This window comes from Spea bombifrons, chromosome 3 (assembly GCF_027358695.1).
Source record: "Spea bombifrons isolate aSpeBom1 chromosome 3, aSpeBom1.2.pri, whole genome shotgun sequence".
Lineage (NCBI taxonomy): Eukaryota > Metazoa > Chordata > Amphibia > Anura > Pelobatidae > Spea > Spea bombifrons.
Window position 1 is genome coordinate 24325674 of NC_071089.1, and position 123206 is coordinate 24448879.

At 40.2% G+C, this 123206-nt stretch overlaps 6 protein-coding genes across 8 annotated transcripts; 1 reads left to right on the top strand and 5 right to left on the bottom strand.

Moving 5' to 3' along the window:
* Positions 1-2186: 2186 nt before the first annotated feature.
* LOC128483634 (glycogen phosphorylase, brain form-like) lies at positions 2187-10469 on the bottom strand. Its single transcript, XM_053459887.1, has 6 exons — positions 10394-10469; positions 10014-10155; positions 9254-9461; positions 9014-9148; positions 8437-8503; positions 2187-2615 (listed from the first exon to the last, which is right to left on the bottom strand). Exons 1-6 carry the CDS (start codon positions 10406-10408, stop codon positions 2463-2465), a joined length of 720 nt encoding a protein of 239 aa, XP_053315862.1. The 5' UTR covers positions 10409-10469; the 3' UTR covers positions 2187-2462.
* A 10783-nt stretch (positions 10470-21252) lies between these two features.
* LOC128483600 (glycogen phosphorylase, brain form-like) lies at positions 21253-24190 on the bottom strand. The gene is made up of 6 exons (XM_053459837.1): positions 23976-24190; positions 23596-23737; positions 22834-23041; positions 22597-22731; positions 22020-22086; positions 21253-21682 (listed from the first exon to the last, which is right to left on the bottom strand). The coding sequence occupies exons 1-6, from the start codon at positions 23988-23990 to the stop codon at positions 21530-21532; spliced, it is 720 nt and encodes a 239-aa protein (XP_053315812.1). The 5' UTR covers positions 23991-24190; the 3' UTR covers positions 21253-21529.
* Positions 24191-47406: 23216 nt separating this feature from the next.
* LOC128483931 (glycogen phosphorylase, brain form-like) lies at positions 47407-49181 on the bottom strand. The gene is made up of 5 exons (XM_053460252.1): positions 49128-49181; positions 48786-48844; positions 48406-48547; positions 47648-47855; positions 47407-47545 (listed from the first exon to the last, which is right to left on the bottom strand). The coding sequence occupies exons 2-5, from the start codon at positions 48798-48800 to the stop codon at positions 47407-47409; spliced, it is 504 nt and encodes a 167-aa protein (XP_053316227.1). The 5' UTR covers positions 48801-48844; positions 49128-49181.
* Positions 49182-59787: 10606 nt separating this feature from the next.
* LOC128483364 (glycogen phosphorylase, brain form) lies at positions 59788-82712 on the bottom strand. The gene is made up of 20 exons (XM_053459532.1): positions 82358-82712; positions 74453-74554; positions 71611-71689; positions 70791-70894; positions 69895-70026; positions 69433-69544; positions 67735-67817; positions 66986-67129; positions 65982-66074; positions 65208-65354; positions 64278-64441; positions 63662-63776; positions 63302-63403; positions 62797-62944; positions 62463-62521; positions 62083-62224; positions 61318-61525; positions 61078-61212; positions 60512-60578; positions 59788-60189 (listed from the first exon to the last, which is right to left on the bottom strand). The coding sequence occupies exons 1-20, from the start codon at positions 82598-82600 to the stop codon at positions 60037-60039; spliced, it is 2532 nt and encodes an 843-aa protein (XP_053315507.1). The 5' UTR covers positions 82601-82712; the 3' UTR covers positions 59788-60036.
* Positions 82713-86035: 3323 nt separating this feature from the next.
* LOC128483816 (barrier-to-autointegration factor-like protein) lies at positions 86036-87760 on the top strand. The gene is made up of 3 exons (XM_053460112.1): positions 86036-86101; positions 86901-87031; positions 87539-87760. The coding sequence occupies exons 2-3, from the start codon at positions 86906-86908 to the stop codon at positions 87686-87688; spliced, it is 276 nt and encodes a 91-aa protein (XP_053316087.1). The 5' UTR covers positions 86036-86101; positions 86901-86905; the 3' UTR covers positions 87689-87760.
* Positions 87761-91661: 3901 nt separating this feature from the next.
* Positions 91662-103049, bottom strand: ENTPD6 (ectonucleoside triphosphate diphosphohydrolase 6). Of its 3 annotated transcripts, none has more exons than XM_053459542.1 (14): positions 102955-103049; positions 100670-100917; positions 100286-100362; positions 98973-99116; positions 97731-97806; positions 97381-97416; positions 96456-96544; positions 96047-96126; positions 95126-95190; positions 94925-95026; positions 93518-93658; positions 92961-93017; positions 92516-92628; positions 91662-92189 (listed from the first exon to the last, which is right to left on the bottom strand). In XM_053459542.1, the coding sequence occupies exons 2-14, from the start codon at positions 100905-100907 to the stop codon at positions 92109-92111; spliced, it is 1299 nt and encodes a 432-aa protein (XP_053315517.1). In that variant the 5' UTR covers positions 100908-100917; positions 102955-103049; the 3' UTR covers positions 91662-92108. The 3 variants fall into 3 exon arrangements, with proteins under 3 accessions (XP_053315517.1, XP_053315515.1, XP_053315516.1); XM_053459540.1 differs by having other exon boundaries at positions 102942-103049; XM_053459541.1 differs by having other exon boundaries at positions 96456-96540; positions 97377-97416; positions 102942-103049.
* Positions 103050-123206: the final 20157 nt, after the last annotated feature.

Below are 123206 nucleotides of genomic sequence, written 5' to 3' on the forward strand. Positions count from 1 at the left end.
AGCCCCAGATGTGTCCTTTGGCCAGATCAGTGATATATGATTGCATATATCTAGGCAAAGTGAGTAAGAACAATATCTGGACTCACCTCACCCCTAGAGATTACTTTACAAGCAAATGTACATATAAATTGGCGGGACTGAATACAATTTAAGAACCAGCATATGACCCTCAAGAGTGCTCATCTTGGGCCAAAACTCTAATCCCAAAGCCGTAACCTTCACACGCACTCCTTTCAGATACAATTACCAGTACCCTGCTGCTATCCGAACACAAAGAACAAGGGACAGGGGCTTGGCTTGTTATATGTTTATTAAGTATTGGAAACTTAGGGGAATGAGTGGCACAAAGGGGGAGCACAATATGTGTATCTCTGGAGTCTCATTTACATTGGTATCTGTTGTTTTGATCTCAATCATTCCTTCAATTCACAGGTATTGCTATCAAATGACCATTCTTGGTAGTTCACACATTCCCTCACTATTTCATTCAATATTTGTATTTATATAAACATCTATGCAAATGTTTACAGGTGTCTGTATTCCCTTGTGCTATACCCTATAGAAAGTTGAGCAACCCCCCCCCCCCGGAAGTGAGGACATTTTGAATATCCACCCACAGACAATATTTCCTTCCTGATATATTGCATGTCATGACATATGTCGTAAACTAACCACAGAAACTACCAGTATGGGTATGGGTGAAAGAGTTTGACCACCTATACCTATAGGGTTCTATAGGCCACTTATAGAATATTTCTGTGTATCACTCCACATTTCCACCTTTTTTTCCAATGAAGTTCCAGAGCAGATATTATTAGAAATGTTATTATTTATGTGGTGTCTGTAGGACAGGGCTCTATAACCCTTTTCCTAGCGCACCATTTATATCAAAACACTAAATGGATCTTAATCATGTTTGATATTTTCTATAGCGACTGATGTATGTCCAAAAGACCTCTATGCTCCATCTCTTTACACAATCTGCTTGAATTGAAAATTCCTCAAAACTTTAAACAGAAATATTAATATTATGTATTAGTGTTAAGTTTGCTAAAATGTTTCCTGCGTCTGCTATTTAAAGGCAAAAAATAAAACAGACCAGATATCACACGCGTTAAACCCCTGCCATGTTTTCGAGACAATGCGACTAAACTGCGCTTTGATGTTTTGGCTGTCCTTGTATGTAAGGAACCATTGCGATGAACAGAGAAATGGCAAACATATCCCCTTGATGGCATTGAAGATGGTAAGTGTATGTAATTATAGATTTCCCAACTGTTGGACTTGAAGTATGTATTTGTTCCTTTAGTTGGTATCTGAGGGATATTTACTCTTTATTCCAGACAGCCTCAGGATGCCCATCTGATCTTCATGGGACAACTTTTAATATCATGTGTTTACTAACCATACAGATCCTTGGTGTTCTCAGGGATCTGGAACCATTTCCTATACTGATGTGCATACAGTAATTACACAGAAACATAGAATTATCCACTGAGAGAAAAAAAAGTTAAATGGATCAGGATCCAAAAGCACGGGGCTTGAGTTGACGTGCAAACCTTTAGTTACAAATACAGTACTTTTTAAATATAACACACAAACGCTAAAACAATTCTGATTTTACAAAGACAAAATAGAACACGAAACACAGAAATGTCTTTTCTTTCGCCCATCACACAGCTGTATGTTGAATTACAGACATTCTTCTTGACAGTTTTAGCACCTCACCTCTTTAGAACTAGCAAAACTGCTTCTAGTACAGTACTTCTGCTTACATTGTGTGTCTTCATCCAACATTCTGTCCCACAATGGCTTCTGTCGCAAAACCATTTAAGCACAGAGAACACTTATTGCAGGCTACACTTTTCCTTACATCTCTGGCTAATAGTTACATGACACCCTAACAGCGAGTGTCCTGTACAAACCTGCCATACTTCTGTGTTACCTGCACAATAGCTGTGACAGGGTATTCATATATTTCAGCTATACTGGTGAAAAGAAAAAAAAAATTTTGGGGTTATTTATTGTAGATGTGAAAAAAAAATATTTTTAAAAAATTTGGGTTAAAATGAATCGTTTTTTCGCACTGTAATATCACCTTTAAAATTGTGGGCAGTAAAAAACATGTTAACTGTATCTGCTCTCTGTCTGCCTCTTGGATTTTTTATTGGGATCAAGTGTTCCAGTTCACATGTGGCTTACCAGTATGTTTTCATTACTATTGGAACCTCTCGGGTCAATTAGGATATTTTAACTATTAAAGTGTTCTATTTCATTTGCGACTGCAGGCTTAGGGCAGCTGGCGTAGGACAACACAATGAAAGCATTTTTTTAACCAGAGACAAGAATACAACTTAAGTAAAGTGGAAAGTGGTTCTAAGTAACAACTCGTGAACAGAAACTAATTCTGAACCAATCAAACTAGTGGTGGAGAACGCAGAGCACATGCACTCATTTCAGCTTTATTCCCTGGGAATGTTGGGAGGGGGAATCTTCACCGCTGATGGCTCGACCCCCCAGATCTCAGTTGCATATTCGCTAATTGTCCTGTCGCTAGAGAACTTTCCAGAGCACGCAATGTTCTTGATCACTTTCTTTGTCCATTCCCTGGGGTTCTAGAACAAAAATAATTAAAATTTTAGGAAGTCTCACAATTAAAAAAAAAGAATAGCAATGATGGTTCCATCTCCAGTAGGGTGGTTTGTTGGAAGTCACCTGGCTGTTTGTAGCTGTCCCCAGTTTCCCTCTGAATATACGGTATACATTTGTCAGGACCCACGGCGGGGTCCTCGCCGGCGGCACTTACCCGCCCCGGGTAAACGGTCCCGCGCCGTGGCTGTCCCGTCTCCCTGTCAGGACCCACGGCGGGGTCCTCGCCGGCGGCACCTACCCGCTCCGGGTAAACGGTCCCGCGGCTCGGCGGTGCCGTCCTCGTCAGCCGGCCGCATGGTGGTTGCTAAGCGCGCGCGCGCGCCCCCACATAACTTTATGTGTTCCCTGCCGCTGCCGGCAGGGAACACGCGCGAGTGACGTCACGTCTATGGGCGTGGCGATCACTGGCGGGAAGTTTAAAAACTGAGCACTGAAACTCATTCAGTGCTCAGTTATTGTGCCTTATACCGTGTTTTCCTGTTATATCCTGAATTACCTACTCGTGTACCAGACCCCGGCTATTCCTGACGTGCCTTCTCGTGTACCAGACCCCGGCTATTCCTGACGTGCCTCCTCGTGTTCCAGACCCCGGCTATTCCTGACGTTCCTATTTATTTTTCGTGTGTGCTCCTGGTTGTCATCTGCATACTGGGTTCCTACCTCTATTACTTCGTTCCGGGCAGCTCACGCCTCACATAATAACTGAGCCTTCATTATGGAACCCGCAGGCTTATCTGAAGCCATCACGGCTCTGACTCAACAGCTGGCGGTGATGAACCAATCTATGCAAGAGATGCAGGTTAGCCAGAATCAACTAAGGCAACAAGTTCACCATCTTCAAATGCAACAGAACGCTCCTTCTGACCAAGCGGCTGCTGCCCCTGAACCTGCTATGGAAGGGGCCTCTGCTCTGGAACCTCAAGTTCCTCTCCCTGAAAGGTTCTCTGGAGAGCGTCAGAAGTACCGTACATTCATCACCGCTTGTCAGGTTCTGTTTTATCTTAAACCACGGACTTATTCCTCAGACTATGTCAAGGTCCATACTGTAATTTCGCTGCTATCTGACGAACCTCAGCTATGGGCACATCATTTGTTACATAGTCACAGCCCTCTCTTGGATTCCTGGTCCTCGTTTCGTCAGGCTCTCGACGCCCTCTATGAGGACCCATACCGTGTTTCTTCAGCTGCCTCTACCCTCCGCACCCTGAAACAAGGCCGTAGACCTGTAGAAGAATACATTACGGAGTTCCGTCGCGTTGCTCTAGAATCTACTTGGAATGACGCTGCACTTCATGACCAGTTTCGCTGGGGACTCTCTGACGCCATCAAGGATGAACTGGCTCGTACCAATATTCCCCCCGTCCTGGAAGATTTTTTCAGATTAGTCACTCAAATTGATCGTCGTCTGAGAGAGAGGAGGCAGGAACGTCTCGTTTCCCCTTCAGTCTGGCCTCGTACGCAAACCGCAGTTCCAGTGCAGCCAGTAGAGTCAACAGAAGAACCGATGCAAATAGGCATTGTTCGTGGACCCTTGTCACCTGCAGAAAAACAACGACGCAGAACACTGGGACTCTGCATGTACTGTGGCCGTGCAGGCCATCAATTTAAGGACTGTCGTACCCGTGCCCGGTATTCTAAGGGTAAGGAGACTGTTGGTCATTTATACACTCATATTGAGAAAGCACCTTGTTCTTCATCTCATCTCTCGCTTTCTGTATCATTACAGTGGAATAAGAACTCTATACCCTTACAAGCTATGGTGGACTCCGGAGCCAGCGGCAATTTTATGGATTCTGACCTCGTCAAATCACTATTCATCACTACCCGTCTCAAGGAACATCCGGTTGCTATTCAGCTGGTAGACGGCAGTCCCCTGAAATCTGGTCCTATCCGCACAGAGACTACTTCCCTCACAATCAAAATAGGAAACAGCCATGTTGAAAGCCTACGATTTGACATAGTCCCTTCTCCTATATCCCCTATCATTCTCGGACTCCCCTGGTTGAGGATCCACAATCCCGTTATCAACTGGGAGACCGGTGTTTTTAAATTTTCTTCCACGCATTGTACTCAGACCTGTCTAAAGACTGTTTTACTTGGTCTCGCTCAAGATGTTTCCATTTCTGAGAATATTCCGATACCTTACAGGAGGTTCAAAGACGTGTTTGAAAAAAAAAGCGCAGATAGACTTCCTCCTTCTCGACCATATGACTGCCCTATCGATTTACTTCCTGGTTCTGCTATTCCTTTCGGTAGGATATACCCCCTGGCTGAACCTGAACTTGTTACACTTAAAGAATACATTGATGAAAACCTCTCTAAAGGGTTTATCCGCCCTTCTACTTCTCCAGCGGGGGCCGGTATATTTTTTGTCAACAAGAAGGATGGGGGTCTTCGTCCTTGTATTGATTATCGTGAATTAAATAAAGTGACTATTAAGAACAGATACCCCCTACCACTCATATCGGAATTATTGGATCATGTACGTTCAGCCACCATATTCACAAAAATTGATTTACGTGGTGCTTATAACTTAGTAAGAATAAGAAAAGGGGATGAATGGAAGACAGCTTTTAGGTGCCGTTACGGTCACTTTGAGTATTTAGTAATGCCTTTCGGGTTATGTAATGCTCCCGCCACCTTTCAACATTTCATCAATGACATTTTTCGTGACTTCCTGGATCGTTTTGTAATTATCTACCTAGATGACATTTTAATTTTTTCTTCCTCTGTGGAGGCTCATCGAGACCATGTGTGCCAAGTTTTATCCAGACTACGTGCCAATGGATTATATGCTAAATTGGAAAAATGTGTCTTTGAAGTTCAAACTGTCGAGTTCCTGGGATACATACTTTCGCCCACCAGTATACAGATGGACCCCCGTAAGATCTCCACTATCCTCCTATGGCCTCCACCCACTGATAGAAAGGGGGTACAAAGATTCGTGGGATTCGCCAATTACTACAGAAAATTTATTCGTGATTTTTCTAGGCACATACGTCCTATCACTGCCCTTACTTCAACTAAAAATAAATTTTTTTGGTCCACAGCTGCACAGAAAGCATTTGAATTTTTAAAGAACAAATTTATTTCGGCACCCATTCTCAAATTACCTGTTCCCCACAAACCTTACATCCTCGAGGTCGATGCTTCTGACACAGCTGTGGGTGCTATTCTTTCCCAAAGGCAAGATTCTGATGGTCACCTACATCCAGTTGCTTATTTTTCACGGACTTTATCCTCCGCAGAAAGGAATTATTGTATCGGAGAACGCGAATTACTAGCGATAAAGTTGGCCTTGGAGGAGTGGCGGCATTTACTTGAGGGGGCCTTGTACCCCATTACAGTATATACTGATCACAAAAATTTAGAATATTTACGTACCGCCAAAAGACTTCAACCAAGATTAGCAAGATGGGCTCTATTTTTTACAAGATTTCAACTCCATATCACTTACCGTCCGGGATCGCGCAATACTAAAGCGGATACCTTGTCTCGGATTTACGAAAACTCCTCTACTCCTAGGGTGGATCACGACACTGTGTTATCATCCCAACACTTCATTGCAGGGACACAGACACTATGGGACTCTATCCGGAACACCACCGGTCGGATGAACCCTCCTAATGTTCCAGGATTACAAATTCGAGAAGGGTTTTATTATTACCAAGATCGTATATTTGTTCCTCCTGAGAATCGTATCCAGGTTATGCAAGCGTGTCATGACTCACCCCTTGCTGGACACGGCGGGGTTAAACAAACACTGGAATTGATCCAACGCTCTTTTTGGTGGCCTAATATGACAGAAGGGGTCAAAAACTTCATATCCTCCTGCTCTACATGTGCACGATCCAAGGAGTCGCATCATAAACCCGCAGGCCTGTTACAACCCTTACCGGTCCCAACTAGACCATGGTCCTGCATCTCTATGGACTTTATTACAGACCTCCCACCATCTAATCGCCTTACCACTCTATTAGTCATAATAGATCGATTTACTAAAATGGCTCATTTTCTTCCTTTTGATCATCTCCCCTCAGCTACTGAGACTGCACATTCCTTTGTTAAAGATATTTTTCGTCTCCATGGGTTACCAGAAGACATTGTTTCTGACCGTGGATCCCAGTTCACTTCACATTTCTGGAAAGCTTTCTGTAAGCAGTTACGCATCCAACGTTCTCTGTCAACAGCCTTCCATCCTCAAAGTAATGGTCAGACGGAACGAACTAATCAGACACTAGAACAATATCTTCGTTGTTATACCACATACCTACAAGACGACTGGAGTCATTACCTACCTTTGGCAGAGTTCGCCTATAATAATCATTTTCACCGTTCTATTAAGATGTCACCTTTCTATGCCACCTACGGATTTCACCCATCGATGTTGCCTGGATCTCCACTTCCGAGCTCTGTCCCGTCAGTCACCGACCATGTCAAGAATCTTACCAAAACCTACCTTCTCTTACGTAATACCTTACGTAGGGCCCAACTTCATTATAAATCATTTGCCGACCGTCATCGGCGTGTTGCCCCTTCCTATAGGCCTGGGGATAAAGTGTGGCTCTCTACTCGCCATCTCAAGCTCACGTGCCCTACGAAAAAATTAGGGCCTAAATTTGTCGGGCCTTTTTCTGTCGTCCGTGTCGTTTCCTCATCTGCTCTGGAATTGAGATTACCTGCTTCCATGACCATTCATCCAGTATTTCATGTCTCTTTGGTCAAACCGTGGACAGCTAACCCCTACCCTGGTCGTTGTTCTACTCCTCCTCCTCCTATCCTGGTCAACAATGACACAGAGTACGAGGTCCAGGACATTTTGGATTCCCGTCTTTTTCGGAGACGATTGCAATATCTCATCCGTTGGAAAGGTTATGGCCCTGAGGAGGACACTTGGGAGTTGGCCTGCGAGGTCCATGCTCCTCGTCTTGTGTCCTCTTTTCATCGTCACCATCCTAATCGGCCAGGTCCTCCGGGAGTCCAGAGGCCTCTCCTTGGGGGGGGGAACTGTCAGGACCCACGGCGGGGTCCTCGCCGGCGGCACTTACCCGCCCCGGGTAAACGGTCCCGCGCCGTGGCTGTCCCGTCTCCCTGTCAGGACCCACGGCGGGGTCCTCGCCGGCGGCACCTACCCGCTCCGGGTAAACGGTCCCGCGGCTCGGCGGTGCCGTCCTCGTCAGCCGGCCGCATGGTGGTTGCTAAGCGCGCGCGCGCGCGCCCCCACATAACTTTATGTGTTCCCTGCCGCTGCCGGCAGGGAACACGCGCGAGTGACGTCACGTCTATGGGCGTGGCGATCACTGGCGGGAAGTTTAAAAACTGAGCACTGAAACTCATTCAGTGCTCAGTTATTGTGCCTTATACCGTGTTTTCCTGTTATATCCTGAATTACCTACTCGTGTACCAGACCCCGGCTATTCCTGACGTGCCTTCTCGTGTACCAGACCCCGGCTATTCCTGACGTGCCTCCTCGTGTTCCAGACCCCGGCTATTCCTGACGTTCCTATTTATTTTTCGTGTGTGCTCCTGGTTGTCATCTGCATACTGGGTTCCTACCTCTATTACTTCGTTCCGGGCAGCTCATGCCTCACAACATTTGATCAAAAAGTGTAGCATGTTTGTCAAAAGGCCAAAGAGTGACCTAAACCGTGTGAGGTTATTAATGACGATCTAGAGTGTCACTGGACTCGAATTTTAATTACACTGATATTGTGCTTAACACGCACCACAAAAACTCATAGACACGACACACAAAAATAAAAATGTATTCGCTATTACACTTACCATGTACAACTGATCCACTTTCTCCTGACATTTTATATAAGCCTCAAAATCAGCAAATACTTTAAACCTGTTAAAAGGATAAGCAAAATGTTAGCAAATGGCACAAAGAAGTCAGGTGCAGTTACATTGTCTCCTGCACACCGCATTGTAGTTTGATGCATATGAATCCAATATACGATTCTAAATTAGAACAATGACACACCTTGTCGAATCGCTCATCACATGATGTAAAGCAGGTTAAGTGAGTTTTTGCAGCTGCTTTGGCAATACTACAGCCTGATCGTCTCACTGTATACACACCATGTAACACAGTACAACGTAAAGGAGAATGAACCGTATTTCTTTCATTCATCGTTTACAGTTCATTCTCCTTTACGTTGTATGAATGAATGAAATATAGTTAATTCTCCTTTACGTTGTATGAATGAATGAAATACAGTTAATTCTCCTTTACGTTGTACTGTGTATGCACACCATATAACACAGTACAACATAAAGGAGAATGAACTGTATTTCACTCCTGAATCAACCCTGCTCATCCTATATATATCCTAGCGGACAATTTCTCTGCTTTTACCTGTCATGGTTCATCAGCATATTGACAACATCTTTGAAAAGATCAGGTTCCCTTGGAGAGAATCGGCCATCCCTTATCTGATCCATCGCCTGCCGTAGCTCAGGGATTCGATCGTAGTACTCCTTCGCATTGTACCTTATGGTAGATTAGAAAAATAATAAGATTATTGCAATTAAATCGTACAGTTCTGAATTAAAAATATGTCTGGTTTAATGAATTGATGCCAAATCTAATACAAACCCTTTCTTGTCCAGTGCTTCGACGTCTTCAACTCTCATGCCAAATATGAACAGGTTTTCCTCTCCGGCTTCCTCAGCCATTTCCACATTAGCCCCATCCATGGTCCCTATGGTGAGTGCTCCATTCAGCATAAACTTCATGTTGCCAGTGCCAGAAGCCTCTGTGCCCGCGGTGGATATTTGCTGAGACAAATCAGCTGCTGGAATAACTAGGAACACAACAGAGGGATATCCATTAGACATGGAACAACTGAATCCACAGAAAAGCATGAGAGCAAAGTCAAGTAGGCCAGGAAATGCTGTCCAGATAAAATGTATTCAAAACAGACACACAGGAGAAGCAGAGTCCCTGAACAGGGATCCCCGTGTCACCCACTCAATACATATAGGCATAAACAAGAGTCTCTTTCACACGTGGGAGTACATTTCTAGATTGATAGATCTAACATTCAACGCATGTATATGTTAAAACAGTCATTTAATTATTCTGTGTATAATTATTTCAGAATTCAATGTTTAATAATATTCATAAATATTTCTGTATTTAAATATTTCTATTCTTTTCAGCTTGATAAAGCAAACTACAAGATCTTAAAGGCACATTTGAGCCCCTAGATTTTTTAAAAAAATATTTGAATGCCTATTGAGTCAATTTTGGGGGTGAGAGCTCTTTTAAGAAAGGCTCTTGGTTTCTTTGTTTTGGAGAAAACATATTTCCTATACAATAGATTCTCTCTTTTCCAAACTTTTCCATATAGTACCTTTTTCAGCTAGTGATACCCGGTAATTCTCCAAGTAGATGACTTTCAATCGGTCACCAACAACAGGATCATTATTTATGATGTTTCCAACAGAGGTGATCAGCTTGATTATCATTTTAGCCATGTGATAACCAGGGGCTGCCTGTAAGGGCAACAGAGATGAGATTAATTGAATACGGACACAACTTTTGGAAGACCAGGGGCAGCCTCTCTCCTTATAAATTCTCAATCACTGTAACATTTATATTGGAATTAGCCTTCCGTGGCAGTTCTGGAGATTATTATAAGCGTACAACTCTTTGTATGTGAGAAGCAATGGTAACCAAAATGTTTGGCACCAAGGCATGAAGGTTGGATGCCAGTTTAGTTTATCATTTTACCTTTCCTCCAATCATAACCGTTCTTGGCACAAAGAGTTTGGATGGGTCCTTCTTGATTCCTGCAAGGTGAATATGTAGTTAAGACACATACAAGATATTTTACAATTATTTTGCTTTATCTTTAAGATTTTGTGTCTTGGCGTTAACCAAGTACTTACTTCTAGTCCAAGTCTAGGTCTAAACTCCTTATTCTTTCCCATGAACCCTATTCTGAAATCAACTGTATTTTAATATGTACAATGTGGTTATTTTAACAAATCTCCATTAAAAGCATTTACAGTCCCAGTAGGATTTCTGTGTTATTCTGGATACTCATTATCTGTCCATTCTTGACAACACTTACGGTTGTAGAGAGTAAAGATATGTAAACAGTTTAGCAGCTGCCTTTTGAATTCGTGGATTCAGCTGCCAGAAGAACCAATTTAAGAACGGATTGTCCACCACTGCGAATACCTCGCTCTCTATTGTTGCAGAGTTGATTTTTTTTTTCCTTCTTCAAAAACAGACTAATTATAAGAGAAGAACATGAGGTTACAATTCAGAGACTGGAAGCTGGGAAGATGTCCCAGTAAGAGTTGATGCATGTAACTGGGATGTTAAGGCTCCCTAGGAATCCATTACTAGCAGCCAAATGATGGCTTTGCGACCAATATTATTGTCCCCTAAAACGCAGCTAACCTTTCATGCATGCGTGAAGTTCAAGTACACGGTAATTTATTATTATTGAACCGTTGCTTAAGTTTTAAGTATTCAAACAGCAGATCATACATAACCCTTTAAGACTAACATGCATCAGACTGTACAGGGGGAAAGAAAAGTGGTTCCTGGGTACTTCAACCCAACGCTTTATGGGTGTCCTCAATATTATATTATGTCTTTATTAAGCTCTTATTTGTAGGATTTGCACATTGTTAGAAAATCTGGAAACCGGGCAATGTCTTTCGGGGGAGGGGATCTGAGAATGTGTTGTTTTCTTGGTTACCATGTGATATAAGGTGTCTCAGTCATTTACTTTGTGCTGTTGGGTGAACGTGGTCATATTTTTGCTGAGGTTTGCTATATGATGGATCACTGCTTGTGATCAGATCATAACAACAGTGTCTTCTGGTAGATACCTGAAGTCATCACGAGCATACACACACGCACACACGCACACACGCACACACATACACACACGCACTCAGAACAGCATGTACGGCTCCATGCGTGCCTCACATCTTTTTCATTCTTAATAGAGACATTCTTCTTCTTTATTATATGAATGGTTCATTTTACAGTAAATTTAATTTTATTAATATTATGTTTGTGTGCCCGACGCCCCATTTGTTACTAGTATTATCTTCTAAATATGGACCTGCATGCCTACAGAGTGTATATTTCATGTGTTACACAGAATGAACTGTCTCAGGCTCAAAAATAATAATGAAAACCCTTATTAGAACATAAAACACCTCGTTCGAAGGCAAATATGAGAGTCACTCACATTATTTAAATGATGGTCTGCAGATTTAATAAGCAATAAGAATATGTGAGATCAGCAATCTTCACTTCCAGGATTATGCCACCTTATTGTTATCCCTTCTGTTCATTCTCTTAAGTTAAGAACAGACGTGGAAATAATGATAATGCAGGTTTTGACACCAACTTCACTGCGTTTTAGTGCCGTGGCGTGTATCTATATCCGATGCGGTCAAAACAGTTACATTTATTAGAAATCGAAAGGCACGAGCAGAAGGTAATTTTATAAATATATTATATTATATAATATATTATGTTTTACACCAGACACATTGGTGGCATCTAAGGTGAGCTGATATATTGCCAGTCTAAAAAGTTGCTGTCATTTTGTTCCTTTTGATTTTGAACCACAAAAGAATCAAAAATACTGTATGTATGTATGTTTGTACACATACATGAATATAATTTACATATGATGATCGCAAAGGCTTGTTAGTCACTTGAACATTAAATGTCCCTAAGTTAAAAGTTGTTTTGGAATAAAAACTTTCGGGACATGCTTAGGGAAATACCAAATAACAGACCCGGAACTCTTTCTCAAACAACCCATTATTGGAACGATTAAAACAGTCACATGGAAAATATCTTCTTTGAGAATCAAACACAGTGGCGGATGCAAAAAATCTAGTATAATTTCAACCTTTTTCTATAAATATCCTGTAGCTGGAGGCTGCAATTACCAGTTGTGACTTTTTATCTAATGAAGCCCTTTCATGTATTGACGTTTGAGGTAGATGGTCCCTCTGTGTGATTATGACTGAGCCATTCTGTTTAACACAAGAAAGTGTGTTTGTCTAGTTGATTGGGCCAGGGAAACCGGGCTAAAACACACGACAAGTGTGCAGCTACTAGTAATAGTCGGTCATTCTCCTTTGGCAATGTCTCGTTTTATATGAAATGTATTCTCCTAAATACTTGATATTTGTTTGGCTCTTGGCTCCACTCCTTTCAGGTTTACGGCATGGAACCAGTTCAGCCGGTTAGAGTGCCAGTGGCACAGGTGGGTGCTAGCAGGGCTCCATCCTGGATACCTGTGCATGCGCTGCAAGCACATTAGAACTGGCAGTGCTGCCAACAAGTAGACAAGAAGCAGCTTTTGAGAAGCAGCATTTCTGAGCCAAATTCCCTTTTTTTAATCTACTGTAGAAAACAAAGCTGCATGGCTGTTGGAGTAGTAGGGAAAGCCATGTGGTTCTAACCACCATTTAAAACACTCTTCATATTGTTGCTTTCTGCATTAAAGTAACTTTCCCATTTAATACACACCATTACACTCCTGGGAATGCTGCGGTTGGTCTTTTTGTGGCTTTTTCATTTACTCGTTCATTTGGTGATATAGTTTTCATGTTAGAGCATGTACAGCGAGATTTGGCAAATGCTTAAGATGGTTTCATGTGAGTGCAGGTAAGGACATACACATCAACGCTTTTCAGGTTCTAATTTATTCACATACTTTATGGATTTTAGTCAATGTCATCCAAGATCATTGTATTTCGGTCATTAATATCGCAGTAAACTGGTAAATGTGACATTTGACATATGGCTCAAGTTCACTATTTTGATGTCACCTTTTTGCATCCATTACTAACCCTTTATATCAGTTTGGCACCCTGTTAATAATGTATATTTACTAATGGTCTTAAGGTCACCATATTATTACTGATTATTAATTTATATCGCATCAGTACACCATGGATGATCCTGCTTAGACCATTCCTTTGTGTTAGTAGGGTGATCACTGTTTGCATGATTGTTGTGTGATATGCTACTTGTTTTTCCTGTTTGCCCGTTGTACAGTGCCGTGGAATATGATGGCGCTATATGAATCAAGAAGTGATAACCCCAAATTCATAAAAATGATGTAACTTCCAGTGTAGATGATATGTCCAAGGGAACGTCTATTCCAACAGAATTGGTCACATTCCAGGTTATTTTGATTATATCTATATAATATATATCAGAGAAATAGGTTTTTGTACAATTATCAATAAACATGCCGTCTTCCCTGAGGGATTAGGGCAAATAAAGGATTGCTGCCTGTCTGTGCCTTGGGTGTTTGGAGGTGTTACGCCATCTATAGTTTAAAATTATAAAAAATAACTTGAATATTTATCAAGTTTTGGATTCTGAAATGATTGTGGCTGGGATCACTCTGGCCCCAGGTAAACTTAGCTGGAAAACGGGTGCCATTTTTTATTTACCCGCTGAGATACAAAGTTATTGAAGGACGTCAAGGAGATATCCAAAGCAAAGCTATTCTCAGTTTATACGCTCCTAGTAACGTTTAATCACATCCACAACATCTAAAGTGTTCGTTCCAGGATTATCGCTTGGCCTTTTTCAGGCTTTTTTGGGTGTGGAGAGGTTAGGGTCGAGTATTAAAACCTTCCAGACATTAGGGTGTTGCAGCTTTTGTTTGACTACCCATTGAGTGACTGGTTCATGCTGAACTCCGGTTCCTTTGTAGAAAAAAACCCCTAATTCACACTTGAATTCGAGTAAACTAAATCTACAAAGAAGCTATTTCAGCATAGCCGGGAGATTTATTTTATCATTGTTTAATGTATATTGCACTAACTTACCAGATATTACATTAGATGAATGCTATTGAATCTATAGATTATGCTTCCATGTTAGACCGTGTTTTCTAATAAGCATGTCATGAGCTGTGGGCTTAAAAATGGCTGATTTTATGGGGGGGGGGGTGTTGTACAAATCTTAGGGTTGTAATTACATTCCAGGCCTTGCTGCTGAATCAATAGAAACTTTGCAAATGTAGTTTTGGAAAACCCATATTTTAGGTGTTTTATGATTATAAGGCTTATGGAACACTTCCTGTTAGATCGGTGGCATAGATGTGCGATTTAGAAATGTACAGCGCAAGATCAAATGTTCTTCTACCAATATGTAATTTAAATAAATACCATAACCCTGTGAAAGTATCTGTCGTCGTTGTTTGTGTTGTTCTTGCAAGTACTAGATTGGTAACAAAATGTAAACCTGTCTCCAGAATGTTCAGAAAGGTGGTCCTCAAAAACATGTATATTAAGGAATAACGGGTGCAAGGAGGTTGAATGGAGGCATGCAAGGCTGTGGGGAAACCTCATCGGAATTACACTAAATGTTACAGAAATGGCACAGGAGCTTGTAGAGGCATCGGCCACCAAGGGTCTAAGAGATGGAAACCACCAAAGCACTATGTTAGATGACTCTTATAGTGGACCTCCTCCCCCACTACAAGACCAAGAGCCAAGGGACTTGGCCATTTTGACTTGAAACTGATTTTGAACAACCACTTCCCCAGGACTTCAGGTCCACGTTTCTAGCAGTAGCAGCACAATAGAGAGGTAGCTGAGATTCTAGTACCTGGACACTGCTATGTGTAACACTGGAGCATATGGGAACAGGAACCGGAAAAGGACTGAAGCAATGAGCCTGAGAATGTTGGTGGCTTAAAAGGTACAGGTAGTAACTGGGTATACAGGTGTGCTCATGTTCTACCTTTTCAGCTTAGAAAATGGTAACTGCTTTAGTTGAAAGTGATTTTGAGCCATGATGCAGTATCTGATAAATTAATATATATATATATAAATATATATATATATATATATATATATATATATATATATACATGTTATGCATATTTTTAGTGAATCACCTTTATATGCTAGATCTGGTGATTTGAACAACCTCTCTATCACAAAATACTCTTGAAAACATTTTGATATAGTAACTAGTAACAATAATTCAAAAACAAACTGGCACAGGGAGATAAGCTCACCCAGAACATAAGCTTGCTGGGCGCATGGTGCAGACCCTTGGATTTGTGTCTTGTCATATAGTGTACACAAGGTGGCGCTCTATCACTCTTATGAATGGTAGTGGGACAGAGACGGTTTTATTGCTACAGAGAATGAAAGTGTAAAATAGATGTCCCAACAACAATAAAATTTAAGGGAAGGCTCCAGCGCTCCAACCATGCAGCTCCAGGTCTGCTTACCGATTCATTCATGAAGATTAAGTACAAGTTTTTTTAGGGGGTTTTTTTTTGGAAAAAATAGAAATCTGAAAAAAAAAACTATTCACTTATAAATAAATTACGTTTAAATAAATACCATTTACTGAACGGATATGGTGGTAATGCATAACCCCATTTATACAATTTATACAATTATACATTTAACTATTTATTAATGACTAATTCTAAGGAATCTAAATATCCAATACAATCCACAAGATTTCACTAGAATTGATGTTATTATTCCCTCTAACCAGGGGAGCCAAGCTTTGGTTGCCGCAGTCCAAAGAAGAGAAGCCTCTCAGATTCTTCAGGTCTAGTAGTGGCCCTGGTTGTTGTTGGTGGGGTAACGGTCTTACGCAAGATGTCATCAGCGAGGCAGAGGATGGATCTCTGAAGTCCAGGTGGTGCGAGGTTATTATACAAAAGGCAATTTATGGCCCCTTCTGATGGTGGTTGGGAGATGAATGGTTCCTGCAACGGCTCTGCTTCCTTTCCTACGCTCACAATAACTTCCTCTGCATTTTTTACATCATTCCTGTTGACAGCCAGCTCTTTTTGGATAGTAATAAGAGTATTCCAGGTGGTATTCTGCTCTTCTCGTAACTTTTCATACTCGATTACAACGCTCTGAGCCCTTTCATTAGAGATGTTTAATTCTGATTTTAGATGTTCAATCATCTCCTCAGAGGCCTTGTGTTCCTCCTTCAATTCGTTGTAATCTTTGGTTATAGCTAGGCTGTACGAAGCTAGGTCTAAAAATGCTTCCGGTCCTGTCCCCATTTGCGTCACCACCATCTGTACCTCCACTGTCTGCGATTCCAGCAGCGTCTCTATGTTCTTTCCAGATTGAATCTCCCTTCTATATCTCTCAAGCTCCTCCATGTTTGCTTTCAATTCCATCTGCTGTTCTTCAATGCGCTGCTGTTGTTCCTGCAGTTGGGAAGTCAGTTGGTCGACTTCCCTCTTTAAAGATTCTGGGTCAAGAGCAGGACCATCCTGCTCTCCCACATCAAAATACAACTTTTCGAGAAAACATTTGCTGCTTTTCAGCTCCTTTCTGCACCGTGGGCACGATACTTTGGGGCTAGTGCAAAACCACTGCATGATGCACTTCTGATGGAAAGTGTGCCCGCAACAAATCGCTGCCACGTCACAACTGTTATCTAAAAAGTCCATGCAAATACTGCATGTTGCCCAAAGGGGCATGGCTGCAGCTTTTTGTAATCTCTCTCTAGTCACGTTATTCGCCTCTATTCACCTCTACACTGCAAAGAAAAATGTGCACACGGAACTCTTGGATCCCTGCTATGACTCTCCTCATGTTTCTGATGTCATAGAGCAGCCATGACTGAGAAAGTTTAACCTCTAAACTGCTAATCAGTGAGTGTTTATGTGATTGAGATGGCATTTAAGGATTCTGTTTAAAAACATGATGGATATTATATTGCTTTAAAGTGTGTCTGTTGTTGCAAAAATGACAAAGTTACATTGTTTTGTAGAGCAAGTCATTAACCCCTTAATGACTTGGAAATTTTTACAATTTTGCTGTGTCTTTTGACCATTTTCCTCCTTTTTATTTAGTGTACACACAGTATATATATCTATCAAATGTTCATGGAAAACAAGTACATTTCTAGTTGTGTTAAGGAACACGTTCACCAGGTTTGGGCCCTGATACAACCTCGAATGCACAACACATGACATATTACACTGTGTCATGATTTAGCATAAATTGTTGCTTGATGTCTTTAGATGCCCCTGGTGGCTGGATCTGGAATTGCAAGTAATGAAGCTTCAGGCAATGACCCCAGAAAGAAGGAAATTGTAGTCACAGGAGCTGTTGGCTTGATAAATGAGTCTCGCATGCAATGTTACTAAATGATGGAACATCCACATTGTGTATTTGTTTAGTAAATATATGTTGCTAGCTTTCAGTTTATGCAATAATGTTGTATATTAATGGTTCTGGTAGATCTAAACATAGTACTGTAAATATGTACATTATTGGTGATATATAACTAAAAGATTATAATAATAGTTACACCACTCATTGCATGCTGCACATGTACATTGGAATATATAACATCCAGCTTCCAATATCGTTTAAAAGTGTATAAACCTCAGTTTTGGTAATATTTTCTGGAAATCAATAAACTTGTGTGCATTTACTTTTGGTGATTGCAATTGCCTCCATTAACGGGTACATTCATGGAATAAAGAGGTAAGTTACTTCTTTATGTGTATGATTTCCAGGAGGAGACGGGGTTCGTTGGGGTTGTGATGCATGACACCGCGGCTGTAGTGTGGGACAGGTTGAGATTTGAATGGGGGGGGGACTTGTGCACTCATAAAAGGCATTGGGAAATAGAGATGGTAGGTTTCTCAAATATGTGCCCATGAGTTTAACATCTGATTCAATATTCGCTGCAGTTCTTTATGAATACAAGCGTAGGGTCTTTTTGAAGTATTATGTATTTTGGCCACAATTTCATACTGAGCACGGTCCATTCTTGTCATTTTCTCCCCTTTAGGTGAAGGTTTTAGGATTATATATTATTGTCACTCAGCAACTCCAAATAATAATAATGTGTGTTGGAATAAAAGATAATTATTTTTCAAGGACTGTATTTGAGTCAACATTATTATGAAATATTTATTATAGTTGTAGATTTTGGCTGCATCCAACATAAATATTTCATCTTCCTCCAGAGACCCCATTATTGTTTCTTAATTGTCTCCATTAGAAGGAATCGTTACCATTCTAGGATGCCAGTTGACGTCTCTAAGGTATCTTTTTTGAAATATTATTGGTATAAGTTTATTGTTTTTGAGGAATCATTGTTACCTCTACAGCACATAGTCCTCTCTGACCAGCGCTTGTAGAATGGTATGGAAGGATACTCCAAAGTATACGTTTTGCAGATTTCCAGCCTGACGCAGGCAGAAGCTTCTGTTGTGAGATAACCAGCATTGAGGCATGGGGAACACGAGAACCTGACAGGTATTTGCAAATTGCTTTATCAAAGCGAGGTAACAGAACATAACCTATGGTGTAAAGGTAAGTTTTATCCAAGATATAACATTAATAAACTGCTTATTTAAAAAAATCTCCACATGGCTGTCTAAAAAGGTACCAGCTGCCCCAGATGTGTCCTTTGGCCAGATCAGTGATATATGATTGCATATATCTAGGCAAAGTGAGTAAGAACAATATCTGGACTCACCTCACCCCTAGATATTACTTTACAAGCAAATGTAATCTTATAAATTGGTGGGACTGAATACAATTTAAGAACCAGCATATGACCCTCAAGAGTGCTCATCTTGGGCCAAAACTCTAATCCCAAAGCCGTAACCTTCACACGCACTCCTTTCAGATACAATTACCAGTACCCTGCTGCTATCCGAACACAAAGAACAAGGGACAGGGGCTTGGCTTGTTATATGTTTATTAAGTATTGGAAACTTAGGGGAATGAGTGGCACAAAGGGGGAGCACAATATGTGTATCTCTGGAGTCTCATTTACATTGGTATCTGTTGTTTTGATCTCAATCATTCCTTCAATTCACAGGTATTTCTATCACATGACCATTCTTGGTAGTTCACACATTCCCTCACTATTTCATTCAATATTTGTATTTATATAAACATCTATGCAAATGTTTACAGGTGTCTACCAACATGCCCTTGTGCTATACCCTATAGAAAGTTGAGCAAACCCCCCCCCGGGAAGTGAGGACATTTTGAATATCCACCCACAGACAATATTTCCTTCCTGATATATTGCATGTCATGACATATGCCGTAACTAACCACGGAAACTACCAGTATGGGTATGGGTGAAAGGGTTTGACCGCCTATACCTATAGGGTTCTATAGGCCACTTATAGAATATTTCTGTGTATCGCTCCACATTTCCACCTTATTTTCCAATGAAGTTCCAGAGCAGATATTATTAGAAATGTTATTATTGATGTGGTGTCAGTAGGACAGGGCTCTATAACCCTTTTCCTAGAGCACCATTTATATCAAAACACTAAATGGATCTTAATCATGTTTGATACTTTCTATAGCGACTGATGTATGTCCAAAAGACCTCTATGCTCCATCTCTTTACACAATCTGCTTGAATTGAAAATTCCTCAAAACTTTAAACAGAAATATTAATATTATGTATTAGTGTTAAGTTTGCTAAAATGTTTCCTGCGTCTGATATTTAAAGGCAAAAAATAAAACAGACCAGATATCACACGTGTTAAACCCCTGCCATGTTTTCGAGACAATGCGACTAAACTGCGCTTTGATGTTTTGGCTGTCCTTGTATGTAAGGAACCATTGCGATGAGCAGAGAAATGGCAAACATATCCCCTTGATGGCATTGAAGATGGTAAGTGTATGTAAATATAGATTTCCCAACTGTTGGACTTGAAGTATGTATTTGTTCCTTTAGTTGGTATCTGAGGGATATTTACTCTTTATTCCATAAAGCCTCAAGATGCCCATCTGATCTTCATGGGACAACTTTTAATATCATGTGTTTACTAACCATACAGATCCTTGGTGTTCTCAGGGATCTGGAACCATTTCCTATACTGATGTGCATACAGTAATTACACAGAAACATAGAATTATCCACTGAGAGAAAAAAAAGTTAAATGGATCAGGATCCAAAAGCACGGGGCTTGAGTTGACGTGCAAACCTTTAGTTACAAATACAGTACTTTTTAAATATAACACACAAACGCTAAAACAATTCTGATTTTACAAAGACAAAATAGAACACGAAACACAGAAATGTCTTTTCTTTCGCCCATCACACAGCTGTATGTTGAATTACAGACATTCTTCTTGACAGTTTTAGCACCTCACCTCTTTAGAACTAGCAAAACTGCTTCTAGTACAGTACTTCTGCTTACATTGTGTGTCTTCATCCAACATTCTGTCCCACAATGGCTTCTGTCGCAAAACCATTTAAGCACAGAGAACACTTATTGCAGGCTACACTTTTCCTTACATCTCTGGCTAATAGTTACATGACAGCGAGTGTCCTGTACAATCTCGCCATACTTCTGTGTTACCTGCACAATAGCTGTGACAGGGTATTCATATATTTCAGCTATACTGGTGAAAAGAAAAAAATCTTTTTGGGGTTATTTATTGTAGATGTGAAAAAAAATTATTTTAAAAAATTTTGGGTTAAAATGAATCAGTTTTTCGCACTGTAATATTACCTTTAAAATTGTAGGCAGGGAAAAACATGTTAACTGTATCTGCTCTCCGTCTGCCTCTTGGATTTTTTATTGGGATTAAGTGTTCCAGTTCACATGTGGCTTACCAGTATGTTTTCATTACTATTGGAACCTCTCGGGTCAATTAGGATATTTTAACTATTAAAGTGTTCTATTTCATTTGCGACTGCAGGCTTAGGGCAGCTGGCGTAGGACAACACAATGAAAGCATTTTTTTTAACCAGAGACAAGAATACAACTTAAGTAAAGTGGAAAGTGGTTCTAAGTAACAACTCGTGAACAGAAACTAATTCTGAACCAATCAAACTAGTGGTGGAGAACGCAGAGCACATGCACTCATTTCAGCTTTATTCCCTGGGAATGTTGGGAGGGGGAATGTTCACCGCTGATGGCTCGACCCCCCAGATCTCAGTTGCATATTCGCTAATTGTCCTGTCGCTAGAGAACTTTCCCGAGCACGCAATGTTCTTGATGACTTTCTTTGTCCATTCCCTGGGGTTCTAGAACAAAAATAATTAAAATTTTAGGAAGTCTCACAATTAAAAAAAAAGAAATTGCAATGATGGTTCCATCTCCAGTAGGGGGGTTTGTTGGAAGTCACCTGAATGTATGTAGCTGTCCCCAATTTCCCTCTGAATATACGGTATACATTTGATCAAAAAGTGTAGCATGTTTGTCAAAAGGCCAAAGAGTGACCTAAACCGTGTGAGGTTATTAATGACGATCTGAGTGTCACTGGACTAGAATTTTAATTACACTGATATTGTGCTTAACACGCACCACAATAACTCATAGACATGACTATAAAAATAAAAATGTATTCGCTATTACACTTACCATGTACAACTGATCCACTTTCTCCTGACATTTTATATAAGCCTCAAAATCAGCAAATACTTTAAACCTGTTAAAAGGATAAGCAAAATGTTAGCAAATGGCACAAAGAAGTCAGGTGCAGTTACATTGTCTCCTGCCAACCGCATTGTAGTTTGATGCATATGAATCCAATATACGATTCTAAATTAGAACAATAACAGACCTTGTCGAATCGCTCATCACATGATGTAAAGCAGGTTAAGTGAGTTTTTGCAGCTGCTTTGGCAATACTACAGCCTGATCGTCTCACTGTATACACACCATGTAACACAGTACAACGAAAAGGAGAATGAACCGTATTTCTTTCATTCATCGTTTACAGTTCATTCTCCTTTACGTTGTATGAATGAATGAAATATAGTTAATTCTCCTTTACGTTGTATGAATGAATGAAATACAGTTAATTCTCCTTTACGTTGTACTGTGTATGCACACCATATAACACAGTACAACATAAAAGAGAATGAACTGTATTTCACTCCTGAATCAACCCTGCTCATCCTATATATATCCCAGCGGACAATTTCTCTGCTTTTACCTGTCATGGTTCATCAGCATATTGACAACATCTTTGAAAAGATCAGGTTCCCTTGGAGAGAATCGGCCATCCCTTATCTGATCCATCGCCTGCCGTAGCTCAGGGATTCGATCGTAGTACTCCTTCGCATTGTACCTTATGGTAGATTAGAAAAATAGGATTATTGCAATTAAATCGTACAGTTCTGAATTAAAAATATGTCTGGTTTAATGAATTGATGCCAAATCTAATACAAACCCTTTCTTGTCCAGTGCTTCGACGTCTTCAACTCTCATGCCAAATATGAACAGGTTTTCCTCTCCGGCTTCCTCAGCCATTTCCACATTAGCCCCATCCATGGTCCCTATGGTGAGTGCTCCATTCAGCATAAACTTCATGTTGCCAGTGCCAGAAGCCTCTGTGCCCGCGGTGGATATTTGCTGAGACAAATCAGCTGCTGGAATAACTAGGAACACAACAGAGGGATATCCATTAGACATGGAACAACTGAATCCACAGAAAAGCATGAGAGCAAAGTCAAGTAGGCCAGGAAATGCTGTCCAGATAAAATGTATTCAAAACAGACACACAGGAGAAGCAGAGTCCCTGAACAGGGATTCCCGTGTCACCCACTCAATACATATAGGCATAAACAGTCTCTTTCACACGTGGGAGTACATTTCTAGATTGATATATCTAACATTCAACGCATGTATATGTTAAAACAGTCATTTAATTATTCTTTGTATAATTATATCAGAATTCAATGTTTAATAATATTCATAAATATGTCTGTATTTAAATATTTCTATTCTTTTCAGCTTGATAAAGCAAACTACAAGATCTTAAAGGCACATTTGAGCCCCTAGATTTTTAAAAAAAATATTTGAATGCCTATTGAGTCAATTTTGGGGGTGAGAGGTCTTTTTAGAAAGGCTCTTGGTTTCTTTGTTTTGATGTGGAGAAAACATATTTCCTATACAATAGATTCTCTCTTTTCCAAGCTTTTCCATATAGTACCTTTTTCAGCTAGTGATACCCGGTAATTCTCCAAGTAGATGACTTTCAATCGGTCACCAACAACAGGATCATTGTTTATGATGTTTCCAACAGAGGTGATCAGCTTGATTATCATTTTAGCCATGTGGTAACCAGGGGCTGCCTGTAAGGGCAACAGAGATGAGGTTAATTGAATACGGACACAACTTTTGGAAGACCAGGGGCAGTCTCTCTCCTTATAAATTCTCAATCACTGTAACATTTATATTGGAATTAGCCTTCCGTGGCAGTTCTGGAGATTATTATAAGCGTACAACTCTTTGTATGTGAGAAGCAATGGTAACCAAAATGTTTGGCACCAAGGCATGAAGGTTGGATGCCAGTTTAGTTGATCATTTTACCTTTCCTCCAATCATAACCGTTCTTGGCACAAAGAGTTTGGATGGGTCCTTCTTGATTCCTGCAAGGTGAATATGTAGTTAAGACACATACAAGATATTTTACAATTATTTTGCTTTATCTTTAAGATTTTGTGTCTTGGTGTTAACCAAGTACTTACTTCTAGTCCAAGTCTAGGTCTAAACTCCTTATTCTTTCCCATGAACCCTATTCTGAAATCAACTGTATTTTAATATGTACAATGTGGTTATTTTAACAAATCTCCATTAAAAGCATTTACAGTCCCAGCAGGATTTCTGTGTTATTCTGGATACTCATTATCTGTCCATTCTTGACAACACTTACCGTTGTAGAGAGTAATGATATGTAAACAGTTTAGCAGCTGCCTTTTGTATTCCTGGATTCAGCTGCCAGAAGAACCAACTTAAGAACGGATTGTCCACCACTGCGAATACCTCGCTCTCTATTGTTGCAGAGTTGATTTTTTTTTCCTTCTTCAAAAACAGACTAATTATAAGAGAAGAACATGAGGTTACAATTCAGAGACTGGAAGCTGGGAAGATGTCCCAGTAAGAGTTGATGCATGTAACTGGGATGTTAAGGCTCCCTCGGAATCCATTACTAGCAGCCAAATGATGGCTTTGCGACCAATATTATTGTCCCCTAAAACGCAGCTAACCTTTCATGCATGCGTGAAGTTCAAGTACACGGTAATTTATTATTATTGAACCGTTGCTTAAGTTTTAAGTATTCAAACAGCAGATCATACATAACCCTTTAAGACTAACATGCATCAGACTGTACAGGGGGAAAGAAAAGTGGTTTGTGGGTACTTCAACCCAACGCTTTATGGGTGTCCTCAATATTATATTATGTCTTTATTAAGCTCTTATTTGTAGGATTTGCACATTGTTAGAAAATCTGGAAACTGGGCAATGTCTTTCGGGGGAGGGGATCTGAGAATGTGTTGTTTTCTTGGTTACCATGTGATATAAGGTGTCTCAGTCATTTACTTTGTGCTGTTGGGTGAACGTGGTAATATTTTTGCTGAGGTTTGCTATATGATGGATCACTGCTTGTCATCAGATCATAACAACAGTGTCTTCTGGTATATACCTGAAGTCATCACGAGCATGCACACACGCACACACGCACACACATACACACACGCACTCAGAACAGCATGTACGGCTCCATGCGTGCCTCACATCTTTTTCATTCTTAATAGAGACATTCTTCTTCTTTATTATATGAATGGTTCATTTTACAGTAAATTTAATTTTATTAATATTATGTTTGTGTGCCTGACCCCATTTGTTACTACATAAAAAAGTGAGTATTATCTTCTAAATATGGACCTGCATGCCTACAGAGTGTATATTTCATGTGTTACACAGAATGAACTGTCTCAGGCTCAAAAATAATAATGAAAACCCTTATTAGAACATAAAACACCTCGTTCGAAAGCAAATATGAGGGTCACTCACATTATTTAAATGATGGTCTGCAGATTTAATAAGCAATAAGAATATGTGGGATCAGCAATCTTCACTTCCAGGATTATGCCACCTTATTGTTATCCCTTCTGTTCATTCTCTTAAATTAAGAACAGACGTGGAAATAATGATAATGCAGGTTTTGACACCAACTTCACTCCGTTTTAGTGCCGTGGCGTGTATCTATATCCGATGCGGTCAAAACAGTTACATTTGTTAGAAATCGAAATGCACGAGCAGAAGGTAATTTTATAAATATATTATATTATATAATATATTATGTTTTACACCAGACACATTGGTGGAATCTAAGATGAGCTGATATATTTTCAGCCTACAAAGTTGCTGTCATTTTGTTCCTTTTGATTTTGAACCACAAAAGAATCAAAAAATACTGTATGTATGTATGAATGTATGTATGTATGTATGCACACATACATGAATATAATTTACATATGATGATCGCAAAGGCTTGTTAGTCACTTGAACATTAAATGTCCCTAAGTTAAAAGTTGTTTTGGAATAAAAACTTTCGGGACATGCTTAGGGAAATACCAAATAACAGACCCTGAACTCTTTCTCAAACAACCCATTATTGGAACGATTAAAACAGTCACATGGAAAATATCTTCTTTGAGAATCAAACACAGTGGCGGATGCAAAAAATCTAGTATAATTTCAACCTTTTTCTATAAATATCCTGTAGCTGGAGGCTGCAATTACCAGTTGTGATACTGATTCTCTATGACTTTTTATCTAATGAAGCCCTTTCATGTATTGATGTCTGAGGTAGATGGTCCCTCTGTGTGATTATGACTGAGCCATTCTGTTTAACACAAGAAAGTGTGTTTGTCTAGTTGATTGGGCCAGGGAAACCGGGCTAAAACACACGACAAGTATGCAGCTACTAGTTATAGTCGGTCATTCTCCTTTGGCGATGTCTCGTTTTATATGAAATGTATTCTCCTAAATACTTGATATTTGTTTGGCTCTTGGCTCCACTCCTTTCAGGTTTACGGCATGGAACCAGTTCAGCCGGTTAGAGTGCCAGTGGCACAGGTGGGTGCTAGCAGGGCTCCATCCTGGATACCTGTGCATGCGCTGCAAGCACATTAGAACTGGCAGTGCTGCCAACGCATTTCTGAGCCAAATTCCCTTTTTTAATCTACTGTAGAAAACAAAGTTGCATGGCTGTTGGAGTAGTAGGGAAAGCCATGTGGTTCTAACCACCATTTAAAACACTCTGCATATTGTTGCTTTCTGCATTAATGTAACTTTCCCATTTAATACACACCATTACACTCCTGGGAATGCTGCGGTTGGTCTTTTTGTGGCTTTTTCATTTACTCGTTCATTTGGTGGTATAGTTTTCATGTTAGAGCATGTACAGCGAGATTTGGCAGATGCTTAAGATGGTTTCATGTGAGTGCAGGTAAGGACATACACATGAATGCTTTTCAGGTTCTAATTTATTCACATACTTTATGGATTTAGTCGATGTCATCCAAGATCATGATCATTGTATTTCGGTCATTAATATCGCAGTAAACTGGTAAATGTGACATTTGACATATGGCTCAAGTTCACTTTTTTGGATCCATTACTAACCCTTTATATCAGTTTGGCACCCTGTTAATAATGTATATTTACTTCTGGTCTTAAGATCACAATATTATTACTGATTATTAATTTATATCGCATCAGTACACCATGGATGATCCTGCTTAGACCATTCCTTTGTGTTAGTAGGGTGATCACTTTTTGCATGATTGTTGTGTGATATGCTACTTGTTTTTCCTGTTTGCCCGTTGTACAGTGCCGTGGAATATGATGGCGCTATATGAATCAAGAAATGATAACCCCAAATTCATAAAAATGATGTAACTTCCAGTATAGATGATATGTCCAAGGGAACGTCTATTCCAACAGAATTGGTCACATTCCAGGTTATTTTGATTATATCTATATAATATATATCGGAGAAATAGGTTTTTGTACTTGATTATCAATAAACATGCCGTCTTCCCTGAGGGATTAGGGCAAATAAAGGATTGCTGCCTGTCTGTGCCTTGGGTGTTTGGAGGTGTTACGCCATCTACAGTTTAAAATTATAAAAAATAACTTGAATATTTATCAAGTTTTGGATTCTGAAATGATTGTGGCTGGGATCACTCTGGCCCTAGGTACACTTAGCTGGAAAACGGGTGCCATTTTTTATTTACCCGCTGAGATACAAGGTTATTGAAGGACGTCCAGGAGATATCCAAAGCAAAGCTATTCTCAGTTTATACGCTCCTAGTAACGTTTAATCACATCCACAACATCTAAAGTGTTCGTTCCAGGATTATCGCTTGGCTTTTTTGGGTGTGGAGAGGTTAGGGTCGAGTATTAAAACCTTCCAGACATTAGGGTGTTGCAGCTTTTATTGTTTGACTACCCATTGAGTGACTGGTTCATGCTGAACTCCGGTTCCTTTGTAGAAAAAAACCCCTAATTCACACTTGAATTCGAGTAAACTAAATCTACAAAGAAGCTATTTCAGCATAGCCGGGAGATTTATTTTATCATTGTTTAATGTATATTGCACTAACTTACCAGATATTACATTAGATGAATGCTGTTGAATCTATAGATTATGCTTCCATGTTAGACCGTGTTTTCTAATAAGCATGTCATGAGCTGTGGGCTTAAAAATGGCTGATTTTATGGGGGGGTGTTGTACAAATCTTAGGGTTGTAATTACATTCCAGGCCTTGCTGCTGAATCAATAGAAACTTTGCAAATGTAGTTTTGGAAAACCCATATTTTAGGTGTTTTATGATTATAAGGCTTATGGAACACTTCCTGTTAGATCGGTGGCATAGATGTGCGATTTAGAAATGTACAGCGCAAGATCAAATGTTCTTCTACCAATATGTAATTTAAATAAATAACATAACCCTGTGAAAGTATCTGTCGCCGTTGTTTGTGTTGTTCTTGCAAGTACTAGATTGGTAACAAAATGTAAACCTGTCTCCAGAATGTTCAGAAAGGTGGTCCTCAAAAACATGTATATTAAGGAATAACGGGTGCAAGGAGGTTGAATGGAGGCATGCAAGGCTTTGGGGAAACCTCATCGGAATTACACTAAATGTTACAGAAATGGCACAGGAGCTGTGTAGAGGCATCGGCCACCAAGGGTCTAAGAGATGGAAACCACCAAAGCACTATGTTAGATGACTCTTATAGTGGACCTCCTCCCCCACTACAAGAGCCAAGGGACTTGGCCATTTTGACTTGAAACTGATTTTGAACAACCACTTCCCCAGGACTTCAGGTCCACGTTTCTAGCAGTAGCAGCACAATAGAGAGGGAGCTGAGATTCTAGTACCTGGACACTGCTATGTGTAACACTGGAGCATATGGGAACAGGAACCGGAACAGGACTGAAGCAATGAGCCTGAGAATGTTGGTGGCTTAAAAGGTACAGGTAGTAACTGGGTATACAGGTGTGCTCATGTTCTACCTTTTCAGCTTAGAAAATGGTAACTGCTTTAGTTGAAAGTGATTTTGAGCCATGATGCAGTATCTGATAAATTAATATATATATATAAATATATATATATATAAATATATATATATACATGTTATGCATATTTTTAGTGAATCACCTTTATATGCTAGATCTGGTGATTTGAACAACCTCTCTATCACAAAATACTCTTGAAAACATTTTGATATAGTAACTAGTAACAATAATTCAAAAACAAACTGGCACAGGGAGATAAGCTCACCCAGAACATAAGCTTGCTGGGCGCATGGTGCAGACCCTTGGATTTGTGTCATGTCATATAGTGTACACAAGGTGGCGCTCTATCACTCTTATGAATGGTAGTGGGACAGAGACGGTTTTATTGCTACAGAGAATGAAAGCGTAAAATAGATGTCCCAACAACAATAAAATTTAAGGGAAGGCTCCAGCGCTCCAACCATGCAGCTCCAGGTCTGCTTACCGATTCATTCATGAAGATTAAGTACAAGTTTTTTTGGGGGTTTTTTTTTGGAAAAAATAGAAATCTGAAAAAATAAACTATTCACTTATTCACTTTACTGAACGGATATGGTGGTAATGCATAACCCCATCACTATATACTAAAGCAACTCACACAGAAGACAATTATACATTTAACTATTTATTAATGACTAATTCTAAGGCATCTAAATATCCAATACAATCCACAAGATTTCACTAGAATTGATGTTATTATTCCCTCTAACCAGGGGAGCCAAGCTTTGGTTGCCGCAGTCCAAAGAAGAGAAGCCTCTCAGATTCTTCAGGTCTAGTAGCGGCCTTGGTTGTTGTTGGTGGGGTAACGGTCTTACGCAAGATGTCATCAGCGAGGCAGAGGATGGATCTCTGAAGTCCAGGTGGTGCGAGGTTATTATACAAAAGGCAATTTATGGCTCCTTCTGATGGTGGTGGGGAGATAAATGGTTCCTGCAACGGCTCTGCTTCCTTTCCTACGCTCACAATAACTTCCTCTGCATTTTTCACATCATTCCTGTTGACAGCCAGCTCTTTTTGGATAGTAATGAGAGTATTCCAGGTGGTATTCTGCTCTTCTCGTAACTTTTCATACTCGATTACAACGCTCTGAGCCCTTTCATTAGAGATGTTTAATTCTGATTTTAGATGTTCAATCATCTCCTCAGAGGCCTTGTGTTCCTCCTTCAAATCGTTGTAATCTTTGGTTATAGCTAGGCTGTATGAAGCTAGATCTAAAAATGCTTCCGGTCCTGTCCCCATTTGCGTCACCACCATCTGTACCTCCACTGTCTGCGATTCCAGCAGCGTCTCTATGTTCTTTCCAGATTGAATCTCCTTTCTATATCTCTCAAGCTCCTCCATGTTTGCTTCCAATTCTCTCTGTTGTTCTTCAATGCGCTGCTGTTGTTCCTGCAGTTGGGAAGTCAGTTGGTCGACTTCCCTCTTTAAAGATTCTGGGTCAAGAGCAGGACCATCCTGCTCTCCCACATCAAAATACAACTTTTCCAGAAAACATTTGCTGCTTTTCAGCTCCTTTCTGCACCGTGGGCACGATACTTTGGGGCTAGTGCAAAACCATTGCATGATGCACTTCTGATGGAAAGTGTGCCCGCAACAAATCGCTGCCACGTCACAACTATTATCCAAATAGTCCATGCAAATACTGCATGTTGCCCAAAGGGGCATGGCTGCAGCTTTCTGTAATCTCTCTCTAGTCACGTTATTCACCTCTATTCACCTCTACACTGCGAAGAAAAATGTGCACACGGAACTCTTGGATCCCTGCTATGACTCTTCTCATGTTTCTGATGTCATAGAGCAGCCATGACTGAGAAAGTTTAACCTCTAAACTGCTAATCAGTGAGTGTTTATGTGATTGAGATGGCATTTAAGGATTCTGTTTAAAAACATGATGGATATTATATTGCTTTAAAGTGTGTCTGTTGTTGCAAAAATGACAAAGTGACATTGTTTTGTAGAGCAAGTCGTTAACCCCTTAATGACTTGGAAATTTTTACAATTTTGCTGTGTCTTTTGACCATTTTCCTCCTTTTTATTTAGTGCACACACAGTATATATATCTATCAAATGTTCATGGAAAACAAGTACATTTCTAGTTGTGTTAAGGAACACGTTCACCAGGTTTGGGCCCTGATACAACCTCGAATGCACAACACATGACATATTACACTGTGTCATGATTTAACATAAATTGTTGCTTGATGTCTTTAGATGCCCCTGGTGGCTGGATCTGGAATTGCAAGTAATGAAGCTTCAGGCAATGACCCCAGAAAGAAGGAAATTGTAGTCACAGGAGCTGTTGGCTTGATAAATGAGTCTCGCATGCAATGTTACTAAATGATGGAACATCCACATTGTGTATTTGTTTAGTAAATATATGTTGCTAGCTTTCAGTTTATGCAATAATGTTGTATATTAATGGTTCTGGTAGATCTAAACATAGTACTGTAAATATGTACATTATTGGTGATATATAACTAAAAGATTATAATAATAATTACACCACTCATTGCATGCTGCACATGTACATTGGAATATATAACATCCAGCTTCCAATATCGTTTAAAAGTGTATAAACCTCAGTTTTGGTAATATTTTCTGGAAATCAATAAACTTGTGTGCATTTACTTTTGGTGATTGCAATTGCCTCCATTAACGGGTACATTCATGGAATAAAGAGGTAAGTTACTTCTTTATGTCTATGATTTCCAGGAGGAGACGGGGTTCGTTGGGGTTGTGATGCATGACACCGCGGCTGTAGTGTGGGACAGGTTGAGATTTCAATGGGGGGGGGGACTTGTGCACTCATAAAAGGCATTGGGAAATAGAGATGGTAGGTTTCTCAAATATGTGCCCATGAGTTTAACATCTGATTCAATATTCGCTGCAGTTCTTTATGAATACAAGCGTAGGGTCTTTTTGAAGTATTATGTATTTTGGCCACAATTTCATACTGAGCATGGTCCATTCTTGTCATTTTCTCCCCTTTAGGTGAAGGTTTTAGGATTATATATTATTGTCACTCAGCAACTCCAAATAATAATAATGTGTGTTGGAATAAAAGATAATTATTTTTCAAGGACTGTATTTGAGTCAACATTATTATGAAATATTTATTATAGTTGTAGATTTTGGCTGCATCCAGCAGAAATATTTCATCTTCCTCCAGAGACCCCATTATTGTTTCTTAATTGTCTCCATTAGAAGGAATCGTTACCATTCTAGGATGCCAGTTGATGTCTCTAAGGTATCTTTTTTGAAATATGAATATAGACTCTACAGCACATAGTCCTCTCTGACCAGCGCTTGTAGAAGGATACTCCAAAGTACGAGGATGATTCTACTCTGTACGTTTTGCAGATTTACAGCCTGGCGCAGGCAGAAGCTTCTGTTGTGAGATAACCAGCATTGAGATATGGGGAACACAAGAACCTGACAGTTATTTGCAAGTTGCTTTATCAAGGTGAGTTAACAGAACGTAACCTATGGTGTCAGGGCCGGTCGAAGACTTAACGCCGCCTGGGGCGAAGTTTAAAACGCCGCCCCCCCCCGCCGACGCCGACCCCCCCCGGTACTTACCTTTAAACAGTCCTGCGGCGAGTCTCCCTGCTCTGCCACGGTGCCGGCTTGTAATGCTGAGCGCCGGAAATTGACGTCACTTCCGGCGCTCTGCATTACAAGCCGGCACCGGGACCGAACAGGGAGACTCGCCGCAGAGGAGAGAGAGAGAGGGGCGCCGAGCGGGTAAGCGAAAACCACTCGGTGCCCCCCTCTCTCTCTCACCTCCGCTTCAAAAAAAAAAAAAAAAAAAAAAGCGCTTGGGGCGGCAAAGTGCCGCCCCTTCTAAAGTGCCGCCTGGGGCAATTGCCCCAGTCTGCCCCATTATAGGGCCGGCCCTGTATGGTGTAAAGGTGTGTCCTTTGGCCAGATCACTTTGGCAAAGTGAGTAAGAACATTATCTGGACTCACCTCACCCCTAGAGATTTCTTTACAAGCAAATGTACATATAAATTGGCGGGACTGAATACAATTTAAGAACCAGCATATGACCCTCAAAAGTGTTCAGCTTGGGCCAAAACTCTAATCCCAAAGCCGTAACCTTCACACGCACTCCTTTCAGATACAATTACCAGTACCCTGCTGCCATCCGAACACAAAGAACAAGGGACAGGGGCTTGGCTTGTTATATGTTTATTAAGTATTGGAAACTTAGGGGAATGAGTGGCACAAAGGGGGAACACAATATGTGTATCTCTGGAGTCTCATTTACATTGGTATCTGTTGTTTTGATCTCAATCATTCCTTCAATTCACAGGTATTGCTATCACATGACCATTCTTGGTAGTTCACACATTCCCTCACTATTTCATTCAATATTTGTATTTATATAAACATCTACGCAAATGTTTACAGGTGTCTACCAACATGCCCTTGTGCTATACCCTATAAAAGGTTGAGCAAACCCCCCCCCCGGGAAGTGAGGACATTTTGAATATCCACCCACAGACAATATTTCCTTCCTGATATATTGCATGTCATGACATATGTCGTAAACTAACCACGGAAACTACCAGTATGGGTATGGGTGAAAGAGTTTGACCGCCTATACCTACAGGGTTCTATAGGCCACTTATAGAATATTTCTGTGTATCACTCCACATTTCCACCTTATTTTCCAATGAAGTTCCAGAGCAGATATTATTAGAAATGTTATTATTTATGTGGTGTCTGTAGGACAGGGCTCTATAACCCTTTTCCTAGCGCACCATTTATATCAAAACACTAAATGGATCTTAATCATGTTTGATATTTTCTATAGCGACTGATGTATGTCCAAAAGACCTCTATGCTCCATCTGTTTACACAATCTGCTTGAATTGAAAATTCCTCAAAACTTTAAACAGAAATATTAATATTATGTATTAGTGTTAAGTTTGCTAAAATGTTTCCTGCGTCTGATATTTAAAGGCAAAATAAAACAGACCAGATATCACACGCGTTAAACTCCTGCCATGTTTTCGAGACAATGCGACTAAACTGCGCTTTGATGTTTTGGCTGTCCTTGTATGTAAGGAACCATTGCGATGAACAGAGAAATGGCAAACATATCCCCTTGATGGCATTGAAGATGGTAAGTGTATGTAATTTTAAGGCAAGACAGGAGGCTTCCTATTTTGCATATCTTCCTTTACTTCTCACCAATAGCAGCAAAGAAAGAAACATTGACAAAGAAAAAACAACCAATAGGCATACACCACAAGGTATATACACCCTAGCCAGTCCTTCCACTTCCTCTTTCTTTGCTGCTCACCGATAGTGACAGGTCAGATTCGTTTTTTACAGATTTCTGTTTTAATAATATTTGATATATTATCCATTACATTATCTTCTGTATGTTTCTTGCCTTTTATGGAATGATTCCCTAGGCTTTATTCCTTGTCTTTTTAGTCCTCTCCTGAGGGCTTTTTGGTTTGTCCACTAGCACCCCCCCCCCCCCCCGATCAGTACCACACTTTCTTGTTTTTCTCTCTGCTGTCGGCGTTTCTGTCTGCCGCCGTTTCGCTGTGCTGGTGGAGCCGCTACCGGCGGTTTTCGCCGTTTTCGCGGGCTTTTCTTGTGCTCTTTTCCCTCACACCATGTTGCTTTGACGGGGAGATCTCGTCTCGCGAGATTTCGCCGCCATTTTTGTTATTTCGCGGTTTTTCTGTGGCGGCGGCCATCTTGGTTTCCTTTTCTGTCTCCTTGATGCCGTTTTCGGCGGCCATGTTTTTGGTGGCGGCCGGATCTCGGGTATTTTAATGATTTGGTCGCCATTCATGATTTATTTTCAGTCTGTTTATATTTTCTACTCGTTTGTCATTTCTATTCATCTGTTTTTTATTGCAGGTTTCTCTATTTCAGAGCCCCTGAATTTTATTCTCTGTGTGCCTCAGAGTTTATTGTTGGAGCCTCTATTGCTTCTGGCTTCAGACAGGCTGAGCCCCTGTCACACTATACAGGCTGAGCCCCTGTTGTGCGCATATATATTGAGGGCCATTATCACATTGGCTTTCGGCAGGCTGAGTCCCTGTCTCATATCCTTATATACATCAGGCTGAGCCCCTGTGATCCTATCATGTCCCAGGATAATGCCCCGAGCCAAGACGCCTTCATGGCATGGCTAGATTCCAAATTCTCCTCCTCTGTGGAGTCATTCATTTCTAAAATGTCGGCATCTATACCCCAGTCAGCCCCTCCTCCACCTCCAGCCCCGGTGGCTCCTTCTAATGTCATCTCAGACTCTGGGTCTGACAAGTCCGAGGAGGAGACTAGATCTTCTAAACGCCCCTGGAAGGGCAACAGTGCCTCAGCGGGCAAGGGCAAGGCTCCTGCCAAACGCCCGAAAATTCCTGCCCCTTCCCTGCTCTCCGTGCACCATGCTGCTGGGGATGAGGATTCCCTCCAACTACCCCTCTCCATTTTAGACGAATGGCAGGCAGAGGGTTCTGATAATTCTGAGGCGTCACTTAACCTGGCCTCGTCCAGGACTCTAGACTCACGATACGTACGTGAGTGTTTGGTGGAGGAACCCCTTCTTAATGAACCCCATCATTCCGGAGGCCCCTCGGTTACCCCCCACTCTGCCTCTACATCTACGGACCTACCGGTCGTAGACCCCTCCGGTTCTGCCCTATTCGACCCCACCACAATGCGCCATCCCAGAGCCACGGAATGGGCTCCTCCTGAGCACATTGCGCTATATATTCACAAATGGCTGCGCAAACCGTTATCTAAGGAGGTGCGCAATAAGCTACGGGCTGAATGTCCCCGTCCCTGCATTCCCGACAAGGTGGCGCTCACTCCTGAGCTTGACCCTAATGTGGTCGCCCTTTTGTCCGCCTCGCGATACCCTAGAAAGGGCTTGGAACAGGGTCTTAAATCCGCCCAGGATAAGATCCTGGATCTTGTTGGCCCCATTACCCAAATTTTGTCTTTAGCAGACAAGGCTTATCTCCAGGCCTCTCCCCTTGATCCCAAGCTTGTCCGGGAATGGGCTCTCCGGACTGTCTGCCTTCTGGGAAACGCCAACGTCGCCGTTGCCACAGAACGGCGTAAGGCGGTCCTGCTCCGTATGGATCCTCGGCTGGCAGAACTGGGCTCCAAAGATTTGGGGGCAGCCGCCAACGGAATGCTCTTTGGCGACGCCTTTGTCAAAGAGCTCAATCGTCATGTTTCCCTCCTGTCTTCGTGGAATAAAGCGAAGCTCTCCATGAGGAAGGTTTTCCAGCCAGCCCCTCGTTTTTCCTCCAGGGCTGGACGACTGCGGGGCCGGGTCGCCAGCCGTTACTCTTTCCAAGGCTCCAGATACCCCCAGCAGCCTCAACCGTCCTACCGTGGGGCTTTCCAGCAGCGACCCTTTCCACAACGTGGAGGCAGCAGAGGCAGAGCTTCTACCGGCTTCCCCAGAGGACGCTCAGGGTTCGGTGAGTACAGATGTTTCCTGTCTCTCTTCCCATCCACAGGTCGCTGGCAGGATCTCCCGTTTTTTCCGCAACTGGGTGCGGATTACGTCAGACCCTTGGATCCTCCAAACGGTTCGCGGGTATCTGATAGACTTCGTGTCTCCCCCGTTCCAGGTAAGCAAACCTCCTCCGGCGGTCAGATCCACGTCAGACCAATATCTCTTAGAGTCAGAGCTCCGGTCTCTCCAGGCCAAGGGAGCTATCGAACGGTCCAGGGGTCCCGTCTCGTTCCTCAGCTCTGTGTTCTTAGTCCGGAAACGCTCCGGAGAATTTCGCCCCGTAATAAATCTCCGGTCCCTCAACGCATTCGTGGCTTACCGTCACTTCAAAATGGAGGGTATTCATCTCTTACGGGACCTTATGTCCGAAGGGGATTGGTTCACGAGGTTGGACCTCAAGGACGCCTATCTCTCGGTCCCTATCCACCCGGATCACAGGCAGTTCCTTCAGTTTCTCTGGGGCGATCAACTTTGGCAATTCCGCTCTCTTCCGTTCGGCCTCAGTTCGGCCCCCTGGTGCTTCACGAAGCTCCTCAAGCCGGTGATGGCTTTCTTCCGCTCTCGGGGGATTACGTGTATTGTTTACCTCGACGACATTCTTCTTTTCTCCAGGTGTCGGACTCTCCTCCAGGGACAGACGGATTTTGTGGTCCGGTCGCTACATCAGTTGGGCTTCATCGTCAACACGCTCAAGTCCGAGTTGGTTCCTCGTCAGCGGATTCAGTTCCTGGGGTTCATCATAGATTCCAAGGCGGCTATGCTGCGTCTCCCGAGGTCAAAGATGGTGACTATTCGGAAGGAGATCCGCGTCCTTTTGCGGAAGGAGGTTTGCTCCCTTCGCATGCTAGCTCGAGTAGTGGGTCTGCTTTCAGCGTCCATCCAGGCCATTTTTCCAGCCCCTTTGCACTACCGGGCTCTCCAGCGCTTGAAGGCGCGACACCTCCGCTCTCTTCCTTCCTACGATCAGCCGATCCGGCTCGATCAAGAAGCTCGTCAAGAGTTGAATTGGTGGCTTCGTCATATGGAGGCCTGGAACGGCCGGGCCATATTCGGGTCCCAACCCGATTTCATCCTGGAGTCCGACGCCAGTTCCCTAGGCTGGGGTGCAGCATCCCTCACCGAGGCAACGGGAGGCTCCTGGTCGCTGGAGGAGCGATCCCTCCATATCAATTGTCTGGAGCTGATTGCGGGGTCGTTCGCTATCCGCAGCTTGGCAAGGGACCGTTCCGATTGCTGTCTCCTTCTCCGTATGGACAACATCTCGGCGGTGCGGTACATCAACCGCCTAGGAGGTACGCGCTCCAAGCTTCTCGCCGATCTGACGAAAGGCATCTTCGATTTTTGTCTCCCTCGCAACATCACCTTGCAGGCGGAATACCTTCCGGGTCCGGAGAACCTGTTAGCAGACTGGTTCTCGAGACATTGGAGAGATGCAAGCGACTGGAGGCTTCACCCGGGGGTCTTCCAGGACATCCTGCGTCTCCGAGGGCCTCTACACCTAGACCTCTTCGCGTCGAGGACGAACCGCCAGCTCCGGGAGTTCTTCAGCTGGCTTCCAGATCCGGAGGCCCTGGCGACGGACGCCTTCACTCAGGTTTGGCCGGTGTCCGGCGCTTATGCCTTTCCCCCCTTCGCCCTGATTCCTCGGGTCGTCCACTTTCTTCGGCGTGCAGGGGGCTCCTTGGTTCTGGTGACTCCGCTTTGGCATGCGCAGCCCTGGTTCCCGGCTCTGCTGGAACTGTCGGTTCAGGATCCGTTGGCCATTCCGGTGTTTCCGTCTCTTCTGACGGACCCGGAGGGGCGGTTTCACCCCCTCCTCCTAGAGGGACGCCTATCTCTGGTCCTGTGGACAATCTCGGGGGACCCCAGCTTGTCCAGGGCCTATCGGAGGTCACTCAGTCCCTGCTCCGAGAGTCTTGGGCTCCGGGCACCCGGAAGTCTTACCGGGCGGCTTGGGGACGATGGGCTTCTTGGTGTTTGGGACAACACATGGATCCCTATTCGGCCCCTTTAGAGGGTGTTCTTAATTTCCTGGCCGGCTTGTTTCAGGAAGGTAAGTCTTATAGGACTGTTAACCTTTTTCGGTCAGCCGTTTCTGTTGGCCATGTAGGTTTTTCGGGTGAGCCTGTGGGTAAGGCTCCTTTGGTGTGCCGTTTGCTACGGGGCATTCGATTGTCCAGGCCTCCGGCCCCTCGGTATGACTCCCTGTGGGATGTGGCCCTGGTCCTGGATTTCCTTCGGGCCTGGCCCGATAACGATTCCCTGTCTTTACGTCAGTTGTCAGCTAAACTTACCTTGCTCTTATGTCTTTTGTCTTTTCGCAGGGTCTCTGACGTTCGGGCTTTCGATGCCTCGGCTATCTCTTTCTCGCCTGACGGTATTCGCTTCTCCATTCACAGGAGGACTAAATCTCTGTCCTCTTCCGTAGCCTACCCTTACCTGTCCGACGATCCTAAACTTTGCGTTGCCAGATGCGTTCAGGCTTACCTGGCACGTACGTCGGCCCTTCGGTCTCCCTCTTCTTCTCAGTTGCTCATCTCGTATGTTCGGCCTTTTCAGCCGGTCTCGAGCCCTACCTTAGCCAGGTGGGTTCGTTGGTTGCTCTCCCTGGCGGGTGTAGCGACCTCTTTTGGCGCCCACTCGGTCAGGGGTGCGGCGGCCTCGGGCGCTCTTCGGGCTGGGGGGGCCTTGAGCGATATTTTGTCGGCGGCGGACTGGTCTCGTGCAGCTACCTTTCGCACCTTTTACTTTCGTCCGCTATCCTCTGCAGTTCCCGCGTTGGTGTCGGGCGTTAAAACTGCAAAATAGGAAGCCTCCTGTCTTGCCTTAAAATTGGAAATTATTCTAGCCTGGGTGCCCGAATAATTATAATTTTAATAAAGACAGGAGGCGAGTATTTTCCCTCCCTTCCCTCCCGTTTAGCTTCGGGATCCATGGTGAGGTAATTTTCGTTTGTGGTGTCTTTTCCTCCTGTTATTGTCATTAGTGCATTTCGGCGCTTTTGTGGTGATTACTGCCTCTGATATTACAGCTTCTGTGTACCTGTGCTCTCCCTTACCGTATCATTGGTATCTGGTACTGTTACGTGTTCTCTTTGCTTTTCAGCTTGATGCCCTGTCCGGGTGGTACCCCTCCGGGTTGAGATCCTTCGTTACCTGCTGTTGAGGTTCTTTCCCATGCGGACTCCCCTGTTCCTGTTTGGAGCCTGCCATGGATCCGGTCTTCTTGTTGTCGGAGGTCGTCGGCTGTTCTTCGCCTTCTTCTGACTTCTGGTTGGAGTTCCAGTTTGTGTCCGGTGTTCGTCGCCGGTGTTTGGATGTTCTTCGTAGGTTCCGGTTCGCAGCGGTCGCAAGAGGAAGTGGAAGGACTGGCTAGGGTGTATATACCTTGTGGTGTATGCCTATTGGTTGTTTTTTCTTTGTCAATGTTTCTTTCTTTGCTGCTATTGGTGAGAAGTAAAGGAAGATATGCAAAATACTCGCCTCCTGTCTTTATTAAAATTATAATTATTCGGGCACCCAGGCTAGAATAATTTCCAATTATAGATTTCCCAACTGTTGGACTTGAAGTATGTATTTGTTCCTTTAGTTGGTATCTGAGGGATATTTACTCTTTATTCCAGACAGCCTCAAGATGCCCATCTGATCTTCATGGGACAACTTTTAATATCATGTGTTTACTAACCATACAGATCCTTGGTGTTCTCAGGGATCTGGAACCATTTCCTATACTGATATGCATACAGTAATTACACAGAAACATAGAATTATCAACTGAGAAAGTTAAATGGATCAGGATCCAAAAGCACGGGGCTTGAGTTGACGTGCAAACCTTTAGTTACAAATACAGTACTTTTTAAATATAACACACAAACGCTAGAACAATTCTGATTTTACAAAGACAAAATAGAACACGAAACACAGAAATGTCTTTTCTTTCGCCCCTCACACAGCTGTATGTTGAATTACAGACATTCTTCTTGACAGTTTTAGCACCTCACCTCTTTAGAACTAGCAAAACTGCTTCTAGTACAGTACTTCTGCTTACATTGTGTGTCTTCATCCAACATTCTGTCCCACAATGGCTTCTGTCGCAAAACCATTTAAGCACAGAGAACACTTATTGCAGGCTACACTTTTCCTTACATCTCTGGCTAATAGTTACATGACACCCTAACAGCGAGTGTCCTGTACAAACCTGCCATACTTCTGTGTTACCTGCACAATAGCTGTGACAGGGTATTCGTATATTTCAGCTATACTGGTGAAAAGAAAAAAATCTTTTTGGGGTTATTTATTGTAGATGTGAAATTTTTTTTTTTTTTTTAAAATTTGGGTTAAAATGAATCGTTTTTTCGCACTGTAATATTACCTTTAAAATTGTGGGCAGGGAAAAACATGTTAACTGTATCTGCTCTCCGTCTGCCTCTTGGATTTTTTATTGGGATCAAGTGTTCCAGTTCACATGTGGCTTACCAGTATGTTTTCATTACTATTGGAACCTCTCGGGTCAATTAGGATATTTTAACTATTAAAGTGTTCTATTTCATTTGCGACTGCAGGCTTAGGGCAGCTGGCGTAGGACAACACAATGAAAGCATTTTTTTTAACCAGAGACAAGAATACAACTTAAGTAAAGTGGAAAGTGGTTCTAAGTAACAACTCGTGAACAGAAACTAATTCTGAACCAATCAAACTAGTGGTGGAGAACGCAGAGCACATGCACTCATTTCAGCTTTATTCCCTGGGAATGTTGGGAGGGGGAATCTTCACCGCTGATGGCTCGACCCCCCAGATCTCAGTTGCATATTCGCTAATTGTCCTGTCGCTAGAGAACTTTCCAGAGCACGCAATGTTCTTGATGACTTTCTTTGTCCATTCCCTGGGGTTCTAGAACAAAAATAATTAAAATTTTAGGAAGAAGTCTCACAATTAAAAAAAGAATAGCAATGATGGTTCCATCTCCAGTAGGGTGGTTTGTTGGAAGTCACCTGGCTGTATGTAGCTGTCCCCAATTTCCCTCTGAATATACGGTATACATTTGATCAAAAAGTGTAGCATGTTTGTCAAAAGGCCAAAGAGTGACCTAAACCGTGGGAGGTTATTAATGTCCCCAAGTAACTGATTACAATGTTAACATGAAATAAACTGGCTTATGGACAATTTTAATGGTGATCAAAATATAGTGCTGCTCAGGCCCGGACTGGTCATCAGACAACCTTTGAAGTGCCAGAGATGATTTGAATCCCCATTCCTTCACAGGACCCAATGAATCTAAATTCCAGCTTGGGTACAAAACCCATTCCCTAAAGGTGAAGATGTATTAAAACTCTCTTAAACGTAATCCACAGCATAAGGGGTTGGCAACAGACACACATAGCCCTAATTGCTAGCTGTGGCACAGCATTGCCATACACTGCCGACGGTCCACGGCAGTAGCATAACAAAAACAGAGGCTTTACTGTGCGAACAGAGATCAAATGGGCGGCTCAGCTGGTGCTTTAGCAAGCGTGGTAGCAGTTGGGCCAAATAGGGTCTTTCTTCCTATTGCACATGCAATAGGCTTAGGCAGGCTACATCGGGGGACAGGAGGCTTCATGGCACGTAAACCCCAAAGCACAAAAGATTAAAATTGAATTTTGCTATTTTTTTTTTCCTTTTGTGCTTGGAGGTTCATGTGTGCATGTGCTCCTATGGAGGAGTCTCCACTGTTCTGAGTGGTCCTTTAAGTACATATTATTCTTGAGCTGGGCTAGTTTAGCTATTGTTAAGGAACACGCTCACCAGGTTTGGGCCCTGATACAACCTCGAATGCACAACAACATATGACATATTACACTGTGTCATGATTTAACATAAATTGTTGCTTGATATCTTTAGATTCCCCTGGTGGCTGGATCTGGAATTGCAAGTAATGAAGCTTCAGGCAATGACCCCAAATTATTTAATCAGAGCAGAAAGAAGGAAATTGTGGTCACAGGAGCTGTTGGCTAGATAAATTTAAAGGAAGGCTCCAGCGCTCCAACCATGCAGCTGGTTACCGATTAATTCATGAAGATTAAGTACAAGGTTTTTTTTTTGTGGAAAAAAATAGAAATCTGAAAAAATAAACTATTCACTTATAAATAAATTACGTTTAAATAAATACCATTTACTGAACAGATATGGTGGTAATGCATAACCCCATCACTATATACTAAAGCAACTCACACAGAAGACGATTATACATTTAACTATTTATTAATTACTAATTCTAAGGCATCTAAATATCCAATACAATCCACAAGAGATTGTTATTTCACTAGAACTGATGTTATTATTCCCTCTAGCCAGGGGAGCCAAGCTTTGGTTGCCGCAGTCCAAAGAAGAGAAGCCTCTCAGATTCTTCAGGTCTAGTAGCGGCCTTGGTTGTTGTTGGTGGGGTAACTGTTTTACGCAAGATGTTATCAGGGAGGCAGAGGTTGGATCTCTGAAGTCCAGGTGGTGCGAGGTTATTATACAAAAGGCAATTTATGGCTCCTTCTGATGGTGGTTGGGAGATGAATGGTTCCTGCAATGGCTCTGCTTCCTTTACTATGCTCACAATATCTTCCTCTGCATGTTTTACATCATTCCTGTTGACAGCCAGCTCTTTTTGGATAATAATAAGACTATTCCAGGTGGTATTCTGCTCTTCTCGTAACTTTTCAAATTCAATTACCGCGCTTTGAGCCCTTTCATTAGAGATGTTTAATTCTGATTTTAGATGTTCAATCATCTCCTCAGAGGCCTTGTGTTCCTCCTTCAAATCGTTGTAATCTTTGGTTATAGCTAGGCTGTATGAAGCTAGATCTAAAAATGCTTCTGGTCCTGTCCCTATTTGTGTCACCACCATCTGTACCTCCACTGTCTGCGATTCCAGCAGCGTCTCCATGTTCTTTCCAGATTGAATCTCCCTTCTATATCTCTCAAGCTCCTCCATGTTTGCTTCCAATTCTCTCTGTTGTTCTTCAATACGCTGCTGTTGTTCCTGCAGTTGGGAAGTCAGTTGGTCGACTTCCCTCTTTAAAGATTCTGGATCAAGAGCAGGACCATCCTGCTCTCCCACATCAAAAAATAACTTTTCCAGAAAACATTTGCTGCTTTTCAGCTCCTTTCTGCACCGTGGGCACCATACTTTGGGGCTAGTGCAAAACCACTGCATGATGCACTTCTGATGGAAAGTGTGCCCGCAACAAATCGCTGCCACGTCACAACTATTATCTAAATAGTCCATGCAAATACTGCATGTTGCCCAAAGGGGCATGGCTGCAGCTTTCTGTAATCTCTCTCTAGTCACGTTATTCGCCTCTATTCACCTCTACACTGCGAAGAAAAATGTGCACACGGAACTCTTGGATCCCTGCTATGACTGTTTCATGTTTCTGATGTCATAGAGCAGCCATGACATCCATGAGAAAGTTTAACCTCTAAACTGCTAATCAGTGAGTGTTCATGTGATTGAGATGGCATTTAAGGATTCTGTTTAAAAACATAGTGCAATGATGGATATTATTTTGCTTTAAAGTGTGTCTGTTGTTGCAAAAATGACAAAGTGACATTGTTTTGTAGAGCAAGTCGTTAACCCCTTAATGACTTGGAAATTTTTACAATTTTGCTGTGTCTTTTGACCATTTTCCTCCTTTCTATTTAGTGTACACACAGTATATATATCTATCAAATGTTCATGGAAAACAAGTACATTTCTAGTTGTGTTAAGGAACACGTTCACCAGGTTTGGGCCCTGATACAACCTCGAATGCACAACACATGACATATTACACTGTGTCATGATTTAGCATAAATTGTTACTTGATGTCTTTAGATGCCCCTGGTGGCTGGATCTGGAATTGCAAGTAATGAAGCTTCAGGCAATGACCCCAGAAAGAAGGAAATTGTAGTCACAGGAGCTGTTGGCTTGATAAATGAGTCTCGCATGCAATGTTACTAAATGATGGAACATCCACATTGTGTATTTGTTTAGTAAATATATGTTGCTAGCTTTCAGTTTATGCAATAATGTTGTATATTAATGGTTCTGGTAGATCTAAACATAGTACTGTAAATATGTACATTATTGGTGATATATAACTAAAAGATTATAATAATAGTTACACCACTCATTGCATGCTGCACATGTACATTGGAATATATATAACATCCGGCACCAATATCGTTTAAAAGTGTATAAACCTCAGTTTTGGTAATATTTTCTGGAAATCAATAAACTTGTGTGCATTTACTTTTGGTGATTGCAATTGCCTCCATTAACGGGTACATTCATGGAATAAAGAGGTAAGTTACTTCTTTATGTCTATGATTTCCAGGAGGAGACGGGGTTCGTTGGGGTTGTGATGCATGACACCGCGGCTGTAGTGTGGGACAGGTTGAGATTTCAATGGGGGGGGGACTTGTGCACTCATAAAAGGCATTGGGAAATAGAGATGGTAGGTTTCTCAAAGATGTGCCCATGAGTTTAACATCTGATTCATTATTCGCTGCAGTTCTTTATGAATACAAGCGTAGGGTCTTTTTGAAGTATTATGTATTTTGGCCACAATTTCATACTGAGCACGGTCCATTCTTGTCATTTTCTCCCCTTTAGGTGAAGGTTTTAGGATTATATATTATTGTCACTCAGCAACTCCAAATAATAATAATGTGTGTTGGAATAAAAGATAATTATTTTTCAAGGACTGTATTTGAGTCAACATTATTATGAAATATTTATTATAGTTGTAGATTTTGGCTGCATCCAACATAAATATTTCATCTTCCTCCAGAGACCCCATTATTGTTTCTTAATTGTCTCCATTAGAAGGGATCGTTACCATTCTAGGATGCCAGTTGACGTCTCTAAGGTATCTTTTTTGAAATATTATTGGTATAAGTTTATTGTTTTTGAGGAATCATTGTTACCTCTACAGCACATAGTCCTCTCTGACCAGCGCTTGTAGAATGCTACGTATGGAAGGATACTCCAAAGTATACGTTTTGCAGATTTACAGCCTGGCGCAGGCAGAAGCTTCTGTTGTGAGATAACCAGCATTGAGGCATGGGGAACACGAGAACCTGACAGGTATTTGCAAGTTGCGTTATCAAAGTGAGGTAACAGAACGTAACCTATGGTGTAAAGGTAAGTTTTATCCAAGATATAACATTAATAAACTGCTTATTTAAAAAAATCTCCATTGGTATAATATACTAATTATCCCCACATGGCTGTCTAGAAAGGTACCAGCAGCCCCAGATGTGTCCTTTGGCCAGATCAGTGATATATGATTGCATATATCTAGGCAAAGTGAGTAAGAACAATATCTGGACTCACCTCACCCCTAGAGATTACTTTACAAGCAAATGTAATCTTATAAATTGGTGGGACTGAATACAATTTAAGAACCAGCATATGACCCTCAAGAGTGCTCATCTTGGGCCAAAACTCTAATCCCAAAGCCGTAACCTTCACACGCACTCCTTTCAGATACAATTACCAGTACCCTGCATTGTACCGTATTTGCTCGATTATAAGACGACCCTGATTATAAGACGACCCCCCAAAATCTAAATATTAATTTAAGAAAAAAACAAAAAGCCTGAATATAAGACTACCCTATAGGAAAAAAAGTTTTACTAGTAAATATTAATTCATGTAAACAATATTTTCATATTTAATACAAGCTATGATTGAGAAAAATATATATTTTTTTATTTCCTTTTATTTGCCAACCTGCCCCCCCAGTTATGCACATCTGCCTCCAGGGTTGCCACTCTGCCCCAGAAATGCCTTATACCCCCTATTTGCCACTCTGCCCCATGATGTGCCTTTTAACCCTCTATATGCCACTCTGCCTCCAGAAATGTCTTATACCCTCCTATATGCCACTCTGCCCCATGATATGCCTTTTAATCCCCTATATGCCAGAGTGGCAAATAGGGGGTATAAGGCATTTCTGGGGGTGTATATATATATAAACTGCTAACAGCAATCACACTCCTATCAAGCCAAGGCAGCCAGTACATGCTGGAACCTGAGGATGATAGGAGTGTGAGTACAGCCTCCCTATGCCATGCTACCACCACCCTTACACATCCATACTAACACACACTCATTCACAAACCTTTAAATACTCATTCATTCCATTAATCTCACACACACACACACACACACACACGCACTCACACTCAAACCCCCCACCCCCTTACCTGAACTGCAGATCTCTCACTCGAAGACTTCTGCAGGGTCCCGGCTGTGAGTGCAACTTCTCTGGCCCCGCCCCCCCAGAGGAAGGAGGGGGGGAGGCAGAGTTATGTGACACTCCTCTAGCTTCCTTTTCTCCTGCTGCTCGCGACCAAAGCCCGGTAAGTAGCACGGCCCCAGCGGACATTTTGAGGTCTTATTAGAAGACCACCTCGATTATAAGACGAGGGGTATTTTTCAGAGCATTTGCTCTGAAAAAAACCTTGTCTTATAATCGAGCAAATACGGTAATTTGATGCATATGAATCCAATATATGATTCTAAATTAGAACAATGACAGACCTTGTCGAATCACTCATCACATGATGTAAAGCAGGTTAAGTGTGTTTTTGCAGCTGCTTTGGCAATAATACAGCCTGATCGTCTCAGTGTATACACACCATGTAACGCAGTACAACGAAAAGGAGAATGAACCGTATTTCTTTCATTCATCGTTTACAGTTCATTCTCCTTTACGTTGTATGAATGAATGAAATATAGTTCATTCTCCTTTACGTTGTACTGTGTATGCACACCATATAACACAGTACAACATAAAGGAGAATGAACTGTATTTCACTCCTGAATCAACCCTGCTCATCCTATATATATCCTAGCGGACAATTTCTCTGCTTTTACCTGTCATGGTTCATCAGCATATTGACAACATCTTTGAAAAGATCAGGTTCCCTTGGAGAGAATCGGCCATCCCTTATCTGATCCATCGCCTGCCGTAGCTCAGGGATTCGATCGTAGTACTCCTTTGCATTGTACCTTATGGTAGATTAGAAAAATAGGATTATTGCAATTAAATCGTACAGTTCTGAATTAAAAATATGTCTGGTTTAATGAATTGATGCCAAATCTAATACAAACCCTTTCTTGTCCAGTGCTTCGACGTCTTCAACTCTCATGCCAAATATGAACAGGTTTTCCTCTCCGGGTTCCTCAGCCATTTCCACATTAGCCCCATCCATGGTCCCTATGGTGAGTGCTCCATTCAGCATAAACTTCATGTTGCCAGTGCCAGAAGCCTCTGTGCCCGCGGTGGATATTTGCTGAGACAAATCAGCTGCTGGAATAACTAGGAACACAACAGAGGGATATCCATTAGACATGGAACAACTGAATCCACAGAAAAGCATGAGAGCAAAGTCAAGTAGGCCAGGAAATGCTGTCCAGATAAAATGTATTCAAAACAGACACAGGAGAAGCAGAGTCCCTGAACAGGGATTCCCGTGTCACCCACTCAATACATATAGACATAAACAAGAGTCTCTTTCACACATGGGAGTACATTTCTAGATTGATATATCTAACATTCAACGCATGTATATGTTAAAACAGTCATTTAATTATTCTTTGTATAATTATATCAGAATTCAATGTTTAATAATATTCATAAATATGTCTGTATTTAAATATTTCTATTCTTTTCAGCTTGATAAAGCAAACTACAAGACCCTAAAGGCACATTTGAGCCCCTAGATTTTTAAAAAAAATATTTGAATGCCTATTGAGTCAATTTTGGGGGTGAGAGCTCTTTTTAGAAAGGCTCTTGGTTTCTTTGTTTTGGAGAAAACATATTTCCTATACAATAGATTCTCTCTTTTCCAAACTTTTCCTTTTAGTACCTTTTTCAGCTAGTGATACCCGGTAATTCTCCAAGTAGATGACTTTCAATCGGTCACCAACAACAGGATCATTATTTATGATGTTTCCAACAGAGGTGATCAGCTTGATTATCATTTTAGCCATGTGGTAACCAGGGGCTGCCTGTAAGGGCAACAGAGATGAGGTTAATTGAATACGGACACAACTTTTGGAAGACCAGGGGCAGTCTCTCTCCTTATAAATTCTCAATCACTGTAACATTTATATTGGAATTACCCTTCCGTGGCAGTTCTGGAGATTATTATAAGCGTACAACTCTTTGTATGTGAGAAGCAATGGTAACCAAAATGTTTGGCACCAAGGCATGAAGGTTGGATGCCAGTTTAGTTGATCATTTTACCTTTCCTCCAATCATAACCGTTCTTGGCACAAAGAGTTTGGATGGGTCCTTCTTGATTCCTGCAAGGTGAATATGTAGTTAAGACACATACAAGATATTTTACAATTATTTTGCTTTATCTTTAAGATTTTGTGTCTTGTGTTAACCAAGTACTTACTTCTAGTCCAAGTCTAGGTCTAAACTCCTTATTCTTTCCCATGAACCCTATTCTGAAATCAACTGTATTTTAATATGTACAATGTGGTTATTTTAACAAATCTCCATTAAAAGCATATACAGTCCCAGCAGGATTTCTGTGTTATTCTGGATACTCATTATCTGTCCATTCTTGACAACACTTACGGTTGTAGAGAGTAATGATATGTAAACAGTTTAGCAGCTGCCTTTTGTATTCGTGGATTCAGCTGCCAGAAGAACCAACTTAAGAACGGATTGTCCACCACTGCGAATACCTCGCTCTCTATTGTTGCAGAGTTGATTTTTTTTTTCCTTCTTCAAAAACAGACTAATTATAAGAGAAGAACATGAGGTTACAATTCAGAGACTGGAAGCTGGGAAGATGTCCCAGTAAGAGTTGATGCATGTAACTGGGATGTTAAGGCTCCCTAGGAATCCATTACTAGCAGCCAAATGATGGTCTTGCGACCAATATTATTGTCCCTTAAAACACAGCTAACCTTTCATGCATGCGTGAAGTTCAAGTACACGGTAATTTATTATTATTGAACCGTTGCTTAAGTTTTAAGTATTCAAACAGCAGATCATACATTTTTGTTCTTGCGTTCTAACCCTTTAAGACTAACATGCATCAGACTGTACAGGGTGAAAGAAAAGTGGTTCCTGGGTACTTCAACCCAACGCTTTATGGGTGTCCTCAATATTATATTATGTCTTTATTAAGCTCTTATTTGTAGGATTTGCACATTGTTAGAAAATCTGGAAACCGGGCAATGTCTTTCGGGGGAGGGGATCTGAGAATGTGTTGTTTTCTTGGTTACCATGTGATATAAGGTGTCTCAGTCATTTACTTTGTGCTGTTGGGTGAACGTGGTAATATTTTTGCTGAGGTTTGCTATATGATGGATCACTGCTTGTCATCAGATCATAACAACAGTCTCTTCTGGTAGATACCTGAAGTCATCACGAGCATACGCGCACGCATACACACGCACACACACGCACACACACGCACACACACATACACACGATAGCATGTTCAGCACGGCATGTACGGCTCCATACGTGCCTCACATCTTTTTCATTCTTAATAGAGGCATTCTTCTTCTTTATTATATGAATGGTTCATTTTACAGTAAATTTAATTTTATTAATATTATGTTTGTGTGCCCGACGCCCCATTTGTTACTACATAAAAAGTGAGTATTATCTTCTAAATATGGACCTGCATGCCTACAGAGTGTATATTTCATGTGTTACACAGAATGAACTGTCTCAGGCTCAAAAATAATAATGAAAACCCTTATTAGAACATAAAACACCTCGTTCGAAAGCAAATATGAGGGTCACTCACATTATTTAAATGATGGTCTGCAGATTTAATAAGCAATAAGAATATGTGGGATCAGCAATCTTCACTTCCAGGATTATGCCACCTTATTGTTATCCCTTCTGTTCATTCTCTTGTGGAAATAACAATAATGCAGGTTTTGACACCAACTTCACTGCGTTTTAGTGCCGTGGCGTGTATCTATATCCGATGCGGTCAAAACAGTTACATTTATTAGAAATCGAAATGCACGGGCAGAAGGTAATTTTATAAATATATTATATTATATAATATATTATGTTTTACACCAGACACATTGGTGGCATCTAAGGTGAGCTGATATATTTTCAGTCTACAAAGTTGCTTTCATTTTGTTCCTTTTGATTTTGAACCACAAAAGAATCAAAAATACTGTATGTATGTATGAATGTATGGATGTATGTATGTACACATACATGAATATAATTTACATATGATGATCGCAAAGGCTTGTTAGTCACTTGAACATTAAATGTCCCTAATTTAAAAGTTGTTTTGGAATAAAAACTTTCGGGACATGCTTAGGGAAATACCAAATAACAGACCCTGAACTCTTTCTCAAACAACCCATTATTGGAACGATTAAAACAGTCACATGGAAAATATCTTCTTTGAGAATCAAACACAGTGGTGGATGCAAAAAATCTAGTATAATTTCAACCTTTTTCTATAAATATCCTGTAGCTGGAGGCTACAATTACCAGTTGTGATACTGATTCTCTATGACTTTTTATCTAATGAAGCCCTTTCATGTATTGACGTTTGAGGTAGATGGTCCCTCTGTGTGATTATGACTGAGCCATTCTGTTTAACACAAGAAAGTGTGTTTGTCTAGTTGATTGGGCCAGGGAAACCGGGCTAAAACACACGACAAGTGTGCAGCTACTAGTAATAGTCGCTCATTCTCCTTTGGCGATATCTCGTTTTATATGAAATGTATTCTCCTAAATACTTGATATTTGTTTGGCTCTTGGCTCCACTCCTTTCAGGTTTACGGCATGGAACCAGTTCAGCCGGTTAGAGTGCCAGTGGCACAGGTGGGTGCTAGCAGGGCTCCATCCTGGATACCTGTGCATGCGCTGCAAGCACATTAGAACTGGCAGTGCTGCCAACAAGTAGACAAGAAGCAGCATTTCTGAGCCAAATTCCCTTTTTTTAATCTACTGTAAAAAAACAAAGTTGCATGGCTGTTGGAGTAGTAGGGAAAGCCATGTGGTTCTAACCACCATTTAAAACACTCTGCATATTGTTGCTTTCTGCATTAAAGTAGCGTTCCCATTTAATACACACCATTACACTCCTGGGAATGCTGCGGTTGGTCTTTTGTGGCTTTTTCATTTACTCGTTCATTTGGTGGTATAGTTTTCATGTTAGAGCATGTACAGCGAGATTTGGCAGATGCTTAAGATGGTTTCATGTGAGTGCAGGTAAGGACATACACATGAATGCTTTTCAGGTTCTAATTTATTCACATACTTTATGGATTTAGTCAATGTCATCCAAGATCATTTTATTTCGATCATTAATATCGCAGTAAACTGGTAAATGTGACATTTGACATATGATTCAAGTTCACTATTTTGATGTCACTTTTTTGGATCCATTACTAACCCTTTATATCAGTTTGGCACCCTGTTAATAATGTATATTTACTTCTGGTCTTAAGGTCACCATATTATTACTGATTATTAATTTATATCGCATCAGTACACCATGGATGATCCTGCTTAGACCATTCCTTTGTGTTAGTAGGGTGATCACTTTTTGCATGATTGTTGTGTGATATGCTACTTGTTTTTCCTGTTTGCCCGTTGTACAGTGCCGTGGAATATGATGGCGCTATATGAATCAAGAAGTGATAACCCCAAATTCATAAGAATGATGTGACTTCCAATGTAGATGGTATGACTAAGTCCAAGGGAACGTCTGTTCCAACAGAATTGGTCACATTCCAGATTATTTTGATTATATCTATATAATATATATCGGAGAAATAGGTTTTTGTACTTGATTATCAATAACCATGCCGTCTTCCCTGAGCGATTAGGGCAAATAAAGGATTGCTGCCTGTCTGTGCCTTGGGTGTTTGGAGGTGTTACGCCATCTATAGTTTAAAATTATAAAAATAACTTGAATATTTATCAAGTTTTGGATTCTGAAATGATTGTGGCTGGGATCACTCTGGCCCTAGGTAAATTTAGCTGGAAAACGGGTGCCATTTTTTATTTACCCGCTGAGATACAAGGTTATTGAAGGACGTCCAGGAGATATCCAAAGCAAAGCTATTCTCAGTTTATACGCTCCTAGTAACGTTTAATCACATCCACAACATCTAAAGTGTTCGTTCCAGGATTATCGCTTGGCCTTTTTCAGGCTTTTTTGGGTGTGGAGAGGTTAGGGTCGAGTATTAAAACCTTCCAGACATTAGGGTGTTGCAGCTTTTGTTTGACTACCCATTGAGTGACTGGTTCATGCTGAACTCCGGTTCCTTTGTAGAAAAAAAAACCCCTAATTCACACTTGAATTCGAGTAAACTAAATCTACAAAGAAGCTATTTCAGCATAGCCGGGAGATTTATTTTATCATTGTTTAATGTATATTGCACTAACTTACCAGATATTACATTAGATGAATGCTGTTGAATCTATAGCTTCCATGTTAGACCGTGTTTTCTAATAAGCATGTCATGAGCTGTGGGCTTAAAAGTGGCTGATTTTATGGGGGGGGGGTGTTGTACAAATCTTAGGGTTGTAATTACATTCCAGGCCTTGCTGCTGAATCAATAGAAACTTTGCAAATGTAGTTTTGGAATACCCATATTTTAGGTGTTTTATGATTATAAGGCTTATGGAACACTTCCTGTTAGATCGGTGGCATAGATGTGCGATTTAGAAATGTACAGCGCAAGATCAAATGTTCTTCTACCAATATGTAATTTAAATAAATAACATAACCCTGTGAAAGTATCTGTCGCCGTTGTTTGTGTTGTTCTTGCAAGTACTAGATTGGTAACAAAATGTAAACCTGTCTCCAGAATGTTCAGAAAGGTGGTCCTCAAAAACATGTATATTAACGAATAACGGGTGCAAGGAGGTTGAATGGAGGCATGCAAGGCTTTGGGGAAACCTCATCGGAATTACACTAAATGTTACAGAAATGGCACAGGAGCTTGTAGAGGCATCGGCCACCAAGGGTCTAAGAGATGGAAACCACCAAAGCACTATGTTAGATGACTCTTATAGTGGACCTCCTCCCCCACTACAAGAGCCAAGGGACTTGGCCATTTTGACTTGAAACTGATTTTGAACAACCACTTCCCCAGGACTTCAGGTCCACGATTCTAGCAGTAGCAGCACAATAGAGAGGGAGCTGAGATTCTAGTACCTGGACACTGCTATGTGTAACACTGGAGCATATAGGAACAGGAACCGGAACAGGACTGAAGCAATGAGCCTGAGAATGTTGGTGGCTTAAAAGGTACAGGTAGTAACTGGGTATACAGGTGTGCTCATGTTCTACCTTTTCAGCTTAGAATATGGTAACTGCTTTAGTTGAAAGTGATTTTGAGTCATGATGCAGTATCTGATAAATTAATATATATATATAAAAATATATATATATATATATATATATATATAAATATATATATATATATATATATATATATACATGTTATGCATATTTTTAGTGAATCACCTTTATATGCTAGATCTGGTGATTTGAACAACCTCTCTATCACAAAATACTCTTGAAAACATTTTGATATAGTAACTAGTAACAATAATTCAAAAACAAACTGGCACAGGGAGATAAGCTCACCCAGAACATAAGCTTGCTGGGCGCATGGAGCAGACCCTGGGATTTATGTGTCATGTCATATAGTGTACACAAGGTGGCGCTCTATCACTCTTATGAATGGTAGTGGGACAGAGACGGTTTTATTGCTACAGAGAATGAAAGCGTAAAATAGATGTCCCGACAACAATAAAATTTAAAGGAAGGCTCCAATGCTCCAACCATGCAGCTCCAGGTCTGCTTACCGATTCATTCATGAAGATTAAGTACAAGTTTTTTTGGGTTTTTTTTTTTTGGAAAAAATAGAAATCTGAAAAAATAAACTATTCACTTATAAATAAATTACGTTTAAATAAATACCATTTACTGAACGGATATGGTGATAATGCATAACCCCATCACTATATACTAAAGCAACTCACACAGAAGACAATTATACATTTAACTATTTATTAATGACTAATTCTAAGGAATCTAAATATCTAATACAATCCACAAGAGATTGTTATTTCACTAGAACTGATGTTATTATTCCCTCTAACCAGGGGAGCCAAGCTTTGGTTGCCGCAGTCCAAAGAAGAGAAGCCTCTCAGATTCTTCAGGTCTAGTAGCGGCCTTGGTTGTTGTTGGTGGAGTAACGGTCTTACGCAAGATGTCATCAGCGAGGCAGAGGTTGGATCTCTGAAGTCCAGGTGGTGCGAGGTTATTATACAAAAGGCAATTTATGGCCCCTTCTGATGGTGGTTGGGAGATGAATGGTTCCTGCAACGGCTCTGCTTCCTTTCCTACGCTCACAATATCTTCCTCTGCATTATTTACATCATTCCTGTTGACAGCCAGCTCTTTTTGGATGGTAATGAGAGTATTCCAGGTGGTATTCTGCTCTTCTCGTAACTTTTCATACTCGATTACAACGCTCTGAGCCCTTTCATTAGAGATGTTTAATTCTGATTTTAGATGTTCAATCATCTCCTCAGAGGCCTTGTGTTCCTCCTTCAATTCGTTGTAATCTTTGGTTATAGCTAGGCTGTATGAAGCTAGGTCTAAAAATGCTTCTGGTCCTGTCCCCATTTGCGTCACCACCATCTGTACCTCCACTGTCTGCGATTCCAGCAGCGTCTCTATGTTCTTTCCAGATTGAATCTCCTTTCTATATCTCTCAAGCTCCTCCATGTTTGCTTCCAATTCTCTCTGTTGTTCTTCAATGCGCTGCTGTTGTTCCTGCAGTTGGGAAGTCAGTTGGTCGACTTCCCTCTTTAAAGATTCTGGGTCAAGAGCAGGACCATCCTGCTCTCCCACATCAAAATACAACTTTTCCAGAAAACATTTGCTGCTTTTCAGCTCCTTTCTGCATCGTGGGCACGATACTTTGGGGCTAGTGCAGAACCACTGCATGATGCACTTTTGATGGAAAGTGTGCCCGCAACAAATCGCTGCCACGTCACAACTATTATCTAAGTAGTCCATGCAAATACTGCATGTTGCCCAAAGGGGCATGGCTGCAGCTTTTTGTAATCTCTCTCTAGTCACGTTATTCACCTCTATTCACCTCTACACTGCGAAGAAAAATGTGCACACGGAACTCTTGGATCCCTGCTATGACTGTTTCATGTTTCTGATGTCATAGAGCAGCCATGACTGAGAAAGTTTAACCTCTAAACTGCTAATCAGTGAGTGTTTATGTGATTGAGATGGCATTTAAGGATTCTGTTTAAAAACATGATGGATATTATATTGCTTTAAAGTGTGTCTGTTGTTGCAAAAATGACAAAGTTACATTGTTTTGTAGAGCAAGTCATTAACCCCTTAATGACTTGGAAATTTTTACAATTTTGCTGTGTCTTTTGACCATTTTCCTCCTTTTTATTTAGTGTACACACAGTATATATATCTATCAAATGTTCATGGAAAACAAGTACATTTCTAGTTGTGTTAAGGAACACGCTCACCAGGTTTGGGCCCTGATACAACCTCGAATGCACAACACATGACATATTACACTGTGTCATGATTTAGCATAAATTGTTGCTTGATGTCTTTAGATGCCCCTGGTGGCTGGATCTGGAATTGCAAGTAATGAAGCTTCAGGCAATGACCCCAGAAAGAAGGAAATTGTAGTCACAGGAGCTGTTGGCTTGATAAATGAGTCTCGCATGCAATGTTACTAAATGATGGAACATCCACATTGTGTATTTGTTTAGTAAATATATGTTGCTAGCTTTCAGTTTATGCAATAATGTTGTATATTAATGGTTCTGGTAGATCTAAACATAGTACTGTAAATATGTACATTATTGGTGATATATAACTAAAAGATTATAATAATAGTTACACCACTCATTGCATGCTGCACATGTACATTGGAATATATAACATCCAGCTTCCAATATCGTTTAAAAGTGTATAAACCTCAGTTTTGGTAATATTTTCTGGAAATCAATAAACTTGTGTGCATTTACTTTTGGTGATTGCAATTGCCTCCATTAACGGGTACATTCATGGAATAAAGAGGTAAGTTACTTCTTTATGTGTATGATTTCCAGGAGGAGACGGGGTTCGTTGGGGTTGTGATGCATGACACCGCGGCTGTAGTGTGGGACAGGTTGAGATTTGAATGGGGGGGGACTTGTGCACTCATAAAAGGCATTGGGAAATAGAGATGGTAGGTTTCTCAAATATGTGCCCATGAGTTTAACATCTGATTCAATATTCGCTGCAGTTCTTTATGAATACAAGCGTAGGGTCTTTTTGAAGTATTATGTATTTTGGCCACAATTTCATACTGAGCACGGTCCATTCTTGTCATTTTCTCCCCTTTAGGTGAAGGTTTTAGGATTATATATTATTGTCACTCAGCAACTCCAAATAATAATAATGTGTGTTGGAATAAAAGATAATTATTTTTCAAGGACTGTATTTGAGTCAACATTATTATAAAATATTTATTATAGTTGTAGATTTTGGCTGCATCCAACATAAATATTTCATCTTCCTCCAGAGACCCCATTATTGTTTCTTAATTGTCTCCATTAGAAGGAATCGTTACCATTCTAGGATGCCAGTTGACGTCTCTAAGGTATCTTTTTTGAAATATTATTGGTATAAGTTTATTGTTTTTGAGGAATCATTGTTACCTCTACAGCACATAGTCCTCTCTGACCAGCGCTTGTAGAATGCTACGTGTGGAAGGATACTCCAAAGTATACGTTTTGCAGATTTACAGCCTGGCGCAGGCAGAAGCTTCTGTTGTGAGATAACCAGCATTGAGGCATGGGGAACACGAGAACCTGACAGGTATTTGCAAGTTGCGTTATCAAAGTGAGGTAACAGAACGTGACCTATGGTGTAAAGGTAAGTTTTATCCAAGATATAACATTAATAAACTGCTTATTTAAAAAAATCTCCATTGGTATAATATTCTAATTATCCCCACATGGCTGTCTAGAAAGGTACCAGCAGCCCCAGATGTGTCCTTTGGCCAGATCAGTGATATATGATTGCATATATCTAGGCAAAGTGAGTAAGAACAATATCTGGACTCACCTCACCCCTAGAGATTACTTTACAAGCAAATGTAATCTTATAAATTGGTGGGACTGAATACAATTTAAGAACCAGCATATGACCCTCAAGAGTGCTCAGTTTGGGCCAAAACTCTAATCCCAATGCCGTAACCTTCACACACACTTCTTTCAGATACAATTACCAGTACCCTGCTGCTATCCGAACACAAAGAACAAGGGACAGGGGCTTGGCTTGTTATATGTTTATTAAGTATTGGAAACTTAGGGGAATGAGTGGCACAAAGGGGGAACACAATATGTGTATCTCTGGAGTCTCATTTACATTGGTATCTGTTGTTTTGATCTCAATCAATTCTTCAATTCACAGGTATTGCTATCAAATGACCATTCTTGGTAGTTCACACATTCCCTCACTATTTCATTCAATATTTGTATTTATATAAACATCTATGCAAATGTTTACAGGTGTCTACCAACATTCCCTTGTGCTATACCTTATAGAAAGTTTAGCAACCCCCCCCCCGGGAAGTGAGGACATTTTGAATATCCACCCACAGACAATATTTCCTTCCTGATATATTGCATGTCATGACATATGTCGTAAACTAACCACGGAAACTACCAGTATGGGTATGGGTGAAAGGGTTTGACCACCTATACCTATAGGGCTCTATAGGCCACTTATAGAATATTAATGTGTATCACTCCACCTTTTTTTCCAATGAAGTTCCAGAGCAGATATTATTAGAAATGTTATTATTTATGTGGTGTCTGTAGGACAGGGCTCTAGAACCCTTTTCCTAGCGCACCATTTATATCAAAACACTAAATGGATCTTAATCATGTTTGATATTTTCTATAGCGACTGATGTATGTCCAAAAGACCTCTATGCTCCATCTCTTTACACAATCTGCTTGAATTGAAAATTCCTCAAAACTTTAAACAGAAATATTAATATTATGTATTAGTGTTAAGTTTGCTAAAATGTTTCCTGCGTCTGATATTTAAAGGAAAAAAATAAAACAGACCAGATATCACACGCGTTAAACCCCTGCCATGTTTTCGAGACAATGCGACTAAACTGCGCTTTGATGTTTTGGCCTTGTATGTAAGGAACCATTGCGATGAGCAGAGAAATGGCAAACATATCCCCTTGATGGCATTGAAGATGGTAAGTGTATGTAAATATAGATTTCCCAACTGTTGGACTTGAAGTATGTATTTGTTCCTTTAGTTGGTATCTGAGGGATATTTACTCTTTATTCCAGACAGCCTCAAGATGCCCATCTGATCTTCATGGGACAACTTTTAATATCATGTGTTTACTAACCATACAGATCCTTGGTGTTCTCAGGGATCTGGAACCATTTCCTATACTGATGTGCATACAGTAATTACACAGAAACATAGAATTATCCACTGAGAGAAAAAAAAGTTAAATGGATCAGGATCCAAAAGCACGGGGCTTGAGTTGACGTGCAAACCTTTAGTTACAAATACAGTACTTTTTAAATATAACACACAAACGCTAAAACAATTCTGATTTTACAAAGACAAAATAGAACACGAAACACAGAAATGTCTTTTCTTTCGCCCCTCACACAGCTGTATGTTGAATTACAGACATTCTTCTTGACAGTTTTAGCACCTCACCTCTTTAGAAATAGCAAAACTGCTTCTAGTACAGTACTTCTGCTTACATTGTGTGTCTTCATCCAACATTCTGTCCCACAATGGCTTCTGTCGCAAAACCATTTAAGCACAGAGAACACTTATTGCAGGCTACACTTTTCCTTATATCTCTGGCTAATAGTTACATGACACCCTAACCGCGAGTGTCCTGTACAAACCTGCCATACTTCTGTGTTACCTGCACAATAGCTGTGACAGGGTATTCATATATTTCAGCTATACTGGTGAAAAGAAAAAAAATCTTTTTGGGGTTATTTATTGTAGATGTGAAAAAAAAATATTTTTTAAATATTTGGGTTAAAATGAATCGTTTTTTCGCACTGTAATATCACCTTTAAAATTGTTGGCAGTAAAAAAACATGTTAACTGTATCTGCTCTCTGTCTGCCTCTTGGATTTTTCATTGGGATCAAGTGTTCCAGTTCACATGTGGCTTACCAGTATGTTTTCATTACTATTGGAACCTCTCGGGTCAATTAGGATATTTTAACTATTAAAGTGTTCTATTTCATTTGCGACTGCAGGCTTAGGGCAGCGTAGGACAACACAATGAAAGCATTTTTTTAACCAGAGACAAGAATACAACTTAAGTAAAGTGGAAAGTGGTTCTAAGTAACAACTCGTGAACAGAAACTAATTCTGAACCAATCAAACTAGTGGTGGAGAACGCAGAGCACATGCACTCATTTCAGCTTTATTCCCTGGGAATGTTGGGAGGTGGAATCTTCACCGCTGATGGCTCGACCCCCCAGATCTCAGTTGCATATTCGCTAATTGTCCTGTCGCTAGAGAACTTTCCAGAGCACGCAATGTTCTTGATGACTTTCTTTGTCCATTCCCTGGGGTTCTAGAACAAAAATAATTAAAATTTTAGGAAGTCTCACAATTAAAAAAAAAAGAAATTGCAATGATGGTTCCATCTCCAGTAGGGTGGTTTGTTGGAAGTCACCTGGCTGTATGTAGCTGTCCCCAATTTCCCTCTTTGATCAAAAAGTGTAGCATGTTTGTCAAAAGGCCAAAGAGTGACCTAAACCGTGTGAGGTTATTCATGATGATCTAGAGTGTCATTGGACTAGAATTTTAATTACACTGATATTGTGCTTAACACGCACCACAATAACTCACAGACATGACTATAAAAATAAAAATGTATTCGCTATTACACTTACCATGTACAACTGATCCACTTTCTCCTGACATTTTATATAAGCCTCAAAATCAGCAAATACTTTAAACCTGTTAAAAGGATATGCAAAATGTTAGCAAATGGCACAAAGAAGTCAGGTGCAGTTACATTGTCTCCTGCCAACCGCATTGTAGTTTGATGCATATGAATCCAATATACGATTCTAAATTAGAACAATGACAGACCTTGTCAAATCGCTGTAAAGCAGGTTAAGTGAGTTTTTGCAGCTGCTTTGGCAATACTACAGCCTGATCGTCTCAGTATATACACACCATGTAACGCAGTACAACGTAAAGGAAAATGAACCGTATTTCTTTCATTCATCGTTTACAGTTCATTCTCCTTTACGTTGTATGAATGAATGAAATATAGTTAATTCTCCTTTACGTTGTATGAATGAATGAAATACAGTTAATTCTCCTTTACGTTGTACTGTGTATGCACACCATATAACACAGTACAACATAAAAGAGAATGAACTGTATTTCACTCCTGAATCAACCCTGCTCATCCTATATATATCCCAGCGGACAATTTCTCTGCTTTTACCTGTCATGGTTCATCAGCATATTGACAACATCTTTGAAAAGATCAGGTTCCCTTGGAGAGAATCGGCCATCCCTTATCTGATCCATCGCCTGCCGTAGCTCAGGGATTCGATCGTAGTACTCCTTCGCATTGTACCTTATGGTTGATTAGAAAAATAATAGGATTATTGCAATTAAATCGTACAGTTCTAAATTACAAATATGTCTGGTTTAATGAATTGATGCCAAATCAAATACAAACCCTTTCTTGTCCAGTGCTTCGACGTCTTCAACTCTCATGCCAAATATGAACAGGTTTTCCTCTCCGGCTTCCTCAGCCATTTCCACATTAGCCCCATCCATGGTCCCTATGGTGAGTGCTCCATTCAACATAAACTTCATGTTGCCAGTGCCAGAAGCCTCTGTGCCCGCGGTGGATATTTGCTGAGACAAATCAGCTGCTGGAATAACTAGGAACACAACAGGGGGATATCCATTAGACATGGAACAACTGAATCCACAGAAAAGCACGAGGGCAAAGTCAAGTAGGCCAGGAAATGCTGTCCAGATAAAATGTATTCAAAACAGACACACAGGAGAAGCAGAGTCCCTGAACAGGGATCCCCGTGTCACCCACTCAATACATATAGACATAAACAAGAGTCTCTTTCACACGTGGGAGTACATTTCTAGATTGATAGATCTAACATTCAACGCATGTATATGTTAAAACAGTCATTTAATTATTCTGTGTATAATTATTTCAGAATTCAATGTTTAATAATATTCATAAATATTTCTGTATTTAAATATTTCTATTCTTTTCAGCTTGATAAAGCAAACTACAAGATCTTAAAGGCACATTTGAGCCCCTAGATTTTAAAAAAAAATATTTGAATGCCTATTGAGTCAATTTTGGGGGTGAGAGCTCTTTTAAGAAAGGCTCTTGTTTTTTTTGTTTTGATGTGGAGAAAACATATTTCCTATACAATAGATTCTCTCTTTTCCAAACTTTTCCATATAGTACCTTTTTCAGCTAGTGATACCCGGTAATTCTCCAAGTAGATGACTTTCAATCGGTCACCAACAACAGGATCATTATTTATGATGTTTCCAACAGAGGTGATCAGCTTGATTATCATTTTAGCCATGTGATAACCAGGGGCTGCCTGTAAGGGCAACAGAGATGAGGTTAATTGAATACGGACACAACTTTTGGAAGACCAGGGGCAGCCTCTCTCCTTATAAATTCTCAATCACTGTAACATTTATATTGGAATTACCCTTCCGTGGCAGTTCTGGAGATTATTATAAGCGTACAACTCTTTGTATGTGAGAAGCAATGGTAACCAAAATGTTTGGCACCAAGGCATGAAGGTTGGATGCCAGTTTAGTTGATCATTTTACCTTTCCTCCAATCATAACCGTTCTTGGCACAAAGAGTTTGGATGGGTCCTTCTTGATTCCTGCAAGGTGAATATGTAGTTAAGACACATACAAGATATTTTACAATTATTTTGCTTTATCTTTAAGATTTTGTGTCTTGGCGTTAACCAAGTACTTACTTCTAGTCCTTATTCTTTCCCATGAACCCTATTCTGAAATCAACTGTATTTTAATATGTACAATGTGGTTATTTTAACTACATTATACAAATCTCCATTAAAAGCATATACAGTCCCAGCAGGATTTCTGTGTTATTCTGGATACTCATTATCTGTCCATTCTTGACAACACTTACGGTTGTAGAGAGTAATGATATGTAAACAGTTTAGCAGCTGCCTTTTGTATTCGTGGATTCTCTTGACTTGAACATCAAACATGGAAGAAGGGTTGATCTTTACTTTGTATTCATTCTCCAGATAAACAGAAAACTTCAGCTTATTCTCCTGTAATAAAGGCCGTACATTATCAACTGACAATTTGGATTGAACTCCTCCGGTGGCGTAACAGAAAATGCTACACGCTTTTTATTTTTGTAATGTTCAAAAATGTCAAGTAGCAAAAGGAGTTTCCCAAATTCTGCATTTTATAATGATACATTAATATACATATTACATAAACATATGCAATAGTGTTTGCAGATTAAAATCGATTCATATGAATTAAAAAGGCACTTTATATGTACACTAAGGGAGCAGCCATTTTGAATTGTTGATCTCAGGTTCTGCATGGCTATTCATCTTTAAGTTATACATTCTCTAACGTAAAGTTACTGATTACTGTACGATGAAAGTGTCCATTACCTGCTTGACTTTGGACACATCATGCACAAAGCTCTCATCGTCCACAAAATCCAACAATTTCTTTAGTTGGCTCAAATCTGTCACAAAATCCTCTCCGATTTTCTGCGAATTATTAATACATAGTACATTATTATTATTAATGAACAGATATTGACGGTAAGTTTTCCTATATTATTATCGCTGTCAGGTGTATGTAAGGCAGAAAGGAAGTGTCAGAATACAAAGAAACTTCTAATTACAACTAATAGTCGTATTAATATCACAATGATGCAAAGCCCAGACTAGTTTGTGCTTTTCATATCAACACGGCTTGCAAAGGGCTTTCATTTTTAGGGTCTGCCTTTTGGGATGGGATCTTACCTCTGCGATGATATCAGCCAGACCTGGGTTACACAACATTAGCCAGCGCCTTGGAGTAATACCATTTGTCTTGTTCTGAAATTTTGTTGGTTCCTGGTCATAGAAGTCTTTAAATCTTCAGAATAAAATACATAAATAAGATAATTTTGACCAATGAAGAGACCCACTGGATTTAGAATACTTAAGATACCACTTAAGAACTTAGGAAAGGTCCATCCACCTGTAGACTAAGTGTAGCTGACTAGAACATGAACATGTATTAGAATCCTGTCTACAGTTGCATGGCTGATTTATTTGGGCCATTTGTGTGTACATTCCATTAGGATGCTGCTCAGCATTGTCACAAGTTATTGTAGTTTGGAAAAATGTTCTTGCGTTGAAGCCAAAGCACAATGTAACACAACTAGTTTGCTTTTAATGGTAGGGGTGCCGCAGAGCTCTCAAAGACTATGCAGTTTTGTTTATGAGTGGGCTTTTTTAACTGGTGGACCATAAAAACTACCTCATGTACGACAGTAACAATATTAATGCAGTTATCCAGTTTCTGAACATCAATGTTGCCTGGTTATACATGGCCATAGAAGTAATGGCCGCCACAGAACAATGCCATACTCACACAGTGTTTTTCACAATCTCTGAGTGAATCCTGGCCACTCCATTCACAGCATGAGATCCAATAACACACAGATGCGCCATGTTAATTCTTTTACAATCTCCTTCTTCAATTACTGACATCCTTCTCAGACGATCCATATCTCCAGGATACAATGCAGCTACTTCCTGTTAATTGAAGGCAAATACACAAACAAAAGGGTTAAAAGTACATATGAAATTCCCTATGAATTTCCCACGCAAATAATAACAAATATTTAAAACAATGACATCATTAGGCATACCCCCAAGAGAGATCCCTCTGGTCTACAAAAACACCAAGTGGATATCTTGTAATGTTGCTCTATTCTAGGGTTCTTGAAGGTCACAAATGGTCAACTCTGCTCCAAACCGTATGGGTTAGTAAACACATCCTATATATTTATTACTTTTACGAATAAGACATTTTGCAGTATAATTTTTCAAGCTATGATTCATTTTCAAATTATTAGTATTGTTCTTGGTTTTAAAATTATATTTAGTTTGTTTTTAAATTATTTTGATTTAACTTTTTACAGCTCTGACATCATTTCAACCTCCCTCAAAGCCATGTCATACAAACTTTCCTCTAACTGTCCTACTGTCAGAATGAGCAAGAAGTTGCCATACTATTCATTGATCGTAAATGTAGTGTTTTACCACTAGAGATGGTTAACGACCATACCCTTTTCTCAAGTGACAAAATGCTGCATAGTTTATGTATAGGTGTAAGATTTTATGACTTGGGATAATTTGAATTTTCTTTATAAGAGAATGTAGCTGTCTGTTGTTGATTAGAACTCGAACAAATTTTATCAGATAATCATAGAAGTTGCAGTTCAACAACAGACAAGACATAAATCTTCCTATGGTCGTAAGTACTAGCTTGTGACAATCGCGTGATCCAAGTCCTTACATCCAGGTGTTTCTGGTTGATTGCATAGATAATCTCCAGGTGACGTGGCAGTAGTTTCTCAAACAGATGAACGGGCCAGCGCTCCAGGGCTTCAGGTAGCACCGTGTGATTGGTGTAAGCACAGGTCCGCTTAGTTACATCCCAAGCCTAAAGAAAAGAGCAAATCTGATTATTACAGTTACAGGTACAACCTGATCATCTCTCAAGTACACAGCACTATCTTAATGGAAGAGTATTGTTAAAGGAATTACTGGAATGCCAATGGTTCCATCAGAGATCTCTGAAGTCCTATGTAACTACATTTTTCCTTTCTGTGTTGGCCCATCTAAAAGTATCAACCCTGACTAAAGACCGTAATACTAACAATCCTTTCTGACTGAAAGAAATGGAGGAGATCCCAATGTGTTCCTGCTACAAGAACAGCCGGTATACGCTATTGGAACGTAATTAGTAGTTTGCCTAAACTTGGCCTTTAGTGAAGCTGATCCTTTCAGACAAATGTTGAGAACCCGAGACTCATCACAATAAATGCAATGTTGCCATTGTTTATTTCCTGAATAGAATTTCATGTGTTGTTCTAATCAATCAAACTTTATCAAAAGGACATTCTTCTACAATTTGTTGTAAGGTTTTCTGAATTTATTTTCACTAGTTTTACAGCTGATTTTTTGGTAACAAGAGAACTCTCCATTAAGAGCACAGATTCGCCAACATTGGCCTACACACGTGGAGGAAGGAGCATTATTATCCTATCGACATCTATGGTCCTCTTACCTTATCCCAGTCTAGCTGCTCAACATCAACAAGTATCCTCATGAGCTCAGGGATGGCAAGTGCAGGATGTGTGTCATTCAATTGGATAGCAACCTGTTTAAGAGACATGAGGTCAAAATCAAACTGTCAAAAAGTCCATGGAACACACAATTTTGTTTCAAACATTTGAATGGTCGAGTAATCCCAAAGGTATCTAAAAAAGGTTTGCTAAAATCAGTGCCACCTTAGGCCATTAACTCTAATCTAGCAAAGTAGATATTGGTAGTTACTATGGGTACACAGAATGTTTTAGAGTGATCAAGACATCAAATAATTAACCTGTGATGCGTGAAGCAATCCTAAGAACCCTGTTTAATGTTTGAGGGCTATGAATGAATGAGGGCTATGAATGAGCCCAGGCTGTAGGTCTGTCCTCTGGACTCACCAGGAACTGGTCTAATAATAACCATATATCATGTCAAAGACACTGATCTGTTGCTGAGTTGCTGTTACACTACGTGACTAGAAAATATCAGTACTCAGTTTCCCATTAGGGCTGTTTACTTAATGAGGTAAGATTAACCTGCTATAATGATGCCTACTCCATCTAAAATATATATTTACACTTACCCCAGAGGGCATCCACCACAAAGATGGAGACAAAATATGGTGAGTGGATTTCCCCAATCACTCTCACACCGTTATCAAACGGTGATATGTTAAATTATGCACCCATGACCCCAAATCACAGCAGGATTAATCTAGGACAGCTGTAAACTGATTCCCCCACTAGCTGGAAAAATGCACTACCCTTCTTCCAAATATTCATTTAGTTTTGAATATATCTTTTGGCAACTAGAAACTTGTGAAGTGGCAAAGCCAATGAGTCCATTAGTTACATGGACTCATCTGACTGCAATCCTTTAATCGATGGAAATAATTTGTAAATGTGCACCAAAGTGCTGAACATCCTTATTTCTAAGACTATATAGAATTAAATGTCACCAGTAAATGGAACACGTTACCTTGTCTGGGAAAGTATCAAAGCAGGTTCTAACTGGATCACGACATCCAAACTTGGAAGACTTGAAGCGTCTGATGATGTCCTGGAGGGTGGCAGCTACAACAAAGTACTCCTGCTTCAGCCGCAACTCCTTACCTTCAAAGAACTATTGGTGGAACAGTCATTAGTATTAGCAATATACACACACCACCGGCATCAGACCCCTCAAACTACACACTCGAATCCCAGCTCTTTGTATCTGTGTCTGCACAATTAAATGCATGCAATACAAGTATGATGATAAGCGTAAGCTCTATGTATTTCTTGGCAATATTAAAAAGCAGTGCAAGGTTGTGGATATCAGTGACTTCATATCTCAAGTTCCTAATACTAGATACATGGATCTTAGGGGAAAATGTAATATACTGTATACCAGATATCTCTTGGTGAACTTAATGAAACCATCTAATGTTAAAGTAACATTAATAAGCAAGTTAAGAGGAACATTATCTCATAATGCTAATCCCCCCAAGGGTCCTACAAAAAGCAATCATGCAGCATATGCTCTTATCTACCAGGAACAGCCAACAGGTACTTCTACTTTTATTGTTGAACCTCAGCTTCAACAATTCCTGCCCTTCAAATGCAATTAAGCAGCTAAATCCTCCCCCCCTCTAGCTTTCCATTGAACACTTTGTTTAAGCATCATTTGGTTTGAGATATATTTCATTTGGGTTTATTGGTTGCAAAATATTGCTTTGTGATACTCACGTTGTCATTGGGATACAGAACCCGGGAGATATTTTCAGCAAGATTTCTGTCCAATACGGCCTCAATATAATCACCAACATTAACTGGAAGACAGAACAGATTATATTGATTTATTATGGAATGATGGCCCCACCTATGTTCCTTCTCATCACTATGGAATTTCTGTTCGTTGACACAGTGACTTATACATGCAATCTCCCAACCTACAGTCATGATGAGAAAATAAATCCCCAAAGGCGTGACCTATGTTCCCCACTGCAGATGGCCATGGGTAGAGGCAGAGGTTTAACTAGAAACCCCAGGGTCCTGGTGCAAAGAATGCCCCAGGGCTCCCTCGACTTCACCAAGCAGCATGATCCACAGTGCCATCTTTGTCACCAAACAGCTTGTTGGTGCCATCTCAGCCCCCACTGTCTGTGCCACATCTGTCCTTCAGCTTACCTAAGCCATCTTTGGCTTAGTGTTAAAAGCTGTATACAGCATACAACATCCACTGTGCATTTATCACATACTCAAGCATAAACCAAGGATAAGCCAATGGATTTAAATAGTGTACAGTATACTTATTACATTAACATTTTAGTTCTAGTTTCCAGGCCCCATATTGGATTTTCATTCTCATAACCTTATTTTTGTATAAAGTAAAAAGTGTTTAACACTCTTGGACAAGAGGTAGGAGACTTTGGTTGTTAAGTATGGGCTAAAATTGCTAAGAAGGCAACAAGACGACCTTGGTAGAGTTCAGATTAAAATAGCAACCGTCTGGGGCAAATGCATTCCCCTTACATGGTTATCCCGAGAATGTCGCTGGTAGTTTGAAGATATTCACAAGTGAGATAATGTAACAATCCTTGTAATGTTACTGTACTTCTGTTATATCAAAAGCCGCTGAAAGAAGATCTTTCATTCCCATTCCATGCTAACAATAAGCAGTCAGCACCATACAGTAATAATGAGTAAGAACAAAAAGATAAAAATGGTGGTTGAAGAAGCCTGTGCTTTTACTGAAATAATCTCTCACAAACACAAATCACTCACAGCCGACTATCCTGAGGTCTTGTAATATTAGTGGCATCTAAAGAGTCTGTACAATTCTATCGGTACGGAAAATCTACAGTAGTTTAGAACACATATTTTATGACTGCCTCCAAAACCATCGACTCATTTTCTAGGATGATTTCCAATAAAGATCAGCTGACACAAATTAACGATTACAGTCTGCCATTAGGGATGCAATACACAGATGGCTGTGTTTAATTAAACTATTTTAGTTGACATCACTTCTTGTTCATTCCCTGTAACCTGTCAACAACTTCAATATATTTCCTGGAAACTCAGGGCTTGTGGGGCAGAATGATATGCTACACCAAAGTGTGAAGATCTCAAAGCTTCCTTCAGAACCAAAGAGTGGACCTGGAGTCTTGAGAACTTTGGCTCATGATCAGTATCAATAAAGCACGGTGATGGGCACATTTATTCCACACATGTTGTATCCTCATCTTTATGTTTGACATTATAAGAATATTTTTTAAACAGCATTTGATGTTTTGCCTTGCCACTGCCGCCTTAACTGAAGTACAAATGACTGCCTGTGTTTAACTGCATGTTTCTCCAACTGAACACAAAGGTGTTACTGACATAGCACTGGCCCACTGGCGACAGACAGACGGGGTACTTTATAATAAACAATGTACTTACATTCTTGCAGGTTAAACTCATTGGGTGCTTTAGCAGACCAAAGCCTCATGGTGTTAACAGTGTTGTTTTTGTATCCTGGGACTGGAGTGTCGTAGGGCATCGCAAGGACAATCTGAAGAGACAAAAGTACTTTTCACATTCCATACCTCACAATTAGAACCAATAATGTACTGATTTAGCCACCATGTTCTAAATCCAATGCCCCTAATGACAAGACAAATATTTTAATATTTAACAACTGACTACCAGCTGACAGGAACATAAAACTAAAGCCTTCAAGAGCCTAAAATGTAAGGTAAGCTCTATGTCCAACACTTAAAGGCCTTCCAAAAATACCAGTTTAACAAATGAGGTAGCCTTCACCACTGGAGTAGGAAACGTGAACACAGATAGAGCAGTGGGAGACGATAATGATTTTACTCAGAATTACATACGTTCCTGTTTTCCTTTTTTGGAACAAACCTGTGTGTCCACCCATTTTGCTCCTTCAGCTGTGTGCTCCACTCTGCCGTAGAAATGAACTGGAAGCATGTACTCCGGGCGAGCTTTCTCCCAGGGATTACCATAACGCAACCAGTCGTCTGCCTCTTCAACCTGAACAATGAGGGGCGGTATAGCTTAAAAACTGAAAAATACATTTCAGGTGAACACAAAAAGCGACATATTCAAAACTTGTCAAGTATGGAATCCCCAGAGCGTTTAGAAAACTAGTAATAAATAATAATAAAAAATAATAATAGTTTCTTATTACTCAATACTTTTATAGTCACAAGCTAAGGAATGAAATTATTTTCCCACAACTAGAACCACTCGCTGGAATACTAAAGTGTACAAGGAATTTGGGTATTATTATGACGATATATTCATTTATTTATAATGTAACACTTCACTTGGAAGATGTAGATTGAGTGTAACTGAAACTAAACTCCATGATCACTCCAAGTACGGGTACTGTCTGAGAGGGCATCTTTAATCTGCCAGAGACTAAAAAACAGCCTGTAACTTGAAAAGTGTGGGCTATTTCCTAAAAAAATGGAGAAAGGGATCGTTTGGGTTTATTAATCCTAGATGTATGGTATTGTTGCCATTCCAAATGAAAGTGATACCCATAGGTATAACTAACAGGCTGATAGATCAGCATAGACAAAGGTAGATAGGCTGACCTTCAATCAAGTTCGAACATGTCACATAATTCTAAAACGACAATTTAGTTTCAGGGAAAACTGTCAACAAGTTATGTGTTTAGAACTTCAAATGTGCACTCCAACCAAATCTGGCCAAGCATTACATAAACACATATGATCACCGTGAAAATCAGTAACCATGGGAAATAGAATTTAACTTAGTACTGGATTTACCTGCCAGCCATTCATAATTCTTTGGTTGAATATCCCAAATTCGTATCGGATTCCATACCCATAAGCAGCAAGGCCAAGTGTGGCCATGGAGTCAAGGAAGCAAGCTAAAACACAAGATCGTCACCGTCAAAGCCAATCTTTTTTCCAGACGGTAGCCATATTTATTCATACATAGTCATTTATCGGGTACTGCCTATTAAGTGCCTGGACCAATTTAAATCTCCAGGCTTATCCCTGGGCCATGGTTTTGTAGGGGTTAGTATGCTAAGAATGAGGAAACAAGTCAGAACCATACCTGGGAACTTCTGGGCTCCAGGAGCCTTCCCTTGCATTTCACGGCCAGGACTTCCCACTGACATCAGCAAGCGGTCCTGTTGATGTCAGTGGGCGGTCCAGCTGAAGCTGGGGGCGTTACCACCAATGTCAGCGGGAAACACCCCCATTTAAATGGAAAATGGGCGGGGCATGTCAAGACCCCGCTCCCGTGACCCGGAGGGTTCGGGTCTTGACCTGGAGAAGCGGTGCTTCACCCGGCAATCTCCGGGCAACCCCAGAGAGTTCCCAAGTATGGTCAGAACTTGTACTTTACACACAAAATGGTTTTCAACTCCACATGCAGACAATACGGATTAATGAAACACAACAAAGCATGAGTTTAATGAAACGTGGAACACAAAATCACGATAAATTGTAATGTTTGGTGTGTTTTGATTTATCTTGCTATGTTTTCAAAATGAGTGTTCACAAACAATATATTGCTTCAACTACAAATATGTCACTTAATGAAAATCAATTTTTTTTGTGTTTCAAGATTACCTACCTGCCAAACGGCCCAGTCCACCATTACCAAGACCAGCATCTTCTTCAATCTCCTCCAGTTCCTCCATGTCCAGTCCAAGCTAAACAGAAACAGAAGGTTAGTTCCCTTACGCTATATGTTGTCTTGCAGTAACATCTTGACAATGGAAAGAGAATCTATGTATGCTCAACAGTGATTATGTTTATATCTTGAGTTGTATCTGAAATATAAGAGCCTCTGTCCTTGATCTGTCCATGGACGTCACAAATTAGATCACAACCCTCCTGCATCCTCCCCCTTTACGCAATAAAAAGCTGAACAACCCAAAAAATCGTTCAGGTGCATAAACCATTATGTTCACAATAATTACGAATGTTTTGAAATCATTTTTCCATAATTATCATGATCTGCATCATACCAATATCTGAAGTACGATTCAGTATAGGCATTTCCAATATCGTTGTTCATAGAACATGAATGGGTCACAGTGCCAGGTCAATCTCCTGCAGGCCCAAACTTCACTTAACTCTACAATATAACACATAAGTGATCAAAACTGTTGCAGAGCACCTCATCTCTATTAACTACACAAATTCACTAGCAGTTTAGTGAATAGATGCCCATGATGTAATAAAAAAGCTTGTGATATGAGACATGACAGGGGTGGGTAGACACTTGAGATAAACAGGTTGACAGATCCCAGACGCTCACACAATCCTGCTAATAAACCATTATTAAAGCATGTTTTGTATTGAATGTGCACTCCTTTTAACCCTTTTGTCACACTATTTTCGCACATTCCTGCGCTAAAGAGCTTTTTTGTGGAACAAATACTAACTTCAAGGTTTTCTAATTATAAGCCTTTTCTTTCTGTCTCTGAGGACCTCCAACATCTAGATCGTGACCAAAACAAATTTATCCCAGTAAGATTTAATGGACATAAAACCTGCGACTTTCATCTTAAAACCCAACTTCCCATAAAAACCACCAAATGATCACAGCCTGAAACAATTATTTTTTGTGAATCCTGGCAAAGATATTAAACTACTACACAAGTCACTCATGTGCAGCTATCAGGCCTTATCTATGCCTTGTGGTGTGTCATAAAGACACATGTTTTTTTTATACCATGCAAAACTATAATGCCAAAAAACACACCACAAAAATCAAAATGCGATAACTAACTAAAATAACAAAGCAGCCGATCAGAAGTTCTCCTATACTGGATGAAATAAAGTTTATTTAAGGAGTGGGGAACCTATTCAGGATCTCTGTTCTTGTTAGCGAGGAGAATGTGGAACATAGTCTTCCGGTCGCTGCAATATGTGCAGATGCGATGGTGATACAGAGGTTTCCCTCCGTCCCACATGACTTCCCTCAATTCGCATAGATTTGGAACAAGTCCAACCACGGAAAGATATCACAAAAACAAACATCAAGTCTTAACAGTACAGTACTGTGCAAAAGTTTTAGGCAGGTGTGAAAAACAATGCTGTAAAGTAAGAATGTTTTCCAAAATAGACACGTTAAAAGCTTATTTTCATCATTTAACAAAAGTGAAGAACTGTGGTTAGTTCTCAAAGATGTTTGGAACAACCTACCAGCCAAGTTGCTTAAAATACTTTGTGTCCCTAGAAGAATTGATGCTGTTTTAAAGGAAAAGGGCGATCACACCAAATACTGGTTTGATTTAGAACTTTCATTCCGTTCACTCACTTGAAAAAAATTAATTTTGTTTAATAATGAAAATAAACTATTAACGTATCTATTTTTGAAAGTATTCTTACTTTACAGCATTTTTTTTCACACTTGCCTAAAACTTTTGCACAGTACTTTATATTTCCAGCTTTTATATCTTTTAGCCTTCTCTCTGTGTGATCATTTATATTAAATAAATATATAATTAAGATGTTATTGAACCATTAAAAATAAATAGTTTAACTGTGGTATAGACTTGTACCATGAAATAAAAAGAGCAAATTTGGTAAAGATGATATATTTGTTGGCTAAATGAATTACAATAGATTTTGAATTTTTCCTACTCGTTATGATACATAAATATATAACGGGAAGGACAATTTTGCCAACAAAGGATTTGAATGGCAGACTAATGTGCATTCCTTGGTGCGGGGAGAACGTTTTAATGAATTTTTTATAAAAGAAATTTGAGCAAGATGTAAAAAGCTAGAGGCTGTTTTGATAAACCTTGTTTAGCTTGATATATATATATATATATATATACATACATACAGTAAAACAATGACTAGTTTCTGGCAATTATGTCTGAAAAAATCTGGCCCTAGCTAAGTATACAGAAACTTGGCAGAAGGAAGCGACTTCCTTTTAGAAACAAAACATAAAAAAAAAACAAATTAGTCAAATAAAATACATTTGCCATGAACAGAAAGCATTCCGATCCAAGGAGTCAATCAGTGGCGTGAAACATGTCACCCCAGAGGTTGCATAGTGCCTCAGCTCTGGAGCTGCAGCTTCTCCCAAAGGCACATATCATACCTGCCTAAATGTATTGTTTTTTTACGCAAATTCATTGATAAAATAGCAAGAGTGGAGCAGCAATAGTAGTGCTGTTTAAAATAATATCACGTAGAAAATATAGTGCAGCCCATAATCAGAATTTTACCAAATTTACTGTAAATCAGATTTTTATTCTCAAATATATTAGTTTTTTAAATGTACAACATATAATGTGATTTGATCCTAATTTAAGCCAATAGCAAACTTTGTTTTTTTTAGACTACTTTTAAAATTTGCACCAGAATAATAAATAATCCTCCATACAACAGCAATAAAGTTGGACTGGATATTGAAATGGACATCGGTACCAGTCATGGCTGGGAGTTACCTGGTAAACAGCTTCGTCGCAGGCGTGCTGGAGACCTAAGTTCAGCATTGTGTTCTGAAGAGTTCGGCCCATGTAGAATTCCAGTGATAAGTAATAAATACGCTGTAAGAAGAAGAAAACAAAAAAAACATTATAAAATACCACCATAGCACCATATAAAGGGTCCTTTTTCCGACTCATTTCTTGTTGTTACTGTACGCTGGACAATGTAGCCAAAACACCATTGGGCTTAACATATAAATGAACTGCTGCAATGGAGAACAATAAAAGCATTCATAGAAATAGTCTGATCGAAAAAATTTCGTAACCACACTGTATAAGTTTCTTAGGCTGTACACGTCTCCCAAACACGTGACGTAAACATACATGAACAGAATAAACAAATATTGTAGTTAAGGTCACAGATGGAAATGAATCTTCCAGGGTCTACAAAATAAAAAGCTTTGGGGTTACGACAACTGGACCTCTTCTAGAATGAAAACGTCAATGGCACGTTGGAACATCCTATCTCCTGGGGCTGTTCAACACGTACCATACTCAAATGTGACTCTTAGGGCCCTGATTTTTAAGGGGCCACTTAAAAATCAGTATGGCCACCTGTATATCGTATGTAGTATAATTCCCCGTAAAGAATGAACGAACAAAAAACAAAATAAATAGTTTTTGTTTAACTTTTTGTTTCTGAAAGTCCAAAATGCTATACAATGAATATAGACATATCAATAAATAAGAATTATCAGGCTAGGTATTCACAAAAGACATCTTGCGACAAACCGGCTACAAATGACTGACCCAGTTCAGTGTTAAAAAGACCGGAGTAAGAATAATATTTACTTCTTCCAAATACGCAATAGTTATTTTTAACTGGTAATTGAAATTCTTAGAAAGCAGTTTGTACTTTTGAAGCCACAGTCTATTGGATCTCGTCTACCCTGTTTGCGTACAGTGAATACGGACATTGACACTGTGGGCAAAAACGAGGCATGCGTTTCAATAGAGGTCACATTAACTATAGTTTACACTCTCACAAAGCACCACCGACTCTATTTAACGTCAATGAATATTGTAAAGTTTATTTGCTATTAAACCTCTGGCGAGCTCCAAAGATAAGCTGTAAAAAAGAGTAAACAAAACTTTGGGACGACTCTGCCAACACAATCGGTTATCACTTTTTGATTCATCGTCTGGTGGACTCTCAAACAGCGTAATCTGTTAGATGATAGTTTCATCTATTTTATTTATGAAGCATCAACATTTTACATAAACACAACACATAGCTCAATAAACACTCAAACACAACAAGCAGCACCAGGAATGTCAGTACAGCGGGAGCAGAAGTGTATATAAGCATTGGTAGAGCACGTTCACATGCCTCCAGTGCATACATTAGCAGTTGGGTTGAGGGCTGAAACCAGCACTGCCCCATTCTCTTGACCCAAGGCTAGCCTACTAGATAAGCTAACATCCCAGAGAATGGAATGGATGGAACTTCACATCATTGCACAATGTTCCTGATAGAAATGCTCTGGCAAGGATATAACCAGGGGTGTCCCTACAGGTGGACTATGGGGGCTGAAGCCCTGGGTGTTTCATTCAGTGTACATCAGCCTTCTTCCAAGCCCCTGACTCCTACGTGTCCTGCTCCCAGCCACACTGGTTACCAAGGAACCCAGCCGGGTCATGTAACATACATTTTGTGATCCTGCAGTAAATTATGGCAGTTCACACAGAGGAGAGCCGTAAGGGAGAGAAAAAGAGAGATATGGATAGCTGTGAGAGAGGGAGTTGATGTGTATTTGTATCTGTACATGTATAGTGTGTGTGCTAGTATCTGGTGTTAGAGTGTGTATGTGTTAGTATAGAGTGTTAATTTTAGTGTTAAGTGCATGGTCTTTAACCGAGTGTGGGTTAGAGAATGGTGTTAGAGCCACTAAACTGAACCCATCCTGGGCTGACTCTATCATATTGGGGTAGCTGCTGCTGGCAGCTTTCTGTTGGATTCTGCTCGTTTCGACCCAGCTCGTCCTGACCTTGCTCTCGGCTCCCGCTTTGGCAGTTGTTTGTGATATTGGGGTTTATTCGCTAAAGTGAACATTATGTGTTATGAAGGACCAACACTGTAGCTCATCCAGAAGGGGTAAGTTGGCTCCACATACCACGTAGCTCAACCAAGCTCTTCTTGAAAGAGAAGCACGTTGGGGTTGCTCTTCATAACCCAAAAGTAAAGTTTTGACTTTCTCTGAAGTATCTTCTACCCAAAAAAGGCGATACCTTTTACTCAAGCAATCTATAAATCATCGAGAGTCAATTAACACGCAGGGGTGCAGTGGCTTGCACAGCACTGATATAGGGTTAACAAACAAATGGCCTCTGATCGATCACACCATACATTATGCAAAGTGCTGAAAGGTTAGAGAGCGTGAAGGTCACAACTAAGAAATGTACCCCAGAGGCCTGTAAAAACCCCTCTTCATATGTACACCAAAGCATGTTATTTATTTTCTGTGTTCTGCTAGCTGCCACTGATACCAGCTTCCATGAGACAGAGTTTTAACACATTTGCAACCAATGACATACGGAGTATGTCATATAAATATGTCCCTAGAGGACCAATCATGTCCCTCTTCTCCTACAGCCAATCACACGCATAGATATAGTTAAATGCTCGTACCTCTGCTTAACCTCTGTTCTATGCCTCTGTTCCCCGGGTCCTAAGACCAAGATTTTAAAAAAATGCATTATTTTATTTACTTTTTCTTTTATTTTGTGTAGTTACTGTGGTAGGGCCTAGTAAATGAGGAATTAGACAAAGTTACGGTTAGGGTTTGGTAGGGGTTAAAAAAAACTATTTAGAACACTTAAATAAATGGAAATCACATACCAGTATAGGGCGGTTTCCAAATTAACAAATATATGGTATTTGTATTTTTTTCACATTTATACTAACTGTAAATAAATGTGTAAAAATTCACTTAATTAATAAAATTCTAATAATAAAAAATAATGCCTTACATCAGGGCTCGACAAATCCCAGGCGCCAGGTTTTGTCAGCCTCTTACATCCAGAAAAGATTGTGGATGTAAGAGGCTAAGCTACCACATGGGGGCGCTGCTGCTGCTGTCTGCCCAGGAGTCTGGGCAGACAGCACAGCCACTCAGAGCCCGCCCCGAGCCTGAGATCACTCCCACGGAGTGATCCTGTAGGCTGAAAACGCGGTTGCTGCAAAACCAGCAATCGTGTTTTCAGCCGCCACAGGCAGCTTCAGGGAAGGGGGTTGTGTGTTGATTGAGTCCCCACACAAGTGTGGGGACCTGACCCAACACCCCCCAGCTGCCTGATCGCTCCATGAGAGCGACAGTGCAGCGTTAACCCCTTCAATGCCGGGATCGCGGCATTTAGGGGTTAATTCCCGTTTTGCAGGGGGCTCTGCTGCTGGTGGTGGTCTGCCTAGAAGCCCAGGCAGACCAGCAACAGCAAAAACGAGCCTCCATAAGCCCTTTGATGATTCTTGTAGGCATGGAAGCCTACAGCAGTCATCAAAGACTCCCCCTGCAGTGGCTGGTCTATAGACCAGCAATTGAGTCCCAGCTCAGGACAGGGGAGAGGGTTCTTTGGTCTCCCCATGAGTGTGGAGACCAGCCCCAACACCCTCCTGCTGCCTGATCGCTCCATGAGAGCGACAGTGCAGCGTTAACCCCTTCAATGCTACAATTGTGTATGACACATTCCTGGCATTGCAGTGGTTAACATTTGTCCCCACAAGCTTGTGGGGACTAAATATCAGTCAATGCTGTGCTCCAATGGAACATCAGCATCGAAAGAATTAATTTTTTTTTTTTAAAACAGTACTGACCTGAAAGTCCAGGGTGCTTCCAGGTCAAACGCTGTGAGTTTAGTAAGTGGGCTGATGATGATCGGATCACTCCTGACCAACTGTTAGTTTAAAAAAATCCTGGCTCCTAACTTTTTTACCTGGCGCCTAGATTCACAACAAATTTGTCAAGCCCTGCCATACATATATGAATCTGTTTTTTATTATTATTTTTTTTTTAAAAAAAAGCTCTACTTGTTCCCCAAAAATATGTATAATTTGTGTGGGTTGAAGAAAGATACAGCAAAAATATGAAAATTGATCTGGGCCTGCAGTGTAAAAGAGCCCTGGTCCTTAAGGGGTTAAATGTTATATTACCTTGCTATGAATGAATAAAATGACTACTAGTGAAACGGTAAAAAGGATTTTAAAAGGGAAGACGTCCATAAGCCTGATTTAATTTTTTAAAAGGGATCTGTGTAATGAAAGACAGATGAGTGATGCATAATGCCAGCAAATTACTGCAATAAGGTCACCCAGTCAAGGTCACTTTGTTCCTGTGTATTGTCTCACGCTGAGAAACACATAAGAAAAGGTAATCCAATTAGGAACTTAACACTAAAAGCCAAACGCGTTCTCCTCTAATAATTTGTCAAAAGGAAATTTGTAAGGAAATTGTAAAAAAATACACTTTCTTTTTAACTAAACAGAGAGTCTACATTAAATTAAACAAAATAAATCGGTTTTCTGTGTATTCTGTTACGCATTGAATTATTCAAATGTATTGAAGAAGCCAATTAACAGAAAGCACGCATTCTTTACACCAGGGGTAAAGCTAAACCCCGCACAGCTGAATCATTCTACCAAATATAGCCATTAGAGCAGAAGGTGCTACTGACAACGTCACCGGGGCACGTGATACAGAATACAGGCAGCCGTCACCATTCATTTACACGACAATTAGACAACCCATACCATAAGAACATAAGGGGAGAAAATAGATAAACTAAAGTACTCAAAATGGTAATGGGCATCCAGTGATGGATGCTGATCAGCAGTACATGGTAACTACTTGCAAGCTACCTATATGATAAGCGATGTGGGAGCATCTCATCTCCCGTTGAATATAGCATGACAGTACTAGAGGTCCGTCATCCATTTTAGTAGCCAAGTCTCCATACAGTAGGGCGCCTTCTCCGGTTGTAAAGATGGCTGGCTGTGGATGGGCACGATCCCTACCCCAGGGAATTTCAGATGAGTTAAGCATTTGAACTTCTAAACCTTGCTACGTAATGTCCTGGAGAGTTAATAAGAAGCTTCTACAATCTCACATTTTACTCCAACACCAGGGTACTTATTTAAGAACACTGTATCGTTTCCAAACATAAAAAACAAACAATTTTTAATGTTTACAAATTGTAAAGTTTTGTAAACAAGAACATAACGGTTTTCGAGGATCAGCATGTATATCTTTATAAATATACATGTTGCTAATATGGTATAAGATTAGGTTATATCAATGTTATAATTGTGCTTACATCATATATTCAGTAATATATTAATCATACTGGTGGCAAATTCACATATTTTTGTTAACCCATAAGTAACTAGTATACGCCCAGATATTATCTCAATATGGCCTCCAATTCTTGAGTTTTGTGTCTAAATAACTACCAGCCAAAAAAAAAATCCTTTAATGTGTTTGTATATTGGAACTATATCATCATAATGTAAATTCAGTTACAAAGGCTCCATCGCAAAAGAGAAGCAATTAAAAAAAATGATTAAAAAACGCCATTGTGAAATTTATTGGACGCATTTCACTGACATTTTTCTGCAAATGAGTCTGAAACGGGGTGGCATTTCCAGAAATTGTAATGTCGGGTGGTTAATAACCTTTAAAAGAGACATTCTAGCTCTTGTATGCACCTTAAGACATATGACATCAGAGTATTACCTTTACATTTGTTTAAGCAACTGCTTAAGCGGAATCATGATTCAGGGATAGCTCCAGTGCTGAGTCATGCGAGAGTTAACAGGGAGTCTGAAAACCCTGCATGCATGCGCAGAAGTAGTTCAAATTGCTCTTTTATGTTGTCAAATGGTTCTTAATGGCTCGTAAATATTAAGATAAATAATCGCAGATCTAAATAATATTATCACCTGTCTGACATCATCTTATCACAAAAGATGGACATCCGTTCCCTGAAGCCTAATCTAAGCTATTATAAAATGCATGCCCATAGATGAGACATAACGGTGGCAAATACACAATTTGTAAAGGTAACAGGACCACACGGGCAACTCGACAGCATTATTCCTATTTGTAGAGTTGATCGGATAGCACCCTTTCTCTTCGTATCAATATTTACGCTGGGAAGGTCCTATCGTATTTACAGGTCAATCTAATACAATATTGGCCATTAAAAAAAAGCCCAGCAAGAATGGTTTAGAATTCTGATTTTTTTTTTCTATTACACTTTTAAGCCAATTTCATTGTGTTTATATCTAAACTTACATCTATTAAATTTACAGCAGCCTGTTCAGTGTTTGATCCTCATTAAGCGGTGCCACTGAATAAAAGGAAAGATTCAATGAAAAGATTTTTTTTTTTAAACTGGCATAACACCCAAGGCTAGAAATACACAATATTAACCCTTTAATATGGGTGAGAGACATTTTTTTAACATTAGCTAAGCTTTGATCATGCTGCTAAATACTTAAATAATCCAAGTTAATTCATGTCGACGTGTAATGTTTTCTGTAGATTCTCATAGATGTATGACATCAAAATGAAAATGGCTACAACATATTGAAGAAGAGCATGTTTTATCAGTCGGTTGGCCTCATTTATGGAATAAGTGCGGAAATGTATAGGATTCACAAAATGAAAACGAGCATGATGATTAAAACATCATCACGGACAATAATGCAACTAAAATTTCAGTTCAGTAGCTAGTTACAGAAGGATCAAGTTGAATATAGGCACCAAATATGATGTGGCTGCCATATAATACTTCTTCTTTAGGCATTGCCTTATTACCTATTTTTTCCAGGTAAACAACAATTTGTATTGCGCTGATCTTAAGAAATATAATTATTATTTATGCAGAGGTTTTTAAAAATTCCCATCTGACTGCAGGGAAAATGGTTCAGGATACGAGGGCAGCCTGGTCAAGGGCATTGCGAAATGACGTAGGGATACGTCATCGCTGGTACTCCAGCCGCACGGGCCTTACCATTTCATTTGAAAATGAGTGCAATGTGTTATTTGCCATGTACTGCATGATTTTAACATATTATTATCGCTTATTTATACGGCATCAATTTACGCAGCGCGTCTTACAGACAAAAAAAGTGGAATCGCCAATGACAACCCAAGAGCTTACAATCTAGCTATACATGCGTGCCACCTACACCAGTGCCACCTACACCAGTGCCACTCTTCCATGTATGAATCCAATTAATGTGTTTATTTTATCTGCCATTATAACTGCCTAGTAGGGGTCACTCTGGGGTTTTATTGATCATCCATCAACACACAATGGACATCGTGCATACGTGTGATTTACATGGACACACATACTGCACGTACGCACGGTGTCTGCAGCGCTGGCACACATACAGTCCCCTATACAGTCCCATACACAGTGTGTGACCTCCCTTCTGCAGGAACAAATTGCTGCAGTAAATAATCAATAGTGAATAATCACACTTTTACCGGGATCGCGATCTAGTTATGGCTGCATAGCATCCCCGTGCATGTCACTAAAGAGGTGTGACGCACTTTTACGGTTTACGAATCATTGGCAACGAATGATTTCCAACCGGGAGTAAACATCGCAAATGTATGCGACCTCCAGGTAGGTTAATAACATTACATGATTATAGCATTAAACAGAATATTACTCTGAAAGGCCGTGATCTTCTGATTAGGGGTTAGAACAGGTTCTTTAATGAAATGCTCGTGCATCCTTTAAATGAGATGCAGAACTGATCCTGCAAAACAAGTCAAGATGGATGATGTTTATGGCTGAGCAGCGCACTCTGCCCACTTGGTCATCGTCTATACAGATCAGCAGATCGGGGGTTACCTTGGGGTCCTTCTCGTAGTAATATTGCTGGGTTCTGATCCATCGTCCCACCAGATGGTCCCTGACAGTATGTGCCAGGGCGAAGTAATAGTCTCTCGGGGTGGACACGTTCCTATCCTTCACTAAGGTGAAGTGGAGATGCCTATTGAAGCTCTTCCTGACTTCAGACACATCCCCGAGCCCTGCGATGCCCCTCACACTAATCTGCTTCCTCTTGTCGCTGTCTGTCAGAGGAGCAGCCATTTCTTGACAATGGGGATGAGCAAGACAAGCTGGGAAGGAGTCTCAGGTCTCTGCTCGAAGCTGATGATTTGGGTGATCAGCCTATGCCCCCAGTCCTTCCACTAGTAACTGCAGAGGGAGGGATTGGGGTTGCGCATGCGCACTGTACACTGCAGCCCAGTACATGTACCAGGAGATGTGCTTTGAGCATTAACCTCTGCTTTACTTATTAATGCAGGGTGACTCCTCCTCCTGCTCTGCTCAGCAATGTTTTGCAAGCAGGCTGTACAGTAGGAACACACAACCTTTGTCTCTTCAACTCATTAGTATTGAAAGCAGCCCAAGGGCTGGCAGGGAACCTGGAATATGTTGTTTTTTCCTGTTAGCTCAGACGCCATCCAACATTAAGAAAACATGTTGGGAATCACCATGCAGAGCATTGAAAACATCTCAGCTGCTGCAGGATCTCCTGCATGTTGGCTGACGTAGATGCACGTTTAGGGAATTCTCCATTAGCGCTGATACTTGTACTAGAATAGTGTTGTTCTGCTGCAACAGAAAACTATTTTCTCCGAAGGCTTAATACCATCATTGCCAACCTGGCATAGGAGTTTCAGATCATGGGGAGAAATAATAGAGTTTTTGATAACATGCTAAAAAGTGAAATAACATTTATTTCCAGTAAATGTACGCACCCTTGACTTAGTTATATATTTTTTATAGTGTCCTAGAAGATTCCATAGCACTGACCCCAATGAAACAAAGTCTTTGCAGAGGATTTGGTCAGAGGCATTGACGATGGTTTTCGCTGGAAGGCCAACTATGCTTATCTAGATAGCATCATTTAAGAGTAATTGTTGGGCAAAGTACTAACCGTTTAGCAGTCCTCATGCCAACCAGTGGAATAAGTCAGCTGATTGTCCCACATTTTGCATCCAGTACTAAAACACATTTCAATCTGGAAACATATTGCCCGTAGCAGTACATTACTACATGCTCTACGCATTGATCGTAGGCACATATTTAATTTTACATTTCTTAATGCAATCTAGCACTTAAGAGTACTGGTTTTCTGTTCACACTCCTGTAATTTTATTTGCAAATCTGGACGTTGTAGGCGGTCATATAATATTTTTATCACATTCCAAACACAACACCGAACTGATTCTTTATGGCACAGCTAATGAAGCACATTTCCCACACAGACCTTACTCAGAGGGTTCGAATAAATAAAACTCTTCGTGTTAAAGAATAAATCCTGCATATGGGCAGCTGCTGCACATGTTGAGAATGATCCACAGATACTGATCCATTGGGCTAGCGTGGCAGGCAACCTACATAGAGTGTACTTTACCCAGACTGACGGTGGTTTGGACTTTGACAATCAACCTGCGGAAAATGTCAAGTGAATGGAAACCAAAATGCTCTATACTGCTTACTTTAATAATTAGCCTGTGGCACTTTAGCAGTTGGAGTAGATAGCAGGGACAATTAAGTTATTATACCAGAAGAATTGAAGGAAGCATATGTGAGACTGTTCGATTAAGAAGCTTAAATTAGGTGGGCAATGGTTGGGGCCGGTAATAAGTCCAATATAAGTAAATTCATTTGCAAACTTCGCAAGTTTACGCAAGCAATGGTACCTTTTTACATTTCATTTTCGACAGTTGCTAAGTAATTAAGCAGGAAACAGGACTTTTACATTGTGAAAACCCACTTGTTATCTTGGTGACCATACTCACCACATCATGTCCGCACACTGGTGGTTTTAAAACACTCCGCAGGCAAACAGTTCTGGGAATGTGTTACCTTTATGGATAAGGAAGTGGCGTTACATGTAAAAGGTGCGCTTTTATTTGATGGCTATCGTCACATTAGTAAACCCAAAGGAATAATTGAATACAGCTGTTATTTAGTAGTGGGTTGGCATCTTTTGGGCCAAGAGAGCGAGCCTCATCAGATGCCCCAGTAATATGCAGGCTGGTGTACATTTTGCAAACAACACATTCAATAATTACCATCAAATACACTTTCACCACAAGAGACTGGGTAGAAAGTGTGTATACATAAAGGATCCAGTAAATAATTTAAATGTCCCCTCAAAGATGCCACTTGGCACCCCCTCTCTCTTCCGCTTTAAAAAAAAAAAAAGAGTTTATATATCCTACAACCGCAGGGCATGATTTTCCAGATGCGCAACAGCCAACATATAAAATGTGTATGGGTTCTGGGAAAATGGCTGGTGTGATCACCCTATTATGAGATAAATGCGAGGAGGCTGGATGGGACTGTCTCCATTGAGGTATGTCTTTGAAGTTGTAGCGGTCTTTAAGCCAAGAGCAGCACCATACATAAAATACATCAATATATCCAGAGTCAAATGATACAGAGTAGGAGAGTAGGACATTCCACTTGTCACCCCAGAGACACAGAACTGAGAAGACTTGATTAAGGGGGTGGATTCATAGACAACTTAAATGGTGCCACACTTTGGGAGTGTGATCTGGGATGTCACAGGGGTGGCTAACGGTGGGATGTGACTGGTAATGCGCCCATCTCTATTTTGCCCGTTCTTCATGATGTAAAGACTTTGGTCACTTGCTAGATTCAGGATACTTCTCTGGGTCCAAGTGAGGGGCACTGAAAGAACTATTGGGGATGTAGCATAAGTTGTATATCAGGTCTATTATTATTTATTGTTTTATAAAGCAACATCAAATTCCGTAGCGCCGTACAATGGGTGCACAGGACACAAGTAGTATGTAACATAACAATTTGACTTAGAGAGACAACAGGTGAGGAGGGCCCTGCTCAACGAGCTTACAATCTAGAGGGTCAGGTCTATGTCACTGGAGCTGGGAAAGCTGTCAGGTATACATCACCTTCAGGAAGGGTTACCTTACACATGGACTATTGTATAGACGTCATTGCGGTAATGTAATCATGGTAAAGCAAATGAGTAATTGTTTTATGGCGAATACTGTTATCAGCCAAAAATGTCCCTGACATTGGTGACAACAGGTGAGGCTTGGGTGACAGCAGGTGAGGCTTGGGTGACAGCAAGTGAGGTATTGTGGGAGCCATATTGGCTTTAAAATGCAGAGGTATTAGAAATAATCACTGAGGGTGATAAATACACTCATATAAACCCCACAATACAACTGCTGCATTATGTGCAACACAATGCCGACAAGAGATAGCCGAACGCGGGTCTCTGTGCCATAAATACACCTCAGGCCGCGTCCGCAACCCTGCTAACCCGCTTCTAAACGCTTCTACGGGACGAAATGTAATGTTACCCTAATGACAATTACTCGACGTTGCTAGGTAGACTTACAGCTAAGGAACGTTTCATTGGTGCCTCGGGAGCGGCATCTTTATTTTGGTTGGGTTCCAGGTTGTTGACGTCAGCGAGCTTGTCTTTAAAGAGGAGATGTAGGGGGCGTGGCGTTATGGTAGTTTGGCGCGGCTTTTGTGTTTGTGAGGAGAGGGTGGTGCAGAGTGAAAGGCATTCACATCCTGGTAATGTCTGCTGGCGGTGCCATGAGAGGGCTATCCCGATAGATCTGTCCTGATATGCGTCTATTTCCTGAGCTAACGAAACAAGGGCCGCCATTGTTGCATTAGAATGGGTTTCTGGGGGAAATAATTGTCCCTTAAGTGCTAAGCTGTACGCATAACACTGTGTATATAATAGATTTCTCTATAGATATGTATAAAGCAACTGCACTGTTAGGGTGTCAGTGTCCCAATAGATAAAATAATATATCTAAAAAAGCAGCTTGGACTCCCATCTGTTTGTGTCTGGTGCAATGGGCTTTTTCACCGTTACATTTTATGGGGGCGCTATTGTTTCAGAGAAGAGATTTATTTTCTCCTATGGCCTCATTTCCCATTGTATTAACCAGAAAAGCTCTTCAAATGTGTTTTTGTGATTCTCCCCTTTTCACTCTGTGGCTTATTCACTAAAGGGAGAGTTTCGGGAAAGCTGTGGGTCAATCTCCCTCACTTCACTATTCATTATAAACTGCCAACGCTCCAGCCGGTCCTGTGTAATTCAGTGGATGAGGTCCTGTGTAAATAAATCTCGTTGACTTAACTATATGTTAACCAAGCTTCCTGTAACACAAGATCACTGAGGTGGGACCTTCATGATGTATAACAAGGTCAAGGAGTTAAAACATGAACTCTCGCTTTAGTGACTACAACCCTTTAAGTGACGGAGAATGACCGCTCCGGTAAAACCCTTTGTCTTAGCCATAGCCTGTCTACGTGTATTATTATACCTGTGATAATGTACCTGCTGCCATTCTGTTTGTAGCAAACATGTCGCACACGTCTCAGAAGCACAGGGACTTCGTGTCCGAGCCTATGGGCGACAAACCAATAATGGCATTAGCTGGTATCGGTGAAGTTCTTGGAGGCAAATTAGAAGAACTTGGCTTTGATAAGGTAAGCTGTGCTACAAGTCTTGTGATCAAGGGAAACTAACTAGTGCTGCGATGTGCTATGTATTATAATCAGAATAAGATGAATGTTGGTAATTATAATACACACTCTAGCGCAAGAGTGTGTATTATATATTTTTCCCTACCAATGCGCCACAATTTTCAACTCTCAATTTTCTCGGATAAAAATACGATGGTTCATGTGCCGCAGGTTGAGAAACACTCACAAGATTACCTTAATGCAAAAACTCACTGAAAATCATTGGGATTGTAATTCAGCAACATAGGGATAGTTGCCTGTTGGCTACCCTTAGTCTAATCTGTAATAGTGTTCATCTGCAATGTTTTTATATGCAAAATTACTCCTTTATTACTCGCCTTCCTAGGCAGCTATTAAACTGAAATCAATCCAGATTATGTAAAGTATTGCAGATTTAGATACCTCCTGTAGAACCTGGAATACTTGTATTTGCTGTGCTTTCAAGTATCTACAAACCCTTATTTTTTTTAGGCATATGTACTTCTGGGACAGTTTTTGATACTGAGGAAGGATGCAGATGATCTCTTCAAAGACTGGCTGAAAGATGCCTGCGGGGCAAATTCTCGTCAAGCAGAGTTGTGCTCGTCCTGTCTGAAGGAGTGGTGTTCATCCTTTCTATGATGGGCACTTTTTGCAGATTTGTTTAACATCTCTGCAAGTGGAGTTAAAACTTTTACATGCAGTCAAAATGCATTGCACAGAAATTGCCTTTTTTATACCAATGTACTAATTTACTTAGATTTTCTATTGAAATAAAGTGATATGTATACTAGGTGGTATTCTTTCTAACAAACCTTTCCTGGAAACATGCAAGCAGTAAACTGCGATTTAACAGAACAGTGGGAGACCAACCAACATTTTTACAATTATGTGATAATTGTAAAGTACAGTATATTTGAAAACATGCCTATTTTCGAGGATGAGAATTTAAATGCAATACATAGAATAGAATTTACTTATGTACCATCAAATTTGTCTCTGGCCCCATCTTATGTGTTGGGCTACAATATTCAAAGTGCTTGGTGTAAATATTCAGAAACATGGTGGCATATCAGTGGGACAGTGCTCAGACCATACACAGCACACTGCATCAAATTGGTCTGCATTACTGTTGTCCCAGAAAGAAGCCTCTTCTAAAGATGATGTACAAGAAAGCTCGGAAACAGATTGCTGAAGAAAAGCAGACTAAGGACATGGATTACTGGAACTATGTCCATGAGACCAAGATAAATTTATTTGGTTCAGACGCTGTCAAGCGTGTGTGGCGGCAACCAGGTGAGGAGTACAAAGACAAGCGTGTCTTGCCTACAGTCAAGCATGGTGGTGGGAGTGTCATGGTCTGGGCCTGCATGAGTGCTGCCAGCACTGGGGAGCTACAGTTCATTAAGGGAACCATGAATGCCAACATGTACTGTGAGATTGTTGTCACATGTAGCACACAGCCAGTACTTGCCAGAAATTCCTGCAGTTCCTGCAAAAAGAAAAAGCCTTAATATAAGACGACCCTATAGGAAAAAAGTTTTACCAGTAAATGTTAATTCATTTAAACTATTTTTTTTTATAAAAGCTATGATTGAGAAAAATATTTTGGTTTTATTTCCTTCTATTTTCGAACCTGCCCCCCAGTTATGCACATCTGCCCCAGAAATGCCTTATACCCCCTATATGCCACTGTGCCCCATGATATGCCTTTTAACCCTCTAAATGCCACTGTGCCCCATGATATGCCTTTTAACCCTATATGCCACTCTGGCACTTAGAGGGTTAAAAGGCATATTATGGGGAAGAGTGGCATATAGGGAGGTTTAAGGCATTTCAGGAGGCAGAGTGGCGTATAGAGGGTTAAAAAGGCATTTCTGGAAGCAGAGTGGCATTAAGGGGGTTAAAAGGCATTTCACAGAGCACCCTGCCTCCAGAAATGCCTTATGCCCCCCATTTGACACTCACCCCCCCGCCCCACTTACCGGTACTTCTGAGTCTCCTGTCATGTAGCTGGGGCGGAGTCTAGGAGGCGTGGCTAGCAGCGGGGGTTGTCTGCGTGCATTGCGCAGACATTCCCCGGCTGTCAGAGATCAGAGTTCGCCGGCACGGGGAACTCTGATCTTTGACAGCCGGGGAAGGTCTGCGCGATGCACGCAGACAACCCCCGCTGCTAGCCACACCTCCTTCCGGCTGCAGCGGAAGTTGTCTACGCGGATCGCGTAGACATCTACACGCTGCCCCAGCTGCACACCGGGGACTCTGAATCTTAGTCGTCTCATAGTCATATTTTGAGGTCTGATTATAAGATGACCCCGATTATAAGACGAGGGGTATTTTTCAGAGCATTTGCTCTGAAAAAAACATCATCTTATAATCGAGCAAATACAGGTATTTTTTTTTGTAATAGAGGCGTTTAGTTAGATAAATAGAAACAACTGTGATATATAAAATAAATAAGCCTTTATATGCAAATCCAAGGTGTTGTACTTAATAGGGAGGTGACCAAAAAAGAGTAACATTTTAACATCTTATAACTTAACACGCAAATAAATTACTCAGAATCATTTGTTACAATAATTGTCTTTATTGTAGTGCCATCTTTGTGATCAGCCCTTAGTTGACAGGGCAATTTACCACTTATTTTAAAAAAAATAAAAAGTTTAGTTACAAACAGCGTGTGATTAGAACATACATTTTATAAAACAAATCCAAAAAGGACACACGCTATCAGTCATATTAGAATATTTTTGACACAAAATATTCTATTCCATTAAATTACAGTAACAGAATGTCACAATTTGGTGGCTGCATCACAGAAAATGAGTCAATATATGCACTCTTATGATGATAAAAAAATCAATTCAGTGCTATTTATAAGGCGTTCAACATCCCAATGACCTTTGTTTCAGCATGAAAGCAAATTGAATAACATCTCCAAGCACTGCGGCGGATCTCGAAAAACAACTCTTAAGAACAGTATCAGAAGTAAGCATTCCTCCCGTGACCATAAGTCTATACAGGGACTGGCAGACTATTATTCTCAGTATGGGGTGGGGGCATCTCATCTACTTCTCTTTAAATGTTTATGTTGTATAAGATATCTACAATCTATTCCTACTCTGCCCCGACTCCGGTAAATAATACAAGGCTCATCTATGCATATGTATATATTAATACACCCTCAAGCCAACCACTGCAGAGTAGTTGATACGGCTACCTATGTAGAACAACCTGGGCAACCATGAGGATGCCAGTAAATTAACTTGTACTGCACAGCTTTGAAACTACTCGTATGGCTTACAATGGGGAAACATGCTACAGATTATAATCTTATATATAAAACCGATTATTATAATCAATTTTTTTATCAAGTAACAGAGTGCTGGAAATGTGTATGAAATTTTAACAAATGTATGCTAAAATTGCAGATCTTGCAAATCTGTCACAACTGCTTATACTTGGAATGTCTTCATTTAAAAAAGCAAAATGGGTTTAATTGGTCGCTTGAGTGATCCTGCCATAACCACGCATACATACGTATAGTAAAAAGGGAACGCGTGTGCGAGGTTAGGCCAGTATCATGCTGATGCTATACATAGGCTATTTTTTCTCCAATAAATGTGTTGAGAGCAAGTTTGTTTTTTTTCTCCTCGTGCTCTACAAGAACGGCTACAGATACGATTTGAAACAAACCCTGTTAAACAGAGGTTGTATTTTGTGGCTTTTTTTAATATCTCCAAACGAGCAGAAGTCATCTTTGTTCTAAGCTGAAGTTTCTTGTCACATGAAAACCGCTACCCCGAACGAGTACCTGGAGGCATGGTTTTAATAAGCTGAAGGGAGCAGTTCCAGGAGGTCTCTGTGCACCTCAGAGATACTACTAGCTTTCAGACAGATGAAAGCTTACATGCTCACGTTACACATATTCACAAGCGATGCATGGCACTCTATGATGAACCCACACACTTAACTATGCAACTTTCCTCATATTGTTAAAAGGCACTTATGTGTCTCTTCTCCCAGCAGAATTACTCAATTGATTGACCTTCGTTGGCACTTGTCTTTGTGTCCTAATCGATCTGGTGTTGGCTGTAGTAAAACTACAATACACCGAACGTCAAATTTTTCTTTATGTGCCTACATTCATCAGAAAAAAATAAAGCCATATTATTCCTAGAGAAAACTGAGTATTTAGTTGAGGTCTGTGCCTTTTATTGGGCCAACATAGAAAAGTTGCAGAGTTAGAAGTTTGAGACCTATTTCTGTGATGGCCCCATAAAAAACACCAACTTCAAATAAAGACTTTGTCAGTCGAGTAACAGAACCTAAAAAATAAAAAGTGACCAGATTCCATTTGACCCATAGTCTAAAACCTTATACACATCGTATGGCAGATAAGGTATTTGCAATAAGACATTTACACTTCTTATCCGTCTCCTGGCATTCTATGCCCCCTCCTTCCAGTTAGGCTGGTCATTTATTAGCCATTTAAAATATATAGTTTTTATAATTATGATTTAGTGCACAGGAGGTCTCAATTTAAAAAAAAATGCCCACGATACAGTCAAACTATCTTAAATAGTTTCACTAGACGCTATCAGCGCCACAAACATAAATGCAATGTTTTATTACCAAAATCTAATTAAATGTCAATAATATGCAAGGAAGGAACATAGAGGAAATCAGTTAAAATAAATGAGTGAGAGCAGACAGTAAGGAACAAAGAATTAAGACACATTTAGGACACAAAAAATAAATATAATCTATGAAAAACGTGGCCATATTGTCGTATAAAACAAGACACTGAAGTTCCGAAGAGGTAATAAAAAATATTAAATAATCACAGTACTTTGTTACTAGAAAAAAAATAAACATTCAATTAAAAACGAAAGAATCATCCCAAATCCTCCGCCTCGCAAATTGTGCCCGATCACTGTGTAAACACAAGTTTACCGCGCACCTGTATACCAGGATAGCAGGTTTCAACAGAATGGAATGGATTCAATTTAGCAAACTTTGATTCACATTTTTACCGCTCGCAGTTCTGTTTAAGTTGGATTCAGTTTTTTAGTATGTTCATATAGTAAAATGTTGCTCCCAAAGCCCAGCTGGTCTCAACGTGGTTTATTTTATTGGCAAGCTGCGAAGGGAAAAATAAAGGTTAGAAAAAGTAAATAAAAAAATGTAATGGCAATGGACAGCCCGCTGCACAAAGATTAAACTTTCAAAGATGAAAGTTTAGCCTCTATCTCCTTTAATGCTGAATGTTACAGAGCAATCCAAAAGATTGTTTCCCACCAAGCCACAAAGATACTTAATTCAAGTAAAAGGGAAACTAAAGGTCCGTTGCCACTTCTCCTCCCCCATTGTACTGTTACTGTACATATTCACGATAAAAGCTCATCTTAGTGTCAGCCCTAAATAACATCTCCAGGCCTTCCTAGTCTGCTACATGTATACAATTACCTTCAGTTCCTTCTCCTTTGGGAAACCCAGTTCTTGCAGAAGGGAGGTTATATACGTCAGATCCATACAAAGAAATGGATTTTCACCTGCTGTCTTTTCCATATTTTTGCACTCTAGGGAAAAATGCACAAATGGCTGGTCATGCACGGGTACTGCCACAGCAAGATGGAAACATTTATATGTTCTTCATCTGAGGTTGTATTTACCCAATATATACGTAGTAGAAGAATTATTAAACACTCATCTACAGACACCAGACGGCTTGTTTTTTCCCTCAGAAATCTCATGGTGCTGCCACAACCACAAGTGTGTGTGTGTAATTATATATATATATATATATATATATATATATATATATATATATATATATATATATATATATATATATATATATATATATATATATATATACACACACATATTCCTTATTTTAATGGTTTCTTACCTCTCCTGGCTGTAACTTCAAAATCCTTCACCTTCAGAGAACCTCCAAGCTCTGGATCTAGGAAAACAATTAGGTGTTGGTATTTATTGACTGACCTGCTTTAATTTATATGTAAACAAGTACATAGGGCAAGCAGGGCACTCCTTGTCTGTATATCCAATGCCAAATTGGGGAAGATGGCAGGAGCTTTGGATTTATGGATCGGACATCTGCAACCGGATTTACACTCCAAGGTGAATAGAATATGCATAGAACCACAGTGAATGCTCTCTTACACATCACCGCACAATGGCAGCTCCCATGTTATATTCATGCTTTCTATTCATTTTCCATTTTAAATACGAATTTGTGACTGCAAGAGTTACTTTTGTAAACGATAAACTCGGCAGCAGCTACACAGAATGCAGAGGTTTCAGAGACCCGTTTCATTCACTGAACCTATCCTGTCATTAGGGTTGTGGGAGAACTTAGGTAAAGTGAATCCAAAACAAGGTTTGCTTTACTTATTCACGGTACAAAAACAAAAAAGTTAGCTTTATCACTTTAAATCAGCTTACCTATTAGGAGAGTGTCCACAGCCCGATCGTAATAATATGAAAACGCATAAAAGAAAAGGTCTGAAACTTCTGCGGCTGCGTGAACTTTTCCTTTGAGTATTTTTGATACGCTTACAGAACATGCTTCATACATAGAGGATTCTAGCAGGGAAAAAAAATTCAATTGGAGCCAAACATCTGATACATTTGTTATTTGCAGACGCAGGCATTAACTTGGCATTTGAATGATAAATAAAAAAATATTTCTGAGAAATGAAAAAGCTCACAGCGCAGATTATATTATAGCCGTGGGAACTCTCAGTGTTTGACACGGAGTCGGAGGGTTGTTTCCCCAATCTTAGGGTGAATGGGCAAAATCTCACACAGTTTTCAATGGACTCCTTCCTATTCTGCGATACTGTGCTCATAAATAAGCCTACGATTTTGCTTCTAGTATGTTATGGTTGAGATCCCTCCTTGAATGCAGGTGGCGTAATTAAGTATCTAAGTAATGACAAGTCAAAGCTTTCCATGAGCACCGCTTTTAGAGCCATATGGGCAACACATTTGGAAAGTCACTATACAGAATCTTCAAAACCTTTGACACCCTAGCAGTCTCAACACCCGTAATGCTAAAAGGAGTATGGTTCGGCTTAAATGGCCTCTGAACCCATAGCGGCTTTAACAGAACTTTAATGATTACCATACATACACATCATCACCCCTCTTCTATAACTCACTCAGTCACATGTAATGCATCGAAAGAGGGATAGGTATCGCTTTCAACCTCCGCGAGAACTGTCACTTCTCATTACGCTCATCATAATCCTGCTTTACATATTATGTGATCTAAATCAGCGGTTCTCAACTCATGGGTCGCCACCCTGTCTTCAGTGGGTCGCGGAGGGTCAGGGCCGGTCTGGAGGCATACCGGGAAGATTTCACTTTCCTGGGGCTGCCTTACACATTCTAGCAGCAATGCGCGAGCAGCAGGCTGTCAGGACCGCGGCCGCAACAATCAGGGCCATCAGGCAGCCTCTGGTCCTTCATGTACTTTAGCATTACTCCCCGACCGCAAAGCAAGTTGCTTGATTGATTTGCGGTCGCTGTCTGCTCCTAGTGGGAGCTGAATAAAGTTTTTCTCTGATTGCTCCTCCCCTCTTCCTGTTGCAGCCCGCGGACAGCCTTTCCACTCCCTCATCTTTTCTGAGGTTATTTTTCGGTCGCGACTTAATGACCAAAGACAAATGTGGTTCCTGAGGATACACGGGTTGAGAACCGCTGATCTAAATAACTGGTGATAAGCAATGTAAAATCAAACTATATTTTACAATAAATAACCAGCATCTCCAAAGGGATCATATTCCATCTGTTCTAATATTAATCTAGAAACATTCTATTTTTTCATAGCAGAAAAAAAACGTTTACCGGTGTCTTGTCCTCGTATGTGGTAAGTAATTCCTGCTTGATTAAACTCTGTGACAAATCTAGGTGTTAAGCAGGGAGTGACCAAGCCTTCTCCTTGTTTCACTGCAAGAATAATTACAAAAACACACATTTATATATATATATATATATAGTTTTAACTATTACACAAAAGAATGGAAAAAACAAAAAACCAAAACTTACAAGCCTTCCCTTCTTCACCGCCCATGATTGCCAGCCTTGCTGACATTAATCCAAGACCTAGATAACTGTTGGGAGATATTCGAACAATATAAAACCCTTACGTTAATTGTAATGAAGACATCTACAACAACAACAAGGTTGGGCTATTCCCAACATCTGCTTTAATATTGTCAACGGGGTTAAATACGGTTATCAAGACTTACTATATCTTATAGGACACACACACATCCCCACATGTCTCCGCGCTCGGTCTTAATTCAAGACCAAAAGTTCTCAACACTCTAAATAATCATCCATAATAAATCGTAGAAAATCAGGTAATTCATTAAGTTCAACAAAACATCATCATCATATCGTACTCTATTATAAAGATGTTGCAATTCAAATATATGTTAGGTTAACCCATGTTATATTTGTGGCGCTATCTCTGCGTGGAGCAAGGTCATCTCAGCACAGAAAAAGGACTTCAGTACCCATGGTGAAATCAAAGATTTGTTGAAGATCAATCTTGTTTTCATGATATTTCTGCCATTTTCATTATGATGTTTCATTTAGTACATGCATGCATGTTAACAGGCAAAATATTCTATGGTTATTATCCGACACTTGCACCCGCAACACAAATAATGTTGATTCCGGTTACTTGGATGAGAGTATTTTGCATGTACAGTTTGCACTTGTGTATTATCTTAAAAAATATAATTTTGTGGATCTGGTTGACACCATCTTTAACATGCAAAATATGGTTCTTAAGGATCTATGTGAAGAGGCTTGTATCATCTAATTTTTATATTCAATTATTTTACCAGTATGTTTTTGTTAATATACAGAATTAGCAGGGAAGAGTTCCTTGTAAAGGAAGGTTGTTATAAATATATTTTACCAGAAAGCTGAGAGGTTTAACAGAAAACAAATACTCACCTATGTGAATACAGGGTGTAGGTGGTGTTGAACAGCTGGAAGGTGGTGATGTATCCAGCAGGTGAATTAGGGAATGTTTCCTAAAATTACAAAATTTGCAAACAGGTCACAATATCCAATAATGAAAAGGGATTTAATCATGTCATCAAGCATCAATCAAGCATGCGTAATTAAAATCCTGGTCTGTAGCTCTCTGGCAGAAGGCCACAGTACAGCACAATGTGTCACCGGCAAGCTTTGCCAAGATAAAATTCTTGCTCTGTTCAGCCAAACCTGCACTCATATTATGGGTTAAAGCAAATAAAATTCCTTTCATATACACACCATTGGAAATTAAAAAAATAAATAAATAAATATATATATATAACAATTTAAAGGCTCATTCCTTTAATTGGGTGCAACTAAATACCTTAATGTAAGGATAAAAGGTAATTTGAGTTGATCCACCTCCGAGATCCAGCATTCCAGCGAGTTTTCGGTTAGGATTTGTTAAACTGCCTGAAAAAGCAATAACATTTCCGGTGAACAAGAATCCTTCATGAGAACATGACTGGCATCAAGTATTTTCTTATTTAAATGCAGAGCATGTTTTTAATTGTACGTACACGCACCTGTACAAATACACACCAGATAAAACAAAACCTTACTAGCAGCTTTTGAGCAATGCGTAAGCTTAATGGCTCTATTTACTCATGTCTTTAATCACCGAGGATTGTAATGTAAGACATTCTGTTTGAGACTTGCATAGGTCACTCAGGTCTATCCCATGATGAGACATTACAGGTCAATGGGAGCCCTAAGTGGCTGCATGACCTGGTAGTTGACAAGAGGTATGCTAGTTTGATTATTATTATTATTTATTGAACTTGTCCCTTCCTAATGTCTAGTTAAATCTGTAAGATTTCTAAATCATCTAATTTATTTAACTTTACATTACACAGGGCCAGCTCAGCAAAAACTCATCAGGGGTGGCCTTTTACAATGCATAGTGAAGTTGCAACTTCTATCACGCCATTTTGTATTCAAACAATAATTTTTAGCATTTTAACCACATGCTTGCGGTTCCTGTACATGGAAGCGGAAAGGCTGCAGGTCCAGACTGTTGATCAGGCTGTCCAACTTACCTCTATAGGCACTCTTACAGCTTTTACAAAACACGGCCATGTGTAAGAAAGTATTATGTAACAGTTGGTAACATTTACCACCTGCCAGACCAGAATTTCATCCCCAGTCCACCTTGGAGGTTTAATCAATAGCGATCCCAAAAGGAGATGATCGCAAGGTCAAATATGTATACAGGGACATTATGTTATTGAAAAACTCAAAACACTTACCCGTTAAGAAGTTTACTGTGATCCATGCAAATATTCCTATCGAAAATAAAAGAATTAAGTTGCAAAAAAGTTACTAACCAGCAACCACAGAAGATCAATCAGTAAATGCATGGGGTTCTCTGAAACTAGGAATGATTACAATCATTTTGAACACTTCAAACATTCTATAGAATAAATGCCCTCAAAAAATATAGTCAACACAATTACTAAATGGCTGGAAATCATGAAAACATGGGCACCAGAATAACAGTTTTGTATTAATTTGCAATTTTTCTATCAAGTAAAACATAGCAGATACTGCCATTACAAGGCTGACTATTGATTTGTTATGGTCGCTCACATGTACTCACCTTCATCAGTTCCATTCATTATAGAAACACTGTCCTTTCCTATAAGGAAGGGGGACGCCTGAAAAACTTCAGTCACCTTTAAAATAAATAATTATGTGTAACCAGTCAGCGCGGAACAAGAAGCTTTTCTGGGATGTCAGAAAGGTACACATGGAACGGATTGCTTATAAAATATTAAATACAGTAACATACTTTTAAAAACTCTGGAGCGACTGATGAACAACATCCCCTGAATACAGATATACCCCACATACATATTTTTTTATGCTAGAGGGCCCCATTCATTCCTTACACAGTACCCTATAGTGTAGTATTTGTAACACCTCTGGCTTAAGAGGTTTGGGGTAGTGAACAGGGGTGGGGGGGTTATACTTTCTACATGTAGCGCAAGAGCAATAGCATGCAGCTTTTTTTTTTTTTTTTAGACAAAATATATATTCATTTTATCAGTGCAGAGATCCCTTTAGCACACGTTATGTATGTAAGCGATGTCACAGTGACATCAGTGAGCACATTGTATTGTTTATTTTTAAAAAGAATTCCCTTTGTGGGAACAGGGAGACTTGCATTGCTAACCGCAGTGCGGCCAGCAGGTGAAGAAATCAGACGTTCCAGAAGATCTAGGTAGACCCTGCACGGTATACCCTGCACTCCAGTGATCTTACCATGGACGTCAGCAGTCACACATTCGAGCATTCTTTATGCAAGAGCACTTGCGCTGAGTGCCGTTAGAAGCGATCAGACAGCAGGAAATCAGCCATCTATCTGCCCCTATCGCTGCAAAAAAGCCAGGACGTATCGGTATGTCCTAATGGCCTTTTAAGCACAGTTCTTTTCGGACATGCCGATACGTCCATAGGGGCGTGAAGTGGTTAATCGCATAAGACATAAGAAGCCATTTTGGTTTCTATAGCAACAAACTATCAACAATGGAATTTCCCGGCAATGAATAAGGCTAAATATAAATATAAACCATCACGAGAAATAATTATTTCTTGTGCAAGGAATAATGTTTCTAAATGTGTTTAGTAGCACGTGTGAGTAGATGGAACAGCACCTTTAAATTAATACTAGTTTGATCTTCACTGGGGAATTGCAGGGTCAAGTAAAATATTTAAAAAGTGGAATGCATATACCAGTGATTGGAGGACGGTAATTATGTCTTCATCGCCATGTAAATGGATAATTAGCTAATTTTTCCGATTTCACCGAAACGACACCAGGAACAAAAAAACTGATTACCTTATCCAGGAGCTTCTGTGCTTTCTCGCCTGGTAAGAGACGTAACCCAGCCGTGGCTTTGAGGACCAGTGGAGTGGATCTGTGCAAGAACTCGGGTATTTCTTTCTTAGCAATATCGAGAAGTTCATTTATCCCTGCAGCGCTCTGAAATGTTTGACGGCAACAAAAGCGTCAGCAACGTATGCTCTGTAATAGTAACGCACGCCTATTATACAAGCGGGATCGGAATAAGATCGCCCAAGGCAGCGAGAAAGCTACTGGTTCACTCGATGAGTTGCTATGAATGACACCAAGTACAAAAAGATAGTGGAGAATATTGTGGTTTTCTATACATCGCATTCACACACTCAGGAAGACAATTTACTTGCACAAAGTGTGATGTGCTCGAACCTAACACTACGTTTCAGAAACACCTCTGCTCCGAGACCCAGCATCCTTAACTGCGCTGGTAACGGGACAGCCTACTGCCCCAAATAGCCACACTTCGCAAGTGCGTTACTGGTAAACACTAGTGGGCAGATCCATCCACACCTTCTGTGTTTCCGAGATCTTTCACACATATTATATTGGTTTCAGCACCAACCCCCATTTTTACCAACACATGTAGTTCTGCCTTGGGCATCCAAGTATTGAGTTTAATCTTTTTATTTTTAATGTGAGATTAAGATCCCCCCCCCCGCCCAAACAAGAAAATAAGAACATTAAACCACCTAAATCTGTTTGTCTGGATGGGAAATATCTAGCGTTAGCCAAGGTGCTGGGACAGCTGGCAAAGTGAGAAGAAAATCTACTTCAGGTAAAGTTATTAAGGAGAAACTTAATCTTTCACTTTGCATTCAATGGCTGCAGCTTTCTCCTACAACAGGAAAAGGGTGTCGTGTCCAATGTATAACTGATGGAATGATGGTTAAACAGACCCCTGCATCACCCGCAGAGCATTTAACTAGGGGGCAATGCATTTGGGGGGATTCTGCATGCATTTTCAAAAACTGACCCCACGAAAATTTGAAGGGGCTACGAACCGATCATATTCATTAAAGTGTATAAAATGGCTGGAGTGTCCCTTTAAGTTTAAACAAAAAACAAAATGATGTTTCAGTATCGAATGAGGCTATATTATGGGGAGATAAATCTATCTACTATTAGAGGCAGTTTCATAGATACTCATGATGGATGAAAGAGGCTATAATTAGGATACAAATCCCAATAACATATTAGAATAGGAGAACCTGGGGAACAAAGTAGGACTTTCCGCTAAATGCTATAACCGAAAAAAAATAAAAAGCAATGGGTATTTAAAAATATTCACTTACCTTATCTGGTTCGTCTGCATATGCCGACAGTCCAGGCTTTAAGGCCTTAAAGGTTTCATGTTCCAGTTGAGGAATATCTTTGACAAGAGAATAAAACAAAGTTTCCATGAGTATTAACCGAGAATATTAAGGAGTCGTGAATGTTTCAAATGCTTTGTCCCATTACAAGCTTTATGGAGAACGGTTTATCTGCTTTTAGGTCAACAGATAAGACCTAAATTTGGCCCTTCTAGGCTGCTCTTTCCTGAGGCAAAGGTAAAGTGCAATAATGGGATATAGTTGAAGAAGTGGTACCATCACCATAGCAACCGACAGTTATAGTAACTTGTATATTCCTTTTAAAATATAAATAAAACAAATAATAATAAAAAAGTTATGACTTACCAGTGGAGCCCCGAGTAAACTTATATATATGGATGCGAGTCCCTGTGCTCCCGGCATCAAACATTATGCCATAAGATGCTTCATCTTTGTTGCTTATTTCCTCCATTTCTTTTCCACTCATGGCAGCTGATCCAGGACCGTCAAGTGTTAGCTGGGCACTAGGATACCACCAGACATAGGCAAGGAACAACGTAATAGAGACCGTTGAAAACAAAATGCATGACCTTGAAATCTTCATGACGGAAAATCTGTAAAGTAAACAAACCGCACATTTTCTTAACAAAAAACATCCGTATTTCTACTACAGTCTATTTTGTTTTTTCAATCAAAGGGATGGTCCGGCCATCACGTATGCATGTTAGAGTGAGAGGATTTGCATAAGTGTGAGAGTATAATTGTGTATGTGTGTGAGAATGAGGGTGTAAGTGTGTGTTAGTGAGCAGGTATAAGCATGAGTGTGTAGGTCTGTGTTAATGTGAGAGTGCATGTGTGTTAGTGCATATGTGATTTACCCTGTCTACACTATTCTCCCAGCCAGGTCACAAATTTTCAAAGTTTGTATTGCACCCCCAACAAAACTAATTACTACACAGATGAACATACTAACACACCGTAACACACATATTAAGATATTTTTTACAAAAATTTTTCTCCTCTATATCTTTGTTGGCCCAGGACAGCTCTTCTGCTCCCTCACAGCCCCCACACACTGCTTTCGTTAGAGTGACGGGAAATTACGTCATATCCCCATGTGCAGACTCAGAGTGTTGGGAGCGAGGGAGCATGGCCCCACGGTGCGCGCCTGGGCCCCACGGTGCGCGCCTGGGCCCCACGGTGCGCGCCTGGGCCCCACGGTGCGCGCCTGGGCCCCACGGTGCGCGCCTGGGCCCCACGGTGCGCGCCTGGGCCCCACGGTGCGCGCCTGGGCCCCACGGTGCGCGCCTGGGCCCCACGGTGCGCGCCTGGGCCCCACGGTGCGCGCCTGGCATTGGGGGCTCTAACAGGAAAGTACAAAGCATACCTAAGCAAATCGGGCGCAGATACCATTGTGTTACTGTTTTTTTTTTGGGGGGGGGGTCCTGAGTAACCCACATAGTTTCCCTGACTTTCAGAGTGTTGCACCTTCGCTGTCACATTCAAAATCATCTCATTTTCTCTCTTTAAGAGCGTCCCCATGATCTTTGAGGGCAAAGGAGCAATAAGCGCTATACGTGATGTGCTCAGGAAAGCAAAGGTGCCGTTTCTACCTTAATCACAATTTCTTGGTTTCTACCAGAGCACTTCTAGAACTGTTGCTGTGAAACCTGTGTGCAATGCTCAGAATTCTATCCAAATTAAAGGATTTGTATGTGTAATCAGGTCACACAATATACACGGTGACACATTCATACCCGTCACTGTGACACTCAATGATAAATATGGATGGAACGTGTACCGAGCGGGGAGGGCTGGTATCATTCAGCCAGGGGCAATGCCAGCCTGTAACTAATGAGCTTAAGGTATATTTGGAAGCAACATATAGAACGTGTACCAAAAAGGGAATACATAAATCACTCAGAGAGAATGCAGTGGGAGCGGCTTACATAAGGATCCATAAATATTTACAAGATAAAGACTTCTCAGACCTTGATCAGTCTATGGGATAGCTTTATGACTGTCCCGTGTATGTTTAAATTCCCTCACTCTATTACCCACTGCGACTTCTGATGGGAGGCGGTTCCATTTATCACCCTCTAGGTAAAGCAAAACAAATTACATGTAACCCCCCCCCCCCCATTTCAGATGATGACCTCATGTTCTAACTTTAAAAACTGTGAGAACTAGCTTTAAAAATAGCAGGGCATGATGGGTAGGTGACTATTTCTGTCAAACATGTGAGTTACGATTTAAGAATTTTGGGGCAAACTTTATAAATAAATTCCTTACAACAAAAGGACAAGAATTACAAAATATATGGTAAGAGTTCCTCCTTATATAGGAGCAGCCCGGGAAAGCAATTGCCTCCCTCACCCCTTACATGCCATGTATAATACATACATATATATATTGCAGCATATATACGGCAGTTTAAGATTACCCATCCTCATGCTATACAAACTGTGCTAAAATAACGAATTACCAAACCCAGCTATATCTGGAACACCCAGAGACCACATATCTCAGTCTCATACATTCATCATTACGTATAGTATTCAATATTATTACTAATAAATAGTATTATAAGTTCATATATATCTTTTTAGATTTACATAATCTCCATTCGCAAACATACCGTAAAAACCTACTTGCGGAAGACACCGACTGACAGCGTCACCAACAGACCGGTCTCCACATCCACAAAACCTTCAATTCCTGTATTAAGAAGGGACCGGTAAACCCACCAATCAAAAGAGCCGACGTGAGTGACGTCATTGCAAGGGCTCGGTCAGAGACGGCGCTCTGCATTTTAGCGGCCATTGCTGATTTGGGCGGAAGACAGTTAAAAAAAAAGCGTCACTTTGTGTGTGGAGTGGAGAGTTGCTACCATTAAAACTCTCGTATACCATATAGTAAATTTAGTCCAAAAGCGGAACTGCTGGCCGTGTTCTTTCACTCGTTAGCATCGGGTAACCTGAACGAGCTGGAAAATTGCCCACAAGCAAAATGGCCATGTTTTTCGCACAGCTAGGCTTCGTAGCCGAGCCTTTTTTGACCACGGAGGATTGTTTTGTAGTCATGCGCAGTGTAGCGTACCGCTTGAAGGAATTTGTGGAGAGAAGCTCGTTAAACTAACTCGTAGTTGGCGGTTATTGGATGCATTTATGTTTGTTATTTAACTTATAAACTTCGTGCTGTTTATATACACATGCTTGGAAAAGCAGAAAAGAGACATAAAAGCCTCACGGTGGAGGAATCAGGCCTGGTTATCAATAAAACTGCTGCCGGCCACGAAGGGGTTATATCGTGACTGGACTGTTTTTACTTTTTTAACCCTTCGTGACAGCGGTTTTCTCATTCACTGAACCCACACAAATGATACATTCTCTTTGTTCACGACAAAGAGGGACTTTCTTTAGATACTGTTATTCTGATAATGTCATAAAATGAATTATATAAAAAATAAAATATGGTGAAAAATTTAAGAAGAAAAAACCCCTTTCTGGCTGTTATTTTCTAGTGGGAGTGTGTTGCTGCCTATTTTTACATTTCATTGTGTATATATATATATATATATATATATATATATATATATATATATATATATGCCGCACACTTAAACTGTGGTGCTATTTTAATGAAAAAAATATACATGTATTTCAACATTTTGGTATCTATTATGCAGTTTATCAGCATATGTTATATACACACAGAAAACCAATAGCCATTTTAAGCCCCCCCCTTGATTCATAATGCACTTTACCTATAAATATGTCACTCTGCCCCTAATATGCTTTATAACCCCTGATATGCTTTATGCCCCCTAGATATGCCACTCTGACCCCAAGATATGCTTCATGCCCTCTAGAAATGGCCACTTTGACCCCCAAGATATGCTTTATGCCCACTAGAAATGCCCACCTGTTCCCCAGATATGCTTTATGCCCCCTAGAAGTGTCACTCTGCCCCCCTGATATGCCACCCTGCTTCCTAGAAGTGCCAACCCCCCGACTTACCAATGCACCCCCAGACTCCCTGGTGTCTAGCGGGGCCAGCCGGTGGACGTCTGTGCGATGCGCGCAGACAACCTCCGCTGCTGGCACTTTCGCCGGGGCTTCTATGGTGGAGCACCGGAAGGTTATGTCTCATTTTCTGAGGTCATTTAACCCCATGATGTGCCAGGAACATCACGTCAAAATTGTCATTTGTTGTGTCCTGTTTACCCATTGTACATTATACTACATTTATGATGACTTTTGCATTTATAATTAAGAATACATCCAACTTAAAGCAACAGTCATATCAAAGGAATTTTCTGTTTTCAGACAGAATGTAATCTTCATACCTGGGAACTCTCCCGGTTTAACCCAGAGATTGCTGGGTAAGCACTGCTCCTCCAGTTCTCCGGGTCAAGACCTGAATACTCCGGATCGCGGGAGCTGGGTCTTGACACGCCCCTCTCCCCGCCCATTTTTTCATTTACATGGGGGTGTTCCCCCCGACGTCAGCGGGACCGCCCACCAACGTCAGCGAGAACTCCCCTGACGTCAGCGGGAACTCCCCTGCCGTCAGCGGGACTGCCCATCGACGTCAGCGGGACCGCCCACCGTCATCAGTGAGACCGTCCGCTGACGTCAGTGTGCAGTCCTGGCCGCGTCCCGCAAGGGAACGGCTCCGGGTAGCCGGAGCCGAGAAGTTCCCAGGTATGGTAATCTTGCGTAATCTCGCAGAGAAGGTGATTAAATTACAATAAAATGTCTTAGTATTATTTTACAAATATGCATAAAACCTAATTTAAATAATGAAATAGTGTCCCAGAAGTAAATCTCAAATTTGCAAAATCCTCACTTCTGCCACCTGTGTCCTCTCTTAAATCATTGGTATGGAATAAGCCAGCCCTGGCACCTGAACTAAGCAATTTTCTTAACTCTTACGTTACCTGCATGATCCATATAGCGAGAATGCATACAAAAGGCTAATCTGCAGCTGTCTGAAAACAGTACGCACAATGTAGAACTGTTTAAAAAAGAGTACATGACAATACTTTGAACACGTATGTTTAATATGAAACTAGTAATTTATACAATTGGTGGGAATTTCCATTTAGCATCACAATAAATTATGCACGTTCCCATACCCAAAGTGGGCAGAAATAAGAGGTTGGCTCGTTTTGTCCGGTTTACCCGTTGTACAGATCTGCAGAATATGATGGGGCTATATTAAAAAAAAAATTTGAAGAAAGTGGGCGGAGTCAGAGGCATGCCCTCTGTGTAGCAATACATGCAATCGACCTGCAGGGGGAGCTGTAGTAAGCTTCAGACAGTTGAGTGGTTGAACATGAGTTGGTCAGCATATGGTGGCTGTGTATCAAATCTATGCTCAGTAAGAGTTGTTTTCGTCATTGAGTATACAGCAGTTTTGCATTGGCTATACAATATACAGGTCCAACTAAGACCTTCTTAAAGGAGACCTTCCCTGGGGTCGGCTCTTTAAAATGCAAATACATATTGAGTTAAAAAATCCAACTATCCTCTAAACCCAACCTTTAGATACCCTCTGAGTCTCCATTTTCAGAAATAATCTGTGCTTAATTTATGGCATCGGTACAAGTTGAAGTGAAGTTCTATGAATCTACAAGATGCCACAAATTTAATATTGCATTTTTCGGGGCCAGCACCACCCTTCTAGCCTAGTTTAGTTCCTTCTTAATGGACAGGTAAGTTGGTAAAATTGAAGGGACGGTTTACTGTAGCTCACAACCCCACTAAAGAGGGATGTGTATTAAAGTACTCCGTGAGAACTTTAAAATTCATTCTCCAAAAACAAAAAAGGACTTACCTGAGGTAGAAGTTCCTTCTCCACAATTCGATGATTCTTGCCAGTGATTGACTGCCAATCAGTGACAAGAAAAGCGTTCTCATTGATATGATTGGGAGAGCTTGCAGATGTGCACAGGGATCTGAATAACCGGGTGTGGGCAAATGCATAATGCTGGGATTCTGCTATGTATTTGTAAAGGGGTCAGCTATCTCTCAGCTATCATATACATTAAAGTGCTTTCATCATGTATAACCTTACCTGCAGCTCAGTGTTATTATTATTTATTGTTTTATAAAAACGCCATCAAATTCCGTAGCGCTGTACAATGAATGAACCTCTACTATGTGAAATAGTATGTTAAAATATAAAATATATATAGTATGCATATAATAGTGTATCCAGCAAAGGTAAATGCATCTTGTTTGGGGCAACTAATATCAGCTGCAAAACTAGGGATATTTTATGAACCTACAGTAACTATATGGCACCAGCAGAGGGCAGTATTTCCCATTCAAAAGTGTAATCTGATGCAGCAAGCGGTTTTAATTACACTATATCTGATCTCTGCTGTATTTCACTTCTTTAGTATGGATTTGGTAGTATTGTTTTCATGATTAGAATTTGTTTAATTTAACTTGTTTCAATATAAAGTAGAATTATATTTTGTGAAAACTATCCAAGTTAGATAAAGTGAACATTTGCAATTTTGGAGTGAAAGAACCTATTGCTCTGCTTTTATGTTGTTATAATAGTACAATTAGCTGTGATATCTGAACAACTAACATCAGAATTACATATTAAATAACTACAGTTATAATAATATTGTAGAACAGCTGAGATGTCAATGTCGGATGTATGCTGTAATGTATATAGAAGAGCAAACATTAAATTAAGCACATTGTAAATTAACATTAACATGAGATTATGTGTCCCCGCGGTAATATTGCTGCTGCTCGTACAGCGTGTGAACAGTTCTAAGGAACTGCTCCAAGCAAGGCAAGGCAAGGGTTTTGGGTGAGAGGTGTTATTGATAGAGTACGGTGTAATGGAGCGAGTATGTTTTAGTGTAAATGTGTTTCAGGGTGAATGTGTAATGTCGGTGTGTATTAGTGTGCATGAGAGTGAGTGTGTATGTGTAAGTGTTTGTTACTGTGCATATGGGTTATAGTGAGTGTCTACAATGATACTTCCTTTAGCAGTGATTAAAAAAAAGTCTCTTGCGCTTCATGATATAAAGGTCTGATTTTTTTTATTGAAGCTGCAAGGTCAGTGTTTCCCTGTGAAGATAAAAAGGGTGATGCTGTCCAATTAAGGGCCACTGCAGACACCAGATCCTCCAATCTTTATCTTTGGTCGTCACACTCCTAGAAGGGATAAAAGTTTCAAATGAGATCTTAATTGCTGGGCTATGTCTGAATAAACATGTGGTTGGAAAAGATATCGGTGTTTGTTCTTTAAACAATGAGTTATGGTGAGATCGTGAATCTCAATGATATTCCCAACAGCCATGCAAGAATGCTGACCAGTATCCTGACTGCTGGCAACCGCCCATGCACTATGCCAAAACCAGATGTGCATCTTAAAAACAGAAGCGATATTAAAGTTCATGTGAGCGCTGGAAAGTAGCTTTAAGCATATTCAGTTCCTATGGCATCACCTCATCAGTGAATGTTTTTGTGTCATGATGATTAATCATTCCATGAAAAATTATGACTTGGACAAAATTTGACATTAGTAAATAATTATCATTGGAAAGGCTTTGGCCATTCAATACTAGTGGGTGCTTCCACGGCTGCATTTTGACATAAAGTGTTAAAAGCAGCAGAGTTAAGTGGGACAGCAACTTTAATAATAAATACAGCCCAGAAGAGAGCTGGAGTCGTGTAACAGCTGCCAACCCTCAAAAGTCAGAGATGATTAAAAGGAGAGAAGCAAGAATCAGTTGTTAAGACTGCAGCATAAAATGCATTATCCCTGCTTCTTACTGGAACGGCCTCCACTAAACCCTGTTACCCATCTCTTCACTGAGAGCCAAAAAGTAACACAGAGTATAATGAAACATTAATTCCCAAACTCCCTACAATTTATTTGTTTCGATAGGGTAAAGTAGAAAGTGCTTAAATCCATTTTAATTATCCAAACACATCAAAACCATTTATCCCCAAAGCTTTCTAATTCACTGCACAGGGCTGCTGCTATCTTGCTTGCTGTGCGTTGTTCAGCCTTCCAAGCTGCATGTCTGCGGGTGTAAATGAAAGCAAATGCTGTTGCGTTGCAATCTTAACAGGCTTTCCCTTTTGGGTCAGAACAACCGCTACTAAGATGTTTGATGACCAGTTGCTTGCCTTTAGCATGACCAGACTGGGGATGAAAAGCAGCCCTGGCAAGTAATCTCTTACCCAGCCGGCAGCCGCGAGACTGGATCTGCCCCTCGAGTGGCAGTTAAGGTTTGCCAAATGGCCTGGTCTTTGGCTGCTAATTATACTGAAAGGAGGGTATTGGTGATGGAAAAACAGGTTAAACCAAGGATAAAGAGAATTACTCCATTTATGCATTTATTTGTGAATGTGCTGCAGACTGAACCTAGGGCAAACTGGGAAAATGCACAGTGGGCAGGTGCCCAATGGCTGCCCTCATATGGAAAAACCAGTCCTTTAGTGCTGTTTAGACATACCTGGCGCATGCTGCAAAAATATTAATATTAATCAAGGTATTTTGTGTGATATACCAAACCAAAACATAACTGTGTAATATGTTCACTCCCTACCTAGGACCCCTTCGCGGAGGCAGGCGAGGAGCGGGGTCAAGTAACACAACATTATGTTCCTGCGGTAATATTGCTGCTGCAGCGTGTGAGCAGCTCTAAGAAACTGCTCCAAGCAAGGCAAGGTAAGGGTTTTTAGTGAAAAGTGTTATTGATAGAGTGAGGTGTAATGGAGTGAGTATGTTAGTGTGTGTATTAGTGTGCTAGTGTGTATGGGGGGATCAATGGTCGGTGGGGCCACTCAGCCGTACCTGCCCCCTGGGCCAGAAGGTGCTACTCTTCCCCTGGCCACCATCCATGTAATTTGGGCAAAAACGCACATGATGTCACATGCTCTTGGTCATTTAAGCAGAATTATACATCTGGCATTGTGGATTCTCTTGAACGTGCGTTTCAGATTTCATGGAAATGTTTCCTCTATAATGACACAATTAACGGGAAATGATTGATGCTCCTGGTGCTTGCGATAAAGCTATGTACATAGCGTTCTTTTCTGTTCACGAGTTGATCTAGGAAGGTTTACATCTTTACAGATCAATACTGAGCAATACGGGTTCTTAGTATTTGAAGTATTTATTTGATCCCCATGGAGATGGATTAAGATTTAGTGCTTTGTCCTATAATTGCTTCAGATTTTCCTTAACTGGTGTGATCTAAAGTCCTTGATCAATATACTTGAGTACTAGAAGATCTAATTATTTCCAAGATAATTCCATTTGATGCTTGTACATGAAGATCCCGTTGCTCTCTCTATTAGGGGTACATGAGCAAATAGAACATAACGAGAAGACCTGTGAAAATGGATCCTGCAGCACATTGGACTGCTTATTTACTATGTACAGATCTACTGTCTCCAAAGTATCTGTTCACTAAACGCAACACTTGAATATTATTTAAATATTTTCTTGTTACATATATTCAAAACTAGAAATGACACCCTAAGACCAACAAATGCATTAGGTAAAAATGGCCGTGGTTGCACGCTTACAATCTAGCATGATGCAAGCCTCATCTGCATTTAATAGCAGTGATTTTTTTCCATAACTGTTATAAAGATACAAAACTAAAAGTTCTAATATATAACTCTCTAAACCATCCCTTATTCCACCCACTAAACTACCAAACAAAAAATACCACACAAAAAGTGGACAACCGCTTCATAGCCTGTCTTACGGTGCATCCCCACATGGGAGCATCTCAAATCATCATATTAGTCTGATCCCACCCAAAAGGACAGCCCAGAACGGAAATGTGAGGCAAATTTCCTCTTCACCAGACGTATGTTTTGGCCTTCATTGGACTTGTCAGTAGGGTATGGTTGGTATCCCTCTAGTCACAAGAAAGCAACAAAAAATATATATTTAAAAGATCAGGACTGAATGATCAAGAATGATTACTATTGACTTATGCACCGTGATCAGAAGCGAGACGAACAGAAGGATGATTTTTCCATATTTATGGTCCATAAGGGCCAGTTTTTTGTAAGAGACATAAGAATTTATGTAACATATTTAGAAACAGTGTATACACAGTGTATACTATACTCCACACACACACATATATATATATATATTAACGATGAAGTCATTATTTTTATAAACACCCTATTTAAGGCAAACTGTACATTATGTAAATTTCTATCCTGTGTCAAAACAAATGCCAGTGTCTGACGTTAAAAACTTTCTGAGAGCTTTCGTTTACAGGGTACTTATTGTCTTTGATTCTTTTTAACCTTTAAGTGTCGCCACTTGTTTATACTTCATCTATATGCAACAGTCTTCCAGAACTTGGCTTTCTACAAATTATAAAAATATAATGTAAACAACCCAAGCTTTATTCCTCTGGGTATTCCATAAATACTAAGATATTAATGTTTGATTTCCCCAGCTAGCACTCGTAGCATCATCCTCTGCATTGCTTAATGTCTCGGAAATTCCCAATTGTAGTTCTTCGCACTCGCCAGTATATGGTGGATTTTAATATTTTGCCAGTGATATCAACACATGTTCTCAACGCGATTCTGATACCTTTTGTGTTAATTTAATATTTCTGAAGTAGTATTACGTGTAAAATGGGACAACGAAGGTATAATGATGGTTTAGTAGTTAATTTGTTTACTCACACTTTTGTTACCTAAATGGGCTTATATGTAGAAGCTTTCAGACTCACTGGGTTTTGGTCCTCATGTCTAAGTAGACCTGATGACTTAGACAATGGTGGCACCAACTTGTCTGTCTAGCTGAGAAAACAAACCTCACCGATGTGGATTTGTCATGAATAGGAGTTAAAGTTTACCAGGCCACATTGACCAGCCTTTCCTGCCCCCCTGTCTATTCATTATTTCAAATAACCATCATTAGCTTGAAAAATGGGCCAATCTGTTTCTCAGGGAGTTCTACACAAAAATATATGAGCCAAGCCAATTAGTGTCCCAAACCGTGCTGCCTTGGGAATTTAATTTAGTCACTCGGCTGACTTGAGATACCTGCATATCTGTGCTGTGCGTACAGAAGGAAACAATGTTGGTTAAACGAAGAGAACCCCCAAACGGCCATATGTTACTGATATACTGGCGTCTCTGTTAGGGAAGGGCCAATGGGGTGACAACGCTTTGTTGCAGACACATGGCTCCTGTATTCTCGTGACAGCACACAGCAGCTGGACACAAACTGTTGCCACCCGTGGTGGGCAGGACAGCTTCCCCTAAATAGTTGCACACTTGAGCAGGTCTTTTGTCTGCAGAGAAAGCATTTCAACAGCCCATTAGCAGCCTTCACATAAGATGAGGCAGTTTCACAGCCGAAAAAACCTGTACGGCATATTGTTTGGGACAATTAATTTGTAAATTGCCGGTTTGCAAAACACACCATGAATGAATTAGCCACAACGATCAAATAAGCTTAACAAAATACCAATAGCAAGGAATTCATATGAATAATTAGGGCTCTTATTGATTGAATCTGCAGCAGTGTTTTTTGTGTGTAATAAGGTGTTTGCGTTAAAAAGTAAGTTAACAAACGCAGTGATTTAAAAAATGGAAAGGACCATGAAAAAGAATGATCTTTAACGAAAGTAGCTGGAATTTATTTGAAATGTGAGTTGTCTAAATTTTAGAATATATATGGTGCACACACATATGAAATGAAAACAACCAGGAAAAAAGATATGTACTGTGTCCAGCTAATGGGTGTTTCCACTGCACAACACAAAGTAATTATATATATATATATATATATATATATACATAGATACGATGTCAAAAAATAGAGTATTGCAGAGTATGCGGTGATACCTTTTTTATTGGACTAACATAATATTAAATATATATATATATATATATATATATATATATATATATACATAAATATATGTATATATACATATAAATATATGTGTATATACACATAAATATATATATATATATATATATATATATATATATATATATATTACACAGATATATTATTAGCCGGACACAGACTAAATGGTTTTGCACCACAAGACATACAGTATATGAGCAGAAATATTATCAGGCTGCCTTAAAATGAAAAATACTATTTAGGATGATGTAATTTTTTTTATTTGTCCAAGAATGAAAAGATATAAGTTACTTATTAATACAGGAATGCATTACAAAAACTTTCTAGGTTAGTGCAGTGCGAGCAAGAGGCTAACATGATATACAGTATTGGATAACACTTATATGGAGCACCGCTCATCTGTTAACCATCTTATAGCGGTCCTTTAGGAGTGTGGACTTGGAATTTATATACTGAGTGTAGCAGCACAAGGTTTATGGGAATGCAAGAGGAGAAACTAAAATGTGTGCGTACAGTAATAAAATAAAATAAAAGTAAGTATCAAGCACCAAAGTGTCCGAAAGCAGCCTTGGTGATCTTATATCCAAATGTGCCAGTTTACATTAAATCTCTGGTCTGAGGTAGAAGGAATAGGTATGTGACACTTTTTTTGTGATTTGCCTAAGGAGGTGCTGGAGGTAGGGTATTAACTGGTTGGCCCGAGATACTGTGTATATCATCATACTGCAGTTTTTTGGACATGAAAAAACTGCAATACTGCACTTTTACTGCAGTATTACTGCACATTTACTGCAGTTTTACTGCATTTGTACTTCACTGTACTGCAGTTTTACTGCAATAAAGCTGCAGTACATTGAAGTACTGTATGTTTGCAATATAAAAAAAAGCGCAGTAAATGTGCAGTAATACTGCAGTAAAAGTGCAGTATTCCAGTTTTTTTCATGTCCAAAAAACTGCAGCATTACCTCAGAAAAAACTGCAGTAATTTTTTCGTAAGGGATAGCTTTTGATCACTGGGTGTTGGGGTGGCATCTAACATGTCTTGGTTCTACCCTCTTCCTCATGCGTTATCACATCCCTGAGATGGTCAGCCTGCTTCCTCTGACCCGGGTTCACCCCATCCTGACACCTAAAAGAAGTGGAAGAGGAGACTTCCAACGAAGCATAACTTTGCAGGGCCAGGAGTAGACGTTTCATGAACATCTCTGGGTACTTGAAGGTTTCAAGCTCAAATCTCAGTTTTTATCTCTAAAAGAAGTGTCTTAAAACAGATGTTTACAACTTATTCCATTAAAACTGTGATTTGTGGGGACTGCATTGCTCTTTATCACCCCTTTCATTCAGAACCGTGTATTGACCCAAAGCTTTCAAATACATTTATTTTAGAATGTTGTATTTATTGTGTTTATGTTACTGCTTTGTGGCGTTGAACTTTTTAAATACTACTAATGTTTATCATTTTTATTCGATCTCTTATGTTCTCATATATTGTTTCTTGCAAAAAAAAACAAAAAACCTAAAACAGCCCATGTCGGATGGCTTGTGCGTTAATGCAAAGCAATGAGACGGTTAACAAAATTACATTGACACATATGAGTTGAAGTTGGTTCACAGTTTGACATGGCTTGTCTGCATCTTTTTTTCTAGCTGGAACTTGCTCTCTACTTAGAATTGTGCACGGATCACTGACCGTCCATAGGAAGGTCACTTTAGACATTTACCAGGGATGTAAAAATAGTCATGTCCTCCTTGTGGATCGCTATGAAACAACCTTCAGTATTATTAAAAAATGCCAATATAGATCCATTTTCCAGGGATATTCCACCAAAGAAAGTCCTTTTTTTAAAAAAAAAAAAAAATTCAATTTTGCAAAAAGTTGAATATGTATATAAAAAAAGCACTCGTAATTAATGCCATAATTATTTGGTGGGATGCTGGTTGCTCAATAGAAAGCCTAGTGACAGATTGCATTCAAAACACTGTCTGCTGAATTAATTATACTGTATGCCACATACAAAATTCACACCCAAGTCATTTATCTGCTTAAATCATTCCAAATGGGATGTGTGCTGCTGTTTGCAAGGTGAGGATAGCAACAGGACATTGTCCAAATTCAATATACCGCTTAATGACAAATTTTCATTAATGTTATGATAATTATTATAAGAAGAGATCAGGTTAGATTAGGCCGTGCTGCTAAATGCTTAGTTGAGTGCATGTAACTATTTTATCAGCGACATGCAAAAAATAATCGGATAAAACGCATGCTTATTGGTACATGATTACGAGGTAGCATTATGCCATTTTGCTTTTTCCCATCTAGAAAATCTCTCCATTTCGGAGCAGATTTTGCTTTCATTTGCTACCATTAACACTTAGGAATTATACAGGAGTATATTTCAAATACTAAATTCTCTGGAATACGGATTATGTTATCAGAAATAAATATGAATTTCTCAAGTTGGCCTTGACTGTGTTGGTAATCAGGAAATCGCTTATCCTTAAGCTAAAATAGGGGATTGTATTCTTAAAAAAAAAAACAAAAAACAAAAAAAAAACAACAAAATGAATTTAAAATGCTTTTAGGATGATTTATTCAGAATCAAAAGTGTGCTTTTTTGTGAGATCCTGAAAATTACAAACATTACAAAGAGAGAGACATACAAACGATGTTTGTAAGCTAATCTACTGTCATCAGAATCATGTAAAATAATAACAGGATTTCGTTATAAAAATAATTCCATGTAAGACTACAAACTGCCAGCAAAGTCTATTTCATTTCATCTTTACTTCCAAAACTGTACCAATTTGGGTAAACTAGGCTTACTGTGCCTCTAATACTCTTTAAGGTTAATTTAGTTTTTTTTTTTTCCAATCTATATTGTTGGATAGTCTAGTCATAGAGAATACACCTTTAATAACAAAACTACAGGATTAATCTCCTTTAAAGCTCTCTAGAGCATTACCGTGTATAATCTAACTAACCGAGTCTCTTGCAGATGCACTTGATGAAATTAGATCGTCTTCACTGAAATTAGGTATTTTTTTGTAATAGTGTAACTTAATCATAACAATCAAAATTGTTATATACACAATTACATTTATAAACGTAATTTTTACGGATTCTAGACAGATAATTGGGAGGCTGCAAAACACTGGTTCACTCATGCTCAACAATGGAACAGCTTTTTGGAACCGCTTGTCAGATCACCTCGTTCCAATAATCATACAATTATGTATATAATTGTGTGAACCCATCCCTGGTTCTTCATGTGGACTACCTGTGGTTGATATCTCCTGCTGTCTTATACTAGACGGCAGGTTAAAAATGACCCACAACTAACAATGTATGTCTGAATACAAACCCACAAATAAAATATACAGTTCTTCTAAATTACATAAATAGCTATCTATACGTAATAATCACATCAAAATCTGTGAGAGCCCTACCCCTCTAGCCATATCCCTTTAAACAAAAGGTCTCCTTTGGGGCACTTGAGATGTTGGAAGGTATGTTTTTCCTACCCTGCCTGTCTCTGACATGCCCCAGCCCCATATGAAGAGGGAGGACCTCTGGGACCCAATACTTTTGAAGTTCCTTGAAGTTATCATACCTAGGGATGTTTTAAGGTAGGCTACCTGGAGCTCTCCCCCATTGAGGAAAGTAGTTTTGTGAAGGAGTTGAGCTAGCTGTGTGAGTATGTGTGGCTAGCCATGTGTAAGGGAGAGCTAGCTGCAAATTTTCAAAAATTATAAAAAAAAAGCAGTTTGTGGTAGTGGATGGACGCTTTCTGGACCCTTTTGTGTCCGGAAAGAGTTATCTCCATAAGAAGCATCCTTGCTCTTAAACAGAGATAAGTAGTAGTAACAGAGATGGTTGATATATTTTATAATGAAAAGCATAAAAAATAACTGGTTTCTTATTGACATGTGAAAATACTTTTTGAGCAATTTAGCTTGGGATGACCAGATGTCCCATCACTATTTTTAGGGAACAATACAGAAGCCATTACGTGCTGTCGTAAGTAAGGATCCAACAGACTGTATGCATACCTGAGAACTTTTCAGGGGAGGCATTGGAGGCATAGCTTAGTGTGGTGGGGGAATCAGTAGAAAGTAGGCAATGAGTAGGCAGCATGTGGCCAGGAAGTGGGCAAACACTGCTCTCCTGCCCAGAGAAAGAAAAAACTGACCTGGAGACCCAGGAAAGCAGGGCTTCATCTGGAGACCCTGGGTCAAACGTGGAGAGTTCTCAGGTATGTGTGCTGGGACACTGATGGCTTCTGCACTGTCCGTGAGAGAATGCAGGTTGTAGCAAGTGACTGGCCATCTGTAATTGAAGCTCATTTTTTTTTACCTAAACATAGTATAACAATTGTGTGAACCTTAATGATCAAGTAAGGTTCAATTATTAATTTCTAAAGTGTTTTAGTTTACAGTTTGTTTTAGTTTTAGTTAATTTCTAAAGATTTACTGGCTTTTTAAAAGTATTTCTCTTTGTGGGGGATTTTCACTATGGTCTCATGTTAGAACTTGGATTTCATTTAAGAATTCTTATTTGTTTTTAGAATTTCCCTTATGGAACACAAATATACCAGCGGTGGTAGGATGTGCTTGTCTGTTTTCTGTCTGTCTATGTATGTACGTATGAAAAGGGGTTAACCACTTTATTTAGATGGCTTCAGTTTTGCTACACTAGTGCTTTGGCTGTCCTGAGAATTAACGAAAGATAAGCTAAAAGTTCATTTATAAGAGTATTAAAGGATAATTATGATAGAGTAAATGCAGAGGGTCAAAAAGCATTATGATGACATAGACATAATATAGGGCTTGGAAAATAGGCTAAAATGCATTTGGTAATACAGTACCTAATATTGCCCCAAATTCCATTAGACACGGTGTACACTTATTTTACTCTTATGATGTAATTAATGATATTGCGATTTGAGATTTGATTTTTGATCTGCGCGATTGCTGTAAACCCAAATTAAAGTTTAAGACAGTTGCAAATTTGTGACCTTTTAATATCAACAAAATAATAAAAAAAAGATTTCAGAGGAAATCTGTTTCAATCAGATTAAAAGAGAAGTGGGTAAAGCTGATTACAAGCCCACTAAACACAGTATTTGTGCGGTATTTGTTCTCAAACAATAGAGTTAATTCCACTTTAACAAGTATTATCTGTAAAATCAATAATTAATGGAAAACCACTATCAACATGTAATTTGACCTGAAAAAAGTAAAAGCCTCCTTTTCTGTTTTTTTTTTTTTAGATTTGCTCTGCCTTTTTTTTAAAAAAATATACAAATATATAATAATCCAGATTTTGTTCATTTTAAAGGTATTAGCCCAGTCTGTTATGGTTTTTGGTAGAGGCAGAAAATGACACGTCTTACATGCATCAGAAAATGTGGACACATGTTATGATGGCAAGTAATAACCAATTATCTTTACTTTTTCCCCCCAAATCCTACCTTTTACAGCTCAGTACAGTAAATGATTTTACAGATTAAAATAAGTAATATCGATTTATTACGCAGAATATCTTGGAGCTATGTACACAGCCAGGTTAAGGAGCTTGGGGCCCTGGAGAATTTATGACCTGATGTTTTCTACAATACAAATAAAGCATATTTAATTAATTTAAAAAAGAACAAACAATAGACAGCACAGCCTTCACAGACTGCATTAGAAGGCGCTGTGCTCCATTAAAAAATAGAGCACCAGAATATGACGTCATATCCCAGCACTCCGTGTCTTAAAGGCAGGGTAGAAGCCGACCGATACACTGGTTTTGTGAGTGGAAAGTGTTATTTTTTTCCCATCTTTACAATTTGGTAAAGGTTTGCGATCACCTCTATATAACCGTCTAGCACGTCACTAACATGCATTTCCACCGGCAGGTCATCTGGACAAACCTCTGTCACTGCTGTAAGAAGTTGTTGCTGAACATACAACACCAGAGGAACCAAGCTTGGTGACATCTGTTTTTTGGATGGGGTTTGTTTTTTTGTAGTATTCTAGTTGTCAGTGCCTTTCAGGAAATTTATGACGCAAGATCAATATTTCATTGAACACCAAGTCTGTATCTATGAGGTGGAGGCTATAGTGCCGTAAACATTTGTGGTCTCCATTACTGGTTGTATATCTCCTGACAAGTGAACTTCTTGTTGTCGGAGGAAAGCAGCAAGATGTTTGTGCCTCCACTGACCCACGGTGATTTTTTTTGTATTGAGTCAAAGGGAATGTCAGTGAATGGTACAAAAGTAAATCAAGCAAGCTTTCAAGCAAGCAATCTAGTCGTTGTACCTTGATTCTACAGAACTGAGTATTGCTAGTTTAGGATGACATAGACATAGCTTATATAGTTTTAGTTTGTGCAGAAGATTCTGAGAACCCAGAAGGAACCAAGAAGTCACTAAAAGTCAGGAAGATACAAGTCAAAGAGAATGCTGAGTCAAACACGATAATGACTGCCTCAGAAACAATGATTGGAAATTGAATTCCAATTCTCAATATTGAAAATTCAAGGTTTTCTGAAACCGCCTTGAGACTTGTTGCCATTTATTTAAAATGTAAAGTCTTCTTTAGTGTTTAGTATCTCCAAACACGATATTAATTTCCTTACACAATAGCCATGTTTCATAAAATATCATAAACAACTCATGTTTTTACAGATTTCTCTAAGACCCTATTTACAAACTGTATAGTTTCCTCAAAAGATAGGGTCGTTGCATAAGAAGACCTTTGCTGTGTGTCTGGAATTTAGTAAAATTGGTCTTGGCTTCTACTTCATTTTCTGAGCCTTGCTTAAAAAAAATCAATTCCCCAGCGCAGTTGGTTAAACTGTCCTTAAAGTAGCATTAGGGCAGTGTGAGAATTTAGCTTGGATGGTCCTTGCGATTGGAATGAGGATTGTTGCGTGTATCTTTATTGACAATCAAGGACATTGGAGGCTTTAAACGATTTAACAGATTGAAGTCAGATTGCGTGGACGAAAGGGTAGAATTCTATATATCTGGGGAGTGGTTTGGAGATGACATTTAATCATTGGACATTAACGCAAGACATCTGTCACACACTAACCAGTTGTGAAGACACTGAGCGGCTTGTAGTGATACAATATCCTTTGTAGACCATAATCACTTGAAAAATACGAGTTTGTGCAGGAACTTTGGTTGATACTGGCTGTAAATCCTGCGTTTTATTATACCAATGCCAAGTAAATCCTTCAGTAGTTTTGTTCAAGAGTTACAAATGAATATGCATCAAAGGGTATAACGAAAGAATCCCACCATAATTATTGAAACAAAATGTACGCAGGGCATTAATCTGTGATAATGTTTTAAAAATATATAATTATATAATTTAAATATACGGTAATTATGTGAATGACAAAAATGATTCCATGCTGAAAATGGACGTAATATATGTTACTTTGAGCTATCACTATCGGTCCGCCGGCTCCATGTTGCAAGGTTTACCAATAATCAATTCACAATATTCAACTCTATATTGAGAATACTGAAAAGGAGTAATATGAACAATGCATATTTTATATAACTTAATTTGGTGCCATTAAAGTCCATAGTGAGACGCACTGATATTTGCCTGGTGTTGTCTTTTTTCCCAGGACAAAATGGCCACCTTCTCAGCGTCCATCAACCTGCGAAAAAATGTTTCCCCACCGGCTAATATAGGTTAACGGTAAGGAAGAAAAAAGGTAGGCAAATTGAGTCTTATCTGAAAGTGGCTTAAAGGATAATTATACATTAATTTACACAGAGTCCTTGGGACCCCTTTAACAAGTTAGCCATGAAACAGAGGTTTGCTAAGGACCCGCTGAGCATTTAAGAGCTCTCTTTGGCTTTTGTTATATAATGTCCTCTGGTCATGCATGTCTGATGGGAATGGTGGAAAATATTTTGACAGTTTAATTTTGTTGATTGATTTGTTGTTTAATTTTGTAGTTTATGTTTTTTGACAGCCTTCCTGTTGTATGATGATAATACCAATGCTTCAAATAAAATTATTTTTTAGGCAAGCTAATGTTGGGGATACAAATCCAATGAATTATGATCACCCAATATCATACTGATGAACTTCCCAGACTTGCCCAGAGGTTCCCATGTTCTGCAGGTGCGGCTACTCAAGTAGGAGTAGAGCTAGCTCTAATTATACTGTGGAGGGGCAGAAAGCGGGCAGGGCATAGGTGGGCAGAGACTGGAGGTTGGCAGAATTTGGGTGGGGAGTGGGCATGGCCAAACATTTCTCCCCTGTCTGAAAAGTAGATACTATTCTGGAGCCCGGGACGCTGTGAGCTCCCATGTATGTACATACCATATAATCTAAATGAATAATATAAACATGGATCCTAGTTTCCCAACCAAATGTACTCTACTTTATAAGTCTAAAGAAAATTAGTTATTTGTGATTTATTATAAATTAATTGGTTTAGTTGTGATATCACTTGTACCTGAGACAATTTCAGTTAAGTACTAGCTGATCTTTTATCAGCTCTAATGGGAAGGGAAAACAGAGTAAATCTCCAGCTGTTAGAATGGCAAACGTCCAGCTAAGAAGCCAAAGAAGAATGACAGGCCTGTTTATGATGAGGAAATAAAGGTCAATTGGGCATCTGAAAGAAAAATGTTGAGGGAGAAAAGGCGGTGGTTGAAAATGATTGGAAATGATGGGAGGAAGCATTGGGGAAAAAAACATGTTTCACTACCTATAGAGTAACACTTTTATTATATTAGACCAGGGGTGTCCAAGTTTTTTCTGCAGTGGGCCACTTCATCAGAATTGTATACGTGCGCGGGCCGCACTCATTTTTCACTGTGACAAAAAATATGGCCTTTAATAAAATATGCAGATTAAAATAAAGTAAAATGACACAAAACCTTTACTCTTCCTCTCACTGATTTCTGGGCCTAGAAAGTTTTGCGACTACAAATTCAGGATTCCCTAGATTTATTCTAGGGATGAACTAAAATGAAAATTCTGGACCAAAACATTCAGGGTTCACTTAGCCAAAACCGAAAATGACCCCCACCTTTAAAAATAATAATAAAAACTCACATTTTTAATAAAAGTAGGTAACACACAACTGGACAAAATTAGCAATATGACTTGGCAACCAGTAAATGCTGGCAACCCAGGCAACCAGTAAATGCTGGTACCTAGGCATGATGGGACTGTGCTCGCCGTGATTGCTGTTAGCAATCACACTCCTATCATGCCAAGTCAGCCAGTACATGCTGGTACAGGGTGGATGTAAGTGATGTGCAGACCCCATACTGCTGGCAGCATCAATACACAAGGGAGGCAGCTAGCTATGTTTCAGCATGTACTGGCTGACTTGGCATGATAGGAGTGTGATTGCTAACAGTAGTCACAGTCCCATCATGCCTAGGTTCCAGCACTTACACATCCATCCAGTAAATAATGGAACCTAGGCATGATGGGACTGTGATTGTTGTTAGCAATCACACTCCTATCATGCCAAGTCAGCCAATACACGCTGGTACAGGGTGGCTGTAAGTGATGTGCAGACCCCATACTGCTGGCAGCATCAATACACAAGGGGGGCAGCTAGCCAGGTTTCAGCATGTACTGGCTGACTTTGCATGATAGGAGTGTGATTGCTAACAGCAATCACAGTCCCATCATGCCTAGGTTCCAGCACTTACACATCCATCCAGTAAATGCTGGAACCTAGGCATTATGAGGATGTGATTGCTGTTAGCAATCACACTCCTATCATGCCAAGTCAGCCAGTACATGCTGGTACAGGGTGGCTGTAAGTGCAGACCCCATACTGCTGGCAGCATCAATACACAAGGGGGGCAGCTGGCCAGGTTTTTAGCATGTACTGGCTGACTTGGCATGATAGGAGTGTGATTGCTAACAGCAATCACAGTCCCATCCTGCCTAGGTTCCAGCACTTACACATCCATGCTATCACACACACACTCATTTATTCATATAATCATTCATTCACAGATTCATTCCCTCAATCACACACACTCATTCAAACACCCTCCCCACCCCCTTACCTGCACTGCAGCTCCTCGATGCCGCTTACAGACTTTAGCAGGGGGCGCGGCCTCCCTCTGCCTTCTCTGCTAAAGCACAGAGGAAGTAGGATGTCACGTGAACTCCGCTTCCTCTGTGCAGTCCAGAAGACCCTCCCACAAGTAAGTAGCAGGGCTTGAGGTGCGGCTCGCGTAAGATCGGTTGCCCTGGCTGCTGATCTTACACGGGCCGCACCTCGAGGTCTCGTGGGCCGCATTTGGCCCGCGGGCCGCATGTTGGACGCCCCTGCATTATGAGGATGTGATTGCTGTTAGCAATCACACTCCTATCATGCCAAGTCAGCCAGTACATGCTGGTACAGGGTGGCTGTAAGTGCAGACCCCATACTGCTGGCAGCATCAATACACAAGGGGGGCAGCTGGCCAGGTTTTTAGCATGTACTGGCTGACTTGGCATGATAGGAGTGTGATTGCTAACAGCAATCACAGTCCCATCCTGCCTAGGTTCCAGCACTTACACATCCATGCTATCACACACACACTCATTTATTCATATAATCATTCATTCACAGATTCATTCCCTCAATCACACACACTCATTCAAACACCCTCCCCACCCCCTTACCTGCACTGCAGCTCCTCGATGCCGCTTACAGACTTTAGCAGGGGGCGCGGCCTCCCTCTGCCTTCTCTGCTAAAGCACAGAGGAAGTAGGATGTCACGTGAACTCCGCTTCCTCTGTGCAGTCCAGAAGACCCTCCCACAAGTAAGTAGCAGGGCTTGAGGTGCGGCTCGCGTAAGATCGGTTGCCCTGGCTGCTGATCTTACACGGGCCGCACCTCGAGGTCTCGTGGGCCGCATTTGGCCCGCGGGCCGCATGTTGGACGCCCCTGTATTAGACAGATAAATCACCACAATTACTAATTTTGCTAACAAGTACTAATTTTAGAAAATGTAGC

What these genes read in the sequence shown, in the direction of transcription:
- LOC128483931 (XM_053460252.1), bottom strand. An exon ending in GGTATCACTAGCTGAAAAAG is followed by an intron (nt 47,856 to 48,405) that starts GTACTAAAAGGA and finishes TTGTGTTCCTAG; the next exon opens with TTATTCCAGCAGCTGATTTG. An exon ending in GAAGCACTGGACAAGAAAGG is followed by an intron (nt 47,546 to 47,647) that starts GTTTGTATTAGA and finishes ATCTACCATAAG; the next exon opens with GTACAATGCAAAGGAGTACT.
- LOC128483816 (XM_053460112.1), top strand. Translation starts at nt 86,906, where the DNA reads ATGTCGCACACGTCTCAGAAGCACAGGGACTTCGTGTCCGAGCCTATG. An exon ending in AAGAACTTGGCTTTGATAAG is followed by an intron (nt 87,032 to 87,538) that starts GTAAGCTGTGCT and finishes TATTTTTTTTAG; the next exon opens with GCATATGTACTTCTGGGACA.
- ENTPD6 (XM_053459542.1), bottom strand. Translation starts at nt 100,907, where the DNA reads ATGAAGATTTCAAGGTCATGCATTTTGTTTTCAACGGTCTCTATTACG. An exon ending in ATGCAGACGAACCAGATAAG is followed by an intron (nt 99,117 to 100,285) that starts GTAAGTGAATAT and finishes CAAACATTTCAG; the next exon opens with AGCGCTGCAGGGATAAATGA. An exon ending in CATACGAGGACAAGACACCG is followed by an intron (nt 93,659 to 94,924) that starts GTAAACGTTTTT and finishes TTTCCCTGCTAG; the next exon opens with AATCCTCTATGTATGAAGCA.
- LOC128483634 (XM_053459887.1), bottom strand. An exon ending in ATGCTGATGAACCATGACAG is followed by an intron (nt 8,504 to 9,013) that starts GTAAAAGCAGAG and finishes TCCTTTTAACAG; the next exon opens with GTTTAAAGTATTTGCTGATT. An exon ending in AAGTGGATCAGTTGTACATG is followed by an intron (nt 2,616 to 8,436) that starts GTAAGTGTAATA and finishes TTTTTGTTCTAG; the next exon opens with AACCCCAGGGAATGGACAAA.
- LOC128483364 (XM_053459532.1), bottom strand. Translation starts at nt 82,600, where the DNA reads ATGGCTGCTCCTCTGACAGACAGCGACAAGAGGAAGCAGATTAGTGTG. An exon ending in CAAAATGGGTGGACACACAG is followed by an intron (nt 69,545 to 69,894) that starts GTTTGTTCCAAA and finishes TTGTCTCTTCAG; the next exon opens with ATTGTCCTTGCGATGCCCTA. An exon ending in GAAGCACTGGACAAGAAAGG is followed by an intron (nt 61,213 to 61,317) that starts GTTTGTATTTGA and finishes ATCAACCATAAG; the next exon opens with GTACAATGCGAAGGAGTACT.
- LOC128483600 (XM_053459837.1), bottom strand. An exon ending in GAAGCACTGGACAAGAAAGG is followed by an intron (nt 22,732 to 22,833) that starts GTTTGTATTAGA and finishes ATCTACCATAAG; the next exon opens with GTACAATGCGAAGGAGTACT. An exon ending in ATGCTGATGAACCATGACAG is followed by an intron (nt 22,087 to 22,596) that starts GTAAAAGCAGAG and finishes TCCTTTTAACAG; the next exon opens with GTTTAAAGTATTTGCTGATT.